At 36.5% G+C, this 105463-nt stretch overlaps 1 protein-coding gene across 7 annotated transcripts; it reads left to right on the top strand.

Annotated features, from left to right (window-relative positions):
- Positions 1-27698: 27698 nt before the first annotated feature.
- On the top strand, positions 27699-88457 carry znf618 (zinc finger protein 618). 7 transcript variants are annotated; one of them, XM_038302034.1, is made up of 15 exons: positions 27699-28082; positions 47291-47564; positions 52803-52880; positions 56271-56315; positions 62086-62175; positions 63194-63274; positions 65452-65541; positions 66118-66222; positions 66340-66360; positions 68173-68250; positions 75494-75538; positions 75920-75997; positions 78210-78368; positions 81882-82981; positions 83714-88457. In XM_038302034.1, exons 2-15 carry the CDS (start codon positions 47318-47320, stop codon positions 84251-84253), a joined length of 2757 nt encoding a protein of 918 aa, XP_038157962.1. In that variant the 5' UTR covers positions 27699-28082; positions 47291-47317; the 3' UTR covers positions 84254-88457. The 7 variants fall into 7 exon arrangements, with proteins under 7 accessions (XP_038157962.1, XP_038157941.1, XP_038157933.1 ...); XM_038302013.1 differs by having other exon boundaries at positions 75491-75538; XM_038302005.1 differs by having other exon boundaries at positions 47291-47618; positions 66133-66222; positions 75491-75538.
- Positions 88458-105463: the final 17006 nt, after the last annotated feature.

Here is a 105463-nt window from a genome sequence, read left to right as displayed (position 1 = left end):
TAAGTGATAACATCTGTATCCATAGTGACAAAATTTTGGATAAGTTGGTTGAAATCCTCAGGGTTGTTGATGGCTTACTACTACATGTAGTTAGATGGATCCTCCCCACCCTTTGAGCTCCCTTGTCAGCCTGATTGAAGACACCTGTTCACAATCTTCTCATGTGTATTTAGGCCGTCTGCTCCCTTCTCTCCATACCAGTTTGTCTGCTTCAACCAACCTTTGCCCCAAGTAGTCTACTTATCAGTCACAAAGCCCACCGAATAAGAAGGAAGCTTCCACATTTTATGACAGGCTGTTATTTATGCAACACCAGTGCCATGAGGTTTTCAACATCTGACAGTTTGGAAATATTTCTGTTGGACTTATGTTCAGCTTATCTTAAACACAGAAGCCCATTTCACAAGGCAGGTTTAACAAACTCAGATTCTACTCCTCAACTCTGCAGTGGTCTAGTCTGAGGTTGGAGTTTAGAATAAAGTTTTATATATCTGTAAATGTTAACAAATTGTAATTGGCCGTTTTGACATTCATCAGCTTTACTGAATAAGTATTTATTTATTTTTTTTTAGATATGAAGAATGTAATTTTTTTTTTGAATGTTCATTTTGTCAAGGAAAAAAATGTATTTCAGATATCAGAAATACATGTTCAGACTAACTTATAAATATCAAAACAGCCTGCCATAGCCTGTTTTCACCAAGATAATATTACAAGTGAAAACTAGTTTATTGCTTGAATGGTAGTTGATCAACATATTCAATTTCAGTGCACTCTCATGTGGGAGATGTGCACCTAGCAGGTGAATATGAGGTATAAATACATTATTCAAACAGGTAGGATCTTTGCATCATCTAATGGGGTTCCTCCTCATTTTGATTCTGTGTTTCGTTATACATTAAAGTACTGGCTGTCTGACTTTGCAGTTTTCAATAATGCTGTTATCACAAACATCAATGTTTGCTTAATTATATCAGGTTTTGTTAAATACTCGATAAAGAAGTCTATTTGATGCTGCAAATGTGAGGATGGATTTGGTTGTGGATATATATGATGGATTGCGAAGTGAAATTATAGCACTAATAAAGATAACTTTCTGAATATGAAAAGACATCTATAGGCGGTCTGAGAAACCTCTCCCTATAGATATTTATCTGCGAATTAATGCAGTCTAATGTAACGGAAAGCTCAGAGTTTCCCTAATATCCATTTTAAAAACTTAGAATGTTTAGTCAATGAATTGTGAAATGGGTCTCAGATACAGTGGGCAGATTGTGTAACCTTTGCATGATAACACATAGCGGGTTAGAAAACACAAACCAAACAATAAATTATACAGTTAATATGAACTAGAATAGTTATGTTCATTTTGCGTTTTACATTTCTAAAATAGATGCAATGGTAGTTTGTTATGAACAGCTGTTGGCCCCCCCATCACTCAGAGAATTTGAGGACTGTATTTTTTTTTAGAATGCATGTGTTCCTACTGCAAATACCGACAGTTTTAGACCAAAGACACGATTGATTTCCTTATCTGGCAATTTGTATTTATTCATTAAAGTAATAATTTTTTTTTTTTGGTAAATCAAACAATTAACATTAGTGTAGGTGTACAAATAACAGTGGCTAGCCTGATCCCAAAGCATAACAACTGATAAATCCGTCTAATTTTCCAGTTATTAACTGTAAGATCGTTACGTTTGTCATTCCCAGGTCTAAGTTTCTTCCAAGTTCATACTTCAGAGATAAATGAGTCCAACATTTTACTAAAATACTAGCGCTTTGGGGGAAAACAAGACATTAGAAGTCAAGGCAAATAACAATTATGAAAGAGAGTGACCTGACTTAACATTCTTTAAAGTTTCATGTACTCAGTCACACTTTCTTTCGATTCTTCAGACGATGCTTTGCAGGGACACAAGAAAACAGTGCTGCAGTGTTGTGTAATATTTGTGTAGGCTGCAATGTGGTGTTATCTCTGCCTCCCCATTCATGAGACACACACACATGGTTTGAGATTTAATTAAAGTAAAAAATTCTGAAAACAAGATTGATATCAATTAAAAAGTTCAGAATAAAAAAGTTGAGCAGGAGGAAGTGAAGGTCTTAGTAGTGGCTGCAGGGTTGTATGACGAGAGAGTCAAACAGGGCAAGTTAGAAGAGAAAGAATCCTTTTTTTTTTCTTTCCAATGAAAAAACTGCAATACCCTCCCTCTGACTATAAATAAGTTCTGTGGCTTATTTATGCAGCTCTTTTTAGTTTCTCTGGACACTTTTATTATTGGTTGTTTGTCATCCTACTTCAGGTGAGGGGAGACAAAAACAAGCTGCATAAGAGGATCCTTAGTGCAGATTACACAAAGGGTGATGAATATGGAAACTGAGACAGTCTCTTGGCATAAAGAGGGATCTTCAAACAGGGGAGTATACAGATCTCTGGAGCGGAGGGCCAGGCAAGGGGGATGTTAAATAATGAGAGTCATAAAGGGCTCTTGGCAGACAAGCAAAGTGACATTAGTTATAGCAACTCCAAGGTGTTAGGACAACTTTAGACCAAACACCAAACTAAAGTAGATATTTCCACGCAAACGTTTGAGCATAAATATAAAATCACAGGAAGCTGAAGTAGGCTGTAATACTAATTTCATGCCTTGGAATTGCATGGTTATATTGTTACAGGAGTATAACTGTACAAATGAGAGCAGTGGAAGAAAAACGGACCCTGGAAAGAGAGAAGAGTTTTTTTTCCTGGTTCTCACAGTGCAAGTTCTATCGGTGTCATATTTCAAACTAAATTGAATAGCTTCTAGAAACCCAACTACAATTCTGAAATCTGCAGGTTGTTGTGGATGTGTTAAAGAAGAGGGAAGTCTTACACTGTTTTGAATCTCCAAACCTGCCCATTTAGAGTCGGTTTAAGAGTCTTGGCTGTCTCCACCAGAGTTCACCAACCCTTTTGAAACTGAGATACTTCATGGGTAGTTGTAAGGACCAATTTAACCCAACATGAATACTGCAGATTTTCTACGTGGTTCACCTGCAGTTGGCCGCTTAACATTTTGTTTCTCTCTCCAAACAATCCAAGCAGACACAGTAGACACCCCAGTGAAATTCCAGTCTGTGTCACAGCGTCACCAAATAGGAGCAGCTTATGCACTGGCCAGTTCCTTTTGTCTCTTCAGCTAAGTTAGGCAGACCTCAATTTTACTTGGCAAGACGCCGCGGTGTATGTGATATGCAAAGCCAAACAACAGAGCTTTAGAATCCAACAGATTTCGCTCCCAGTTCGGGAATTTCTAACAAATGCTCCAGGGGCTGCAGCTGGAAAATGTGTTCCAGTGTTAGCTTTATCGGTTCACGGCCAAGTATCAGGAGATGTAGCATCGCGGCAGAAGAAAGATCACCCTCTGGCTTTTAACTAATAAAATGCTTTGTCTTATCTGCACTCCATTAATCAAGGTCACAACCACATGCGATCCATGGCTAATTAATACAAATTCACTAGCAAGGACCACTGCGAAACATGAAGATTTATTGTCTGAATTAAATGGAAACATCAAGATGGAGGGATGAAGGGTTGATGGATGGAAGGTTCAAAGCAATGAAGAGATGGAGGGGTGTAAGGGAAGAAGGGATGAGGGGTCGAAGGAATGAAGGGTCAAAGGATGAGTGATCAAAGAGATCAATGGATAAGGGGATGGAGTAAGGTTGGCCAGCATCTGAGGAGACTATGGTGGACATATTGATTTTTGGGTGGGGATAAAATCATCCAGGAAAATTTCACTCCGGTTTTTCAGCACAGGACACTAAATAGGAACTGATTAAATAAGGCTGAGATTTGAATTGTGAGAATTGAGCAGATCATTGACATTATTGCGAATATATAATTGTGTTTGAGATGACTAACAACCAAGGATTTGGATGGTTTTGTCTGAGATGCCCTAGATGGATGCTGTGGTAGCGGCTGCTATGTGGAAAGAATGGCAGGAATTGTGTACGGATGAGATGCCTGACATAGATAGGATTAGCCAAATGTGATTTTTATACCAGAACCAAGACTCATGGCTCCCAGATTCAGTGATGAAGAGTTTATCTTAATGTAAAGCATTAAAATCCTTCTTTTTAGAAGATAAGTAGAATGAATGTTTACCCTGGGCAAATTAGCCTCTTTGCTTTTACTTTTAAATTAAACATATAAACTTTTGGAATGTGTCCTCATTAGAACACCACTTACCTTGCAAGCAAGATGAATTGTCGCAAGATTTGTGAATTCACAAACTTCCGTAAATACATCATGCCAGGAGCCATTAGCCTCCATACAGAAATATCTTGGACTAATGAAATGCAGTGATATATATGACATCAACGTGTCAACCAGAGGGTGAAGGCGGAACCAGATCAAACATGGCTGCAGCTATTTTAGCTGAAATGCCCTCTATTTCTTTTTTAAGATGTTTGTGAATTCCCCCTGACCGGATTTTATAAGAGTTTGACTTATCAGTTAACTCTGACACTCATCAAACTTCTACTGCTGCTGTGATTGGCTGAAAAGTCTGCATGGGAGGCAGGTCCCCAATGAGCTTGAATAATTGTACTGAACTTCTCTCCTTTTTGCCAGCACTTCCTGCATGAGGCTTTCCACGTCAATATATGTAGCTCAATTTGAATACTACACAATATCAATCTGGTTTATGCCATGTTAGCATATCACTGTAATGTACAGGATTCTCACCCAAGATTCAACCACAACAGGTCAGTGCCGCTTAAACAGTTAATTGAATAGGGAGGGTCAAAACAGCGCTGGCTTTCGGGCGTGCATCTCTCGTAAATGGGCAGCAACGTCCTAGAGGCAGAGGGACAGATTAGAGGCTGCAGTGGCAGGTTAGGAAAGAGGAATTGATGAGGGACTAACCTGATAACGAGAGGAGCATGAGCCCTGAGTGTCAGCCAGGAGGCTACGGGGACTGAAGGCGTCCGCTTGTTGGTGGGGACAGGCCATGTAGTGGCCGACAAACTGACTGACTGTGCGGGCTTTAAGGGGGCGTTTGTCACGAGGCAGTCCAGGTCCAATAATCCAGCAGAGGTACAGGGGGGTAATCCAGCAAATATCTCAGTTTCAATTTCCAATTTCTTATTTACACAGAGAGTTAAGGGGGCAGGCAGGCTCAGGTACTCACGGGCAGAAAAGGGGTCAGGAGCACAGGAGGTAAATCCGGAATCCAGAATCAGGACTCAGGCAGGCTCAGAAACAAGAGACAAAGACAGGTTAGTTGGCAGGCAGACAGATGGTTTTCAACTCAAAAAAGGCTTGAAGATTCTTACAGGGCTGGCTCGAAATGATCTGGCAGTGGAGGCAGATCAGGACTGAGCTTATATACAGGTGGAGACAGGTGAAACCAATAGAGGTTAATTGCAAGGAGGGTGGAGACTAAACCAGAGTGTTAATTGAGAACAGACTCTGCTCCAGTGCCAGGATCATCACAACTACAGCACTGACTAACATTTCCAATTTGTAATAATTCTCCCATTTTTTGTGCTAATTTTCAAAGTGGATCATTTTGTGTTCGATTTTGTTTACAATTTACTTTAAGTCCAGCAATACCTGTCTATAGTAATTTTTTAACAAACATGGTCACATTGAGATTAGACAGATCCATTAAAACAATGCAGGCTTTGATCACCCATTCTGGTTTATGTGTATATACCAAATCTATTAATCTTTTACTAATTTGGTTGATTCCTATTAATTAGTAATTATACCTTATTACCTTAGTAATTATTTATTTTAAATAAAAATGTTCCATTTTATTTATATCCATCTAGATCATGTTGTTCCCATCTAGTTCCAATTTTAATGCAACCTGAAGATTTTCACACAGAGAAAAGTTTCCATTTGAAAGATTTTGTTGAAATGAATAAGTTCTTTGGTGCTCGGACCGAGGCAGAAGACTTTGATGCTGTGAATCGAAAAGCTCTCAGATGAATAGCATAGAAAAATAATCGTAGTAGAGCATAAATTGGACTGAGAATAGCCTGAGCATGAAGGAGGAGATGGAGCAGGACGGGTTGCAGGAGGAGTGCTGGACAAAGCTTAAAGGAATAGTACACCCAAAACATGATTAACCTTCATTTTCTACTCACCCCCATGCTGAACAACACTCTGGAGTACTTTTTTGATATCTCAAATGCATCTGGAGATCTGGGAGGCTTCTTGCTGTCTGCTGACATTCAAATAATGGAGGTCCATAGCGCCCGAGGCAGAAAGGTCCATAAAAGTCCACAAAAAACGTGTCAATATTCCTCCATACTGCTCGTCCAATGTATTCCAAGTGTCCTGAGTGGGTAGCATCCAGAATTTACTCGAAACGAAGTCATTTAGAATGTTGTAGCTTCGTGAAAGGGCAAGCGCGCGCTTTCAGGAAATCCTATACACTACTGTTTATGCTCTAAAAACATTTTAAATGACTTTGTTTCGAGTAAATTATGGACGCTACCCACTCAGGACACTTGGAATACATTGGACGAGCAGTATGGAGGAATATTGACATGTTTTTTGTGGACTTTTATGGACCTTTCTGCCTCGAGCACCGTAGACCTCCATTATTTGAATGTCAGCAGACAGCAAGAAGCCTCCCAGATCTCCAGATGCATTTGAGATATCAAAAAAGTACTCCAGAGTGTTGTTCAGCATGGGGGCGAGTAGAAAATGAAGGCTAATCATGTTTTGGGTGTACTATTCCTTTAATGAAGGGGATGCTGAATGATTATTGGCTTCAGAGAAGATATCTTCTCAACGTTGACTGGAAGGAGCTTGAACGTGGCACATCTGCAGGTGATCAGGGGAGGCAGATAGAAGTCTTCCCTGTCAGATTTTCACTTAAGCTTAATTAGTTTCGGTTTGAGTGACTTTGACAGTTTAACAAGCTTGATATAAAAGCAAAAATTATGAGAGTCTTTCCTACAAAAAGAAAATAACTATGTTGCATCTCATCATAGGTGGTAGCACAACATAATAAAAAAAAAACCAAACCCATTCTAAACAACCAGAATCCAAATTAATGACAGAACATTTCATACATTTATATCAACAAATGGTTTCAAAATGATTTGATGTTACTGTTCCTTTAAAATGACAAGCAGATCTAAGCCGATGTTTTGTGAGTTACTCCTCATTGTACACTTATTAAAACCAAATAATTCACTATTTCTAACTTGTGTTTCTGCAGTAGTAAGAAGATAATGATTTAAAGCAATAATAAAGAGGATGATAGAGAAGCTTAAATCATTGCACAAGAACATCCAATCATATGCATGTAATTCACACCGATAACTGGCTAAAATATTTTGATAATTGAAATTAACTTTATGTAACTGTTGACCAAAGAATTTAGAGCTGTAGCACTGAGGAATATAAATGCAGTGAAGCTTTAATAAACAAACCTCCTCCTTTATCGAGAGCAGGCTACAAATGTCATGTTTTTTGTAAATAGGAGAAATTTAATTGACCTCAATGTCACTCTAATTTTCATCTTTTCTTTAATAACTTGTTTCATTTTAAAATTAAATCTCTGTCTTCTGTCAGAGTTTGGTCTTATTCTTCAGGAACCCACTCAGTACCTTGGGTAAACATTCACCATCTTTCATGTTTTTCACATTTTGCGGAAAACAGAAAGTTCATCGAATGTTGAAATGTATAATTTTACTTGATCTGTAACAAAATAAGCCAAATGAAAAACATCCACATTTGAATGCCAATGAAGAAAAAAAGGAAAACATCCAAGAGGTTTAGATACTTTTGGAAGCCTATCTAGTTGGAAACTTAATTCATCAAATAATTTGTTTGATCAAAAGCAACCAGATATGGAAACTCAAATCAAAGAAATCAGTTATGAGCCAGGACAAAAAGAGTCACTCCTGACTTGTTTCTCAGTCGTATTTTGGATGAAAACATTTTTTTTCTCTGAACCCTGATTCATTGTCTGCCCAGAAATAATGCATTAACAATGCTTATAAGGTTCCTATTATACAATGAACATAGAGGTTGGGTTTTTCTTTGCTCTCTGTAGATGGAGCGGGTTGCACAGAAAGAATTCAAGGCTTGATTTATTACATTTCATTCACAAAACTGGGATAGTTCACAATATTTTATTTATTTATTTATTTGCCTTATTTGTTTTCAGCATTTGTTATCAGCCACTAATGGCTGATAACAAATACTTATGAGTACCTGGAGGAAAAGGAGGTCTCTAGAATCTAATAGTTTGTGCTGTTTATTTTTTTTAAATATACTTTCACAATTTTCTATGCTCTCTTTTAAGGTAATCAAAAGGCCTGTTATTATTTAAAAAAATAAAGGATTAACATTGCATAATAAAAACCCCACAAGACGTACAGAAATTGTAGAATTAAGGGACATAATAATGATTTCTTCAAACTTAATTTGGATGTTCAATCATAATCTTTCCTTTTTAATGCTTGACTTTTATGTTCAGGCTAAAGGGCTATCAACATTGAATTAGTAATTAATTTATTTTTTGTTGGTTGAACACCATGTTTCTCCGTTACTTCCGTATGTTTACAAAACAGACTTTAGGATTTAAGAAGATTTCAGATTTAACAAAGAAATGATGGAAACTTTCAATAACATCTAGGTTTGTTCAGTGTGAAAGAAGCCTACTTTAAAACAAGATTTCCAATACTTAAATTAGTCTAAAGATATAATGTTTTTCCTTTTTTTTTTCTTTTTGATTAGCAGTGGCAGGTAATTATTACCAAGATCTAAAACTCAGCTATGAACTCCTGTAGCTCTTAGGCGTCACATTACTGACGTATTTTAAAAACCCTCAGGTTATCAAGACGTTCCTGTCTCTATAATAACAGCTATCTAATGAGCTTCCATTTATAGACCATCATTTATACGATGTCAGTCCTCAGGTCAACACTCCACATACACACACTTACACACACACACACACACACACACACACACACACACACACACACACACACACACCCACACACGCACACACACACACACACACACACACCCACACGCACACACACACGCACACACACACACACACATGCACATGTTGTGTTCCTTTTCCCTTCCCTAGTGAACTTTACGTTGTCATCCATTCATTTTACATTTATTTATATGGCCTAACCCATTACCAATACATACCTAAACCCTAAACCTAGCCTTAACTTCCTAAGCCTGTCATATTTTGAGGAGGGTGAAGGACCAAGGGAGCAACAGGAAACCGCCAGGCGCATCCTAAAGAAATTCATTTAATACTGAACTAAAAATAAAGAATCGGCAATGACAACAGACGGATCCACACAACAGGAAAACAAATCATGTGAGTGCAACAAACTAAAATACAGACAAGTGTAAATCATGACAAAACCAAATTTACACCTAGCCCTTACCTCACAACTTACAGAAGAACAGCAGTTTACTCAAAAGAACTGGGCTTTGGTCCCAACCGGTACCAAATGTCCCCAAAAGATAATAAATAATACAAGTCCCCAAAAACCAACATACACTCTCAGCTCCATATCTGACTCTCCACGGAATATATTCCCTGAAATGTCTTAACTTCCTAATTTTTGATGTTAGGTGTTTCTCTTGACCCAGATGTAAACTATTGCAGTTACATAACTGAACTTATTAATGGACCAAACTCATACAGGACTTTTCTATTCATTTCTATTCAGCGACCAGAGCAGTATTTTCACCAAGCTGCACTAGCAGAGAAGTGCATATTCTTACATCAATATACAGATCAGTTGGCAACTTGAGGTCAAGTGCATAATGGCACATGGAAGACAAGGGCGGTGGATTTGATTTCACAACTTCCGCATCATTAGAGCAATTCTCTTTTGAGTTAGTCACCTTAATTTATTCAAAGTACAGAAGATTTTGAAAACATTAAGAATTTGTAATAACAAATTTGAGTAGAAATAAACCGTAAACATTTCTTGCGATCAATTTAGGCTATTTCACAACATTCCAGTCATAAACAAATCAAATTACATAATAATCAATCCAAATACAGTTATTGCTGTGTGGATCTGTAGTAGGCTAATCAGACTTGGTATACCCGGTCTTGACCGCTTAAGCTAAACATGGTGTTAAAAACGCACTCATGGGTTAAATGTCAGACATTGGGAAACCGATTTGCTTGTTTTTCTTTTTGATTGATCTTGAAGTTTTTTGTTTTAGATCTGTCTCGTAAAAATGTTCATGGTAGCATTAGAGGTGATATTTTAGGCTTTGCATAAGTGTATCTTTGTGTTTTAGACACAAGCAGTAACACCAAGGATACAGACACTGGTCTTAGAAGGTGAGTAGGGCTGGAAAGACCAGAGAGCCATACAGTATATGCTTCTCCTACACTAAATATTTTAACTGTGTTTATAAAGTTGTCATGGCTGTTGCTTGATATCCACTAGAGGAAAGAAGAGAGGTAAATTCTGAATTCAAAGGCACATTTTACACAAAAGAAAACAAGGGTGGAGACAGTCATATTGTACATGCTCAAGAACAAGAGGTTAGAAGAGGCACTGCGGAGGCAGGACATCCTAAGCTTTTCTGTAGGACCAGCGGCGTAGGAAGCGGGGGGGGACGGGGGGGACATGTCCCCCCCAATATAAAAGCCAGGTGGATATGTCCCCCCCAAAAATTGTACCGCAAAATATTAGATTTTGACATTTTTTTTAACTAGCGTGCTTTTATTTTGAAGGCGCAGCGTAGCGTTACGTCACTGTACTCCCCCTCCCCTCTCTGAACTGCTGAGTGTTTGAGCACTCAGACGGGAGGGAAACGGCGACACAGAAGTCAGAAACTTGTGAATGAGGTAAAATGGTCTGTCGGGAATGCTGCTATGAATATTGCCTATTTATAACGTCTTGTCAGTTCACTTTCATATATAGAAACTGAATCTTTTTGGTTTAGTCATCTTAGTCTTGTACGGAAGAGGATTAGGGCCACTGGAAAAAAAAAGTTAACTGATTTTTACATTTTTTTTTTTGTTTTACATGGGGGAAAAAGTCAGAATTCTGACTTTTCTCAGAATTCTGACTTTTTTCTTCTGACTTTAATCTCAGAATTCTGACTTTTTTTTCTCAAAATTCTGACTTTAATCTCAGAATTCTGACTTTTTTCTCAGAAATCTGACAGATGATTAATATTTCTAATCAATTTACAGTGTTTTTATACAGATATATAAAAACAAGAAGGTCTAACTAAAAAATAACCAGAATATATGTTTAGAGTAAAGATTGACTAGTGTTTACACAAGCACACAATTTCAAATCTGCTTAGCTTGCTGTGCAAGAAAATGTAAAATATACGTATGAAGAAATATAACAGGAAGTACTGCTAAAACATAAACTAAGTGTTAAATAATGTAGATATTGGTTTAAAAAACTCTTCAGATTTGGAAATTTGGAAGGAATACATAATTTAAATTAATCAACAAATCTGGTAAAAAAAAAAAAAGAAATAAAAAATAAAAGTTGCACTTTTTTACTTGAGGAATTTGTTGAATAACTTCATAATTATGAGTTTAACTACTTGGAGGTAATGCTACACTTCTCTGCTTCCTGTCCTGCTCATAAAAGATAAACATTATAAACCCACCATTAATTTTCTACACTATTTGGAAAACACAACACAAATATAATATAACAAAAGTATGTTTAACAACAAACATGTTAGCATCAAGCTATAGCCATGTCTGTTTTAGAGCCTAAATTTCTTGTTTTAATGACCCTCTGCTCCTCCATTAATGAGGGGACCCCTCGGGCACGTAAAAATGTGCCTAATTCTGTCATTTCCCACCAATGTGTCACTGGTCCTCTCAAACAACTCACTTCTTTGTCAGTGAAGCTGAGTGCTCCACATCTCTGCCTTCATGGTGACCATCTACATTAAGATCCAAAATTCTGAGAAAAAAAAGTCAGAATTCTGACCTTTTTCCCGTATTAAACTGAAATAAAATGTAAAAATCACTTAACTTTTTTTTTTTTCAGTGGCCCTAATCCTCTTCCGTAGTCTTGGGCTGATCACTCATCCAATATTTAACTGCTAACTTTCTCTAGACGTTTGCCACGCTAGCCAAAATGTTTTTTTGTTTTTTTTATATATCTCATTTCAGTACAATGCCACCACCAACTAAAAGGCTGAAACAGCAGTAGGACTTACTCAGATTTATTTAAAAAGAGAAACATCAGTGTGAGTAACAGTCACCTAACACAACTTGTGTTGAAATTAGCCCGGTCTGGGCGTGCGTTTAACGAGGATTTTTTTTATTTTTTGCGTGGTTTTGATTCGCCGAAATGGACAGATGTTATACCTGCCGCGCTCCTGATCGTTAGTTAAAACCACAGGGAGAATTAATTTTAATTCTTAGCAGCGGCGGCCACATTGGTTGTGCAGCGGACTGCTGCACACAAGGGCGTAGGTTTGATTTCAACTTTGGTAGGGACACTATTCTTCAGTTTCATTGGTCCTTTGGAAAAATATGCATGCTCTTTTTTATGCTTAATGTGAGCTTCAGGGCTCATTTTGTTTAAAGAGAACAGCAGCATTTCTTGCTACATTAATACAAATCTTATAAGCACTACATGCACTAGATGCTGTTTATCAATATTTAAAGCATAACTGGCTCTGATGAATGTGGAATTAGGACTTTTTCCACTTTGAAAAGGATTGCATTTAAATTTACCTGCGACTAAGACAGTGTCTGTTTAACCAAATATAGTCTATAATATGTGGATTTATCCTGTGTTTTCTTCTGAAGATATAGAATTGTGCAGAGGTAAAACCCACTCTTATTTTTATTTTTTTTATCTAATATGCTCTCTCTGGATTATGCAAAATAATACATTCAAGGGACGGCAAATAAATGTATTGTATTTACATGTGCACTGGAACTATAAGAGGAACTGACACTGAGCATTTAAAATATTAATATTAGAAGTTGTACATCTGGGCTGTAGGTACTCTGTGTAGCTAATTTCATGTATTTTATCTATGGATGAAAATATCATATTAACAAATTATTTAAATAATCGTGAACTATGTAATTGATCAATCGTTAACTGGAATATAGGGCCACTAAAATGTGCCTTTAGCCGACAGAGCGACCCACTTAGAGCAGGAATTATACCAAGATTGTAAAAAATATGTAAACATTTTGCATTTAAGATGTAAAAAAAATATTTTTTGTCTGTCAATATTCTCCATCCAGAACTCCTCCAAAGGAAACGTTTAAACGTTTCTGTTTCACCTGGTTTCATTTCATAAAAGATCTTTTCATAAAAGATAAAATAAAAGAAATCCTAACGTTGTTAACTTACATTTCTCAAGTTCCACAAATCAAAAAACTCTCTCCTGCTTCTTTACAGAACTCCAATCAGAAGCTTTCGCCTGTTTTAGCGTAGATAATAAGTTTTTTCATTTGGACTAGTTTCTTGGCCCAATATTAATTTATTTTAGCGTCTTTTTTTTTGCGCTCCAAGCACCCGCGCGCGCGCACATACAGACTAGAAAACACGCAATCAGAAAGAGAGAAGGTGTAACTTAAGGCAGAATAATCAGAGAGTTAAACCGCGCAGCACAGTTGATGCGCTGCTATGTGAAAGGGACAGAAAAGAGCAGGCAGCTGCAGCTACCAGGCAGAGAAGCTGCGAGAGGAAAAGAAGCAGCTGCTGTATAGTAAATTATAAACATGTTGTTTACATCCAATTATTGGTAGGGACAAATAGGTCCGTCCAAAATTCTGGTAGGGACATGTCCCTATGGTCCCTATGCAAACCTACGCCCATGGCTGCACAACCACTAATTAACCAACTAATTAACTTCTGCATCTTTATTTCCTCAAATAAACTGCTGGCTCCTCTTTTTACACTATAAACAGATTAACACAACATTGACAAATCTGTAGTTTTCTCTGTTCTGTACTGCAAACTGGAATTAAAGGCGCCATTTCTACCAAAGGTCTGGACAGACTGGCGACCTGTCTAGGGTGTACCCCGCACCAGCACCTCCCGACCCCACTAAGGGACAGGGTGTACAGAAAATGGAAGGATAGATGGATTTCTACCAAAGGTTTAGAATGCGTTTTTGAACCAGATGCTTCAAAGCGCCCTGTCCATAATTCTTCAACACACTGTCAGCTCCCTCTGTCAGTCAACCTATATAAATTCATTTTTGACCATTATTGCAAGTTTGACAAAATAAAACATATCAAACTTTGCACTTGTGTGGCCTACTGAATTGTTTTTGATCCAACTGAAATATTTGATTTTGTAGTGCGTATGCGGACACTAAATATGCCAAGGGCTGAAGCCCTTGAAAGACATCTCCCTTTGCTTTATAAAAGACTCCAGTCATTTTGTTTGGTGATATGCTCACATCTTATGAACAAATGCATTATGTTCATTTTAAATGCATTATTTTTGCAAGACACATTTATAAAGGAATAAAGTAAAAGATCAAATAGCCTTTTTTTTAAGTAACGTACTTAAGATATGTTTCTGTTGAATATTTACGAATCTCAGATTTCCGACATGTGTCCCCCCCAATAGTAAACATATTCCTACGCCCTTGTGTAGGACCAAAAAGAAATGCCGTCCTCTCTTCTTTGTGTGAGGCTAAAGGCCAGGCATACCCACTGCTGACTGCAAATGCAGGCCTCTAGTTCCCTGAAAAGCTCATTGCTTAAAGTTCTCCTCCCTCACAAACTACAGCCATTTCCTTTTTATTATACACCACAAGTTTACTTTGGAAGCCTGACAACTGAAGTTACAAATGGATACTGGAGACAAAAAAATGCAAAGTTAACAGATCATCTCTTCAAGACCAAAGGACACAAATATCACCTTTTGAGGAGAAACCCATTAGACAAGATAAATTGTCATTATTCTTCTTTTATATGTAATGTATATTTAAACTGAAAGAAATAATTCATCCACAATGAAAACAAAGAAACTCTTTATAGAATAATAATAATTATTGAAATTATGGATCAAGGGTATTTGCCAAGGAACCCAGAGTGGCAGTCTGTGGGAGTGGGGCTCGAACTGACAACCTCAGGATCCTAAGCTCTATGCCTTAACTACTAGACCGTCACTCCGCTAAATGACGACTTCTCCACAACTTCGATAAAGAGTGACCATGTCTTGTTTTATATATATGTTTGAAATATAAAGCTTAAAATATAAAGCATTTTGAGCTTTTATTCATGTGCCTAATTTGTTTGGAAGGCATATTCTTTGATGTCATATCTGAAAAGTTTTGCATAATGTGCCTGTTAGTTTTATGTCTTTTTCTGTCTTTATGTACTCTTCATTTGTGTGTTTTGTCTTTTGTTTAATAACAACAGAAAAGTATGAAAAACACAAAGCAAGGCATAGCACTAAGAAAGTAACAGCAAAACTTCTTTGTTTTATGTATTGGCCCAAAAATAGGTAGAGTGAGAAGATTTCACCTTTATTTTGTCGGTCGGCTGTCATAACAAAGTTTGCAACTGAATCACATTATACTATTGCAAACAAGAATGAACTACATCTGTTCTTATAACTTACATTCAGTGTCAGAAATTTTGATCCATACAACTCTCAGGACATTTCAATTTCTTAAAGTGCAGCAGTGATCACATGTAAACATTATTGGAGGAAAAAAAACATGTTGGAAAAAAAACATGTTGCAAAAAAAACGCATTGATATGGTCAGTTTGATGCAGAGTCTGTGATATGATTTAGAGGTTTTACCTGCCGAGATAACCCACTACTCCACCGCTTAGAGCAGGGGTATCAAACTGGTCCAGAAAGGGCCGTGTGGCTGCAGGTTTTCTTTCCAACCAAGCAATAGCACACTAGACTCCCGTCATCTCATCAAGTCATCATGTAAAGACTGGACTCAATTAATGAAATGAATGGAGTCTGGTGTAGTATTGTTTGGTTAGAAAGAAAACCTGCAGCCACGCGGTCCTTTCTGGAAGCAGTATGACATCCCTGGCTTAGAGGGTAGTGGAGCTCAGGCCAGTTAGGAGCATAAAGAGAAGGTCCTCTAAAGCCAGTTTCAGACATACTGTATCCGCTTTGTCATCCCTCGCAACCCTGTTTCTTTGCAGCTTTCCAAACTCAATGCATAGAGGATCCATCCATGCATCGCCTGTTATTTCGAAATTTGCCAAATCCGTTTTAATCTTACTGAGTATATTTATTTATATTTAGCTGCATCACCTTATGGAAAGTACTTTACCATTAAAATGAATTGTAGCTTGTTTGCACTTGCGACCCATGACCGGAGAGCAAATTTACAAAACATATAATCTACCCCATCATATAAGACCTGAATCTCTATCCAAAGTTAAAAATGTTTGGTAATCAGATTTGAATCAAACATTCTCGGGACAGTTTAAGGTCTTTCACTGGGCTTATTTGACAAAAGCAAAGTTGGTCAAATAGATTATACTTCTGATGATGAGTGCCTGAGGTACAAACAATCCCCTGCAACTATAGGTCATATGTTCTGGTCCTGTGATAACTTCAGTATGTTCTGGACTGACATCTTTAAAGCCTTTTCCTTTGTGTGAAAAAAAGACAATCCAGTAACAGCAGTGTTTGGGCTTCTTCTAAACCAACATGGTCTAACTTGATTTCAAACCAATGGAGTTGCTTTTTGTTCTCCCCTTGACAGAAAGTTAATTCTTCTGAAATGGAAGGACTCACATCCTCCTTCCTTTATTCACTGTGTGAGGTAATATCAAGTTTACAGATAGGACATTTAAGATATAGCTTACAAGGGTCTCAAAGCAAATATTACAAGACATGGTTGCCCTTTGTCGAATTTGAGAAGTAGTCATTTACTGATGTATGGCTGACTAGAGCATCCTTTATGCTTGTATAAATACATAATAGGTATATATGCATTGTGGCTTTTTTGTGTACTGTTTGTTTCCTTTGTATTTATATACACAACTTGATCTGCTTGTGTCCCGCTGGTTGGTGTTATGTGAATGTATGTATGCTAAATTGAAATTGTTTAAATAAAGTTTTCAAACAAAAAAAATGAATTGTAGCATACAGAAGGATGAAATTACTCCTATGGGAAGGAATAAAGTGTCAGATAAAGGGTAGAACAGGATGGCCTGTTTTATCTTTCAACTCAGTTCAGTTGCAGATTCTTAGCCATCTAGGTCATTTTATTCTTGGGTGATTTAATCAAATCTAATAGGACTTCAACAAGGAGAAGTCCTTTCAGAAACACAGAGGAAGTTCATTTTTTCTTTTTTTCTAAAAATGTATACTTTGTTTAGCCTTCAGTGTCTAATGAGTATTCTTTTTTCTATGATGAATTACTATGTCTAATATGTCTATTTCTATTCAATTAGGTTTATGGCATTATTATCCTATGTTATTAATGGCTTATTAGGTCAATATACGTTCATAATTTAGGAATTTTACATATTTTTGACTTTTAATTTAAGTTAAAATTACCTAATCAGAATTAGAATTCAAGAACAACTGATGAATTCAGCTGTAAAAACATTTAGTAGATGAAAACTGTCCTGAAAACAGGACATGATCTACAGGGGCACTGGCCCCCGTTGGCCCCTGTCTTGAACCGCCCATGCTTGCCACAGGTTAATTTCTGTGGTAGAAAACACTTGAAGCGATCAGCGGTTGTATGGAACAACTTATTTTTTTCAATTTCAGATGAGAAAGGTAAAATAACAAAAAATCCAAATTTATTATCTTTTTTAAAATATATTCTTATCTTCCCATACTTATCCAGGCACAGAACATAAAGATATGAACCATTTGTTTATTAATTCAAAGCTAACTACTAATATTTGTATAGTCACACACTGATTAGAAGGCTTTTTATAAAGGTCCAGATTGGGCATCCAAGAGTATGAATCCATCCAGTTAATACTCTCTGTTCTGTGTGGATGATTGTAGCCTGTGGCCTGCACTCCGCAGTGACCAAACATAAAAACAACTATCAAGGACTAAAATTGGATAACTATAATTAGCATTGGCGAGGACACTGCTGTAATCAAATTCATTCTGGGCAACAGAGGCTCTTGTGTTTTATTCTTAGCGTCTCCGCAGCCTCTCCAGGTTTCTCATGCATATCAAAAATGTAGGCAGCTTAGTCATTTTCTACCCTGTCATAACTATAACTATAATTACAATAGTTCTTGTCTAATCAGGTGCTCAGAATGTAAGTGTGGGGATGGCAGGTCAACCTATTATAGGCTGCTTTGTGGGCTTTGCTCTATATTCATGGTGTGCAATCCAGTGAAGAGGAAAACAGCCTGCAGCCTTTGATTACCTGCATGCTGTGTTTGAAAAGAACATGACCAAAATGCCTTAAAAATAGAAAAGGAGCTATTCATGCTATTGTGTAATGCTTTTGTTAGAGCACAACAGGTTTTAAATGTTGCGCTTTAGAAGACTTCTTCAATCAGTTATATACATGTGTCATTCATTTAAACTATGAGTTTGAAGCTAAAAAGGAAGAGCATCTATAAAATCATACGTCTAATGAGGAATAAGCACTGGAGACATACTCACATGGCTGTGATATCATCAAAGAGGTTTTATCTTTTTCCTAACTTGTGACTTAAAAAAAATCTATCAATCTCATGATTAGAAATGATCAAAATACCCATAATATTAGATTACATGCCTAAATCAGACACATGACCCTTTAATGTAACTCATTATAAGAGGATTTAATCATTTATTCTAAATGATTAAATGCAATAACATTATTATCTGTTTTTGAGGTCATCTTACCAATAAGACTCTGCTGCTTCCTTTTGTGTACAGACACAAATTGTGGGTTGAGTACTTGACAAAAACATACAATTACTGGCAGCAAGGTCAACAAAAAACAGACTGGATCACCACCTGCTTTTACTTTTCTGAGGTCAGCCAACAATCACTGTTTTCTTGGTCCAACAGGAGGAACTTATTCACTGGAATGGAAGTCTGTTACATTTAAACAGTAGAGATTAGTCAGTGGTTGCATCATTGTGTTTGCTGATCTTTGATTGCACGTATTGAATACATAAAAGTTGTCATCTTTATGTCTTTAAAGACAGTGGTCAAATTTACCATATATAGAAAACAAAAAACATACTATGTGTGCTATTAGGTCGAAATCTATGTCATTTTGCATTCAGATATAATTTGCCTCTTTTCCATTAAAATAACTGGGATTTAACCCTCAGGATTTGTTCAGGCTGCATAAAGGGAATCCTTGGGATTACGCCTACCGGCTGTTTTTAATAATTTAGAAGCAGGGCATTTATTTATATCCGCCTAGGAAAAACTGCACTATACCTTTAATCTAACAGGTGGCGGTAATCATAACGGCACCCCATCTTGATAGAAAAAACAAAAATTTTGAAATTTTTGCAAATCTGTTAAAAAATAAACTGAAATATTACATCGTCATAAGTATTAAGACCTTTTGCTAAGTATTGTGTAGAAGCACCCTTTTGAGCTCGTACAGCCATGAGTCTTCAGTTCAATTCAATTCAGTTTATTTATATGGCGCCAATTCACAACACATGTCATCTCAAGGGACTTTACAGTTCAACCAGATCATAAAGTCAAATTGATTCAAAGTTTTCTATCTAAGGAAAACCAGTTGATTGCATCGACTCATTGACTCAAATGCAATCCCTCACACTAAGCATGCTTGTAGCGACAGTGGAAAGGAAAAACTCCCATTTAACAGGAAGAAACCTCCAGCAGAACCAGGGGAATTATCCAACAAGTTTTTTTCACACCTGGATTTGGGGATCCTCTCCCATTCTTCCTTGCAGATCCGCTCCAGTTCTGTCAAGTTGGATGGTGAGCGTTTGTGGACGGCCATTTTTAGGTCTCTCCAGAGATGCTCAATCAGGTTTTGGTCAGGGATCTGGCTGGGCCAGTCAATAATGGTCACAGACTTGTTCCCAAGCCACTCCTTAATTATTTTAGCTGTGTGCTTAGGGTCATTGTCTTGATGGTTGGTGAACCTTCGGCCCAGTCTGAGGTCCTGAGCACTCTGGAAGAGTTTTTCTTCCAGGATATCTCTGTACTTGGCCGCATTTATCTTTCCTTCAATTGTAACCAGTCCTCCTGTCCCTACAGCAAGAAAAACACCCCCATAGCATGATGCTGCCACCAACATATTTCACTGTTGGAATTGTATTGGGCAGGTGATGAGCAGTGTCTGGTTTTCTCCACACAGGAGCGCTACCACAGGTCATTCATTCCTGCTGCCACCAGACTCTATAATAATGCACTATAACAACAATACTGTAACTCCTGTAAAAACCACTGTGCAGCTACATCATAGTTTTTTATTTATTGACTGTGAACAATATCCTGTGCAATATGCTGAATGTGCAATATTTCTCCACCTGTATACAGGAGCGCTACCACAGGTCATTCATTCCTGCTGCCACCAGACTCTATAATAATGCACTATAACAACAATACTGTAACTCCTGTAAAAACCACTGTGCAGCTACATTATAGTTTTTTATTTATTGACTGTGAACAATATCCTGTGCAATATGCTGAATGTGCAATATTTCTCCACCTGTATACAGGAGCGCTACCACAGGTCATTCATTCCTGCTGCCACCAGACTCTATAATAATGCACTATAACAACAATACTGTAACTCCTGTAAAAACCACTGTGCAGCTACATTATAGTTTTTTATTTATTGACTGTGAACAATATCCTGTGCAATATGCTGAATGTGCAATATTTCTCCACCTGTATATAAGCCATCCGGATTGTACATATTTTTATTTCTTATTTTTATTGTGTGCGATACATGTACACTTGCACCTTAATCCTATTTATCTTGATATACTGTATAAACCTGGATATACTGTATATATTGCTTATTCTTAATGCACCTTTTTCCTCCCTGTTTGCACCTACTGTAACTTCTTTGCCAATATGTGACGAGTGAATTTCTCCGCTGTGAGATCAATAAAGCTCATCTAATCTAATCTAATACCGCTTAGAATTAAGAGCCAAAAATTCAATCTTGCTCTCATCAAACCAGAGAATCTTCTTTCTCATAGTCTGGGAGTCCGTCACACATATTCAACTCACCATCTCAAGATGGTAAGTTAAATATGTGTGTCACAGCAAAGGGTATGAATACTAATGACTATTTGATATTTCAGTTTTTCTTTTTTAATAAATTTGCAAAAATTTCTACATTTCTGAAACTTTATTGATTTTAGCAAATGGCTGCAAATAAACAAAGAGTGAAAAATTTCAAAGGGGTCTGAATACTTTCCGTACTCACTGTAAGTAGATTTTTACATTCTGTTTAATGTCTATAAAAGACACAGTTTTTGTTATTTTTTAACTGATTAATAACAGTGTATGACCTTAGAGTTAGGCTGCTGATTCAATTCTTCCATTTTTAAATCAGACTCTTCCATACAAGGGAAATTTTTTTAATATTTAGTGTTTTTATCAGTCTGGTTTTGCCTTGAACTGTTGCTTTATATTTGCATGACTTATTTATGCTACTAAAAATTGTAATTATTGTTTTATTATTGTAAAAATATCTGGGTAATATCATATTAGATATCTACAGCACAAATAGAAAATGCCAGTCAGTCCTCATTTACCATCAAGGAATTTGTCATCTATATATAATCATTAACAGGAAGTCATCAGTAGGCTGCTCCAAAAAAAAAAAAAAAAAAAAAAAAAAAAAGATTTTCTCAAAAATCTGTTAAAAAATGTTTGGATTTTATACTCTGCTGCTCTCTGTTTTTACCATAACCAAATAAATGTTTTATATTCACTTTCAGCCGCTGCAGACAGCTGACGAGTCATGGGAAACAGTGCTACAAGCTGGTTTACTTAATAAGCCTAGGTTATTAAATAAACCTGGTTTGACAGCTGAGCTTGGAAATTTCATAATGCTTATTAAAAAGAAGGATCTTAATTTTGATATGAGGGGACATGAATTGTGTTTTGAGGTTTAACATCCTGCTTAAAAACATGCTAAAACCACTTTAAATTACAAAAATGTATTACCAAGTAATAAGCAACGTTGGGGAAGCGGTTAGAGAGGAGATATCCTGAGGCTGAACTATCAATTCAATTCAGTTTATTTACATGGCGATAATTCAAAACACATGTCACCTCTAAGACTTAGACAACTTTTATTGTACTAAAGTTCCTTTAGTACGGCTTTTCAGACAGTAAATGAACATTCCCATACCATAAAGTGCTATCAAGGTACTTTACAATTCAACCAGATCATACAGTCAAATTGATTCAAAGTTTTCCATCTAAGGAAAACCAGTTCATTGAATCAACTCATTGACTCGAAGGCAATCCCTCGCACCAGGCATGCTTGTAGCGACAGTGGAGAGGAAAAACTCCCTTTTAACAGGAAGAAACCTCCAGCAGAACCAGGCTCAGTGTGAGCGGCCATCTGCGCTAGAGCAACTGGGGTTCAAGGCAGAAGCCGCCACAGTGGCCTGATAGCACAGAGCTCTGTCTTGATAAACTGACAAATAAAATCTATAAAAATAGCATACTTCATGCCTCCTGTGATAAGGGTAGCCAGAAAGGTATAGAAAAGAACACATTTAGACAAGTAAACAATACAAAGTGCATTAAAATGCATTGAAATTACAGACATACGTTATATAACCTTGCAAATTGTTTTACAAGGTTATATTATGGGACATTATCACTATAAGTTACTTTCATTTGGTCAAAAGTCTCCCGTTGTGTGCATCCTTTCAAATGCAAAAACTCAGACTTGACTCAGTTTTAACACCAGTAAATCAGAAACCACAATTAGTTCAGAGCTGTAATTTGCTATTTAATCTATAGAGATTTAAAATACATCTGGAAGTGGGCCAGGGGCATTACTTATTGAACACCCCTCGTATGAATATTAGAGAAAAGAGTGATTTTTTTTTATACATAAATGTATGTAAACCAAAAGCAAGTAAAGATGCTATTGATAAAACTAAATGTTTAGTTAGTTTAGTTATAAACCTCCAGCAGAAATATCCTATTATATGTAAAAAAAAGAAAAAAAAGAAACATAATTCACAACATGCCCTGACAACAGCTCTAAAATAAGTTTTTTTTTTTTTTGGGTTCCTGTCAGTTATTTTCATCAAAGTTTACCTGAATTGTGTTGGGAAATGTCACCTAAATTTATATAAAAGCTCTTTAGCATCCTGCCAGGGCTCAGTGGCTCTCAAACACAAGTAGGTCGCTAAGAAAAAATAGCCCAGTTGTTTTCATCAGCCCCTCTCACCTGTTGGTTCCTTTAGTGCTTTGAGGAATATTTCTCAAAAACTAGGCCGGGAGGAGGTCAAGACAACCTTGAGCTGTGAAAAAAAAAAAAAAGGAAACGATTTTTCATGGTAAAACTGGGATTTTTGTTCATTCTACATCTTTGACGAAACCTTTAAATAAAATCCTGATGGGCTTTGAACATCCTGAATTTTCCTTCAATGTTTTCAAAGGTTTAGAAAAGTAATGAATATTTTCACATTTTGCACATTTTCACACTGCTATAAACTTCTGCGGATTTAATCAGAACTGTATGCAATGCACCCAAACAAAGCAGTGCAAAATTGTGAAGTGAAAGGAGCACAATGTTTGCAACTTGCATTTTGCCACGAGTCATGCCACAACACATGGAAGAAAGCATTTAGGTCTAATAAGTGTTTTTCTGGTCTGATGAGGGCTTTTTGGCCTACATTAAGAGAAAAACTGGATTTCACACCATCCGTAACACACCATTCTTGGTTTAAAATGTGATTGTGGTAGCTTCATGCTGTGGGGATTATTTTCTGATATAAAAAAGGGGATTTGATAGGACTAAATATAGGAAAATGCTAAAAGAAAACGTGTCCTAGGCAACTAAAGTATGGGATGTTGGTGTTCATTCATCTACTAATAGAACAAAAACCCTAAAGGAACATACTAGGAGGGAGTGATACTTCAACACATCCTTTGTTATAATAGTCTATTTAAAGACCAGATCGAAATCTATTTAAGAATCTGTGAGAAACATGTTTACAGATATTCTGCTGGGTACTCTTTGCAATTAGAATTTTAAAAGCATCTGTGCTTTTCCTTCCCACTTGTATTTATACATTCCTACAGAGAAATGTGTGTGGTTGTAGCACGACAACATCTGCAAACAGTCAGGGACAATGGATACTTTTTAAAGTACTTTATATTGATGTTTTAATGCATCTACAAATTACTAACATTTTTAATCACTTTTGAATGTATGCTTTAGTGGAACTATTCCCGAAATTATACATGTAGATTGTTTTCCAGACTACAGCACAACTTTACAAGAAGTAAAATGTTCCTGATGACAGTATGTTATAGTTGAAAAACCCAAGTCAAAATCCCCAAAACCTCCATCCGGTTGGATGAAACAGGATTAAATAGATCAGAGCTTTTTGAGACAAAGGCAACAGAGGGAGCTAATGCACCTACAATGAGACCTTAACATACTTGGAACATTTTGAATCCCTGGAAGCAAACGAGATAGATTGGTGTGTTGCTGCCATCTGCTGGGCACAAATGGTAACTGCACTCGACGGTGGACAGCAAAAGACAACATTTTAAATTAAAAAAAGGGGAAAGAATAACCATGTCAGTCGGTAATAATGAAAGTATGAAGAACCTGAGAAAACATGCAGTGGCAAAAGCAACTCATAGGTGAAAGTAATAATCAAATGATGCGTTAATCGGATATCTTTCATAACAAAAGTGGCGTCCACACTGTTATTACTATCTCTTTGCCACCCCACCATAAATAAAATTTATATTAAAGATAGTGATCGACTTGCCACACACATAAAAAAAACAGACACAAGGTGAACTCAATCAAGCACTTAGACAACACACACTTACATAAATCACAATTGAATATTTTCACAAACTGTAATTATGGTGTAATAATTGAGGGAAACAAATTTGACTTCAAATGCTAACACCCCAATCTTTCTGAGTGGTTGTATTTATATATATTTTAATCTAGTTTTATCTATTATTTAGAGCCCTGAATATTTAAAGTAATTAAATTAATTTAAAGTCCTTGATCATTTTTAAAGGAATAAATAATAAATATAACCTTAATTTATTGTTTTTGAGTTTAGCAGCTACGTACTCATTATATATGTGTTGTTTTGTCCATTTTATTGTGACTATGGTAGATATACAGGTGCTGGTCATAAAATTAGAATATCATGAAAAAGTAGATTGATTTCAGTAATTCCATTTAAAAAGTGAAACTTGTATATTATATTCATACATTACATACAAACTCATATATTTCAGATGTTTATTTTGTTTAATTTTGATGATTACAAATGACAACAAATGAAAATCTCAAATTCATCATATCAGAAAATTAGAATATTACTGAAGACCAATAAAAACAAAGGATTTATAGAAATGTTGGCCAACTGAAAAGTATGAACATGAAAAGTATGAGCATGTACAGCACTCAGTATTTAGTTGGGCCTCCTTTGGCCTGTGTTACTGCAGCAATGCGGCGTGGCATGGAGTCGATCAGTCTGTGGCACTGCTCAGGTGTTATGATAGCCCAGGTTGCTCTAATAGTGGCTTTTAGCTCTTCTGAATTGTTGGGTCTGGTGTATTGCATCTTCTTCTTCACAATACCCCATAGATTTTCTATGGGGTTAAGGTCAGGAGAGTTTGCTGGCCAATTAAGAACAGGGATACCATGGTCCTTCAACCAGGTACTGGTAGCTTTGGCACTGTGTGCAGGTGCCAAGTCCTGTTGGAAAATGAAATCTGCATCTCCAAAAAGTTGGTCAGCTGCAGGAAGCATGAAGTGCTCTAAAACTTCCTGGTATGTGGCTGCGTTGACCCTGGACCTCAGAAAACACAATGGACCAACACCAGCAGATGACATGGCACCCCAAACCATCACTGACTGTGGAAACTTTACACTGGACTTCAAGCAACGTGGATGAAGTGCCTCTCTTCTTTTCCTCCAGACTCTGGGACCTTGATTTCCAAAGGAAATGCAAAATTTACTTTCATCAGAGAACATGACTTTGGACCACTCACCAGCAGTCCAGTCCTGTTTCTCTTTAGCCCAGGCAAGACGCTTCTGACGCTGTCTGTGGTTCAAGAGTGGCTTGACACAAGGAATGCGACAGCAGAAACCCATGTCTTTCATACGTCTGTGTGTGGTGGTTCTTGAAGCACTCACTCCAGCTGCAGTCCACTCTTTGTGAATCTCCCCCACATTTTTGAAGGGGTTTTGTTTCACAATCCTCTCCAGGGTGCGGTTATCTCTCTTGCTTGTACACTTTTTTCGACCACATCTTTTCCTTCCCTTCGCCTCTCTATTAATGTGCTTGGACACTGAGCTCTGTGAACAGCCAGCCTCTTTAGCGATGACCTTTTGTGTCTTGCCCTCCTTGTGCAAGGTGTCGATGGTCGTCTTTTGGACAACTGTCAAGTCAGCAGTCTTCCCCATGATTGTGTAGCCTATAGAACTAGACTGAAAGACCATTTAAAGGCTTTTGCAGGTGGTTTGAGTTAATTAGCTGATTAGAGTGTGGCACCAGGGGCCATCAATTTTGAACCTTTTCACAATATTCTAATTTTCTGATATGATGAATTTGAGATTTTCATTTGTTGTCATTTGTAATCATCAAAATTAAACAAAATAAACATCTGAAATATATGAGTTTGTATGTAATGTATGAATATAATATACAAGTTTCACTTTTTAAATGGAATTACTGAAATCAATCTACTTTTTCATGATATTCTAATTTTATGACCAGCACCTGTATCTATCAAGTTTTCCAACAAATAAGAAACAAAAGGGAAGCAAAAAAACAAAAACTACAACATTTGAGATGGCAGTGTTTATTTTTGAAAGTGATTGAATAATACCTTTACTACTAATAATATTGATTTTTTATGTACCGTTAAATAATTATTTGTACTATTAATATTACTGATACTTGTGTATAAACCACTCTCTATTATTACAGATATTGAATGCCACCTGTCATAAGTCTTCATATACGTCCCACAGCTAAGAAATCATTTTTCTAAACATATTTCTTATTTATATTCAAAATCAACACGCAACTTCAAAACTTGTTAGTTTATAAACAAACAAACAAAAAATTGTAAATTTTTAACGAATATGATTTGAAAAGAATATTTGTTGTCCAACAAAAACTTGCTCTGGGAAATAAATAATTCAACCAAATAACGTACAGACATCAGTCAATTGGATAGAATTTGTAGTCACTTTTTAGAAATCTATCTATAAGAGTAAACTTATTGTTTCATACTATGGGTCCGCTCATATCTATCTTGTATTAGTTGGAATTGACCGTGCCCAGCTGTTTTGTTAGTTTAAATCGCAGAAAAAATATATTAATAAACATATTCTTGATACGAATGCATTTCAACCGACGTTACAATCCTATTTAACTTCCTTGTTTTCATTAATACTGTGCTTTTTATTATTTCACTTTAATTACTTCGTAATTCCCAGTGCCAATCTTTTTCTTTCTCCGTGCAACTCTGCAGTTGGCCAACCTATTTTTTTCTGTCTCCATCCTAGACTTTTTTTTTCTTTTTTTTCTTTTCTCTTTTTTTATCCAGGCTAATATTCAGGCCGGTGCTGCAATTTCAGAATCTGCCCTTGTATATGGCGGACGAAAATTTCCACAGGAGGAACCGCAACACTAACCCCCTGTTCACGGCGTAGAAACAGCTCGACGAAACCTTCAAATTCAACACTCAAATACGCCATCTTAGCTTTACTAAAATGTAACGTAGCGGGTCGCAGCGAAGGCGAAACCCCCCCGCTATGGTGAAATTTTTATCATTTGGAATTTCTCATAACTAATTCACAATTTTTTTTTTTTTTTTGAGGAAGCAGTTTTTTTGTGCCGTCACCTCTGGTCGGGGAGGGAGGATTTTCTGGAGCACGAGCCTGTTTCGCATGAGCTGCATCGCATTTAGAGGTATGTAAAACCGCTTTTTTCGTTTTTTTTTTTTTTTAGATTTAAAAATCCTAAATTAAAAAAAAATGTTGCGGATATCAAGTTTTCCCCCCTCCTCTTTTTAACACGACAAAACCGAGTCTCTTTGCACTACTGTCCGCCTCTACAGCACATCGGCTTTTAATCAATTTAAATAATCTGTTGATGTTATTTTTTTTTCTGTTGGAGCTAGAAATTTTTAGCAATGAAGTTGCAGTGAAAACTGCCGCCGTGTCCGTGTAGCTAGTTTGCGCACAACGTCCGCCGCCCAGGTAAAAAAACACCGTTTATTACAATGGATCCAAGTCGGAGCAGACGAGAGTGGCAACATGAAGGACGAGGAGGGGAGGAACAATCTGAAACACTAAAACCTCCTGCAGCCATGTTTTCTTAATTTTTACTGCAAATTTGAGCAGAGCTCCGGAGTTGGCGCTCCTGCCGTTACAAAGCTTTTACAACCACCGCTATATTAAGCGTTTCTCATGGATAAATTAAAAGAACAATAAAGCGTGCAGATGTCGAAAGCAGTTTCGAGATGTGTTTAAAAGAAATATAGAGGATTTAAAATCTAGTTGACAGTGGCGCCACCTGTCGGCGGACATTTTGAGAAAATTAGAAAATGTAACGAGACTAGTTCTGAGACTTTAATTTGACATTCTCTTCTCTCTTTTTTTACTCTTTTTTTCACTCTTTTTTTCATATTATTATAACAATTTGCAATCATTGTATCTGTTTGTACAATATGTTTTATTTTTGCAAAAAAAATTATATATATATATTTTCTATCCTTGAACTATTACCTATCTTTCTATAAGCAGATATTTAGAAGAAATAACTGACAATAAGTCATTGTGTTTTTGTTTTTTTTGCAAAGATTGAAGCTGTGTAGAGAGAGAGGGGGTGTATCTGAAGTGAACTTTATAGCACTGGAAGAAGAAGGGAACATGTCAGCATAATTTGAGGGCAGGAAAAACAATCACAACCAGTGCCTCTACTGTTTATATTAATCCTGCAGACGCCAAACAGTTTTCCCATCTTGCAGGGCTTGCTTTTTATTTTAATGTGTGGGGAAACTGCAAGAGGCCTTTTTTTTCTTCTCTATGAGTGATTTTAATGCTGACCTTCAGAAACCTTTATTCATTCAGTTCTGAGAGCTAGTGGGGAGGTAAATGTATTGGTCGGTATGCAAAAATCTGAGTGTAAATTCTGACCTTTGCTTTAAAAACGATCAAAATGCATGAGGTCTTGTTCGACTGTGGAACTGCAAAGAGTTGCTGTGATTCATGAGTGTAATAACAAAGTTTACGCAAAAGCATGCTTATGAAAACAAGTAGCAAGTTATTAAACACGAAGAATAGAAACAAATTAACTTTGTCAGGTTTAATCTCAATTATAAAAGCAAAATTCAGTATTTGCAAAGAGATTTAGAAAATATATTGGTAGTTGTTTGTTGCTTGTTTTTCTTTCTCCCACCTTTTAATTTCCTCAGTAATGCTAACAGATTCAGGCACTAGTTGGGAACACTAGTGCTATATGTGAAGTCACAAGCGTATGGGAACCACTACACTAGCACTAGGATGCTATGAGGCACAATTTAATTTGAAGTGTGTTTGTGATGCTAAAAAAGCAGTGGTGGGCAGTTATTTTTCCCAAAGGGCATCTCAAGCAACTCAGGCTTTTACTGGAGGAACGAACCATTGGCTGGAAACAATTTGTGCCAAATATAGTTTTTTTTTCTTTTCTTATTTAGGTAATTAAAACCATATACACACCACTTCCACTACTAAAACTTTATTTATTTACTTTTCTTTTTTCTGTTAAATTCTAAACACTAATGAAAACTGAGCAGATTCTTGTATTTTACTGCATGCTTAGCGTGGGAAGTTTTTTATTTTTTTTTAGGATAGTTAATTCTTCTTTTGCAAATAACAACCTTAGTCCCTATATTTTATACATATCTATATTCCTCATCAGTTAGCCATTTCTAGGGTTAAATGGCACACTGCTTGAGGAAAGTGAAAGGTGCCGATTATGGATGCCTAAGACATCCAAATAAAAGCAGTATATTGAGATTTATGCCACTGTGTTATGGATATTTCAGATGTAATTTTCAAGCTGGCTGGTTGAGGAGATCTAAAAGAGGTAATTTGGTTTGTAGATGATAAATGTTTAACTTTATGTTGTTATGCTTCACTGTAATATCACAGCAGCAGAGAAGAATGGTGAAGTAGAGACATGGATGACATAAAAAATAATCCTTAGAGGACAGCAGTCTGCTTCTAAGGAAGACGTCAATGCTCCCCAAACTGGTCTGTTATCTGCTGTCAGTCTGTGAACATTTAATTGTTATATGTGTCCCTTCTGAAACTCCTTCTAGTCTCTTGATACACATAATATTGTCTTCTAAGTTTGGCCTCAGAGGTTCACATTTGTTCTCAGATGCAACAGATGAGTCCAGGCTCTTCATCAGTGCTAAGTTTTCACAAAAAAGAAGCTCTATTTTGGGGTCTTTAGCTAAACACTCAGGTCAGGTCAGGTAGGAATTGTTTCATCCACTTTGCTTTTGAAAATCCTGAAATTCATATTGAAGTTAGAGATGAATGTAAAAGGTAAGCTGCATTCACATCTGTCGGTGCTTAAAGGAATAAAGGGTGAGCTGTGGCCTGGATCAGTAGAGTTACTAGTTTAGATGAAGAAGTAAAACTTCTCTTTGGTCTCCGAAAAACATTAGATGGTGGAAGATTAAATCACTGCCCTCAGGGTAGAGATTTTAAAACATGGCTGCTGCTCTCATTGTCAGAATATTGGTGCAGAAGGATCAGGTATCGGTTTCTGCAAAAAGAAAAAAACGAAAATTGACTTTGTATTCTTTTCGGAAAATACACAGAGCCAGGTTTATTCTTTCATATGTTAAAAAAAGAACCATACATTTTAAGCTTAGTGAATACCTTTTGATCTGTTTATTTCCATAGAGGCATGTTGAAAATGTCTGAAAATGGCTTCAGTTAAATTAGTCTCAGGGGACAGCTTTTTAAGGGTTGGGATGCTGCATTAAACAAAAAAAAAGAAAAAAAATTGTACATTCCACTTTTTTTCCTTTGTAAAAATGAACCTTATTGCTTTCATGAATAATGCATATGGATGTTCAGTCGCTGCAGCAATGAAAATTAGGCCTGTTTACGTGCTGTGGTTATATACACAGAAGCTGTTTTTTTTTTCTCTCTATTTCTAAAGGTAGAGCAGAGCCTGAGTAGCTTTTCTGAAAATACAAATTTTCACCAAAGCAAATCTCATTTCTTTGAGTGAAAAGAGGAGGGGGGGAAACTCCCGTGGGTTTAATGAATCCATAAATCACAATAGTGCCAGGTTTGCTGCGGCTGCGTCAGCGTGCAGTGTAATTTTGATTTTCATCAAAAATTTAATCTTCCAGCCTACAAGGGTTTAGCAGCAGTCCGGATGCAGCCCTGAATTTCTAATTTTAGGGGCCTGATCTTTCAGGATTTATTTTTGTATAATTCAACACTGCTTTTCAATATCTCTTGTTATTAAATTTTAATTCGTGGCATTAACATATAGATTGAAAAGGTTTTTATGGGTTTTTTGAGTGTATGCTGATGGAATTTTACCAGACGACACAGTTTCTTTTTCCAGAGCATCCCATGTGTGAAAGCGAAAGACGACGGTGGCGGAGTTTATCCATTTCTTTGCATTATTGCTTTTTTGAAATGGGTGGCCATATACCATCTTAGAATATATTTACTACAGAGGACAGACAGACTTTGCATTTGATTAAAGAAATGGAAAATGCAAGCATTAGTGTGAAACAGGTTTTAGTCAAGTCCGGCTCCTAGTCTCTCACTATGCTCTGGATAATATAAACATGCAGTCAAAGCAGTGATTGAAGTGACCCCTCCCCTCCCTCTCTCTCATTTTTTCCCCTGTTTTTTGCTGATTCCTATTTTAATCCCTGCAGAGTGGAAACATTTTTATGAGCGTTAAACAAATTTGTATTTTATATTTGGAACCTTTTTTTTTTCCATCAAGTTAAACATGCAGGGCTTAGGGACTTGTGGTCAAGCATTGCAGTTTTTGTAAAAATGAGTAAACCTCAGCAAGTTAGAAGCGCAGTGATTGATAAAGGGGATTATTGTGCAGAAGCTCATTTAGCGTTGCCCAAATATAGGCTGAGTGTTTTAAGCACCTCTGGTAAATGCATTGAAGTTGAATCCAAATTTGTCCTAGAGGTGTTTTTCATGTATGCATAACCTCATTATGTTTTAGCCCAAAATATTTACCTTATATGAATTCAGAAGTAGACAGTCCAAAAATAAAGTTTGATGAATTTTAAAAAGAAATAAACTCATTGGGTATCTATGTCCATGTCATTTTTGTCTTTGTTTTTAAGATTCATGCAAAAATAGCACAGGGAGGTTTGACTTGTAATGTCTTATAAAAACCAAAGTTTGAATGCCTTCATGTTTTGTCACATTGTAAACACACTTTATTTTATAGGGATTTTAAATATAGACAAACACCTATTACATAATTTAGTGATGAGGAAAAAATAAAGGAAATTCTGGTAATAAAGATCTTTAAAGTGTGGCATGAATCAGTATGCAGCCCAGATCAGGTAATATGTTAATGCTTTCAGCTGCAGTGGTATCTCGGTGTATGCTTCTACCAGCTTTGCAGATTTTTACACTTTTGTAGCGCTCCATTCCTTGTTTTATTTCAGTTTCTACCTGTACACTGGGCCTTTCATCTAATGCACAATATGTTTTTGATCCAAACCATCCCTTTAACTCTGGCTGTATGTTTTAGATTGATTCAGGTAAACATGTTACCAGTCTCAACTCTTAAGTTGAAACCGGTTACGCCCTAAATGGATCTCCATCCATCATCATTAGCACTAACAAGCTTCCCTCGTCCTTACCAAAGACAGGCCGTCCAACAGCATGATGCTACCACCACCTCATGTATTCATGTTAATGCCCCATATGAGTGTTTTACTACATTATATGCACGTAGACCGTGAAGTCTTTAATTTTGGTTTCATCTTATAAGGAAACTTTTGGAATTTCTGTCTCCAAAATGACCTGTGAAAAGCTCCAGAAACTTTTAATCCATTTTTTCAACAGTTCAACAATCACACTCTTAACAACTGTTGTCTTTTTTGACAGAATCTCCCCTCTGGGCTGTGTAGCCAATCCACAGTTACTGTGGATCTATTGTTTTTGTTTTTTTCAGTTGTTAAAGATAGGCTCTCTGTGTATGCACCTTTGAGCTTTCTCTCTCTGTTTTTTTTTTTTCTGAAAAGAGATCAATCAGGAAAAACTCTTTAAATAATACTTGATAACTTATATGTATTAAATAACCAGGAGACATGACAACACATTCTGATAGAATTTGTAATCTTAATCCGATCAGAGAAGTTGCTTAGAGTTTACAGAAGGCAGCTGCTCACCTCTCAGGAAGTGGCCTCGATTAATAGTTAAAAAGTCATTTTATACATCTCCAGTCTGCCACATCATTACATCATACACAGTAGAGTAGACATGAGTGGACACAATATTACACTTTGTTCTTAGCTGAAGGACACTGCTCTCATTCCATTCCCAAATATTTGCCCCTTACAGAATGAAGACTATTACTGTATATCCAGACAGAGGAACTGTTTTAATTAGATAAATTGTTGTGGAAAACATCAGTTCTGACACGCAACAGGCAGCTAATATTAAGGTGTAAAACAACTCACACATCATCAATGATAATTATCATAACAATTCCCCCTGAAAAGGTGATGTTTTCAATGTCACCTTTAAGCAAACCCATTAATGTCTGCTCATGACCAGGGTATTAATCATAGAAGAAAACTTTTAAGCACTGTTTATTTCAACATCATAGAATAATGGAATAAACAATCAACAGTCCCCCTGATGATGTAGCATTAATCAGGGATAAAAAGTAATCACAATCAAAACTTCACAGACCAAATGTCACTCAAGACCACAGTTTCAGCATTTAACTACAATTTGGGTTTCATCTAATTAAAAGAAGGCTGTTTTAGTTTCCTATGCACACATTATTTTAATTTACCTTAGACTAAATAACCTAAGCCCACAACTCTAATAAGGTCAAATTCATCTTTTCTCACTCCCACCTGGTGGCCTCCTACAGTAAGTGTGCCCTCTCAACATGGATAAACCATCCATACAAACTTACCAACCATTCAGTCACAGCAGGGGACGTCACAGGACAGGCCGGACCGTTCTCCACCGGAAATCCTTATCTTCTCCAAAAGGTAGAGTTTTTTCCCGGTAGAGGGTAGGGTTTTCCGGCTCTGCAGTATTAAAAGTAAGCCGGTGTAGGTACCAGATCTGCTCGGGGCCTTCCCCTTTCTTATAATCATATGTCAACGCCACTGGGACATACTGTATTGCACCCCTTTCTTAAGAATCGGATCTCTCCTTGAGTCATATTATTACCCATATTTGTTATTATTTTAGATTTCATGGATGATCTAAAGTAGCCGAAACTAGAAAACAATTATTCTCAGTCTTGAAGGAAGCACTGCATTCTAAGACAGACTGAGCTCTGCTATTTAACAAGTGGATACAAAAAGTCACAGTGCTTCTTCTTATTCTTTTTATTAAGATCTAAGTGCAGGGGAGGACAAAAGGAACATCTTAAAAATGACTTTCATAGATGTTTTAGACAAAGAAAAGGAGTCTACTTGTGGAAAACAAACGGTTGTTGTTGACACACAGTTAAAATTAGTGTAGCTTAATATGGCTAACCGAGCTAAAAGAGGCTAACCTGTTAGCTACTGAGCACAGCTAGCCACAGCGCTACCCAGCTCTCCCACTTTATATCATAGTCTTGCACTTCTTTTGTTCACCATAAACAAATATTTTTCAGATTTGTTATCAGTCAGGTAAAGCTTCATCGGTCATTAGACACGCTACCACTACTGATGCTCCAGACTCAGCACACGGACACGGCATTGTTATCATTGTCTGAGCAACCATAATGTTTTAAGTCATGTGGCAACATTCAGCCAGTCATAAAGCACAAAGTGACTGACACGCGCAGGGCCTGGGCAGATCTGACCACATGACAAGAACTGGCACCTACACCGGAACAGTGTGGTACTGTGTACCAGTAAAGGATTTAAGGGTGGTACTTGGTTACTCTGGTTCTATCTATTCAGATTAAATGTGAATTTATCTGTGTATTTCCATAGAAATATTTACTGTATTTTATTTGAACATTTCAACATTTCAGTTAACATATTTTAAAAAATTAAGTAATGGATTGTCATGGCATTGTAAAGGATTCTTGGAGGTTATCTTAGTATTTTTTTGTATATATAAACTGAACTAGATGGCATGGTTGACTCTGTTATATCTAAAAGTTTAGTTTTTAATCAGGAGTTAAGATAATTTCTAATTTCTATATTTTTCTTTTTACTAAAGAGCTGTTAAGGTGTTTTATTAGCCTTAGCGTAGCAAAAAATGACTATCCCCGGTAAGTTTCATTTCTTCAAACTGTTATTTCGCAGAGAGAAAAATACTTTATGAGATCTCTTAAGCCTGGGATATTTTTGTTTGAACATAAACCTGCTTTAACCTGTTACTTTTAAAATGTTCTATTTGTAAAAAAAAGAAAAAGGAAAACAAAACTGAAAAATAATTTTATCTTTGATTTTCTCAATTTTGGGGTTGATTGTGTCCGTCTATCACATGTTGCTTTATTCAAAAGACATGAAGCCCTTTTGCATCTGATTTGGATTTTCTCCTGCTTTCCCCCTGTAGGGTAGAGTATATAGGCTCCCTCAGACTGTAAGAGAACATTGGCCAGATGGCAAATTTTTTATTTTGGCTTTTATTAGAGGAAAACAAGCCACATCTGACATTTTATATACTAATTCAAATCCATCAAAAATGCTTCAGAAAGAATGCTGCTTGGGTGAGAAGGGGTGTGATCTTTTTGAGATAGTATCATGTTTGTACCTATATTTAATCTCATAAAAATTCAAATGTTTCTTCATTTGGACACTTTTAAGATTATTGCATTATTCTTCCAACAGATCTAAGTCTCTTTTTCATATTGATAGATGAGTATATCTGGTCAGTTTAAGGTTTAAAGAGTAGCAATTCAATAAAAAATACATATCAGATTTTGTTTAAATTTTTTCTGAGCTTGAAGTAATTAATTTAGCATATACCATGTTTTTTTAAAGTCTTAAAATTCCTTGCACTCTTGTGCTTTATTGCCATGTAGCTCTGGGAGTGCCTGGCATGTTTATAGCTCATCATGGAAAGAGGTTTTCCTCCACACTTCATTGCTTTTAGACAAAACAAATATATTCAGTTGTTTCTTTTTTTAAGGAAACTCAATGCTTTTTGTTTTTTCCAACTCAAAGAGTACTCATAAATAATTGCAAAGTTCAGTATTTACAATAGTAAGTAGAATTTTTGCAGCAACCCTACATAAATTCTGTCAGACATTGCTTTCAGCATGCTTTTTAACTCTCAAATGTATTAAACTCTAATAGTTCACTGGGTACAGTAAAGGGTAGTGATATACAGCATGTTAATATTTATGTTGTAACATGTGTGCCCTGTTTCAGTGAGTTCAATAGATTAAGCGCCTAAATGTAGTGTAATACTTTCCATCCTCTAAGCCATTCTCTACCTAAGAGTTACCAATTTACTGTATGTGAAGAGCTCCAAGGTGATTAATGACAAGAGAGACCAGAGAGAAAAAATAGTGCAGCTAGTCAATCTGTTTTCAATTTAATTAGGAAGTTTCTTTGGTCTTTGCCTTTTTGTTCTTTAATGGATAATTTTACCCTTTCTGGGCCTCAAACTGTAATATAAATGAAACCATGTGAGAAAGAATGTGGCACTGAGTTAACTGGGACACTATTTGTTTAAGGCTTTGAGAAGCATAATATTTTTCTTTACTTTGGTATAGATTAAGATATATTGTACGTTGTGGTTGTTCTGTGATGTTTTATGGTCTGTTGGTCTTTGGCTGCTTTTTTAGCTCTTAGTTTGTACTTGACCTTAAAGCATTCAAGCATTAAAAACATAACTCAAAGGATTACCCATTATTGTGTCTACTAATGCAGAAGAAAGAAAACTTAAATGCTATATAGCTGCACCAATGAGGAAGGTAGAATTTTTAATTAAATAAATAGCTAGACTAGTTGTTTTTAAAAGGCAACCATTGAAAGGAAGAAATATGTCCTGTAAAGTCAGTAAAAAAACTGTTCAGGGCCCCTGCATTTTCTAACCAAAACAGTATTCATATCCAGGAAATAACTGTGGGGTAGTAGATCCGCTCAAACTTCAGAAGAATATAAGTTAAATGGAGGAAAAATGGAAAACTAAACCAAGATAAATGTAGAAACTAACCTACAGAGTAAATTTGTACCCTTTTTATCTTGATCTGTTTTTTGTTGCCCTGGTTTGTTTTTCACTTTTACGATATACTGCAACAAAACGCAAGACATCTCCTTTAAGGTTTAAGTAAACAATGCGTTAATTACTGCTTCTATAGGTGTTCCTTCTTTTCTACATAGAACCGCGTTTACCAGCCAACCGTAAGGCCTTTTTGTTTTTCATGTAGAATCCACTCATTTTTTTGTGTCAATATGCAACAGGGCAACAGCAATTGAACCTTTTGCTGCTGTTCGGCATTACCTAATCTCTCAATTCTTTGTCATTTGTTCGTTTTACTCATGGGGTTCACTTCCTGATGATCCCTTGCATCTGTCTGTCGTCCTATTAATATTCCCTTTATGAAAAACTTGCTGTGGGGAGATTAAAGGTTTCTGTCTGACAACAACAGTTTGTTATTCTCTTAATTGTTCCCAGTGATATTCAAGCATTCCAACTATATTCACCCTTAGAGATTTTTGTTTTTTACAAATTCAAATTGAAGAATAGTTGAAAACTGGAACCAAGTTCAAAACTATGGATGGATGAAAATCCTTAGATTTTTATTTTATTTTATACTTTAAGATAAAATGTAGCCTACCTCCATATAGAATACAAATCTCATTGTACCATACTTGCCATCATTGAGCTGTAAGAAATAGGGAGACTTCTTTTCATCGTTGTATTGGCCCACGAGGTAAATATTTCTTGCCTTGTATATTAAACCTTATGAAGGAACCTTATTCTGAAAATGTTGCTTCTTTGACATTCAATTGATTTTCAAGGCAATGGGGGAAAAAAGCTATTTTAATTGTTGAAATGAGAACCAGTAGGCTAAATAATAAGGCAGTCACACTGCTATGCATTTAGTATGCAGTATTGTAGATCAAATTAAAAAGTGTGTACCACTGACCGCCACCATCTAAACAATTAATTGGCTGCTGGCATTAAGAAAAGAACTTGAACTTCAAATTCATGCAAAAAAAAAAAAAAAGGAAACGTTTTCAAAATTATAACTTCACAAACAAATAGTTTAGATAACATGGCAGGCTGAACACATTGGATTCGGCGGAATAATTTCTCAATTTCTCACAATAAATTAAACCTTTCCTGTGAAATATTTGTGAAAATATTTTCTCAATACCTGCCTGGTTTCTTTCTGCAATAGATATTCTCAGGAAGTTATAATATCTCCTTGCCTGTAAAGTCCCTACATAATTTTTCCTGCTGCTGGCATCTGGTTCGTCTCTTCTCTGACTTCGCTCTTTCTGTTTTGGCAATAAACATTAACACATAGTGGAAACCAACATTTTGAAATGGCATTAGAGTAAACATTGCAGTGGGATTTAACCACAAAATAACTATTATACTTATTTTATTCTCTGTTTTAGAAAAATAACTTGATGAAATAATTAACAACAGCATGTATGATTCATGCTAATATCGTATCGGGTCATTATCGGTATCGGCCAATTCTCAAAGTTGTAATATGAGTATCGTATTGGAATTTTAAAAAAGCTGTAACTACTCTGGTCTAATCATAAGAATTAAAAAATGCGGTAAAAGAAATTTATTATGTCATACGTATTTTTTTTATCTCTTCCCTGACTCTCCTCTTTCTATTGTGATGAAAAACTTATTTTAGATATGTGGGTAGCAATTGTGAGCAGAAATGAAAGATTGGTTTAATTCAAAGATTAAACTAACTAGCAAGTAATGAGGCAGAGATATCGACCTTTTAGATTATTAACTAGCCAATACACTTAAAGTTTTTATTTAAGCGGGTCTTTTCATTTTTAAAAGACCCGCCCTCTCCACATGCACATGCACATCCCTGTACCCGCTCCCGAGAGGGAACGCCTATTAAACGCGTGGGAGAGCATATACCAGCCCGTTTGTCATGCTTGTATGTGTGTGCTGCAGTGGAAATCTGGACATGTTTGCAGGGTAAATAAGGATCTGTTGCCACCAACTACTTGATATGCAAATTACAAAATAGTTAAACTTATCTGCTCTGTTAAGTTACAATATAGAGGTACATAAATTTTACTAGCAATGATGTGAAATGGATTTCTCCAAATATCATGCCAAACTTTACCTATCCAATAGAAACTTTGCAAATCTTCTGAGTAGAGATGTCCCGATCCAGGTTTTTCCACTTCCGATCCGATACCGATATTGTTTTTGGACTTCCGATCCGATACCGATACTGGCCGATACCAGCCTATCCGAGCATGTATTTAAGTTTAAGTTAAAGTATTTAGCCTTAGTTGTAAGACTCATGTTGAAAAGGGTTTTAGTACTCTTGATAACATCTAGCAAGCTGAATTCGGTGAGATTGAATAAAACACAATGCTTGGTAACAACAAACTTACCTGTTTATTAACAGATAAACACAAACTGGACAAAATTATGAATAGTAATCTGAAATTGCACAGTGAACAGTAAAACCGTAAACAGTTAAAGGTGCAAGTATAAATGTAAGTTTAAATAAAAATGCAAAACAGACAAGAGTGAAAAATAATAACTTAGAATCAGGACTCTACTCTTGAAAAAAGACACTCCTTAAAAAAAAAAATCAGTGCAAATAATAAGTGAACTATTGCACAAAAAATGCCTTATACTCCCCAATCTCCTCCACACCTAGTCTCCATCTACACACTCCCTTCAACTGTTTGCCCTGACTGCTGTCCAAGCATGATGGGGAGATTCTTTTTTACAAAGACGAGCATTTCAAGATTCTCAGGTGTCAGCCTGCTCCTGTGTTCATCAATGATGAGTGAGACTGCGCTAAAAAGCCTTTCGCTTTCAACGCTGGTGCAGGGAGCACTGAGGAACTTGGCTGCCGTTGCTGCCAGGGTGGGTAGTCGAGCCTGATTGTCTCTCCAGTAGTTAAAATGATTGTTCTTACGCCCAAGTGGAGGCTCACTGAGGTAGCTCTCCAACTGAAACAGTGCCCCTGGGGTGATCTGCTGCTCAGACGGACCTGCTGTGTAGTTCTCCTGCAGTATCTCGTCAAAGTAGCAGCCCAGGCTGCTGGTTGAGCTTCCAGCCTCCATTCCTGGTGGTTGCTTTGCTGTCTCAGGTTCAGCCACACCTTCTCTAGAGGGCATGGTCTTCAGCTCTCGTTCCATTTTCATCACCTCTACTTTTACTGCCTGCTTTGCCTGATCCAGGTTGGTAGCAGTGAAGAACCTTAACATTTGGATAAAATGTAATAAAGATGTATCAATTATTTTATGTTTCAGCCAGTGTCCACATATTAATGTTCAATGAAAACAAGTAACATACAAAATAGATCACATAGATCAGATAGCTGAACAATAATAATAATAATCAGCAGTCGAGTTGTAAAAAAAGAATGGGGATGATCGATTTTTTTTTTTTTTTTGAAAGAATCCATAGCCTAATTAATATATTCTATTAACCTAAAGCACTATGCCTGGTCTGGTTGTTAGTTAGGGACTAATTTCCCACTGAGCTCAGCTTCATAGTCATGGTGGGACACTTTATTGATTTTACAGTGGAGAATCTTTTATTTAGAAATAAATAACAACTGTAGAGTAAAATATTTTAATTATTGTACTATAGCTTGTAACTCATTCAAATAATAATAATACTAATAATAATAATACTATTAATAATAATAATATTATTTAATAATAATAATAATAATAATCACTTACTTGTCTTTGTAGCGTGGATCCAGCATTGTTGCCACGGCATAGAGGGGTTCAGTTTCCACGTAGTCAAAACGTGTGTGCACAGCATCCAGTAAGGTAGCCTTCATGGTTTGAAGCCCTCGGTGTTCTTCGCTCTCACTGTCCGGAAAGCGTGTCAGGACACGGACAGATGGGATGACATCTGCTGCTGTGGCAGAGGCAGCACTGACCTCCGCGGTCATCTCTTGGAAGGGTTTAAGGACTGTCGCCGTTTTTTCTAGCAGCGACCACTGGTTGCCTGTTAATGTGGCTGGCAGATTGCTGTCGCTATCCGATGCATAGGCCTGCAGTGCCCGCTTACAATGCACTAGGCTGTCAATCATCATCTTTGTACTGCTCCATCTGGTCTTAACATCTTGTTGCAAACGCTTCGGTTCAACATTCATCTCTTCCTCAACATCCTCGAGTTCCGAGTATGCCTTGGGGGAGTGCTTGAAGTGGGTTACTATTTTTCTCCCGTTAGCAATGGCATCGCTTACAGCTCGCTGTGCAAATAGACCGTGTTGGACAACCAGCTGTAAAGTGTGCGCAAAACATCCCAGGCTGGGCACACTGAGCTGATCCATTGCTTTTTTCATGTTGGCCGCATTGTCCCTTAATACTACATGGACCCTCTTTTTATCAATCTTCCAAGCCAGTAACATATGTTCCATAGCGTCTGTAATGGCATTCGCTGTGTGTGAGCCTCTAAACTCACGCGCATGTAAAACCGCTCTTTTGGGGTTGAAGTCTGGCCCAATCCAGTGTGCAGTTAAACTTGATAAAGATAAAGGACGGTGAGCACAGCTCCATATGTCGGTTGTGAAACTAAGCGCTGTTGCGCTCTCTACTTGTTTTTCAATATAACTTCGAACGTCTTTGTGAATCTGGGGGATAGTTTTCTCGAGGATGTAATGACGGCTGGGCATGTTGTATCGTGGTTCCAGGTGTTGGATGGTGCGTCTAAAGCCCACTTTACTGACGAGAGATAACGGCTCGTCATCCAGCATTATTTCCTCAGCAATGACTCTTGTTATCCCTTGGGCTTTCGCACTATTAAGTGGCAGCATATCACGCTTCCCAAATGTTTCTGCAAGAGTTAGTTGTGTAGGACCTTTCTTTTTCTTGTCGTCGGTTTTCTTTAGAAACTCTTCGTGTTCTTTATGATGATATTTCGCTAGATGCTTGATCAGATTTGTTGTGTTAAAATTTCTCACAGCCTTACCACCACGCTTGACTCTAATGTGGCATGTTTTACACTCCGCCTCATCATCTTTTTCATCATGCAGGATAAAATAATCCCACACGGCTGACATTTTCCCCGCTATCCTCCAATTCACCTGTTTTAATGGTTAGGCCGGGACACAGAGCCAAAAAGACCTGTGGGTGTGTTGAAGGTGTTCTGGAAAATGCGGACCGGAGTCGGGGAACACTGGCGCAAAATAGTGGAATGGATCGTTTCAATCGGCGTAACTGGAAAATACGGACCGGATTTTTTTTTAAAAACTGGATCGGCAGTCTGGATCGGCATTTTTACATGCTTTGCCGATACGCATTTTTTGCCAATATCGGCGCCCGATCCGATACGTGGATCGGATCGGGACAAGCCTACTTCTGAGGCCTTTCTCTTCTTCTCATAGACTTCAGGACACTTTTTTTCTCTTACAACCCTCTGCCATTTTTAATGAACTGTGATGAGGAAGGCGAGCTTCAATGACTGTCTGAAACTGTAGCTCAACACAAACACACACCTGAAAGCGTTCATGTGCAGAAAAGGATAGCTAACTGGAAAGTAACACGTAGGACGGCCTTACTTAAACAGATCACCAGAAAGATTGACAATTAGGAGGACCACTTATTTTTATGATCTACTCGGAGAAAGTAAATCCTCCACTATACCTTTAACATATTGATATATTGACATGTTTTGCCTAACACGTCTGATTGCTAACAAAGCTACACAACTTGCATGGTCTCTTTGGAAAAACCTCTGCAAATTGTTATGCTTTTTTCTGCTGGTTTCGCTAAATATGGTGATGCTCACATTCAGCACTGCTCAGCATCATGCCTCATGTTGAACTTCTGTGTTAGCCTTTGTATGCTCATGCTGCATTCAAAGACAGCTTGAACAAAGAGGTTACTCCATACTAATAAAGGGTATATTGATTGTTACAGCTGAACAAAATCCCTTAGTTTGCTTTTAATGAAACTATAATCTTAGGTTAATGTTAATGTCTTTCTGACGAAACAAATAGTCTTTCCATTTCCGGTTTTATTTTGATAAATATTTCCAATCCCCTGGGCTGGTGAGGCTTCATTCTCTTTGTTTTAAACTTGGCTTTCAGGGTATCCATTACAAATTATTTTACTTTATTCTCATACAGATTTAGTATTAAACCAGATTTAGCATTAAGGTCTTTTCACAACCTTGTTGTGACTAATGTTTGTGACTACAAACTGAAGAGTTCTTGGTTTGCTTACCAAATAGTATCTGTACAAAAAGCAAACAAACTTCTAGTAGAGGTAACCTTAGAAAAGTATGTTGAATAAATTTGTGAGTTTTTTTCTGCATGGTTCTGAAACGCCTTGGTTGTTTTTATATTAATATAGAAACAATGTAGATGGAGAAAAGCGTGCAAACACTAAAATTACCTTTTCACAGCAGCTACTATTTACAGAAAGTGGTTATTTGATATTTGTTTTTTGTTTCCTACCTCAACATGTCAGGATTATAACATTCATTTGAATCTGGGTGATGATTGGTATTACTGATATGTTGTCAATTTTATTTTACTGCTGACCCTGAATAAATAAAAAAACAAATAAACATGATTTATGATTCAATCAATCAAAACCAAAATAACCTTAAATGGAAAGCCAGCTTAAGGAAGAAAGTTTTACACATGACCGGGTGGGAGATTGTTAAAGGTTTTAATGTTTTCTAACTGAGTTGAGAAATTTAGCGGCGCTTTGTAAATTGCAAAAATGTCCAGCTGACCCAGAAGACCTTTAATAGGTCGTCCACCCATTTTTTCTTTTTTTTGGATAACATTATTCCTCAGAGATGACGCCTAAATCAACATTTTCTGTTTGTGTTACTGTTTCCTTTTTTATAATCAAAATCAACTTCTACAAGAAGAAGAGGTCCAACTGCTTTTTTTGTTTTTATTAGTAGCTCATCATGTTGTTTACGGCGTTAGATTTAATTATTAATCCAAATCAACAGACTGGCTTAAACAAGTGTAGAGTATGTTTAAAAGTCCCCTTTTTTCATTCATATTTCAATCTGTTTTCTCATCAATGTGTGAGAGTTTAGGGCAATGCATGCTCCTGCAATAGGGAAGGTTATTCTCCGCTGGAAGGAAATTCTCTGCATTTATTCGTCCACCAAAACTCTCAATTTTAGGGCATCCTTGAAGTAAGAAAGATGAAAATATTAAGAACATGTTTGGTGGGGGGGCAAGTCAAACCATTGAGGCCAACACATCACCGGTTATCGTCTTGCATTTTTGTGTAATATAGTAAAAATATAACCAATTATGGAGTTAAGCAAAGCTTTAGCTTTTATTTGAGTTATAACCTTAGAAAGACAAAGGAAAATGATAAAAAACAAACATTTGAAAACATTTTTTTTAAAGGAAAAACTACAGGAAATTTTTTCCTTAAAAATTTTGTTTTTAGTGATGTATACATGCAAGAGGTGAAGTTATTCCTCAAACATTATTTAGACGCAGCTGGTAACTCTTCACACCTGGCTCTTAATTTCCGTGGCTCGGGTTTGTTAAATATTAAATAAGCAAACATAACACTCTAAATGAATAATAATATGTGATTGATTATTTCGTTTATCTGAGTAAATCAATGTCTAACATCACTCCATTTAACCAGTATGTCTTTAACAGGGGCATTAAGGAAGAACCATAGTTTGTGATTCATAAATATTTCTTAAAAATTTCTTTTTTTTTCATTAACTTGAAATATGTCAAATATCAAGATTTCATTTTTGGTCTATATAGCTCATCCCTACTTTTGATTGTCTTTGAATTAGGTCTGCAACAGAATTTGATATGCTGAACCAATCAGTCGCATACAGTGATGTTGATTTAATCTGATGCTCTTTGCCTAATTAGTTTAAACGTTGTGACTAAGATAAATTGCTATTTGCATGCATTAAAAAAATCTTTTAATGGATTTTTTCCTCTGTGCTAAAAATGATTTTCAATATAAAATTTTTGTCAGACAGAAATCCCACCCATTTTTTTTTTAAGGCTCTCAGTGAAAAACTAATCACATTTTATTTTCCTGTTATTTAATTTTATCAGTTTGCCTTCTGATTAGCATGAGAAGAGCATAATTAGCATGAGGCAATTATTATGGCACAGCTATGTTTTCTAGTAATAGTTACACTGTGCTTTGTATTTCAAAACAGAATTTTAGATTTTTTGTTTTTTTAATGACTGGTTCATATCTTGTTGTTTCTTTCACCCGATTTGAAAATATTCAAATAGAAAAAGTACCTTACAAGAAATCCACATCCCTTGAGGTTTTATAGATGTTTTAATGTTACAGCATAAGAATCAAAAGATTGTGATAGATAAGGATTCTTTGATAAAACAACAACACAAGGTAGTGCAAAATTTTGAAATGTAGAGCAAAAACTGTTGATTTTTTCATATAAAGCAGGCCTCTTTACTTGTATAAATGTAAATAAAACCCAATTAATTCAATTGGCTAAACAACACATTTAGCGGTTCCTTGAAGCAGGGATGTCCGATTTAATATTGATATCGGAAATCAGTCAGGTATCAGCCAAAATAAAAAAATCTGATTATGTTGGCCTGCATCTAAAATCTCTGATTCAATCATAACGTTTTTGTATCTCATTGTTTAAGAATAAATGTAAAATAGTAACAAAAAAATGTTGTGGGTAATTTAGGAAGTTTTCTGACATAGTCACAGCCATTTAAGAATGTTAATAGTTATCCACTCTGTTTAATATTCCTACTACCTTTTTTTTCCCCCTGCTTGTTAAGATCCACTATTTGAGCTGCAAACCAGCAACATTTGGTTTTACTCTTACCCATTTTAGGTCATGTGTCATATCCAGAGAAAGGTGTGCTTTGGGGTTGAAGAGGCTTGCTGCCGAATTGGTGTACTATTATTAGAAGACAGATTTTCCTTCCTTCCATAACATCATTCATTTTGGCATACTTGTGTTTTGCTTGGTTGCATTTATGCTCATTCTTTTAACAAGGCCTTTTATAGCCACGTGGTGAGCAGTGTAATTTAGATATTTCTCAAATTGCAGTGATTTGGGCACCACAAGACTTTGGGATTCAAGCCATTAAAGATGACTTCTCTTAAGAATAAATATAACTTTAACTCTTGTGTGAGTGTCTGTCCGTCTATGTGTGTGTGTAAATGTTAAGCTCACGTGGCTCAATTATATTTAGACAGATGTCTCATTGTTACTGTGGTTGGGGACTCTAGTCAGGTCATACTGTAGTACTTTGTTTCAAGCTGCACTCTAACTGTAGCCTGTTTTACTTTCATTTGCACCTGTTTGGTAGGAACCATTGCTATGTTAATGTGCTTAGATTCCTGCAAAGAATAACAAGTTTTTAAACTACATTTACAAACTCTTGATAGAATAGGGTAGCTGAAACTTTCATTTGAAATTGGGTAAGTTTGATAACAGCACTTAACTGAACTTACACATATTCATATTTAATAGAACCATTTTAAAGTATTTATGTTCATTTCTAAAAGGTTAATTTTAAAAACCAGATGTTTTTCAATTAAATAGTGTTTGTAAGAGAAAAAAAAGTTGCTTTCCTCAGATATAAAAGACTGAATAAGATTTTTTCATAAAAAAAAAAACAGATGTAAAAAAGTAAGTAAGCTGATTGTTATATTTGGTGGATTTTTTTATTGAGTGTCCATTTCCATGTACAACAGCATAATAGTTCATTAAAGATTTAAGCTACAATTGAGGTTTATGGGATCTTTCTTGACACAGATTACTTTTTTGCTCCTTTTACAGAAACACAGCCTCAGAGGAGGTGGAGTCATGAGCGCACAGGAGGCACCTAATCCTGGGCAGGAGCAGGCTGAAAGTGGGAATGGGACTGCAGCCACAGATAAACCTACAGCCACGAGTAGTACTCCACCGACAGTTTCTGTAAAGAAAGAGCCCGGGACCTCAGAGAAGAGCAACGGGAAAGTTGGAGATGTCAATCCTGCTGAGATCTGTGTCGTTATTGGAGGGAAAGATGGAGGATCAAATGATGGTGCAACCCGTAGAGCTCAAACCGAGGGTATGTTTGCCCTTGGTACTCCTCCTCCAACGAAGAGCACTGACTCATGCATAGGTGTGTGTTTATACTGATATATCCCTGTATGTGTTTAAAGCTTTTGAAATGTTGTTTTTCTTTTAACATGTCAAATCTAGAGCCAAAAAAAATATTCCTGCGATGCACAAATCTGTCAACAGCATTTAGCTGATTATTTCTGGATTCCTGTCTTGAAAAAATTGACTCTTTGAAAAACTACTGAGTCATTTTTGAATTGTATGCACAAAGCAGTCATGTCGACATTTTAAGACGGAAGCTAAATATAAAAGATGGGAATCTAAATTCAGCTGAAGGGAGGGGGGATATATTTTACAAGCAGTTTCTTTCAGTGGAGCAAAGGATTTTTTTTTCAGAATCTGCACTATGTTCATAACCATTTTTATAACATAATTTTGCAATAACATTCAGGTAATACAAAAATGATGTCAGTATCATATATGTTTGCCAGTTAAGCTGTATGTAAGGCTGGTTCATTATGTAAATTTGGTTAAAGCTCACAGTCTAACACAACAGCATTAACATAAATCATTATTCTGGGTAAACTAGAGCAAATAAAAAATTTATTGGAATCAGCAGCTTTTAAAAGCCAGCCTGGGCCAGTTCTTTCTGGCTAGAATTAATAATGAACAGGCAATTCATTATAGATGTTGACACAAACAACAGTTTGTCACTAATCCCTAATTCATGTGTAGGAGTTCACTATTATATACTGTACACAGGCTCTATATTTCCAAAAGTATTCAGTCACCCATCTACGACCACAGGTGTGTAGAGGTTTTCTGAAACTACCATGAAAACACAGCAAATATGGTCATAATATTTCCCCCATTGTCAGACATTTTGTGGTTTCATAATTAAGTGAACATAATTTAAAACAATGTTGACTTAGCCATGAAATTTTAGACTTAGTCAGATTTATTTTTTTCATTTTGTATACACAAGTGTAAACAAAAACAAATCTTGTTTAGAGCAGCTTTCTAGACAATTAAATTTTTTCAAGTGCAGCCTTGATAAGGTAAGCAGCAGTGATTTAAAAAAAACCAAAACAAAAAACACATTGTGATATTAAATCACTATATCTAGTTATGGGAATGCGCATCGTTCATGTTTGCTTGGCAGCAGTGATGTCAGACGGATCTGGATAGTATCTCAGCATCCATGGATTTTACGCCATATTAGTTAAATAGCAATTAGCAAAGTCAGCAGATACTGAATCGTAAAGTCTGCAGACTTTTTAGCGAGTCATTTGTTACAGACTCCCAAACTTCATGTGGTCGTCTAGATTAGCTCAAGAGTTAAGTATAGAGAGGATTATGGCCTGGGTTTGTTGTTCTGGAGGATAATAAACACTGAATTAATCTAAGCCTCTTTGGTAATTCTGATGACTCCGAGCATTTCCACTTCTACTTTGTTTTAAGTGCCTTTGTTAAAGGTACATTAGCATGTGGTAGGAGAGGGAGTTGGGGTTGAACCCCAAATTAGGGATTGCAGGACAGTTGGAAAGATCCATAAAGACATGAAAGAGTGAATTTGAAGTGGAAATACTTCAGCAGCTGCACAAAACACTGACTTAACTGAACACTGACTAAAGTGAACTGTTAACTAGTTTTTCTCATCAAACATCATTGTTTTACCATGCGAAGTGGCTTCTGGGAAACTGGTAAAAAAAAAATTCCCATAAATGAGCTTCTAAACCTTGTTGAAACCTTTTGTAGAAAAATTGAAGCCGTAAAAGCTTTAATGGATAGGCTGATACATTATTATTATATAAGAAAAATTGGGTATCACCAGCCTTCATATCCATGTGAAGGCAGACAAGTATATCAAAAGAACATAAGGACTTTTAAATGGAAGCTGACTTCCTGTCTTTAATACCATAGTTAATGTATATCACTTCTTCACGGTCTGTATGAAGGGCTTCCCACCTTGCACTCCCAGTGCTATAATGGTTGGTTGCTTGTTCTGGGATCAAACATTAACCAGAAGGAATGTTTTAAATAACTTAATGGGCTACTATGGGGGTGATACTCTTATACTCTTGCTGTAATTTCTCAGGTCTAGAAATCCACTGATCAGAAAATACTCGGTCAATACTGATTAAGGGAGAAGTCCGGGCAGCAAGGCATAATCAACGGATCCAGGGTTTCCACGGGTCATTAAAAACCATTAAAAGTCATTAAATTATTATTTTTTAATCAAGGCCTTACCTTCACATTAAAATTCATTAAATGTGATCATCGTAGCGTTTAAAATGCTTTGATTAAAAAAAAAATATATATATATTTTTATAAAAACAATTTTGTCAGATATATTGGACAAGACTGGTTGTGCGTTTGCGCGGAACTGCTTCCGGTTTATCGTAAAGCCGTATGTTCGGAAAAGAAGCTAGAGGCGGAAAAAAGTTGAGAATGGGGGAAAATGCAAATATCAACTAGCCTGACGTAGTCCGACTCAATTCTAGTCAGAATATGAGTCTGATACTGCTCCATAGAGCTGTGATTATGGGGCGTGTTTTGAACGAACCAGGAAAAAAAATGCCTCTGCACTCAATTGGATAGACCTACAACCAATAAGAGCAACGGAGTGCGTGACGTATCTTAAGCGAGGCATAGTTGTTGTCCACAAAAATCAAAGCGTGCAGTTTCACGCCTAGAATAAGAAGATGAGACTTGATCGCGTTTCTCTGTTCCTCTTTTAAAATAAATTTGCTGTCGATATCTTCTAGAATAGACCTAATAGCAGAATCTACTCACCCAAACTCTCCAGCGGCAGCCATTATTGTTGTCACCCAAGCGCGCATTGGTCACGTGGTTGATAACATTACTCTTGATCATCTGTCCATCATCGTATAAAGCCCGACCTGACAATTTGATTGGATCGCCTGACAGTGGGCTTTAATACTCGCGCTACTATGGAGCAGAGCCAGACCGAACTTCCCCGAACTCAAACCTTGTGGGCGGGACTAAGTTCGGACTGGCACCCAGGCTAAATATCAACAAAAGTGCCTTTAAAACGAGGATTTCGGGACATGGCTGCAGCCTGTCCATGGTAAAGATGACGAAGGATTTTGTCATGCAGTAGTGTTCTTTGACCAACATGGATGTCTCTTAAAGCATATTTAAATGAAAATTATTCTTAATTAAAAACACTTATCATTTATTGATCAGTATGTAATAATTTTATATTTAAAGTACTTTCAGAATTTTGAATTCTAAATTTCTGATTTGTCCTTTAAGCTGATTCAAATTTCTCTCTATCAAGTTTAATTACAACATTCAAAAAATATTTCTCTCTGGCCCTCTAGCTGTGAGTGGACGTTCATTCTTTATTTTAGAGCAGATTTGATGTCACAAGGCTTTGGAGAGAGCAGTCGCTTTGAAACAGTATGATTAATGTAAAAGCAAGACAAATTATTTGGAGGGAGCATTTTAACTTGTCTCTGACGTCTTTTAGTGGCAATAAGAGATGAACGAGTTTGCCCATTATGTAAACTATGCTGATTTTCAACAAATATTCTGATAGTGATTTTATTACGATTTTCCTTTCACAAGCATGTGATGTTTCACTCCAGGGTTTCAGTTTTTTTCATGACCTTGAAAGCCTACTTGTCCAGAAACCAGTGTTTGAAAAGTTCAAACTTTTACTATAATGCATAGATCTATGATGCATAGATCTATGATGCATAGATCTAGGTGCTAGCTGCAACTCTCTGTTCCTGCGACAGCATACACATTTTTATTGCATTACCGCCTCCTAAACAGCTGGATGAGGAAATTTTGTGTCCCACTCTTGTCAAATGTATTGTGCTAAAATTGAGTGGCTCTGCAATTTGAAAATTGCATTTTTATAAATAAATAAATAATTGAACTTTATTGTTCTCACACTGCAGAAATGTATCTCTGCATTTAGCCCATCCCCTTGGGGAGCAGTGGGCTGCCATTGTGCAATGCCCGGGGAGCAGTGTGGGGTTAAGTGTTTTGCTCAGCCAACTTTCTAATACCTATAGTAACAACACCTACATGGTCAGATTTATTTGCCCATACAGCAGCAGGATGTACATTCAATCAAACATCTCCTGGCATGTCTAGGAGATATTAAAGCTTGGTTGGCCTTGAACTTTTTAAACTTAAATGAAAACAAAACAGACGTGATAGTGTTTGGACCCAGTGGCTCTTGTGAGTCCTCCTCTGTTGACCTGGGACCTTTGCAGGTATATTTTAAACCTGTTATTACTGATCTTGGTTTTAAGGTGGAAAGTGATTTTAAATTGGACAGCCAAATTAGAGCCGTGGTTAAGTCCAGCTTTTATCATTTAAGGCGATTGGCGTCAGTGAAATCTTTTCTTTCCAGGCAGCATTTTGAAACACTGATCCACGCTTTTGTTTCAACTCGATTGGACTACTGTAATGCACTTTATCTGGGTGTCAGTCAGTCGCTGCTCTCACGTCTGCAGCTAGTACAAAATGCTGCTGCACGACTTTTGACAGGTACTCGAAAGAGAGAGCATGTGACCCCTGTCCTGGCCTCACTTCACTGGCTGCCTGTATACTTTAGGATTCATTTTAAAATTCTTATGTTTGTTTTTAAATCATTGCATAATCTTGCCCCAGCTTACCTCTCTGAGCTTCTTCATCCCTACGTACCCCATCGGTCTCTCAGGTCAGCAAATCAGCTGCTCTTGGAGGAACCGAGAACAAAAAGGAAGCTCAGAGGGGACAGGGCTTTCTCTGTTATGGGCCCCAAATTATGGAATGACTTACCTTTGCAGGTCAGAGAGGCCCCTTCTTTGTCCATTTTTAAAGCTCGTCTTAAAACCCATCTATTTTACTTGGCTTTCAACACCAGTGGGATCTAGTTTTAAATTGTATGTTTTTTGTTTTTAAACTGTTTTTAAATTATTTTTATTATGTTGTGTTCTTAAACTGTACAGCACTTTGTATCAACTGTGGTTGTTTTAAAGTGCTTTATAAATAAAGTTGGTATGGTATGGTATGGAAGAGTGTTGTTAGCAATTCCTGGCAGTGCAGCGGTATATGTGCTCACTGATCTGAAGAAGATGTTTGTTTAAATTTCTAACAATCTCATCACCAGCCATTGTTATAGTTGAACAGTTTTCTAACAGGCAACTTTATTTATGCTGTCTTAATTGCTATTGATGGCATCTTGTTATGTTTATGATGTGCTTTTGAAATTTTCTTGCAGGTTCGTATGTATGTGCAGTGTGTGGAAAGAAGTACAAGTATTACAACTGCTTTCAGACACACGTCAGAGCGCACAGGGGTAAGATAATTGCTTTTTTATAACCCTCTTTTCTAAGAGGTTAGGACTGTAACATGTAAATACAATCCTGCTTTTGGGGTTGCACAATGTATTGAATTGCAGAAGTCATTGTGATGCCAGTGTGCTTAAAAGACTTCTTGGAAGCTATATTTAGAAGGTTATTACATGCAATCATGCTACTCACATACCTTCTACATTTTGCTGGTTGTTTTGATTGTATGTTTGTCCAGGAGGAGTGAAGGCTGAGAGTCAGCAGCTCAAGGAATCTGCCGGATTTCCTTTGTTTGAAGACTTAAACCAATTTTGGAAAAATAAACTAAACTTGATTGCATTGTATGACAGCTAGAAATAATTTTAAATGCATAAAAATTTGCTTGAAATCTGATAGGATTTATTTTAATATTTGTGATCCATATTAATAAGCGGAATTAAATTCAGTTGAACATTTGCTGCCACATGAGATTTAAATTATAGTGACTCAAAGGCTCAAGCTTTTACAGAGGTGTGGCTGCATTATGATGACAGAGCCATGTTTACCTTTTTACATATATAATGCAACATGATGTGGTTCTGCTGAATATTGAGTGATTTTTGCAAGGGGTCATTAAAATACCTTGCATAAATTTTAAGGAATGAATGTTCCAGAAGACAAAAACTCAAAAAAAGATTTTCTATGAATATGTCCACACCAACAATAACTAAATAAAAGTAGTGTATACCATACAAATGATATTAGAAAAACACAGAAGATGCAAAGAATGATAATGTATTGATAAACTAAAGCAGCCAGTAGTTGCTTTAGTAAGAATTGTTGATGGTGAGACGATGTTAGGTGTCTTAATTAGATTAGACCTGCTTATAACCGACGTGGAGTTGTGTGCAAATCGCAGAAACATTTAGCCTTTGATTTAATTTAATTAATCATGAAATAACGAAAGGTACCTTTTATAGATTTTTTTTTTTTCGAAATTAAACCTAAAACTTTTCCTAATGAGTAGCTCTGGATAGAGCATATTGGCAGAAGAAAACTTTTTATTTATTTATTTATTTATTTTTTTTATCTTAAAACCAAGATTATGTATTTTCTTTACAATTTTGATGTAATTACTGCTCTAAATGAGTTGCTCTGTCAGCTAAAGGCATGTTTTAGAGTCTCTACACTCCATTTAATGATTGATTACTGAATTAGTTGATGATTATTTCAATAATCGATTAACCCAATTAATTGTTTCAGCCCTAGCTACATTACCTCTAGGGCTGCAACTCACTATTATTTTGCTAGTTGACTAATCTGTGATCATTTTTTATTTTCTTTGATAATAATCGGATAGCGATAGTGATTTTATACAGAATTTAGTCCGACTAAGCTAAAACTGTGCTACTCAAACCATGAGCTTAATCCTGAGATTATTATTTTTTTTATCTTAAATGCAAAATGTTTTGTCATAATTATAACCATCAGTTGTTGTTTTTTTTCAGGTAATGGTAGTGTAAGGGTCTGTATATTGCAGTTAATGATTCATCAAGTACTAAATTAGTTGAGAATTGTTTTCAATAACTGATTAATTTGATTGTTTCAGCTCTAATTACCACAATCTTAAGCAGATGCTGATCATATGTGCTTACTCTAACAAGCAGAATGACTTTTATGAAAAGCCCTTTAATTCAACTGTTCTTATTTGGTTGTTTTCTTGGAACCTGCAGAGACACAATCATAGTCTTTTAAGCTTTTCGATGTTTTGACCTAAAACCTTATGCAGCCAAGGTTAGCTTAGCCACATAACCTCTAGCTGTCTAAGGATAACTCTGCACCAAGTGGCAGGCCCATCAATATTACCTCACTTGTTTCTATCATTTCCTTGGCTGCACAGAATGGTCAATCATTTTGTGATTTTATTTTATTTTATTTTTTTCTTGAGGAATATCTTTCCATGCCTGACAGTTTCATTGAATTTTTTTCATCCATGTGGAAACAACATTCAGCTGCTACAGTGGACAAAATACTGATTATAAATACTTGTGGACAGAAGAAAAAGTGTCTCCCCCGACTTACATGCTTCATATCTGCCACATTCTACTTTTAGTGTATTCCACTTTATTTGGATGCCATGTCCTCATACTTTTATCTGTAAATGTGTTTTGATATTAGAGGACCACATACTAGCATTATTTTAATAACAGTCGGTTTAAGTTTTTGCTCAAGTGGTCCATAGCTGTAAGAGGCAGTAATGCTCCATAAAATTAAGGCATGAGAAGAAGCTGAGGTAGCATCAGTGGGGACCTCCCTTTGCTTTTCTAACACCCATTCTTTAAGGTGTAGACTTCACTAATCAGAAAGAATATTACCTGGTTTCTAGATTTTTTTTTATTGACCGGTTAAAATACCAGCTTTGCAAGATGAAGTCCACCTATTTTAATATTAAACTGGGTTTGCTACATTGTCCAAGAAGAGACACTTATCCAGTAGAGATGGGTATGTTTACAGTTGTGTTGTATCTCCTATTTTTTTCTGTGACAAAACAATGAACATTTGTGCACTATTTAAGTCAACTGGGATAGTTTTGTAAACATCTCCCCATTCTTGGTTGACAAAGGATTTCAACTCTTCAGCATTTCCAGCCTTCTGTTGTGTGGTCTTTTGTTTCATAATGATTTCAGTGAAAGACAGGTTTTGTGTGGCAACGGGAACAGTGTAGGAGGTAGACCTTTCTGAAACACTGCAATATTATACACAGGGAAACATAATAATACTTAGTGAGTTGTGAGTTGTAGAAGGTTAGTGTGGTAACATGTCAAACTTTGTATCTGTGCAAGGTTAAGCTTAGATTTATATTGCATTTTACTTTATTTATATGAAAACAACGCATTATTCAGAGAAGTAAGAACATACATGTTCTGGCAGGTGGATCCTTCTTTCTGGCTGAAACAAATACAAGGGGTCTTGTCTGGGGGAGAGGGGGGGTATTAGAAACCGGAAAGAGGGAATCAACAGATTTACATATTTTCACATTGTGAGAAGTTTTTATTTGCTGTAGATTTTAAAGCACCATTTATTTGAACATTAAATCAGTGCAACAGCGGTAGTGCATGTTTATATTAGTAATATTCTTTTTTTTCTTAATTTCTGTCTTTTTTTTCTTGTTTTCAAGCCTCTGATTCCAAATTGCCAACATGCTATTTGAAAGGGCACATTCAGATTACAGTATACTGCCTGTTTGGTCGGTGCGAACAAAAAAGGCACGAAACAACATAATAGCCATTTGTGCCACACTTTTGTTCATACGCCTTTTTGTCTTCAAAATAATTGGATGTGAATAGAGCTGAGTTTTTAATGCACATGTTGGCATTAATCTATTCAAATCCAAATCTTTTTTTTTTCCTTCATTATAGAATCAGAGAGCATGGTTGGAGATGGTCTCCCTCAGACACCTAATAGTAAGTACACTTTTGACAATTATCCATAAAAAAATTGCAATTGCATGACAGCAGATGGTTTACTAAAAAAAAAAAATATATATATATATATATATATATATATATATACATATATATATATTTTAGTAAATGGGAACTTAATGGGAAGATAATGGAAACTATGCAAGCTTATAGAGAGATGTGGGTCCATAACTATGTGGAATCTATGCAAGTGATTGTGGGAATCTTTATGCAGTGTAAATATGTAATAAAGAGAAAAAGTTAGGTTCAAGATGATGAATGCCGGTTTATAAGACCCATTTTTACCAGGCCCCTTAATGTCACATTCAAAGTTTGATTAGGACTAAAAATACTTGTGCTTCAGAGTAGTACTTGTGAGTTATTTATACATCTACCTACTGTGTGCTTTCTAGGTGAATATGCAGACAAACTGAAGACATCAGTGTAGACTTTCTATAGTGTAAGAAAAGATAAAAGTGTAATGGAGGCAGAACATTTTGGTAGCTTATGAGGAGTACAAGCTGAATACCAACACTTAATTTGTGACTAATAATTTTTAGGCCACTGAGACTGGATGGAGAACATTTTTCGCCCACCCTCTCCACTTAAAAAATAAAAATAAAAATGCACAAGCCTGTACCCCCTACCGAGAGGTAACGTCTCCTAAACACATGCAAGAGCGTGCACAAGCCCATTTCTCCTCTTGCATGCTCTGTTTTAAAGTTGCTGGGTTGCATCGCTCAACCTGGGGGGGGGATTCAGCGTGTGTGAGCTGTGATTGACACTCCATCAGACGCTCCTCTGGCTGTGATTGGTTGTTTTGACTCGTCCCGAAATATTCTTTCCAGATTGAAATACAGGCAGTATGCGGGACCAATTGAAGCAGTTTTTTTTCACAGGTTACATATCACATGTACTGCTGTCTGGGCATAGGGACAGTTTTAGCCAATATGACAAAAAAGTGATTTTTAAAAACTTACAGACTTCAGCTTTAATATTTTCATATTTCTTATGCAGGAATGCCCTAAAATTGAGTTTTGGTGGACAGATAAATACCGAGACAGATAAATACCTGCCTGCCGTGAATTACCTCACCTGTCAAAGGAGCTTGCATTGCCCTAAACTCTCGCACATTGATGAGAAAACAGATTGAAATATGTATGAAAAAGGGAACTTTTAAACATATTCCTAATGTTTTGTCAGAAATAATATAGAATGGTGTTGATAGAAGAAGCGGGAAATGCCAATCCACTGAGCAGAGAATATATTCATCGGACACTGTAGCATATCGACTAAAATGTGTCTCCATACAAGTTAATATCATATTCATTTGAATTTGTTGTCCACCAAAAATCTAAATTTTAGAGCATCCATGCATAAGAAATATGAAATCATAAAGAATATGTTTAATAGTTGCCTTTTCGTTTATATTTCAATCCATTGTCTCATCAGTGGATGAGAGGGGAGGTAATTTTCTCAGCATAGGATTAGGTGAAAATGGTGACCAGCACGTAGGATGGGCTTACATTAAACATATCATCAGAATGATTCACAATTAGGAAGACCACTTGTTTTGATAATCCACCCAGAAAAAGAACATCCTCCACTATAGATTTAATTAAATTCTTAGGAGTATAGAGCATGCTGTAAAGCACTTTTGGTTGTGTTGCTTCCTAATACTTTAACCCTTAAGAATAAGACCTTATATTACCTTTACAGGGATATTTGTAAAGAATAACCCAAATCTGTGAGCAGACTGAGGGTTTATCTATGCAACTTGCCTCGTCTCAAATCAAAATCAAAACACAGAAGCTTGCCGAGTGTTGAAAACTGCTGATGGCAGAAAAGTTGTATTTTAAAAACTGTAGACAAAGCAGAGACAATTCTTTCTGAACTCAATTCAGCCAGTGGTAATCAAAAACAAACTGTTGGTTGAGCCTGATTACCCATTGAAATAAATAAATTAAGAAGTTAATTATCATGTCATTCTCAGCTGTAAACTTCATTATGACTGGCATAATGCTTCATAGAGTTTAAAAGCTAATGATAGCTTGAACCATTGACTGCAGCTGTTAACTGTCTGCTCCAGCATGTCTGTAAATTACTATCATTTCATAAAATGAACAGATATGAATAGAAATCAACATCAGCTGCAAATTTTATCACCAGTTCAGTAAAGATGTAATACACACTTTTTTAAACTATTTTTATGTCCTTCAGGTAAAGTTCAAATAGTTTCTTATCATTGAAAAGGCTGGAATATTTAAAACTCTCAAACTAACAGAGTGTACCATTAAGATAACATTTTAGATGATTCCAGGTTAATTTGTAAACACAAAAAGTATTTTTTCTTCTTTTTATAAAAGTAAATACACTTTTCGAAAAGAAGCTCAGTAAAGAAATATTGCTCAGTTTTTTATATTAAATATTATACTGTCCGCCAACCGATGACCTTAAAGGGAAATTCCTAATAATACAAGAGCCAAAATCAGTTTTCTCAACCCAAGATGCTGCTGTAATGGCTCTCTATCATTGACCAAGTTTTTTCTTCTTCTTTTGGTATATCAAAAATGTTATTTTTTACAAACTGAAACAAAAAAATAAAAAAAAACAGATTTTTTTTGTTTAGCCACAGCAAGTTATCAGTTAAATCTTTAAGATATTTGATTACATCACTAACCTTCACCTCTAGGCCAGGGCCATGTGGCTTAAAAATGTAACCTCTGACTTTCTTCTAACCAAATCTGATTAATCGATTTGTTTTTCCTCTCTTGGGCTTCATAACAAAAAAAAAAACAAATGGCATCCATTACTTTCAAAAACTAGCTTTGATTTCAGTTATGCCCTCTATGAGGTGACTTTAGTTTAAAGGGCAAAAAAACTTCACAAAAAAAAAAGGTTTGAAACCTGCTTTTAAAATAACCAGGTTTCAGAATAAACAATGATAATAAAACACACAAAATTTTTACAGGTTGTGATGTTACACAGTGAGACAGTTTATCAGTTATAAGTACATATCTAAAAATAAAAGCAATGAACTGATGATCCAAGGAGTGGTTGGTGAAAAACATCATTATTTTTCCAAAAATGAATATAATAATCAGAAACAAAAATGAAATTAATTTATTTATTGCCCAGCCCTATCAACCAATTCATAAAACATGTCACTCCGATTTCAGGGACAGTGACCTCTTAAATTAATCTGTATTTTAATAATGAAACACTAATAGAAAATGTATTTATTTAATAAGTCCTTGTGTTATGTTCTGTTTATCTTTGCTGATACTTGTTTTTCTTAACTATCTTCATCTTATTCATATTTGATCAATTAAATCTTTATTTTGAACAATAACCTAGGCTTAAAGCTTTTTGAAAACAAGAAAAATTATCTTATTCTCTGTATTTTATATTAGGTTGTGTGTTTCAGAGAGAGCCGTATGAGCAGGCTGCAGTTCAGCAAGGATAATATTTTTGGATTTGGCAAAATGGAATAAAAAAAAAAAAACCATAAATTATTCAGGAGGAAAAGGCTTCCAAGCAAGAGAACTGAAATTTTTACAAATTGAACTGTTTGTTTGTGGTATTTGCATTACAAAATACCACAATGGTTCTTACAATGGCATTTGCATTCCTGTCAGTTGTGGCGTGCATTGTTTATTCTGCTGTTTACCGGAGGGACCGAAACAAATTGTCAGCTACAAACTCCACTTGATCGAATTAGCTGCCGTTTCTGGTGATGATGTATTGATTGTGTGTGTGAGTGGGTAGAGAACAAAGGGAGACGCCAATGTATCATGTCTGTACATTAGTGGCTGGGGTTGCTGATTGTCAACACTACAGAGATTTCTGTATTTTTTTTCATGCTTGAAAATGACAAAATAAAGTAGGATGCTAAATAAACCCCTTTGGGTTTACATGTAAGATTAGGTTAAGTTAGATTACATTTTTCTATAAAGCTGTGTTTATTGTGTTGTTACTTTTACTTTACAGAGATAACTAGGAGAACCCCATCCAGAGGGATCATGCTTTCATAACCAATTATCTTTGCTGTTTACCCTGTAATTGATTTACTATGAATTTGTCCGCACCTGTGCCTGGGGCTGTCTTATTTGAGCTTTAATTAGGCCGAATAAAGCCGAGAAATCATCAAATTTGTGGAAAATGCCCAAGCTTTATTCATGCTATTGGGTAGGGTGATATTAAAACCTTGGGGCGTTAGTTGAGAGCTCTAACATTAATTTGAGCTGTTTTTGTGCAGCTCAAAATTTATTGTGTGGAAAAGAATTATTTTAATTTAACTATGTTAACAATCTGTTCACCCTTTGTGTCACTTTTTCTCCAGATATACACTCTGGTAATGAAATACTTAAACTCAATTTTGAAAACCTGTTTTTCTTTTTTATATATATATTTTTCAAAGATAAATAATAAGGTGTTTTTTATGATTAGATTTCTTTTTACTGTCTGCTGAGGTATGTATATTTTTAATTATATATATTTGACTTAACCAGTCGGCCAAACATCAATTTTCCTTTTATTGGACATAATCAGATACTGGAAGGTTAAAAAGTAAAAAAAAACTAAAACTTTTTTTTCAGTCCATAAAAAGCTCTCGAATTTTTCAAATTCCCTTAACTTAAATATTTTAAAATGAGATAAATTAATGACATACTTTCATAATTTCTTAATTTTCTCTTTGATATAAAACTGCTGTCTCTATCAGGGCATTTTTTTTATACTCTTTAAAAACAAATGTGGAATTGAGTAAGATCTGTGAATACATTTCAAACAAAATTTTATATGTTAGTCAGGACGATTTTAACAGTACAAGAATAACTGAAATAGATTTTGAGTCTGTTGCCTAGTTGTTAAGTTACATAAGTCTTGGTGGACCTGTTTCCAAGGGAAACATTAGTCTGATATTTAATTATCAAGAGAAGAATAAACCTCTGCCTGTTGAAGAGATGTAGTTAAACAGATTTTATCTTAATGTTGCTCTGAGTTTTTCTATTTGAATCTGCCTGCTTTGGGTTGGCAGTTCAAATCACAGCTGTTTGTACTTCTCTTATTCCAGTGTTTTAATTTTACCTTATAGACCATTTATTAACTTATATATGTTTCTTCAAATACAGTTTTGCTTTTTCATCTATTTCAACCTTTTTTTTTAGAAACTCATCAGGATTTTATGACACCTAAAATTCTATGAGATCTGATGATTTTGTGGGACTAAAATACAATGTGTTACATTTGTCTGGTTCTCACTTTCATATAAAGCGATTTATGCATGTCATGGAGATTTTTCTTTTAACTTTGTTTTTTTTGGGGGGTGGGAAATGTTTATTGATTCATCTCAATGGGTTCCATTTGATCATTCTCTGTCTGTATTATTTAATTTACACTCTGTGATACATGCATTTTTCTCCACTAGAAGGCTAAAAGCAGAGCATAAATCATTTCTTATGGTTCCAAGACTGATTTGTGAACTACTTGTGAGGAGAGATCAAAAGTGCTTTACTGAATGCCGCCCTGTGGTCAGGTTCTTTTTAGACGGGTTGCACCTTCATTGCATAAGGCTCTATTTAACATTCCTGTTTTCTTATATTTAAAATGCAGGAAACATATCCGTTGCTGTCAGCTGGTGATTATTGACCCATTATACATTCTTTGTTGCTTTTCATCTCTCAAATGTAAATAGTAGAGCAACTGAAATCTTTTATCGTTTCATTTTAAGTGAATAAAACAAAAACTGTTTATCTTTGTTCATTTCCAGGTAGCTTCCGTTACTCTTGTGACATCTGTGGCAAGAAGTATAAATACTACAGCTGTTTCCAGGAGCATCGTGACTTGCATGCAGTGGATGGTAACATAAAAGATATATACATTTTTTTTGTATTTTAAATAATGATTTTGACCTTAAAAACAGTAGGATGTTTCTAGTGTCTCTCTGCTCGTGGTTTATTCGTGATATTGGAAACTCTGTCTTGGCATTTTGCCAAAAACCTGATTAAATATTTTCCCCACATGTTTGTTTTAAAGTTTATTGCGGAAGTGAAAAATTAACTCTGTATTTTATGGAGTAGCCACTGAAAAAGAAAACCAGCCATTTGAAATGTAATTTAAAACATGCAGTTTGAAATCTAAAAGCATTTTCTAATTGCACATTTTAAGTTGAACTAATAAATTGCATTTATTAATTCATTATTGAACACTGGAATTTAAAAATGTTTTTTCAAATCCTATGTCTAAATGGAAATTTAAAAACCAAATATGAATAAATCTGATTAGGAATACCTTCCCTAATCACACATTTAAAAAGGTTATTCCATTTTATTTTTCCACTTGCATTTTCAAATCCAATTTCAAATTGCATTTTCATTTTGCTTTACCCACTTAATTTAACATTTCCATAACCCTTCTGGTCTTCGAGGACACAGAAAACACAATTAAACCAATCACAGCTAGTCTTCTGTGTAGAGTTATTATTCAACTGTCAACAGTCTTACCAATGAGAAAGCTGCTTACATCTGAAGATGTAAACGTTAGATTTTAAAATGCATGATCTAAATGTTACATTTGAAATGGCTGGTTTTCTTTTTTCAGTGACTCTCTAGTTCTTCTTTATTATTTGTCTCTTATTAGACAATGTATTGTATATCGTATTGTATATACAACAGTATAATTATTGTTGCATTCTGTAATTTAATTAATAGCATCAACAATCTGAAACCTGAAACAAGAGACTCACCAGGGAAGCATTTTATAAAAAGGAAATAATAGTTACTAAGTAATTGTGTTCTACAAAATTGAGTTTAAAAGATAAATCGGATAAAAAAAAAAAAGGTGTCTGTTAAGATGACTTATGTTCCTGTCTCTCTCAGATCCATATGAACAGGTGGTACTACCTGTTGATGGCCTTAAAGAGGAGGAGCCAGTTGAGCCCTATCAGAAAATTGGACCAAGTAAGACTGAATTGTGTATGAATTTAGGCTGTTGTGATTTTCAAAATATATATTTATTTTTTTCCTGATTTTCTGCCAAACACAGCAAAGAGTCCTAACCACTTTCGAAAACAATCATAGACCTCAGTAATGTAGGTTTTTTCATCACCTCTGTGCCATAATTGTCAAAAAAGTTGCAATTTCTTGTAATACATCACTGAGTGAAATACATTTGTATGTGACTTTCACTTTTTTAATTAAATACTTGAACTATTGAAATCATAATACATTTTCAATGTGATTGTAAAAAGGAAGGGCCGTTTTGACATTCATTAGAAGTGCTGTCCTCTCTTTTGTTCCATTTGTAGATCTCTAAAATAAGATTCTTCCCGGTCAAAACTATATTCCTGCTAGTCAGAACTGTACATATAGATATCATAAATTACATTTTTGCCAGCAAAAATTACATTTCAGGATGTAAAAATATATAACTGTACTAGTAAGAATACATTTTAAGTTACCTTAAAATCATAAAAAATTTAAATTGGCCATTTTGACATGTATTAGCTTGACTGAATATATATTTAAGATGTGTCAAATGCAATGCAGATGACGTCATACACACTCCGCTTGGTTTAAAAAAAATATAAATATAAAAAATATAACTGCGGATGTCTTGGGGACAGTAATTCGCCTACATGTTATGAATGCTGGCGTACCATAAGAATACATTATGAATAGTTTAGTTTGTGCCTTCAACTCATTGCTTATAGGAAGACGTTACTTGGATATAACCTAACTGAATATATTCAGAACAGCTCCAAATGACACAAAACTCATATGGGTGAGTAAAACATAATGTAATAACGTAAAATCAAGGGCCCAATGTAAAAAAACAAAACAAAAAAAAACGGCGTTCCCCTTTAAGTGGGATAACCTAAGCTTGAAAATGTGTACACATGAAAACCCCCAAGGGTCAGAGACTCTCCCACCGCCGTCTCCTAAAATCCTTTGTGAAGCACTGATATCCATAATGTTATATTCATTTTTGATATCTGAAATTGTCATTATGACTAGCAGTAACTCTGTTGTGGAGTTCTGAAATTAGAAATAATTCTCATCAGAATTAATTTTTAGAAAAGAAGAATGTTTATTTTATATAGGAAGAATGTTACTTTAGATATCTGAAAGTAGCCCAATACACATGAATCAGAAACTTGAAAGAATTCTGAATTGATTGATCAGTCAATTATTTTTTATTTTTTGATTAATAATCCGATTGCAACAGGTTCTTATAAGAACCTTTATTAAATTAAACCAGGTGAAACTAGAACTTTTCCACTTCAAGAGTTCCGTATGGAGGATATTGACAGAAGAAAACAGTTGTTGTTTTTTAATCTTAAATGCAAAATGTGAACATATATATATATATATATTTTTTTTTTTTTACAATTTTGGTATAATTGCTGTTCAAAGGGGGTTTCTCTGTCAGCTAAAGACATGTTTCAGAGTTTCTATACTCCAGTTAACGATTAATCGATTACTAAATTATTTGACTATTATTTCAATAATCAATTAGCCACAGTTATTCTGATTGTTTCAGCCCTGGAGGATATGTTAATTAAATTAGATGCACCTGTATGATGTCAGACACTGTTATGACCTGTGAAGAAGTGGCCAGATCACAACATGACCATGTACCATCCTCATCTGAACTCTAGCAGTTGCGCCGTTTATAATCTTTTATATTGATAAAGTTGAACTTAGATAAACAAAATTACAATAAGTTGTCCTCCTAATTTAGACCATTAGAAGGACTCTCAAGATGAAATAAACAGATCTAAATGTGTTTTCAAAGGCGCTCCAGTGGAGGGTTTGGCTGGTTGGGATAAACAGATGATGAATGAAAGGCAGTTAATTTATAACATAATGTCAGATTTTTTATCTACTTCGGTAACCGATCCTTAGTTGTTCGCCTTATGTTACCTGCACACTCAGATATACATATTTCTTCATAAAGAAAACAGCTGCTTACAGCACTGTTGGTAAAACACTGCTAAACACAAAAGTCAGTTAGGCAAACAATATCACAAAGCTTCTTATTTATCATTAGTTTTGCCTCTTCTTTTCCACCTCTAAATCAAATAACTGTTTCATAATCCATCATGGTAAATAATTGTGTGTATTTGCATCTCCAGAAACTGGGAGCTATGTTTGCGAGTTCTGTGGAAAGCAATACAAATACTTCAACCCGTACCAGGAACACGTTGCTCTTCATACACCATTGGGTGAGTCTTTTAAATTGTAGCTGTCCAAAAATCTTCTAATAAATAAAATTGTCTTCTTTGTTGTACAGATCAAGTACACAAAAAGACAATGTTGACATGCTCAGTTACAATTAAAAACTGGTTTTGACTTATCAAATGAATATAATCCTTCAATATAAATCAGTTTCAGGCCTCAAATTGAATTTGTGAAGGAATCTTTATAAAAAATGTTTAATATAGATAGACAGTACAAGTAACAAACATTGTTTATTTAATGATTCTCAAAATGTTTCCCCCTCTACTTCTCTTTTAAGATCCTCTGCAACAAAAGTCAGTGTACTTAAACATCTTATGGTTTGGGCTATTTGTACTTGTTAGCAATACAGTTGATGGATTACTTGTTTATCTTGCAGTTGCAAATAATTTATACCAAAATAGTTCTGAGTACCAGTGAAGTTAGTTTAAATGCTACAGTTGGACTTGTCAGAGCCAGAATGTAATTGATTCTTGGATTGCAATGGTATGACTTTGCTAAAAAATAATCTATGACAGGAGTAATATCATATATCCTAAAGTTTTACTTTATATGACCCTCAGATTCTTTTGTTAAAGGCTCATTCGATTTGAAGACCTCACGGGCGCAGGAATGTGGAACTCTAGACATGAGTAAATTTACCCACAGCCAAGCTAGTAAAATAAAAAGTAAGTCTGGCTTTATTTTCCATACATTTTGTTTATTGTCATGTGAATTTACATGTTGTGCTGTTTGTGGACGGTGACTGAAATCTGTGCGTTATCTTTTTCCTTTGTGAAATATAGGTCTGAGCAAAGCTTTGAGCAGTAAGTTTTGTTTTGTTTGTTTATCTAATGTCACACGTGAAATATTAACGGAATGCCAGTACACAGAGAAAATCATTATGACTTTATTATCTTTGTAAAGCATATTTTGACTTTCAAAAAATATAACTGTCATGTAAGTTTTGATAAGTCAAGTTGTGGCATCAAGCGATATAAAAATCATTGAATCCTTCATACCTGGGGAACATAAATTTCCACTTGATTATTTTTCTCAGTTTATGATGTATAAAAAAGCATGTAATGGGGCCACTCTCGATATAATTCATAGTATAAATAATACGTAAATAAATTTAACTTTATTGATCTCAAATGGAGAAATGAACTCTCTGCATTTAACCCTTCCCCTTTGGGGAGCAGTGGGCTGTCCCTGTGCAGAGCCCGGGGGAGCAATCAGTGGTTATGGGTCTTGCTCAGAGAGCCAGAGTGGCAGTCTGTGGGAGTGGGTTTCAAACTCACAACTTTAGGATTCCATGCCCTACACCCTAACCACGAGGCCACCACTCCCCTACATTGGTGATGTGTGATTTATTTAGGTCTAATCAGTGCTTGTCTTCCAACTCAAAACAAGTATCAATATAGAGGAAGAAATTAAATAAAAACAAAGCAAGAATTTAGAAATGCATGAAAACAGAAAGTAAATCCTGCTTTAAGTACAAGCATTAAAACACTCATTCTCATCATATTTTTTAAAATGGTATTAAAGGAAGAAGTAACCTACATTGTAAGCATATTGAAATATAAAGTGGTGCTGTGATTTATATATAGTTTTATTAGCATTCACAAGAGAGAAGTTTAATTTTGCTTTTTGTTTTGTTATTTATATGCCAACATGTTGTGCTGCCCAGTTTTGCAGGAACAGTAAAGAAAGTTGTAAATATACATAATTGTAAAGGGTGAACTAGTCTTCCCTGTTAAGTTAAACTCTGATTTAATAAAATAAATAAAGTGGATGGCTTTTAAAACAAATTGTCAGGCTATTCTTACAAAAATAGGTTATGATTTTAATATATTTATTATTTAAAATGTGCTTTTCCTCTGACAGAATATAGATGAGCCATGAGAAGATACTGAGGGAGTTTTTAGCTGAGCTTTTTGTGGAATTGGAATTGACCTGCACCATTTAAAACTGGCAGAAACGTGATGCAATTGCTATTGGCATGTTCCTAATTGTAATATATTTTACTGGGGTTATAAACAACCTTAGCTGAATAAAATAGCCCACTGTGCTCTTGTAAAATGTATTTATTAAATAACTGGACATACATAAACAGGCAGTTAAGGTATTTTGTTTAATTTTAATATTGCATTATACTTGTAAACAGAATGTATAAAAAGGCTGTAGCATAAAAGATAGTTGAATAAAAAAATCAGCACTCCTCTTTTTTTTTTTTCGATTAGCAAAAACTGACAATTTCTCAAATGGTGCAATTTTTTTTAGCCTTTCCCGTCGTCCCACACCATCCCCCACCTCCCCAACCCATCGTTCTGCTAAGAAGCACTCAGCCTATTTAAAGCACGGCACACACTCGCATTGTAGAAGTGGGTCAAAAAGATGAAACGAATAGGCAGAATTAAAGCCATATTTAAATGTAATATGACCATTTAAATCCTTATTCAGGGCTGTCAGAATGATTGATTTTAATGCCGTAGATTAAAATTGAATGTACACTGCATGCCATTAATTTTGCATCAACCTAATGGTTGTGTATATTTGAGTTTTTCCTTTTTATTTTTTATGTTGAGAAAGTCACATATTGTTTCTGCTTTTTCTTTTATTTTGTTTTTTCCTTACAGACAGCCCATTTAGGCGGAAATTAGAGGGTGCGATTCAGACGAGCTTGGTTGATACAAACAGTTCGCAGAACTCAAGTGGTAAGCACTCAGTCTGTTGTTTAACGCAATTATTACAGTTTGTAGAATTGTATTATTTCTAATGAAAGTGGAAGAGGTATTTTATGTTCTACTTAACAGATATTTCTTGCTGTCTGCTTCACATGCTCTCAGGATGTATTGTTTTGCTACTCATTGCTGGACAGAAAATTGGAATAGAGGCGGTGTATATAGGTTTAAGTGACCTACCCTGCATCATTTGATACTATATAACACTCAGCTCTGAGTGGTGAAAATATTATTATTCTTCTCCACACTTATCATAAAACTAGAGACCATTTTGAAATTACACTTTCTTTAATAAACAGCTACTTTACAGTGTCCCACATTTTCAACAAGATATTAGTGCACCCTTCTTGTGGTTAAAAAAAAAAGCTGCTGGAGAGCAGTGTATGATAAAACAGAACAATGCATGTGCAAAACATTTCAAGTGTGCATTCATTTTAAAATAGTACAAAGACAGCATCCAGTCTTAAGTCTGAGAAATGTTATTTTTAAATATTTACTGTTTTTAAAATAGATGCTAACCACATGTTTAAAAATAACTTGGACCAGGGTGTGTTTCACCACTCTGTTACATCGTTACCTATTTTAACAACACCCTTGGTTAGTGCTTTGGGCTTAGGAAAACTGCTCAGTTTTATTGTTTATATAATACTTTTCCTTGATATGGGGATTGTATGTCAATGATAGTTGCAACTCTTTTCATGTTTTCCACTTAAACCTCTATTCAGTGGGGGAAAGTTCGAACTAGAGTTGTACTGGTTTAGAGAAAATGTTTTAGTGAGAAGTTAACATAGATTTATCATTGATATTAATACCATGTGGATTCTGGTCTTATTGAACTATATAAAGATAGATTTCATCTTTTTTTCCAGTGTGCAAAAAAACAAGGTAATGATGCTCGTTTAAATTTCTATTAGAATTTTTTCTTATCCACACAGAGAAAAAATAAAGGCACCAAATAAATACCTGCACCTCCTCTAATATTTGGTCAAATATTATTCTGCACTCACTGACCACATGCTATCCCTAGCCACCAACCAGCATTTGGGCTCAGATAACTAAATCTTTGACTCCTTTTTTTTTGGCGGAATTGGTGGAGCTAATTTATATTTCTTTATCTGGTAGCACTGAAGTATAGACTGCACATTTTCTTTCGAGGTGCTAACGTCTCTGTTAAACACTTTAAAAAACTCTGAAAATGGAATACGAAAGGTGGATTCTTGATTCTCGACGTCGGAGTACACAGAGTAAAGCGAAAAGACTACAACTGTGTAAACAGGCCCCATTTCCGTTTCCGGTGGCAGGGGAATATTGACTATTCCAACAGAACTCAATGGGATTTACAAAATGCTAAATAAAACACTACAGGAACGTTTTTTCTTTACGAAACTTTTTTTGGAACGTCATTGAACAGCGCTGACGACCCTGTGAGTAGCATATTTAAAAAAAAAAGAACGTTTAAGGTTGTTTTAAGGACATTATCGGACATGCTCTATGGAAGCCATTCTAAAGCAGCCAGGGGTGGATTCTAAATGAGCCAAAAAGCAGAGACAGGACCAATTGTCAAAATTTTGGTGTCGATCATTCGATTTCATCCTGGACACTACAGAAAATGGGCTAAAAGTGTTAAAAATCGAACTTCTCCTTTAACATTGTTGTTCATTAGTAATATACTGCTAAACAGCTGTAGAAGTAGTGTACTGTAAAAATCTTTGATAGTTGCTTGATTAATAGATAAATGAATGTGGATTAACCACCCCTCTCTAAAAAAAAAAAAAAAAACGTAAAAACTCCAAAACATGTCTCATTTTGATTGACGTTTTGGGAATTTAGAGAAAATGAAAAATCAATAACAGCCATGGAAACAAAGTAGTTAGGGAAAAAAATATCACGCGATTAATATTAATGAAAGTGGATTAATTCAGCCCCCCCACACCCTACCCCCAAAATAACACACACAGAAAAAAACATCTGATTTTTATTTATTTAATGGGACATTTAGATGCAACAAAAATCATTCTAAACAGCACACATATTGAAAGGGTGTTTACGCTATAGACATTTTTTAAGGGAATGCATAAAAACCCTTTAAAACAAATTGTGGGATTTTATAAAAAGTAAAAAAAAAAATTTCTTGTGGTACCAATATGTAAATGGATGGTTTTCAGTTTAGCTATCCAGTGCAGTCTCAGCATGTGGACCAGAGAACCAGCATGTCACATCCGTATATATTAATGATTATTAGATTACTATTATTATTAGAGCACTAAGGATAAACTGGCAGAAAATCTCTACCGCCTCAGAGCGATCCCTCAGCTTTTCCTCATTGCATCTTTTGGAAATATACACACACAAGAACAACAGTTAAAATAAAATAAAAAAAATAAAAAAAACATAGATCCTGGAGTGTGGGAAGGGAGCAGGCACTTCAGCTCTCAAATAAAAGGGTCAAGTATCGGATGCCATCCAAGGGAGAATAATCCAAATGTAGTCCAGGTTTAGCCACAATCACTACCGCTAGGAGGGACACCTCCCCCACGGTACCAGCCATAGCCGCTCCACGCCAACCACCATTGGCCGCACACTCTCCCAGTAATGTCAGAGCAGGTAGCCACCCTCCAAAATGGCCCACCCTGACCCCAGGCACTCCCAGCTGGTCCAGGTCCCTTAACCCATATGGACATCTTGTACACATTACCACCAGGCAATCATAATTATGGCGCCAGCCCCCCTAGGCCAAGTATTGCATGCCAGCCACCCAAGCCTAGATGCCAGACATGCCCCGGTGTAACCCCACCTGACTCCAGGCACAGGCCGCACACAGCGTAAAGGCAGGCAGCCAGGCAGACCCACACCACAAGCTGAGAGGCATGTGTGCACAGATGCCGTATCCCACCTGCCAAACCCTCCCACAACCTAAACCCCCAAATGCTTGGAACCAGCATCCCGATCCCGGCAGACAAACAACACCTTCAAGCCAAAGGATGGGAACCAAAGGCTGTAGAGCAAGAAACCCCATGCAGCTCTCTCACTGACCTCAAGGGTGCAGCCCCCTTTTCCGCCCCACAGGTGGAACAGAGAGTAGAGAGATATGAAAGACCCCATGCTACCCCCCTTCCTGCTGAGATGTAGTTTTGTTACCTGTTTAACTACTATGTATTTAAAATGGGGGAGGGTAGATGTGCCCCCACCTCTCCCACCCTAAAGCTTGGTGTATGCTTGACGCATCCTCAAGTTCCACACGGCCACATTATGCCATTTTGGGCGCCACACTTCTCTGCATGTCCCCCATGTGGACAGAATTTTGGAGCCCTTGGGAAAATTTGTAACGACATGGACGGATCCGTGTGGAAACATGGCCAGCGAGCAACAGCTACTGCTGGCGAGGATTCGCACATGTAAATATCTAGAGAAACTCCTTGAGTTAGCTCAAAAATATCATCACTATGAACACATTATAGGAAAAACTAGAAAGAAATTACTGTTGCTTTTGAGTAGTGTCAACCGACACAGACCCTTGAATGACCATACACTCCCCCAACTAATACAGTGATTAAATTTGTTTTAATTTAACATTTCTAGACCAGGAATTTTGATCAAGGCTAGCTTATAAATCATTCTGTCATTTTCCAGGGGAAAGAGATATTAACTATTCTATTTTGGGCAATCTCCTCAATATATTTTGAGCAGTAATTTTGGAGGATTAGAGGTTTAGAAAATCCTTTACATTTGGTTGCTTTTGTAAACCTGCTTAGTTAAAATCTGTCTTTTATTATAGACTTGATCTGTTTATGTTCTAAAAAATTTGTTTTTCTTAAATCCCATACTGTGAAAATGGGATAAAGTTGTATCCTTCGAATAAATGTTCCAAGAATTTAATTCCTTTCCTAATCCAATCAGAAAAGCTTATCAGATAAATAATTTTTGCATTTTATCAGGTTTGTTTAAGATGGGCATACAGTTGCATGCTATACTGAGGATCCTGTCATTTTGAAAAACTCTCAACAAGCTGTCAAAGATGAATTAAATGTTAATGCTTTTAAAATATATTTGACATCAGGAGAATGTCATTGCTTTAAAAAACATGGTGGGGTTTTCTGAACAGTTCTAATAGTTCTAAATATGTTGTTGTTTTAATTAAGCAAATATTATATCAGTATATTAGAATCTGTGCTTGTATTACTGCTCCTGTCTGGATTAGAGAAAACTCCATAAGAAATGATGAACAAGTCCCTGATTTATTGTCTTTATTTGTCATAACTCCAGAGAAAATAATGCAAGTCCTGATAAATTACTGAAAGCCTAAAGTTTTTATTACTTTCATGCAGATGACGGGTTTGTTTAAACTTCTGACTAGAATTGTTATTTTTGTTCAAAGTGCCAATATGTGGTCTGGGATAGCTAAACTGAAATACTGCCAACTGAGAAGCTGTTTGGAACAGCATAAATATTTTCGTATGTCTTCACAACTGATTAGATTAATTTAAAACATATTTTAGTAAAACTAAATGGAAATTAGAAAAAAAAATGTAAGCATAGAAATCACTAAGATCTTTTTTTTTTTAAATGATGTTTAGCTCCCCTATAGATTCCTGCTCTTATTAAGCAGTTTGTACTGAAGGGCCTGACTTCACCAAAACATGTGTAACTTAAACCTTGAGAGGTTCATCCAACTATGATTAATAAAGAGACAGAATTTATGTAGAACTAATAACAAATACGCAGTGGTATCAAAAGTATACACATTTGTTTCTTAAGTAGAAGTATAGATACTGCAGTTTAAAAATACTCTGGTAAAATTTGAAGTATCAACTTGACCTCTTTACTCAAGTAAAAGTTTAGAGGTATGTGCTCCAAAAACGACTTAAAGTATAAAAGTATAAAGTAACCTTTAAAAAAAAAACAGCCAGATACCACTATATGAATTAAAAGCTAAATTTTTCAACTATTTCGAAAATTCTTTGAGATAGGGCCAAGGATGAGGGAGGTCTTGTTGGTCTCCGTCTCCATCTCCCGATACGCTCCCACCTGTTTACGACCTTTCAGATATTTCAACATCTTTTTCTGAATCCAACATTGTAGCATGGGGTAGACAATTCAAGTTTATAGTTTGAAGAACACTTGCTTGCTTCTGATGATTTCCTTTAGCTAACATATGAGTGTTTGCGTTATATCACTTATCCAATTACACTAGTTTTCACTAGACGTGGATGGCACCAATGATCTGCATTTGATGGCGCACATGACGTGAAATCAATATTTTAAAACATTAAATCGAAACCAAGAGTAACGAGTAACGTTTGTTTAAAAAATGTAAGGAATAGAAAGTACAGATACTTGTGTGAAAATGGAATGAGTAGAAGTCAGAAGTAGGAATAAAAATGAGTAATGGAGTAAAGTATAGATACCTAAAAAGTGTACTTACGTACCGTAATGAACTATTTGTAGTCCGTTACTTGACACCTCTGCAAATATGTAATGAAATATGTAATTAAATTCCTAGGGAGCTATTCAATAAATTGGTACAATTATTTTGACATAAAGAAAGATAATTTTATATAGAGTGGATGGAATCTGGTATAGTTTTAAAGAAAAGTATCCTAATAACTTTTTAAAGGTTCTTATTAATCTGACACAACACCCTTATTTGGATTCTTATTTAATAGATTAAATATGCCTGTATTCTAAGTGTTGATGTGACGCTATCTTACAAATCTTACTTTTAGATGATCTGAAACCAAAATGTGTACTTATGTCATATGAAACACTGGTGGCAAAGCTCTGCAAGAGAAACCACCTGGAGTTCCAGTGGAGATGTCCAAAAACATAACTCACAAAGCAAAAGTGAAAAACAAAGACAAAAGACAGTCAGTTCAAAGAAAAAACCCACTGAGGGATTGATAGTTTTTCTAGACCCCTTTTAAATTGGATAAGTATGGAAGAAAAAAAGTCTCATTGGAATCTGCCTTTTTTTAAACACTGAATTTTTTTAACAACGAATTTTAAACAACAGAATTTTTTTAACAATGAATTTTAAACACTGCGCTGAGCCCAGCCGTTGTGTCACGTGACCAGATGAGCTTATTTCATTGGCTAGAAGCTGCTCGACTCTATCGAGTGTAGATTGCTTTGGCTGGATTTCACCAAAAGGTCAACACGTTTGCAGCTGAATTTTTTTCTGGTGAATTTTTACCAGATAAAAATTGAGTGTAAGGAATTCAATGTCTAAAGAAATTCAGTGTTTAAAATTCGGTGTTAAAAAAATTCAGTGTTTAAAATTCGGTTTAAAAAAAAAAAAGGCAGATTCCAATGACACTGTTTTTCTTCCATTGATAAGAACTGTCTAAGAGGACGGTGTTTTAATCATTATATTTCTTCTATTTTTAAATGCAAATAATTTTATAGTTCCTAATGCTACATGATTAATAATCCTTGGAGCTTGAATCATAACATCAATTATTATGGAAATTATTGTTTTGGGAATAAATTTCCAGGGATTTGCAGATCATCCCAGCAACTCATGGCTTGCACAACTGCCTTATATAGTCCGTGGTTTCATTGAAAATCAATTTCTAATTATGATGTAGAGTGTCATTTAATAACGTCTCAATTTCTTGTAAACATACTTGCAGGTAAAAACTCCAGGAAGTTCATTTCGAGAGAAAGAAAAAGGAAATAGTCTAGTCTTTTGAGAGGAGCTCTTATTTTTGTTTCGTTTTTTTTCTGTTGTTTATGTATGTACTGTATAAAATATAAGTTGTCATTTAATCAACCAATGCGACCAGACTAAAAGAGAGTGATGGAGATTATTAGCTTAGTATTGTATTAGTATTAGTATTGTGTGGACTTGGAAGTTATATTTGATATCATGATTATAGGCTGTTGCTACTGCAGTTTTATGGTCTTAAGATCAAAGCTGGTTACACAGGCTGTAGCTACAATATATCAAAGCTATGCTCATAATGCTTGATGGATCTCAAGATGGCCTTTTCATGTTTTATTAGACTGGAACTTAGTTTTGGTCCCAGAAAGCATTTATACCAATCTGTTATTTGATACACCTGCTTGTAGATCATTCCCCTTGAAATTGTTCTCACATAAAAAAAAGCAGAGAATTTAGAGTTATACTGATTTAATAAAGGAAGGTAAAGAGTAATGCAAAAAGGGCTGCACCAATGTGTCTGTACCTTTAAATCTTTCCATGCCCTCTTGTCAGCAGGAACTCCAAGCCCTCTGGTGGCCACTGCCTTCTCTACAACACAAAGTAAGTTCTAGTGTTCAAAATTGAACTATTCTGCTGTTTTTTCCCTCAGGTTTAATTTACTGCATTTTTCCTTTTTTTTTTTCATTTTATGTTGAGATTTAAAGGTTGATTTATGTTGCTGTGTTTTGTCCTTAGAGTAAACTATTAGGAATAAAGTCCCCCAATTCACAAATTGAAGAGATGCTACTATACTTTGAATCAAAGTAAAGTGCATACATCCAAAAAAATAAAATAAAAAAAAAGGCTACATGATGTTAGAACAGAACTTCACCAATCCATGATAAATCCAGGAAAATAATACCCAGCTTGACAGATGCACAGTATTTTTAAATTTCTGATGACAAAGAGTCAACAGTCTTCTGGGCGTTGTGATCTTTTTAGGGCCCTACACTTGTGGTGCCTGTGGCATCCAGTTCCAGTTCTACAACAACCTCCTGGAGCACATGCAGTCGCACGCTGGTGAGTTTACGACTACAGAAGCCTTGAGCTTAACACAGAAACAAACAAATAATCTACACAAGGCCTCATTGGCCAATTTTTTTATACATACTCTTCTTAATTGAGCTGTAGGTTTTCGAGTTGTTGTGCTCAACATTAATGCAGATTGTACTAAGAAAGATTAGTATGAGGGTTGTTGAAGATCTGGATCTGAAGCTACTGTCGGTTTTTTCAGTTTATATCCAACTTTTCTACCCATGTGTCATTTCTCTCCATTCTGTTTCCACTTTGTATCCATGAACAAACCACCTTGTACCCATGTACTTCAAATATTAAATAACAGATGGGAATACAACAAATATATTTTTTTGCATTTTATATATCTGATAAGTCAGTTTATAATACACCCTCTTTCAATAAAATGCAGCTCATATTTGTGTTTTGACCAGTTGTTGGGTTTTCGTTGCAAAAGAACTCAGCGCAATATCTGCTCTTGCTTTTATTACATATTTATATTCTTAAATTGATTCAGATTTTAAATCTAAATATAAATAAACATGTTTTAACAAAACTGTTCAAAACCCCTTGTCTAGTAATAGAAAAACCCAAAGTGTTCCAAGAAATAACTCGTATTTATGAAGATGGACAAATCAGTCAGACATTACTTTTTAACCAGGTTTCAACAGAATAGTTTTTATAAAAATTAACTTAAGAAACAGGCCTGAATAAAAATGATTACTATATTGAAAATGAGACCAAAGAAACATGTTAAATTAAGCTGTGTCCACTAATTAGCACCACAGGTGTCCACAATCTAGTAATCAGTGGGCTTAGCATAGGGCTACTGGTATCCATTTTTCTGTTTCCCAAGATGGTGTGTACCACACACGGTTTCCATCTGGGAAGAGGCTTCGCAGCATTTGATGCAGGTCCAGCTGATTCTGAATAGGCTTCTTCCCCTCCGCCGTCAGACTGCAGAACTGTTGAAAAAACTTAATCATGTCACTTACTCCAAATCACACTGATAGCACCAAAACACATTCTGCATATTTGCACCAAATATATTAATGCTCAGAACTTCCATATCAATGCGTTTTTGGAGAGTTTTTTTTTCTCCCACAATGTTTACATTTGATCACTCCTGCATTTTAAGAAATGGAAATGTTTTGAAAGCTGTACAAAACCAAATTTTATTTTGTATACACTCTGTATTCACATTTCCTATGGACAGATTAGACAAAAACTGAACTTTTTGTTAATGCACATCACCCCTGTGTTCAAAGATGGAAAAATAAAACATGCATAGAAAGTAACACTGTCCCTATGGTGAAACATGGAAGAGGCTCTGATATGTTCTGGAGCTGCTTCGCTTCTTCAGGCACGGGATTCTAGAGAGAAATTAGCTGCCCAGTGTCAGAAAGCTTGGTCTCAGATGTTGGTCATGAATCTTGAAGCAGGGTCATGACTCAAAACACACAGCTAAAAAAAGCCAATAATGGCTAAGAAGAAAACATTAGAATATTCTGAAGTGGACTTCTATGAGCACTGAGATAAATCCTATGGATCATCTTTGGAAGGAGACAGGCCATGTGGAAAAGTCACCCTTCAAACCCGAGAGAACTGGATGCTCATAAGGAGTGGGCTAAAATACCTGCTAAAGGGAGCAGAAGTCCCATTGACAGCAAGAGGAATCAAATTTCTACCCCCCTCAAAAGGTTGTGCAACAAAATACTAATTTTGTCTTGGTCTGTTGCACAATTTTGTATTCATTCTTCTGATAAATGTCTGATTTTAATTTGCTAATTTTCATAGATTTTGTTTAGATTATTACTTTTGTCAGATGTAAGTTATTTGTGTGACCATTTAGGGTTTTTCTTTTATTAAACAAGGGGTATCAACAATTCTGTCCACGTGTGTTTACTGCTGTCTTCCTTTTTTTTTTTTGTCCAATTTTCCTAGAAAAAGAGTAATTCAGACTGAGTGTCATTTAGCTCTGCCTCTGTGATCACTCATTCAAAACATGCACATTTGCACAGCTGATTGGAAAGATAATTAACCCATCAATCATTCATGAAGATCAAGCACAGAATTGTAAAGTTTTTTTATTATTATTACTTTATAAATCCATGACTTTTTTTTTTCTTTACACGAGTTTTTCTTCAGTTTCTCTACTGCTGTCAATGATCTCCATTATTTATAAAGCCATTTTTTTCCTTCCTCTGTCTATTATCAGCTGATAATGAGAACCACACCAAAGGGGACTCGCCCAAAACCTCTTCAGCATCGGGTCCTCAAGAGCAGCTGTGGAGAGGGTCCCAGGCTCAGTCCCATCCCTCAGTGAAACTGCAAATCCAGCCTCAAAGTATCTCTCAGAGGAACCATACACTTAACCGTAAGTTTGGCAACTTCATTAGAAACATAACATTTATAAATGAATCCTCCATCCTTCATCTTTGTTTTGACATCTACACTTATGCTGGTATATATTTGCATTAGGGACATCCTGATTAAAAGCAATACCATGGCACATTCTAAAAGCAGTCTTCTTTATCTGTTTTTGGCTGTTTTGACAGCAGATATTTCGCACCAATTAAATTTCTGCAGGACAGATGTAAAGTGCAGCCCCAATGTAAAATCGGGAGATTAGTTGGAGAATTCCAACATGCTAATAGAATCAGTCGCTCTGTTTCTCTTAAAAGGTTCTACAACTCATTGGTTAATTTTATGTGGGTCAGTTTTCAGCCCTTTTGTTGTTTACTTTTGTTCCCAACTTTAATAATATTATTGATCAAGCCTTTTTTAACATTCTACAGTATAAAATAAGTAATAAAGGCTTGTATGATTCGTGCACCGGTTTAGTATTTGTTGCAGACAATTCTCTTAGCTTCCATATCGGTTTCGTATTGGAAATTAAAAAATTGTAACAGGCCTTCAACAAACTCATCCAGACTCCTGATGACCATGTTTTCATGTGCCGCTATAAGATGAAGTGCCAGGCTAACGTCACAATCTTTGCTTTATAGTTTCCAATCACATAATTCAGTATTCCAATTAATTATCTTTGACTTAAATAAAAGTCATATTTTTTGTGATGTCCTTTTTAATTAAGTTTTAAAATCCAAGGAGCTTAGGACTAGTGTTTCAGCTTTGTCCCACACGAATCAACATCAGAACTTAGCAAGTCTCATCACAAAGACAGAGTTGAAGCTTCAGCACCTGAAAGAGTCTCTTTTCCTCTGGAAATTTCTTTGTAAAGTGGGAATAAGGTTTATCTCTATAATGGTAAATAACTGGTGTTTCTTAACTCATCCAATAGAGAAATACACATTTGAATAAGACAAGCAAAATGTATAGATTTGCATTGTTACCTTAGTCAGTTAAATAACATGCTGCTGTCATTTTGCACATCTCTGATGTTGCTGCTATTTTTGGAATATCCATTACTGTAAAAAAAGTATTCTCCAGGTGCACAGTATTTATATTGTTAAAACAGTTAAAATTATACTTTTTCATTTATTTATATTTGATCTCTTCTCTATTATGTTATTCTTATACACTTTGCTAAGGTCCACATTTGTGTGACCATTTTTTCTAAAATCTTTTTGCTGCTGTAAACACCAGAATTTCCCCATTGTGGGACAATGAAGGGATTTGTTGTGCTATTTCTTTTCTATTCTAAATTTAAATGTAATTAAATAAATTTCAGTTTTGTCCTGCAATCTACCTTAAGTAGTTGACTTTGCAGCAATTCTTAATAATGAGCAAGCATATGGTGACAGTGGAGAGGAATCAACTCTTTGTTATCAGAAAAAAATAATTACAGCCTAACCATACCCACTGATACACATGTACTGGCCTAGGCCTACTTTCTATGTTAAAGAAACATATACAGGGCTATTGGTAGCAGTAGCTACCCGGGCTAGTTAATAATAAAAAAAAAAAAACTAAAATAAAGTTTTGCATGCACAAAAAAAGTTTTTTTTTTAAAACTGATTGGAAAACACTTCATTTAACTGATTTTGGAATTTTTTAGTAAGGGAATAGAGTCCAATATTTGTGGCTGGGTCGAGACATCTCTACATTTTTATTTTTGTTATAAATTATTATTATTATTATTGTTGTTATAGTTTAAAGTCTAATCAAAAATTGCTCAAATTTTGTCACTTTTTAGTATCTACAGGTGCTGGTCATAAAATTAGAATATCATGAAAAAGTAGATTGATTTCAGTAATTCCATTTAAAAAGTGAAACTTGTATATTATATTCATACATTACATACAAACTCATATATTTCAGATGTTTATTTTGATGATTACAAATGACAACAAATGAAAATCTCAAATTCATCATATCAGAAAATTAGAATATTACTGAAGACCAATAAAAACAAAGGATTTATAGAAATGTTGGCCAACTGAAAAGTATGAACATGAAAAGTATGAGCATGTACAGCACTCAGTATTTAGTTGGGCCTCCTTTGGCCTGTATTACTGCAGCAATGCGGCGTGGCATGGAGTCGATCAGTGTGTGGCACTGCTCAGGTGTTATGATAGCCCAGGTTGCTCTAATAGTGGCTTTTAGCTCTTCTGAATTGTTGGGTCTGGTGTATTGCATCTTCTTCTTCAAAATACCCCATAGATTTTCTATGGGGTTAAGGTCAGGAGAGTTTGCTGGCCAATTAAGAACAGGGATACCATGGTCCTTCAACCAGGTACTGGTAGCTTTGGCACTGTGTGCAGGTGCCAAGTCCTGTTGGAAAATGAAATCTGCATCTCCAAAAAGTTGGTCAGCTGCAGGAAGCATGAAGTGCTCTAAAACTTCCTGCTATGTGGCTGCGTTGACCCTGGACCTCAGAAAACACAATGGACCAACACCAGCAGATGACATGGCACCCCAAACCATCACTGACTGTGGAAACTTTACACTGGACTTCAAGCAACGTGGATGAAGTGCCTCTCTTCTTTTCCTCCAGACTCTGGGACCTTGATTTCCAAAGGAAATGCAAAATTTACTTTCATCAGAGAACATGACTTTGGACCACTCACCAGCAGTCCAGTCCTGTTTCTCTTTAGCCCAGGCAAGACGCTTCTGACGCTGTCTGTGGTTCAAGAGTGGCTTGACACAAGGAATGCGACAGCAGAAACCCATGTCTTTCATACGTCTGTGTGTGGTGGTTCTTGAAGCACTCACTCCAGCTGCAGTCCACTCTTTGTGAATCTCCCCCACATTTTTGAATGGGTTTTGTTTCACAATCCTCTCCAGGGTGCGGTTATCTCTCTTGCTTGTACACTTTTTTCGACCACATCTTTTCCTTCCCTTCGCCTCTCTATTAATGTGCTTGGACACTGAGCTCTGTGAACAGCCAGCCTCTTTAGCGATGACCTTTTGTGTCTTGCCCTCCTTGTGCAAGGTGTCGATTGTCGTCTTTTGGACAACTGTCAAGTCAGCAGTCTTCCCCATGATTGTGTAGCCTATAGAACTAGACTGAAAGACCATTTAAAGGCTTTTGCAGGTGGTTTGAGTTAATTAGCTGATTAGAGTGTGGCACCAGGGGCCATCAATTTTGAACCTTTTCACAATATTCTAATTTTCTGATATGATGAATTTGAGATTTTCATTTGTTGTCATTTGTAATCATCAAAATTAAACAAAATAAACATCTGAAATATATGAGTTTGTATGTAATGTATGAATATAATATACAAGTTTCACTTTTTAAATGGAATTACTGAAATCAATCTACTTTTTCATGATATTCTAATTTTATGACCAGCACCTGTAGTTTTAAGTCTTATTTTCAAGCATATTTAATTACAGAATAAACTCAACAAAAATCAAGAATATTCCTTCTAATTATCTCCTTTTTTCTTTTTTCCCTGTTAATTCATTTATGACTGAATGGCAGAGAATAATGGACTACCTGAGAAGGAGAGACAGCAGGTGGCTGAGCGACTATTACGGGTAATGTGCTCTGATTTGAACATGCTCAATGTTCTAAACAGCAAAGACTTCCTGAAGCTGGCACAGACCCTTGTGGACACTGGGGCTCGTCATGGTGCCTATTCCACCCGTGATGCACTTGGCAACATGAGTTCCTTAGCGCTGCGCCAGCTGCCCCGCATGTACAACCAAGTGAAAGTCAAAGTCACATGTGCTTTGGGCTCCAATGCTTCACTGGGCATCGCCGTGACCTGCCACTCCCAGACCTCTGGACCAGATGCCTGTTATGTTCTCACAGCCTACCAGGTGGAGGGGTCCAGGCTCAAACGCTATGTGCTCGGTGTACGGGAAGCTGAGCTGAGGGAGGGGCCTGAGCAGATTCACCACTGGGTGCAGAACGTTCTGTCTGAGTTTGTCATGTCCGACATCCGAACCGTTTATGTCTCCGAGCCTCGACTGTGGGCAGCTGGGTTTGCAGGATCACCTCTGGGGGGCGGTGGCCGGGGCAGGATATGTTTGCGGTGTGCAGGGTGTTCGCTCGGAGCAGTTGTTCAGGCGGTTCTCGGGAAGCGCAGCCTCCAGGCTCGAGGGCTTCACGAGTTAGCTGAGCTCCTTTCAACCTGCAGAGATATTGCCTCCTCTACTACGCTGGCTCTTCGTGAGGAACATTGCTTCAACACGTCAACAAGCACAACTGAGGAAAGTACACAAGGCTCCCCTGCACAATGCCCCACTCCACCATGCTGGGATCGCATGGCAGAGGCCCTCCTGCAGGTCCATGCACACTTTGAACACATTTGTGAGGCCTATGGCCGCAGTAAGTCCACAGCTCCACTTCTTCAAGGACTTAACAAGCATCTGCTAAGCACTCTGGCCTGTCTGCTGGCACCACTTCGCCTGGCAGCTCTGGAGCTGAGCAGCCAAAGGCGACCTACCTTACAGCAAGTCCTGCCCGTCTACTTGCGCTTGGAGAAGTTCTTCACTTCTAAAGCTGGGGAGGCTGGGACCGGCACAGCTAGCAAACTCTGCCACTATTTCCTTGAAGCACTCAAGGAAAACTTCAAGGTACCGCATTGATAATGTTTACTCATTCTTTCTTAACTACATGTAAGAAAGTATGGATTTAAATGTGATGCAAAAATTTTGCATAAGTAAGGGGGACTTACTTAAGTATTTATACAATTAAACCTTTTTGATATTTCATCAGGTTACAGCATCAAATATTTTTTTATTTTTTGAAGTAGAGCATAATTGTCCCTTAGAAGGAAAATATCACGATCTGTTAATCAGAGGGGCAACCAAAGACCAAAAGTTAGTCTGGAGAAGCTGCAGAGATCGATAGATAAGAGAATGTTTTGGTTGAACTATGAAAGCTTTGGTTGAAAGGAAGCCATAGAAAATTCTGTTCATAGTTTGACAAAAACTATAATCATCTCTGGTCAAACGTAATTGTAGCTCTCTGTCAAATCTTACTGTACTAATCCTGTTTTACAATGATGAATAATCAGAGATTTTTTTACATCTCAGCACAATAAAATGTTAGAGACATACAATACACATAAAATTGTAGTTTCAACAAATTAGACAAATTAACAATTAGAACAAGATATTTGTTCTTCTTTGCACCAGATTACTGTTTATGTGTCACATAAATACCCCAATAAGATAAAACACATGAAAGTTTGAGATTGTACTGTGACAAGATAGGAAAAGGAGAGGAGAAAAAACTTTTAATATGTTATGAATAATTTAGTTTGACATTAATTCTGATCCTCAGTGATATTTTTCTGTCTCCAGGTTGAAAGAGCTCATCAGGTAGCCATGGTCCTGGACCCTCAGCTAAAGCTGCGTTCAGTGCCAGCCTACCAGCATGAGGACATCATTTCCCGTGCCTGTGAAATGGCTACGGAAAGCAGGGATGGAGGTCTGAGTGGTGGAGGTGGTTCAGGGGGAGAAGAGCGGGACGCCGATGGCCCCCCCACCCCTAAAATAAGCCGTATGGATGGCACAGGAAACAACGGCGGACCCTCAAGAGTAACCTCCCTGGTTTCTGGGAACGATGAAAGTCCCGGCCAAGTCAGACAAGAGATTTTTCAGTACTTGGCCGAACCTCTTGTCCAAGGCACGCCAGACCTCTTCCAGTACTGGAGCTCAACAGTGATTGAGAAGTTCCCCAGGCTCGCTCGCTTGGCCCTGTGGCTCCTGGCCGTTCCTGCTGTGGGCATTCGTAGTGAGTGTGTGTCTGTGTGTGAACAAAGCCTGGCAATGAAGAGGAGACAGCAGGTCACTGCTGAGGAGATGAACAAGCTCATTTTCCTTCGCTCTAATATGGGTTAGAAAACAACCCAGAGATCAACCAAACCATCATCCAACCAATGACTTAAAACATATTTATGTACTATAGGTTTAAACAAACATCAATGTGCAAGAAACTAAGGACACCTCAAGGCAGAATAATACATAAAAACTCCTATAGCATAAATGGCTTTTTACATATTTTGTGAGGACCGGACTGTTGTAAAGTACAGAGATCAAAGAGCATGGGTGGAATGGTATCTCTCAATGTTCAGAACGCACCTGTGAGCTGGAAGGATTTCATCGTTCAGTCAGTGGTTTGAATGACTCAAGCCTAATGATTAAACCTCTTCAAGGCTATGATGCTGTTACTCTCACTGGTTGACAACATTTTCAGGTAATTAGAGCTCTCACTGCTTCGGCCTGCTGTCACCGACCTCTGGAAAAACAAAAACACACACCTACTTCTCAAAACAATTCAGGAGGGAGATAACGGCTAACTACTGTAGCAGTACCTTCACGACGTGGAACAAAAGACGTACGTAGTGAGCCTTCACTGCCACTGCACCTCCGGTTTAAGTTTAGGAGTTTCTCGCACAACCCACAAAAAAATAAAAATAGTTCCTCAGCTTAGTCAACATTGGAAGATGGGCGGAAAGCAGAGCTTAATCGTCGCAGATGCTTTGATGGCCAGAACATGTAGCAGTGGAGGATTTGCATGCACTGCATGCATTTTACTCAACAGAGAAGGAAGGCCTCTTCCTTTTTTAATACAAAGTTTTAGGAAAGCTTTTTTGTTTTGTTTGTTTGGTTTTTTTTTTTTTTTGCTTAAGCTGAAATTCATAGATTTAAGCTGAAGGATTAAAAGAGAAATACATCAATTTAAATGTTTATTAGATTTTTTAATGACATTATTTAATCATACCTATTATAGCTGGATTAAAACTAAACAGAATCATGTAACCTTTTAAAATAATACACTCTTAAACATGTTATTGTTTTTAAAACTACACATTCCGGCTGATTTGTTACTTCAAGACATTATAAGGTTGATTGGACTAGCTTAATAACAGTGACCAGTGCTGGTACTTCAGGAATGCCACATCATTCTGCACCCTAACCAACCATAAGTAGCGTCAATGCAGTCTATTTACATTCACACATTGTTACTGTCAGTTCAACAGCTTCTCGTTTGAAGAGCTAGCTTGCACAAATTTTATCCACAATAGCATCTTCTCACAGGTATGTGTATTTATTTTTTTTTAAGCTTGGTTAGAAGAAAAATGCTGTCCATTGGAAGGGTGTTGGTTTATTTATTGTTGCTTCCCAGTTTTATCATTATAATATAAACATTGTCTTCCTATTTTGAGCTATAGATTTCCATTTTTAAAGCAATAAGCTTTAACACAGCACATGGTTCCCGTTATCTGACTGTTCTCTGGACGCTCCTGTGGTCATTAATCTGCATCAAATTGTTTTAATGTTTGTAAAATCAATAGGATTTTCTCAGGAATGAGCACATCCGAGCAGGCACCGCCACTTTTTTCCTCACTGTACCTAAAAGAAACCAAACTGTGACCTCAGTGCTGAGGTGGATCTCAAACCACGGCTTTCTGTTGCAACCATTCCACCCACAGTAGAGCAGGTGCCATCATAACGAAAGGAAAGAAGAAACACTGATTATTTTTTTTTTTTTTTTTATCTACCATTTTATTCGGTAAACTAAAAACAAACATATTCATATTCATTAGGTGAGTGTACATTGGATTGTGCTGATACCTCCCTAAATGATTTGGAAGGATGGAAACTGCTGTTTGTTGCCTTTGGTAATAACTAATCAAGTTCTCATTTGTTTTCTGTTTTTTGGCCTTAAGTCTCTTCCACAACTCAACCTGTAACCCTTCAGTTATCTTGCCTTTGTTTTGTAAAATAGTTGCCTTCCTTTTATTGCTTTATGTTCGGCTTTTGCTCCTCTGTTTTCGCCCAATCATCTAGACTTACCAGGACTTTATAGCTATTAATGGCATCCTCTGGTGTCCACATTGTGATCTCTCTTTTTTTTTTTTACTTGTACAACTGTGCTACTTAAGAAGTGCTTTATTTATGTGTTTTATTAGGTGGAATCAGCTGAGCTTTAGTGCTCATAAAACAGGTCAGTAATAATTTAAGCATAAACACATCTATCCTCTATAGAAAGTTAAAATGACTCATTGTGAGCCCTGAATTTCAACATTTTCATTTCTTCATTGTTTTACACCGAAAGACTTTTTAAAACTGATACTGTGATTGAGATTGTATTTTCACACAGCTTGAATTATACCTATTAATCCTAAATGCTGCAGTGCAGTTATTTATTTTTTTCATTGTTTTCTAAAAAAGTACCCCTTCACTTTTTGTAAATCTTAACACTAATATTTCAACACATCCCAAAGTCCTTTTACCGCCTTATTCAGTGGGATATATTTGACATTTTGCAGGTTTAAGGTGGTGTCCCATTCATTTTAGTTGAAGCCTTTACGGGGAATTCATTTAGACATCCATTCACTATCGCAGCACAATAACAGTTCTCAGCAGTTAACGTTCTTGCAGAAACACAGATGTACTGTACTCAGAAACCCCATCACAACACTGTTAGCACTCACTTTTGCACAGACTACATCACACTAATGGAGATCAGTGATCTTAGGACAGCTTAGTGCAGGGCTGCTTTGTTCAATGTGAATGTAAGTGCAAAAAAATGAAAGAACATCTGTGCTAATAGTTTTTATTAAAAAAAAAAACATCCTCACACAATTGACTAATCTTTCATCAGGATCTCAGAACAGAACCACTTCTTTTTTCCCCTTTATGATTGGTATTTATTTCAAAAAACACTAAAACCTGACAAAGATCAGAGGTTTTGCTTTGCAAACTTTTTGTCAGCTACAGTTTTTTTTTTTTTTTATTTGCAGTAGCCGTTGGGTTTTCTAAACCGCAGCACCTTTTTTAAAAGCTTTGTCCCCCTTTTATGGTTTTAGAGTATTTTTGATTTTGTTTATGATATTTTAGTAAAAAAGAGAAGGAAAAAAAGAAAAAAAAATGACTAAAAAAATCTGTATGAAATACACCAATCAAATGTTTTACCTCAGAACTCAGAAAGCAGTAATTTCAAGGAACCAGATCATCATAAAAATGTTGGTTGCATTGAATAAATGCTCAAAATCCTGTACATGGTTGGTGGTTTCAACAATATTCCTGGGCTTAACTGATGAAGGCATTTCTCTCACTTTTTTTTTTCATTTACCAATAGGATATGCTCTGGGACAAAACGCCATTGTTGACAAAAAAAAAAAAATAACTTTCCTAGAAATAGTGTTCTTTTTGTTGATCAAATGAATAGTATAACTAAGATATGCATGCTTTTAATAAGAGTAATCATATATAATGTTGTTAACTGGTGTTTCTCATCAGATGAAAATGAATCTTTTCGGCTCCAAGATGATGTTGCTTTAAGGTACGCTGATTTTCTTCTGCCTGTCAGGGTGGGAGTAGCTGTTCTGCTTTCTGGCTGGTGTTTAGAGGTTGACATCATCCCTTTTCAGAGATGGACTTTGTACATACAGGAGAACTGCTGTTTTTATGCCACAAGGGGGCGCCTTCATTCAAGAGAAAAAGTAGGGAGCACCAATAACATTATACCTCTTTTTTCTACAGTAGCATTTCAGAAAGTTTTGATAAAATAGACAAGTCAGCTTAGATACTAATACTAGAAAAACTGAATTCAGTTGTAAGTTTTGTTTTGTTTCAGGATTTTAACTTATTCATATAATAAAAAAAATCAGTTGTGAAGTTGTGGTATATGAATGCTAACATGGAGATCTGTTCAACTAGTTTATTAATTCAGGTTAAGACTCGGTGTTGCTTTCATCCTATTTTAAAGGCATTTCCTCTTTTTTATACTCTGCTAAACTGCAAAAAAAAAATGTTGGATTATGTTCAGCTAGTCTTTTTATCGCACTTTGGCAGCAGACTTCTGTGTAGATTCAGATCTGAGTTGTCTTATTAGTAAACCTAATTTATACTTTTGTAGCAACAATATTTTTATATAACGGCAAAGAAAAGGTTCAGTCTTTTTTGCTTTGTTCCAATTTTTTTTTTTCCTGTGACATATATGACAGCGCTGTTCAATGTTTCTTGAATACATTACCCTCTGTAGTATGTTATGTGTGAATAAACTTAAAAATTCTGTGTGACAAAAGTCCCTGTATGAAAGTTTTGCATCAGTTTGTCCTTTTGTTCTCTGTTATTAGAGCAGGTTCTGTATCTTTATAGCCCTTCATTATTTTTACTGCATGCTTGGCAAACGTTTTTACATTTTTTTCATGTAACAACAACAGTATCCAGTGCGTTTTATTGGAATTTTCAGTCTGACACAAAGTTCACGCAAAAGTATTTACTCAGCCATTGATTGTGTTAGTTATTTCACTTAATGCAGGTGTACTTCAGATGAGAGACAAAACATCCAACCCTGTTTTAGGTCATTTCTAGCTTCTAATAAGTTTTCTTCCAGGAGATTCAACTCTATCCAACTTCTATCACGCTTGAGAAAAGCATCTGATGTTGCTGCCACCTTGTTTCATAATGGAAATAATGAGTTAACAATATCTGCTGCAACTAGGGGTTGTCCTTAAAGACAACGTTTGCTCTCATTTGCAACTTTTTTAATGTTTGCTGTGATGCGAGGGCTATCTTCAAGCATGTAATTGTAAGAAACACTACAAATATCATTAGTAGGCGTCATGTTCTTTGAATCTTGACAAAAGGTTGCATGCATAAAACATTCTCAACTTCAAAAGACAATTTTCTTTGCATGAACAATAATGCATTAATTTCCAATGGCTGTCATTTGTCAATGCTTCTCTGACATCACAGTGAAGACCACTAGGTTTTTTCGAATCCTTTCTTTTGACTTTTTATTTTTTTATTCATGTTTGTCACAATGGTCCTTATATCCTCTGAAAACATTCAAAAACCCTTTATTTTGTTTAGGGGTATCACACTGAAGAGAGCTAATTAAAAAGCCATGTTCTACTTTTTGTTTGTTTAAAAAAAGTAAAGTAGTTTTGGTTTTATCTTTTTCACAAGTCCTTTTTTTTTCTTCTGACGGCTACCACAAAATCTTGATAAAATACAATACATTTTTTGGATATATAGTGGCAAAATTTGCTAGGTTTAGGAAAAAATAAACACCTTTGCAAAGCCCTGTAAAACTAGGGACAGAAACACGTGAAACCTTGAGGTTTTATTCCTGTAGTATTAAGCTAGTTGCTTATTTTCAGTATAATTTTCCATCCAGATAGAAATGAAACCTTTAACGTTTTCTGAGGTAGTAGGGCCTCAGGCACATGTGGAGTGAAAACAGGCTTCACTTGAAAAAACTAGCCACTGAAGGCCGGCCACAGGGAGTGAATACGCAGAGGCTGCTTAGAAGTGCGTGCAAGGGTTCCTCAGGGGGCTACGGATGGGGAAAAGGGAGGGAGTGGAACAAAAAAAACGAGTTTGTGTTCTTCACAGACTGCTGTCTTGCTCCCTCCCTTCGCACCCAGGTCATTTGGTCTCCAAGGTACACCGAGGTGCAGCCATGCAGTAACACCTGCAATCTTGTCTAGTTGCTCTAAACATAAGGAAATAACGGGCTGCCTGCTTAAAGCCTAATTTGCAGCACATGTGTTCACATTTGCTTCCCCCACTCTTTGTCTACTGCCCTACCAGCCCCCTTACCCAACCACAAACACACACACCGTAACCCACTTTCACCTCCTCTTTCCTCCACACCCTACTGCTGAAGGTGACGTTTTTCCTCAAGCTATTAGTGATGTGACGTGCTAAGTTTGTTTTTACTTAAGTGTTCAGGAGCCAGTCCTCATTTTCTGTCATTAAGAAAAGAAAAATGGAGGGAAAATAACCCACCTATTGGATAATTGCTTCTATTTAGTTCATGGTTATAGAGAAGTTTCGTATCTGCGTTTTTCTCACAGAAACTCCTACTCTGCACTTGTAAAAATCTCCGAAAAGTGTCTAACTTTGACTAATACAGCATTTTGAGAGGAAATTTGACAGCTTTCTGGATCTATATTAAGTAAACTGAAGCAATAGTCAAATGCTTTGTAGGGGGTTCCCTCTGAAGCTGCTTGTGAACATTAGGTGGCAGTGCAGGCTTTAAGTCTCACAGGTTTAGGGTATTTATGTAATTCATTTTAAGGCCACAAACAAAAAGCTGAAAATGTTTGTTACATTATCTTGACTGGGAAAGGTTTTATTAAAAGGAATATGAATAGCAAGAATAGGTGAAGTCTAACAACTAAAACATTTCATACCTAAAAAGTCTTTGTGGTGTCAGATTATTTGCTTCACCCACTGCAATATAATATGTAGCTGTTAAAATGAGTGGAGACATTTTTCCAGACTTCCTTCTTGCCCTTGGCTGTTACACAACCAAAGGAGAAGCATCCAGGTTTCATTTCCCATACTCAAATCGGCGGGTGTCATGCAGCTTTGCTCCCACCTGTGGCACCTCCACCCCCGCCCAACCAAGGACAATCACTACTGTCGCAACTTCTTTCCTCAGTGAGCATCGGAGGGACAGGTAAGTACAGCAGGAAGGAAGTGTTCCCATCTTCCTCTCCTTTGTCCTGCATGGAGGACCCGATGGCATCGGGACAGAGGTTTCTCCTGCTCAGTGGGTACAGACTTTTATCAGCAGTGACACCAATGTACAGAACTGCCAGGCCAAATACACCTAGTTGCTGTCAGGTGTCATTACAGCTAACGCTCCACAAAGACCCTGACCTCAAAGGTACCCAGTACACCTCTCTGTTCACCTGCCTGTTTCATTCCCTTCCACACACCTGCACACACACACACGTATACGTCCACAGTCACACCATACACTTGACTCACTTTATTTTCTTCCCACAGGAAACCAAAAATTTGGTCCTTGGGGCTTCTCATGGATTTCTTCAATCCACTTCAGCCTCCATTCATAAATGATACAATATGTTGAAACAGATGATGGTCACAGGGCTGCTCAATCAGATTAAACAAGACTACAATCAGTGCAGATTTTTTTTCCACTATGAAATTTAAGTCAGTATGCTGTATGTAAAAAAATTTGCAAAAATGTAGAAATGATTAAAAATTCTTTACATTTAGGCAGGAAAATAATCCCCTTTTGAGTAGTTGTAGATTTATACAATGTTTTTTGTTGTTTCTCTTAATCAACCATGAGATTTAGTGTATTTGGAAACAAAACATGCATTTTCACAAAAGGTAATAAGACAAATAATCAAATAGTAGGAATGAGAAACAATTTTCTAATACACAGTTACTAAACTGGCATAATTGGCAATTGGGTGGAGTCAATGAAAACCAAAACCAATAAGTGTGATTAGCCAGCTCCACTGCGGAGTCGTTTGTTGCATTGCTTAATCTTCATACAACACAACCTAACACCATTCTCCATTCACTGAATATGTAAATAAGCATCAGGAAACCTGCCTTTTTGCTGCTCCCCGACAAAATGTTTCCCTGGGCAATGAGCATCTAAAACATCACATACAAGTAACAGAAGAAGCCAAAACTCAAAAAGAGGATAACTGCTCGTAAGATTAAATGATTTGTTGTGTAACTGATGAATGACATATTTTAATGCTGCAGGAAAGACTAAATGCCAAATGCTTCTACATATACTGCTCCTTCTCGTGCTGATTTCTTTTTGCACATCTGTTTTGTTTGCACATCTGTTTTGTAATTCCTTTCTTGTGTCTGCTTAGTCTTAAAGTGACATCACCTTTTGCTGCACCTTTCAAACTTTCCTCCAAAAGAGTTGTTACATGGTGTCCCCAAGGGCTGTGTTGATGGCTCACAAAGCTAAAACGTGTACCATGGGCTTTTGAAGCTACCTCGGCTTATTCTGCACAGCTTCCTTATTATGCAATGCATTTGAAAGATTGTTTTACCATGTGTCCAGACTCGGCAGACTTAGAACTCCCACATTGATCCAGCAATAGCTGCTTCCAGTTATATTACATTAGTACTCTAGCTTTATCATAGAGGCTATGTTGTTGCTTTAAAGCATCATGATTGTAATTTGAATGGTTGTGGAATCGTCTAACTCACACATAACTTGGCTCCCTTTTCAAAGAGCCCACCCTGTATTGCTGGTTTGTTGGCTAACTGATTCAGGTATGATGCCTCTAGTAAGGATGTCCTTTGTCCACAGAAATCGTTCCAAGACATCATACTTTGGGGGACTCTTTATTATCTAGTCTTTGTAAAAACTCATGCTTACACATTCTTTCAAAGGCAGCTTTCACTCACTAATTCCTAAAATATTTTTGCAGTATGCTGCATAGGGGATTATGGGTTGTTTTCATTTAGTCCCATTTCACATTTCTGGGAAATGGGACCAAATGGCTCTCTAACTGCTGCTGTACCGACCAGTTGGTTGGCCCGTCCATACATCCATCCATCCATCCTCCCACCCATCCATCCAGACCTGGAACACCCGCGCTGACCCCACATTGCATCAGTGATGAAGCCTTCCAATCCATACATGAGGTATTTTTAATAAGCATGTAAGTCAATGCATGCTTATTAAGTATCATTTTACATGGAAAGAGGGCAAATAATCTATTATGGGGGAAACTATTCAATACTAAAATCAATGCATACTGCATTTGAGGATAAACGGAATGGGTTTCCTGAAGATAATAATCTCACTGGATTAAAAATATAAAATTTTCCAAGTAAAAAAACAAAACAAACGAGCAACAAAAACTGATCAACTTCTCTTTTTATAGACCGTCTCTTTTTTTCGGTTTTCTGGCTCTACTGTGGTTTTGGGTGAAGGGTGCTTCAATCAGAACATCTGGATGTCCATAACAATGCAGTGAAAAGGTATTTTCAACATTTGAGTCTTTATTTAAAATCAATGGCAACAATATTCTAAATTGTTGGTTGCCATGACTATATTCTAACCTAAATGATTGGCATCTTTCATTGCACTGTCCCAATCAACTCTAATCCATCGTCCCTATCCTCCTGAAAGAAAGCATTTTGAAGAGAGAAATGCTTCTGCCACTGTTTTGTTTCACCACAGGGATTTTTTTTTTTTTTTTTTTATCTGATTTATATACAAACATGTCTTTTGCCTTGCTGATGGGTCCTCCTGTGAGATGTAAGTTTTTGAACTCTACCAGAGCTGGCTCTGTTACCTTTTTACTTTGACCTCACAATCATACACTACTTAGTATTCACATAAAACACTCTGAATGTTGTGTATGTCATATTACCGTTTGTTTGGAAAAGTATTATTTTGCTGCATTGCATTCATTGTTTTTGACAATGTAAGTTTAATTGCTAAAACATTGAATATAAGGTTGTTTTTGTTTAGAAAAATGTTGCATTTTTATTAGTTTTCACCTTCTTGCATGATTGCACTCAACCAAAGTCCTATTAGAATTCTGACACATATTTAAATTCACATATTTACCTCCGAATAGCTCCACCCAGCTTACTCTTCATACTTGGCCCCAAGAATGTTAATGTCATAAGGACTAAGTGTTTCCGTGGAGGAGAGGAAAGACGGCAAATTGTTAATGATTTAGCATTGAGTGGCTTTCTCTTCTATATTCCGTCATCTCGTTTCCATGATTTGTAACTGCTTGGTGACAGGAAATATTCCTTAGGGAGAATAATTCCTTGGCAAAATACACACGGAGCAATTATAATTTCAGAGGATATTGAAAAATGACCCCTTTTATTAAGCCTGTTTGATGATTGAAGCTAATGGATCATTGGGATGTTCAAAGGTCTGGCAATGCTTAAAGGCATTTTGTCTGCTGTGATTTGAAAATGTGAATATAGGGGATTTATAATTCTAATAGTATGTATGTTGTTTCCTGTCATTTAACTTTTTTTGGTTATTCAATAAAGTAAAACATGTATTGAGGCATTAAATATGATGTTAATGTTTGTGTCCCAAAAATCTTAATACCTAAAAAGGCTGAAGATAACTAGTGTCTGTGCTTGTTATTGTCATTGGGAACAAATTGCCATGTAGCCAGAGATCCAAATTTTCTACAAAGTGTCTGGAAGCTGAAGATAACGCAGAGAAACACCCAAGGACATTACAGGTGCATCATGATGACGCACGGCAGTCATCAGTGTCCTCGACAATGTCATTCCAAAGTTTGGGTGGAAAAAGAAGCTGTTGGAATGTGTTCAGCGAGGCGAACTTGTTTACGTTCCCCCTATCCTAATTCTTTCTGACATTCTTTTTTCCTCTCAGTCCATTGTTTTGATTCAAGCTGGTAGCCTATTGGTGGAAATGAAAAGGCAAGTTGATTGATCCGACTGGGGGGTATTGATCAATCTGAACCTCTGCCGTGACCCTTGACCTTCCGATTGACAGCAGCAGCCTCCATAATGAGGCCTCAGAAAAAAGACCATGGGATAGAGGGTTTGGGGAAGGGAATCTGTGGGGGAAAATAGAAACCCAAGGGAATGGTTTGTGCAGACACACACATGCAAACATACACACACACACAAACACAGTCCAATCAACTTGGCGCCATTGTTAGATTGCAATGCCCTCGATAACCCCAATTTGCATAATCGGCTTTTACATTGTTCGGCCCAGACACATTAAGGTGCAGTGTTTTGCATTGTTGACTCCAAATCAGCACGTGCCTATTGTTTTCCTCATCTCAATGTTGCATTCTGCATTGTTTACTTATGCTGCAGCATGTGGGTTTTTCTTTTTTGCTTACATATTGCATTTAGCTCATTGGGCTTCATTTCCTGACTTTACAGTTTCTGCAGCACCCCACCATTGTTTACATACTCTGCAAAGCATGCTGATTGCTTGTGATCCAAGCAAGGCGAAGAAAGTGTGTTCTTCACAAAGTGAGCTCTGTTTTGTAAATGTTGTTGACCAGCCATATTCTAGGCATTCTTGCCATTTTTGTCTTTGGTTATAGTTTTGTAAGGGCTGCAGCTGTACTTGAAGATATTGTTGTTTTTTAAGTTTTGACATGTCTTATCAACCCTGAGTTGCAAGTGGGAAGGATCTAAGGAAATCAAGTGAAGCAGAGAGGAACACTCAATTTCTTTTTGTGTAAAGTTCCCTTTTTAGGGAAAAGAAGTGCACACATTTTATTTGACACAAGGCCAGTACAAAAAGCTCTACAAGCTCTAAAAAAAACCCAACAAATCTCTACTAAAAGTTGTTGAGTGAGTTGGTCAGAAATACACATTGTCTGACAAACACTGGTGGCTGCCTGTGATGGCAACTAGAGTATCATTATAGACAAAACCATGTAATCTATACGCATAAGGTCTAAACTGTTACTCTTAACTGAATCAGCATTAAAACAATCTCTTAGGTTGACCCACATGCTCTTTTTGACTGGAAGATATTTCTTTTCAATTATATGTCTCGTCCCCTATAGAGATGGTTAGCTATGTTGTGTTAACTGCACTAATAAAGACTTGTATTCAACAAAACAATTCAAACCCGAAAGTTAAGAGGGTATAAAGTTGTTTAAATCACTTTATGTGTTTGGTAGTTATAGTCTAGGTAGATTAGACTGCTCTACATTAAGATTTCTTTTCAATTCAGTTTATTTATATAGCACCAATTCACAACACAAGTCATCTGAAGGCACTTTACAGTTCAACCAGATCATACAGTCAAATTGATTCAAAGTTTTCTATCTAAGGAAAAACAGTTGATTGCATTGACTCAAATGCAATCCCTCACACTAAGCATGCTTGTAGCAACAGTGGAGAGGAAAAACTCCCTTTTAACAGGAAGAAAACGTGTGTCCAGGAAACACACAGCCAGGCAGACGAGCTCCGAGCCAGCTCCCATGTCAGAGGATGAAGAGAGCACATCCAGCCAGTCACTGTCAGAGAAACAGGACTACACTGGAAAACAGGCCGATCTACAGCATCTATAAACAAGGGTGTTGATGGAAGCAGCACAGCTGATATTTCTCTCCAGGATGGTGTCACAGCCAAACAGAAATAGACGAGGCAAAGCTACTATGAGAATAAGCAGAGAGAGCAGAACTAACAGATTCATACACTTTTGGTAATACTGTATAATTTGGTAATACTGTCTTTATAAAACAAACTTGTAAACAAATACTAGTTTTTTACATCACTTTTTAGATTCTGCACGCTGATCCAAAGCAGTATTTCTGTCATCTCCATGCAACTTAAAAATCTAATGTTGGGAAAAGTATATTTTTTTAACTTTTACACCAACAATATTTGGGAATTAGCCTGGCGATTGAAATATTTTCATTTTGAAGGACCAGTTAAAACAAAAAATTTACCATTTGGGTTCCTTTCATGCATTAATCCATCCATTTTCTGTCGCGACGGATGCAGGTGCCCATCTCAGCTGTCAATGGGCGAGAGGTGGTGTGCACCCTGGACAGGTCACCAGTCTCATTTGGGTTTCGATTGAAACTGAAACATTTTGTAATATGGACTGAGTTAGGTCGAGCACAGTGGTTACTCTATCTTCTTTAAAATTAGTGAAAACCCCTTGTTGGGAATGTTGGTGCCCAATATGATTAATGTTAAAGCTGTAGTCTGTTACATTGAGAAGAGAGCAGACTTCGACTAAAAATTTGAAGAAAAACAGGTTTCACGCCACTCCCCCACCCTCTCTGCTTCACTCATGCCCCACCTCCAAGCTCCACCCCTCTCACAGCATCTGCGCGGCTACCGCATGCGACCAGAAGGGTCCAAACAGCGTACGAGGCAGCTCTTCCATTGACATCTTCTTTTTTGAAGTCTTTGCCGTGTAAGCAGTTGTCGGCAGGGGCAGTAAGGGCAGTTTCTCTTTCGCTGGTGGCTGTCGCTCCGCCATGACTTACACGCGCGTCCTCCTGACTGCAGCACCCGGGCGGCAGAAGCTGGTTTCAGGGGTGAGAGGGAGGGGCCGGGATTCAGCGTGTGTGAGCTGTGATTGACACTCCATCAGACGCTCTTCTGGCTGTGATTGGTTGTTTTGTCTCGTCCCGAAATATTCTTTCCAGATAGCAATACAGGCTGTCAGGGCATAGGAACAGTTTTAGCCAATATGACAAAAAAGTGATTTTTAAAAACTTACAGACTTCAGCTTTAAGGCTAATAGTACTCTATACAGGTATCCAGGGTTCAGGTCGTAACTATGGCGCTTTTGCTGTATGTCTCTCCTATTGCCTCTCAGTTTATCTCCTGTAAAATTAATGTAAATAAAGGCCATTATTGCCACAAAACCTTTTTGCTTTTAATACTGCATTGTTCTGTGAAATAAGATATACATTGTTCTTAACATCATCACTAAATTTCACTTTGTGTGAGATGGTGAAATTTGTAGAGCTTATAAAACTGTGTAGTCCAGATATTTAAGATTTACTGTCTTATTATTTTATGTTATTAGGTTATGGAGAAAAAATAATGAAGATACTTTATGGACTAAAGTGTGACTTTCCAATTCAAATAAATAGAAAATATGATTAAAATAAGCTTCAGTAAAATTCTAACTTTATTTTGGCATTTTATAAATCCATCTGGTGTAAGTTTAACATCCTTCTTACAGTTTATTTCATTTGCAATTATTTATCTTATACATATGAGAATTCTACAGGTTCTCAGGCTTGTTGTTGACCTTTTATGATCAGTGTACTAATGCAGATATATTATTTTGGGCTTATCTATGGTTATTTATTTAGCTTCTTTTCACCCTGTATTCAAACAGATTGGGTGGAGAAAGAAAATGTTTTAATCATGACAGTGACTGTTAGGAGGTCTGGAATTTAGACATTGTATATATTATTGAAAATTAATCTACAGTAAGAGCAGATTTATTGTTTATTTGTTTCCTTGATTACAAAAAGAATCAACTGGAAAAGGGACTTCCAAATCTGCACTAAAACACTTACACTTTTCCCATGGCAGTTTTTGAATGAACTTTAATAAGACTTATTGAACCATCTACTATTTTTTATTTTGTCTGAAATCACCTAAATTCTTGTTATTTTTTTGCTTAAAAAAAAACAGACACATTCAAATAATATGAATGAACATTAAGTAAGGAGAACAGTGTGATATGTTTGCTCTCTTTTCTTCGTCTTTGGAAACCCGTAAGAACAAGACCGAGCCATATTTTTTTCCAATGGGGCATATCCCTTTCACCTTACTAAACATTTTTCTGTCTTCCTCACTTCTGTTGAATAAGAAAAGCTCAGGCAATTGGTTCCTGAAATCTCCCAAGAAATAATTCATACCCCTTTCGTGGAAAGTTACAGACATCCTTTGGTGCCCCAAACTGTTGTCATTCCTGGGGGCTTGATGCCTCAACCTGGTTAATACCACTGCAAAAACCAGTCTACTGTGTATTTTTATGGACAAGCATCACTGCAACTGTATTTCAAGTAGGCAGTCTAATGAGCTTTCTAACCATCTCCATATGGACGTGTTCTCGTCTAGACGGAGGGGCAGTAGTGGTGCGAACGATGGTGTGCTGACTGTGCCGTACTCTGGACTCCTGCACATGTAGCTCTCCCCCCGACACTAGCGTTAAACCAAGAGTAAGGTGACTGGATTTCTGAGACAGACATTTTCTGCTTGGAGTAAAAAAAAAAATGTAACCAAGGTGAATGAAGAAATAGTGACATTTGCAGTTTCATGTGTTTTTATTTACATATTTATGCCTATTTAAGCAATAAAAATTTAGTGTAATAAACAGAGATGTATCTTTCCTCCCCGGTGTTAATATTTCCTGAGAGTATCGCAAAAAAGCGATAATAGAGTGCTGCTCTTTTTTCCACCTTTTTGCCTTACACTTCTTACCCCCTTCCGAGTTTCCTCTGCTCTAATTTCCTTTTTTTTTTTTTCTTATATCTCTGTTGCTTTACGGCTTCCATCAGCCTTCCTGTTTTTCTCATCTGTCCTCTTCTCTCAATCCTCTACTATTATGAAACAGAGACATAATATAATCACAATCCCCTTAAAAGGCCTAGATGCCATCCCTATGATTTCCAATTAACAAGTAAAATACAAATTTAGTTTTAGATACCAGAAACCAATTAGTTTTAGATGATAATCTGGAGTCACCCCAGTATAATCTTAATATACACATTCATGTTTTTTTATTAAACTACTTTCCTTGGCAGATGACATGCCAGAAAAGCTATACTTTTTACTCAAAACAACAGTTATTTTTTGTAACTAACAGCTGAAATATTGAAATGCATATTTAATTAACCAAGTATTGTCTCTCCTCATATTTCTCAGTTAATGCTGTTATTGCCTCTTTCCGAGTTTCTCTGTCACTGACTAGTTTATTGTCTTCATGAGAAACTTTCATTCCCTCAAACTGAGTAGAAAAATACCCCAATGCCTGAAAGTCTATATTATCAAATCACTATAATAAAACATCTCTTTTTTTTTTTTTTTTAGCTCTGATAATAAAAACTAAAGGTCTCCAGTCAACTCTAAAATATCTCCCTTTGAAAGAGAATCTATACTCAGCTTTACAATAAGTTTATTATTTTATTTTATTATTTTTTTTAGCTATTTACCTCTAATATTGCTGCCCTGTGCTGCCTTATGTGCTTCAGTTTATTAATAAAAGCAACATTTTTGAGTTCTGTACCTGGTCTACTCTTACTGGTCATCTTCTGCTTCATTCAGGAGTGGGGCGTGGGAGCAGCAGTCTCAGTGGAAACTCCCCAGACACCTCCTCCAGCTCTGCTGGGGGAAGACCGATGCGCTCCCAGGCCTGCTGAGACACATAGTCCCTCCATCATGTCTTGGGCAATCCCTTAGGCCTCTTCCCAATGGGACATGCCTGGTGTTCAGGGAGCTTCTAAAAAGATGTTAGAGCCAACGCAGCTGACTCCTCTCGATGTGAAGAAGAAGCTGCTCTACTCTGAACCTCTCCTGTATAACCCTATCTCTAAAGGGAGAACACAGCCACCCTGCAGAGAAAGCTCATTTTAGCTGCTTGTATCCAGGATCTTGTTCGTTTGGTCATTATCCAGATTTCATAACCAAAGCTGAGGTGTAGGAACGTAGACTGACCCGTAAATCAAGAATTTTGCCTTTTCATTCAGCACTGGTGCAGCGTCTGCAGTATAGACATCCATCTATTGATCTCCCGCTACATTCTCCCAAGGATACTTAACTCCTCTACTTGAGGCAGGAACTCTCCTCCAACCTGAAAGGGACATGCCACCTTCAGATAGGAGTGTGCCTGTTGCTGGCAGGATCCTTAAATGGTAGCGGCAAACTGCACAGAGCACAAGGACGTTGTGGAAAGCACATCAGGAACTGAAAGAGATGTGATAGTCCTGTCGCTATGCCCCCAACTGATCAAGCATCCCGGATGCTTAGCCAAGGTGATATCCCTTTGGCTGACTGGTAAGTCACCGCTATTGCACATGGATCCTGCCAGCAGTACCAAATGTGGAAAAGTGTGCAAAGTATATAAGACAGGGACGGGCTGTGAGGAACTAACTGATAAACATGAAGACGCCATGCATCATATAGGGCAATGATCCATTTTGGTGTCAAGTCATCTTTTCTCATTTAAAACTGTGACTAGAAAGCAGATTCTGTTTTAAATTTCTAAGCCCTGGTTCAGCTGATTGCTACCCTTTCATGCTGAGTACATATTAATGACAGCTGTCAAAAGCATTAGAGGAGATTAAACCCTGTCGATGCACAGATATGCTTTTTTAGTAGTAGAAATATCCTGTGCTGAAATAGGAACCACACCTCCATCTCAGCCAATGCTGTCTTTTTACTGGGAAGTGCATACGTGCCAGCTTTCATGGAAGCCCGCAAAACTCAGGCGGGTATCTGTTTGGTGGTTGATATGAGATAATACTCTTAAGTGCTTTAATGGATATTCTGTAACGGCATTATATTGAGAAAAACCAACGCCTTTATTAAGTTTTGGGCTAAGTTGAAGTCCTAAATGTTTGACATTTCCAACAGATTTAATATTTTCATCCTAATTTACAAAGTCTTGTATAGACACGTCGTAATGTGACATTTTAAATACAGCTGATCCATGATAAGCAAAGCAAGGTATTATATTTTACTTCTAGAACAGCCATAGTACAGATTAAACTGAATGCATTAATGGATTATGGGACTGTGCCCACCCCCCTCGTTTGACCTGCGCTTGGATAAGATAACGAGACCATAGTAGTGGACTGCAAACACATGTATCTCAACTTAAGTGATCATGAGACGGCAGACAACTGGGAAAAAAAAACAAAAAAACATGAAACCAATGACAGAAAATGTTTTTGGTAGTATCATGCAAGAAGATTTGAAATCAAATCTGAGTGCTTATATTTTCACCCACTTCACCAAGCTGTTTTAGACATCACATATGTAATCCCTCATTGGGTCAAAAGTGAGTAGCACAAGGGGCGGGGGGCAGGGGTAGAAACATGGCTTGGTTTCACATTTTCAATGTCGATAATCCCAACAGTTTCACTTACAGATTTGACTCCTTAAGTCATACTAAATATGTAGTTTACTATCAATACAGTAAACATAGATTAATCCAATGCAAAGAGCCTTTGTTTTGCATGATGGGATAGCTGGTTTGCTTTTGTAAGAGCAATGCAGCAACTAAGATAGTTATAAATATATTTTTTGAAGTGCTTATTCTATTAAAGACACATTCATACATTATCTTTTTAACTCTATCACATATTGCAGTATAATAATAATCAGTGGAGTTGTTTGTCATTTACAATACATTTTAAGCATAGTTATTTTTTAATATTGAAAGGGATAATCCTAGCTTAGAGTTTGTCCTTTTCAGTCATGCCCAAACTTATCTGTAAGTATTGCTTCTTTGTCAGTGGTTTCCACTTTGCAGACTAATTTGGATCTTCAATACAGAGAAAAAACTAAATCTGGCGTAGAAGGATCACAACCATCAAGGGTTATTGGGTTAAAGTTGAATGTTGCTCGCCTGGATCCATGCATAAATCACAAAAAATGGGCACCTACTAGAATGCTTTATAACAACCAAAGGAAAGACCTTAGGGTGAAATGTAGTGGGAAATATTGTCATGGTGATTGCTCTGCTCACAAAAGCCTTGATTGTTGGGTGACATACTGTACAGAAAGAGTTAAGATAAATTTAGATAACAGAAAACAACAATGATTGATTTTTTTTTTCCACAATGACTTCAAGATTCAAGTTATGATGATGCCCAATACATCTAGCAGGAATTGATAGCTAAGATTTATTCCAGTGGAATTCTGTTTGAAAATTGTGAGCATTAAGTATTTTTTCTAATAACTTTGAATTAGCTCATTTGAAATAAAATGAAAGATAATCTAACAGCTACAAATACTGAAAGCTGTTCAAAACAAGATATCTGCCAATTTACAACTATGGGTTTTAGTGGTTGCTTTTTGTCAAAGGTGTTTGGTAATGGAGAAGGATATTTACATGATAGGCAGTGAAGGCCAACATTCTGTTAGATCATATTTTATATATTAAAAAGCTAAATGTGTAGATTGTGAAAAAGTAGCTGCCTACATGGAAAGTAATATTTAGAAATAAAAGTCAGATAGTGGCCAGGTTTAAAACTATTTTCATCATATTTACTCTCCCAGATACTAACATCAGATAGTTATTAATCAATTGTACCTAAACTGCAAATACACATTTTTTTAAGCTAAAATCTGTTGTAAGCAAAAAATATATGCTGCTTTTAAAATTTGCAACAATCTACTAACTTTATAACCTGAATAATTTTTCTTCCCAGCATTTGTGCCATAAAGTGATGCGCTGCTAAAAACTGCCTACTGTCTAAACACCTGTAGTTTCTCCTAAGGCCAAGAATTGTTTTTTTTTTTTTTTTTTTTTTTTAAACCTCCTGTTTATCTTATGGAAAGACAATCCCTTTAACAATACTGAAAACTGCAATTCCCATAGAAAGGTTATGATCGCTTGGGTTTTGCTGTTTTTCTGGTATTTCTGAGCTTCCTGTCACAAAGAGGATATTTGCTGCTGGCTGGGTCGACCTGTGTTGCTGCACACCTGAGAAAATTTCTCAGTCAAGATGACCGTCGTGTATATAAAGAGGCAAAGGATCCTCTCTCTTTGCCGGATGCTTAACACGACGATATTCCAGCCAAAAACCTAAACCAGAAACATATTTCTTGTTGAAATTTGTCTTCTTGTAAATCTATTTAATTGTGGTCTCTGTTCTCATTCCAGACAACCAGTGAACCGTAGTTCGTCTCCAATCTTCATGGAACTGGTCTCATCCATGTGCAGGAGTTCTCTGTCTTCATCACCTGCCTGCTCGCTCCGAAGCATGACGTCTCTTCCAAGTACCAATGGCCTCAAATCTCACTCACATTCTCTTAGACACAGAGCAGTACACTCTGCAAAGCCCGCTGATCAGTACCGGTATGCTTTCTCTCCCCAGACCAACCAGAAAGTTCAACTAGGTTCCTGCAGTTCTCCGCTTCCATATTCTTGTTGCTTTTATAAATAAAATTTTAAGATCTATTTGCTCTCTATTTGATTGTGCATGTGGGTAAAAAAACTACAAACTTATGTGACAGAATCTTCCGTCCAGTCTGACCCGGCAGAACCTCCCTCAGATCCTCGGGTCCTTGCACTAAACGTGAATTACTTCATCATCACAATCAGTTAATTCACTCTTTGGCTGCACAGCGAAGCCCTTCAGATCAGCAGATGGAGCAGTTTACAGAAATGTATTAGGAGCTGCATAACAGAAACACTCCAGTGGAGTCTATCCCTCCAGGGCCGCCACAACCACCGTTCCTAAAGTACCTCCCGAGCCTCATGCAGATTATATTGGAAGGTGTTGTGGATTCTTGTTACAATGTTCATTAGTCTTCAGTTGATAGCCCAGGTCATTTTGTAATAATCCAATAACATATCTCAGTAGTTTTTGAGACGTCGAGCCCTGCATTGGACTGAAGCAGATTTGGGGGTGAGATTCAATTCAAGCAAAACATCTGAAATGTAGACAATCATGTAGGTCTCTGTTCTTTTGCTGTGTTAACTTCACCATTGCCACTTACCGTCCAGGCTCTAAAAACCCCAAACCTGATGCCCTGTCTAAGCAATTCTCTATTGACCAGAAACCCAATATCTCAACCATTATTCAGCCTTAAAGGGATAAAATTCTGGAGGCTCGGCATACCCTGGCCCTGGACCTCCGAACCGGGTTTCTGTTCCTGCTTCCATTAGGTCACTTGGCCCAAACAGCAAAAGCTATGTTCTAGCCTGTCCAGTTTGTGCCCGCAACAAAGCTACTCACACGCTTCCCAGCGGTCTTCTTCAACCATTGGCTATCCCTATCTCCAAAGCCTCCCCCCTCATCCCTCTTCATCAACTTCCATTCTCATTTGAGACAGTTTAGCCCCTTACTAAACATGTTTTCCGCCTTCACGAAATCTTCTGTTATCGTTCCAGACAACTAGTGAACCTCAGTTCATCTCCAATCCTCATGGAAAGGGTCTTAACTGTGTGCATCAGTTCCATGATAGCTCTCCTTTGTCTCTCAAGTAAGTAAATCCATCAGTCATCAGTTGTCATTAACCAACTCCTCCCCTCAGACCAACCACAGTGTTCATCTAACTTCCTGCAGTTCTCTGCTTCCATATTTTTGTTGCTTTTGTAAATAAAATGTTAAAATTCACTGTTCTCCATGTGATTCTGCATGTCGGTTAAACAACTACTAACCAACATGACAACCAGGGGATGGAAGATAAATGATTTGTGGTATTTCTGACCAATGAATAATTTTAAGAATGTTTTTTCTGTCAATGGTATTCATTGTTGTTGTTTTTTTTATATTTTTCCCTTTGCATTTGATCTAAATTACAGATATGTAACATTATTGTATATTTTGAAAAATTAGATGAATTCAAAATATTTATGACAGACTGAAATAAAGACTAAAAATCATGACTTAAATAGAATTTTATGGAAAATATCTTAGAGATACAATCACCTAAAGAAATGTTAGTCTACAACTTCTCTGAAAACATTTCCTGTTTGATGCTTTCGGTGTTCTTGCAGCAACTTTCAAATACTTACTGAGCTATAAAACTTCCTCTTTATACCTCCATTCCCCACTCCCTCTCCACCAACAATACCCTGGACACAAAAAGAAATATGTGGCTCAAAAG

This window comes from Cyprinodon tularosa, unplaced genomic scaffold, assembly GCF_016077235.1.
Source record: "Cyprinodon tularosa strain WSP-4 unplaced genomic scaffold, ASM1607723v1 ctg113, whole genome shotgun sequence".
NCBI lineage: Eukaryota > Metazoa > Chordata > Actinopteri > Cyprinodontiformes > Cyprinodontidae > Cyprinodon > Cyprinodon tularosa.
Note: the sequence above shows the minus strand (reverse complement) of the source record. Positions and strands in the feature narration are given on the sequence as shown.

Excerpts from the sequence above, each read along its gene's own strand:
- znf618 (XM_038301984.1), top strand. The coding sequence starts at position 47,318 with ATGAGCGCACAGGAGGCACCTAATCCTGGGCAGGAGCAGGCTGAAAGT. Across the intron at positions 56,316-62,085 it reads TCTCCCTCAGACACCTAATA|GTAGCTTCCGTTACTCTTGT; the intron begins GTAAGTACACTT and ends GTTCATTTCCAG. Across the intron at positions 66,223-66,339 it reads CCAAGCTAGTAAAATAAAAA|GTCTGAGCAAAGCTTTGAGC; the intron begins GTAAGTCTGGCT and ends TGTGAAATATAG.